At 39.5% G+C, this 144,179-nt stretch overlaps 1 pseudogene; it reads right to left on the bottom strand.

Moving 5' to 3' along the window:
• Positions 1–118,391: 118,391 nt before the first annotated feature.
• Positions 118,392–118,571, bottom strand: LOC113923298 (annotated as a pseudogene).
• Between the last annotated feature and the right edge of the window lie 25,608 nt (positions 118,572–144,179).

The following is a 144,179-nucleotide window of genomic DNA, read 5'->3' as shown; positions in this document are numbered from 1 at the left end:
CGGTGCTAACATTTGGCTCCAGTGATATGGAAACCTCAAAATGACGAGTAAGGCATTTTCTGGTAACCAGAGCTGGCTCTTTTTCCTGATGAATTGTCATGCCCTTCTGAGAACATAACCCATCAGTCCTCTGAAATAGAGAATCAGATAACCAAGTCATGCTCAGCTGATCTGCCAGCCGATAAATGATGAACTTTCCTGGCGCTACTTGCCCACAAGTCTTCTGCGAGGAAACCAGGGAGTGTGAGCTAACCAACGGGACTCACAGCGGAGTCACAGTGCTCCTTGGCCCACACATCGCGAGTGGTCACTTCCGTGTCTTCATTAGCATCCTAGGTGTGCATTTCACCTGTCGCTATCACAGAAGCGATTCGAGAGCTTCACAGGGCGGGAGACACAGCAAATATTCACTAAGTGTCAGAGAATGAGGCTCACAGTGCTGATAGCTGTTCTCGGAGGTTGAAGCAACACGCCTCAGTCAACGAGTGGCCTTCCCTACCATCCCGGAGTAGCCTTCTGCACACATATGGCCTGCTTAAATAAGAAAAAAGTTATGCTTGTTCTAACTCACAGAGGTTCATTATGAAGGTTTTGTATCTCTTTGTTCTTCTCGTGACCCAGGAGCATTGCAAACAAGCACCAAAGAGTCAAGGGCAAGTGAAAGGTTGGTGATTAGTACAGATCAGAAAGTGGCTGGGGCGCCTGGGTGGCGCGGATGGTTGGGCGTCTGCCTGCGGCCCGAGTCGTGATCCCAGGGTCCTGGGATCGAGTCCCGCATCGGGCTCCTTGCTCGTCAGGGAGTCTGCTTCTCCCTCTCCCTCTGCCTCTCCCCCTGCTTGTTCTCTCTCTGTCTCTCTCGCAAATGAATAAGTAAAATCTTGAAAAAAAAAAAGTGGCTGGATACTGCCGGGGAGTAAGCCCAAGACAAACAGCTAGAATTCTGTGTAGATGAGATTTTTTTTTTCCCCCTGGAATGTTGAGAATATGGAGCAATACAGAAGCGTATTTTTTTTTTTTTTTCCCTGTAGGGGCTGGGTTTGGGGTGTGATACTGTGAGGAGAATGGGGAGGATATTTAGAAGACTTTTTTTTTTAAGATTTTATTTATTTATTTGAGAGAGAAAGCATACATGAGAGAGCACAAGTAGGGGGGAGGGGCAGAGGGAGAGGGAGAAGCAGGCTCCCCGCTGAGCAGGGAGCCCAGACCGGATTCTTGGCTCCATCCCAAGACTCTGGGATCACAACCCAGGCACCCCTACAGGACTTTTTTTTTTAACTCACTTCCAAGGTAGAACATCAGTCAACAGAGAGTTGCAGAGCTGAACTGCAGGGGAGGTGCTATGTTCATTTTCTCAGTTGGGGTGATGATGGTGTTGATAATAGTGGTAGTAAGGATAATGATTCTAGTAGCCATAAGAGTTAACATTTATTGAGAGTTTACAATGTGCTGAGGACCTGGATGATTGCTTAGCATGCATGATGTAATTGAATACCTACAACTACCAAACCTGTGACACAACTACTGTTAGTAAAACAAGGAAGCCGTGACAAAAGAGTCATGTTAACTGCTCAAGGCCACGCGGCTTATTAAACGTGGAGATACCAACCAGATTCCGCAGTTGCCTGCGTGGGTTCAAATGATAGGAAAAGGGATGATGGAAATAACCTTCAGGTGGAAATCAATACAAGGTGAAAATGGCAGGGGGAAAAAAAAAGAACATGATTCACATTTCTCTCCAATTGTCTTTGTTTTAAATTTTTTTCAATCTTTTTGATCAGGGATCTGTAAACCATGGCCTGCGGGCCAAATGTGGCCTGCTGCTTGTTTTCATAGGGCCTGTGAGCCAAGAATGGTTTATACCTATTAAATCAGTTGGGGGAAAAAAGGCAAAAGAAGAATATTTCATGACACGGGGAATGGTATGAAATTCAAATTTCCTTGTTCATAAATAAAGTTTTATTGAAACGCTGCAAAGCTCCCTGGTTTAAATTAGTCGATGGCAGCTTTGAGTTCATTAGGGCCGAATGCATAGCCTGAAACAGTTACTACCTGGGTCATCCCAGGCAAAGCTTGCCAGTCCCAGCTTTGGTTATTTGTGGAGAAGGAGTTGGGAACAAGGGCTCTGACGGTTGCCTGCTGGGTTTCTATCCCGTCTTCCTCACTTGCCATGAGTTGAGAAGGATTGCTTAACTGTTCTCTACCTGAGTTCTCCTCTCTACAATGGGGCTGACAGTGCCAACCTCAAAGGACTGTAGTCAGGATATTAAACAAGGTACTCCATGAAGGAGTTTCGAAGAATACCTGGCATGGTAAGTGCTCCAACAATGTGAACTATAATTGTCATCGTCATGCTACTGAAGTTTTCCCTGTGATTGAAAGTAATCACGCTCCTAACACCTCATAGCCCCATCACTGATTCGATCAGTTAAGGAAAGGGTGTCTCTTTCCATTACGTCTCCCTGACCTACAGTGCCTCTTCCCTTATTAGAGTTGGACTGGTTTCCAGGGCTCCCCTTGCCTCGGGTCAGAAGCAGGTGGGGCCCAGATAACAAATCCACACCTCCCATCTCCTCAATTACAGCTGGCTCTATCCTCACTGCTGTTGGTCTTGAACTGCAAGGCCAGGGTAGCTGTTTGGGTGGGTGTGGGAAAATACCTGTGGATTTAGATATGGAAGCATGACGCATGACTTGCTGAGTGTGTTCATGACCCCAGAAGGGTAGGAGGCTTAGAAGGCTATGATGGGTCTACAGATACTCCTGAAGGAAAGGAGCTGTCTTGTGGGTGAGAGGGTGGGCTGCTGTTTCCACCAGGTGACTTCTGGGGGCTCCATTACCAGCTAGAGCATGTCAACTCTCTTGACAGTCACTGCACTTGAGGTATTCGTGGCTTCACCAACAGAGGGTGGATGGGAGGGGGTCGGTGAGTAGGAGGAAGAAACACTAGGGAGAAAGAAAGGGACATAGCACCAAAATCCCGCTTTGCCTTCTTTACGGTGTTGTGGGGGCTGGCTGTTGCATCCCGGGATGCAAGGTGTTAGCCTGAGAAGAAGAGAAGGTGGACCCGAGTGCTAGTCACAGTGATGGTTTCCTCCTTAGAATCTTTCCAGAGCCTCGTGGATCTGACTCTAAAGCAGGGTGAGGACCTGATATGACTATTTCAGAACAGGTCATTACCAGCTAATTAGTCACTCTACCTGGGCTCCTCATTATCACAAGGCAGTAGTGCAACATTCTAGTTTCTTATTCGAAACCCACCGTCCACCCTCATCCAATGCTTTATTATGTCTTTTGTTTATCTTTGTTTCTTAGGGAAATATACAAGAAAGGAATTGGAGCCTTAGGTTGAAAGGTGCTGGCTTCCAACTCAATTACTAACCCTCAAGATGACAGAACTTTTGAGATTGCCAGCCAACCTTCTTCATAATCATTAAGGAGAGAAGGGAATGCATCCGGAGGCATTATGGTTTAATGCATGGATTCCAGATTTGAATCTGCTTTACGCAATTCATGTCTTTATGATCTTCAATAACGAAATTCACTTTTCTGTGGTTCACTTTCCCCTTCCGTAAAATGGCATAGTGGTAGTATGGCTGACCCTGGAACAACATGGGTCTGAACTACACAGATCCCCTTACACAGTTTTGTTTTTCATTAATACAGTATAGCACTGTTGTGTATTTTCTCTTCCTTATGATTTTTCTCAATATTTTTTCTCTCGCTTACTTTATTGGATGACTACAGTATCTAATACATACAACATACAAAATATGTGTTACTCAACTGTTTATGTTGTCCATAAGGCTCCTGATCAATAGTAGGCTGTTAAGTTTTGGGGGGGAGTCAAAAGTTATGCATGGATTTTTGACTGTGCTTGGGGTCAGCACCCCTAAACCTGCATTATTGAAGGGACACCTGTATCTCCTTCACGAGGTTGTTGAGAGGATTGAGTTAATTTAGATAGAATGCTTAGCAGAGTGTTTATTATTATTGTTTATTATTGTTGCATTATTACTTCCCAAAGAATAGCCATTCTGCTTAGCATTAAATATGTTGTTACAATAAGTACCCATGGCAACCATCTGAGATAGGTGTTAGTCCAATAGATGAAATCATGGCTCTGTGAGGTGGAATGACTTGTTTAAAGTCATAGGGTGGGAAATGAGAGAGCTGATACTCAAACCCAGTTTGATTAACTGCAGAGCCCAGGCACTTTCTTTCTTTTCCTTTTTTAAAAGATTATATTTATTTACGTATTTGAGAGAGAGAGAGAGAGAGCAAGCACAAGCAGGAGGAGAGGCAGAGGGAGAGGGAGAAGCAGACTCCCCACTGAGCAGGGAGCCCGATGTAGGACTTGATCCCAGGACCCCAGGATCATGACCTGACCTGAAGGCAGACACCTAACCCACTGAGCCACCCAGGTGCCCCGAGCCCATGCACTTTCTATGAGTACTCTTTCGCACATCTGAGATTCATGGATCCTCCACCCAGACTAGGTCTCACCAGGCAAGCCATATTAAATTACTTGAATAATTAATAAGATAGCACCCTTTCACTGGAATATTTTCATGTAGAGTGTTTGCCTTACATTCTTTCATCAAGAAGTTAAAACGTGAAGTCAAAAAGCAAATGCTGTTTAAGATTAAGTTACATGACTTTTAGGACTAAGTTTTTAATTTTTTTCCCCCTACTTCCAGGCACTCGGTAGAAAAGCTAGAGACATTTTATTTTTTATCTCTCTCCTGTGAGTGCCAAGCGAGTGAACCTTATATGAGCTTATAAACTCAGAGTGAGTGTGTGTGACCATGTGGAACAGGTGACTGAATGTTGGCGGAGGTGGGAGTAGGAAAAGGGAAAAATATAATTAATTGTTACCAGAGGGAAAAGTTGAACTGGGTGGAGGTTCAGAATGACTCACCTGGATCTTTGACTCAAGTGACTTAATGAGTTTCTGCAACGCCTTCTGATAAACGTTTGGGCAAGGAGACGGTGTTTTGTTCAGGGTGTAACCACTCCAAGCCTTGACTGCTCTTTGGAAGTAGTGCCCGCCATTTTGCAAAAGATGACTCAGAGATGGAGAAGCAAAGGGGGAATAACTCACCTTCACTGGATTGCTGATTTAGGATTCCAAACAGCACAAGCATTAGCTGATGAACCTATCAGGAAGAAAAAAATAGAGTTTGCAAAATACCCAGGAGCTAAACTGTGTTCTAAAAGTGGGGCAAAACAGCCTAGAAGGTAGGAAAAAAAAAAAAAAAAAGATCAAAGTTGAGGAAACAAGCCTTCCTTAGAAAATCATCCAACCCAAACAACAAAAAACAGGTGATGTCAATAATGGGCTTGCCTTCCTATGAAAGTAATGGATTCAACAAACATTTGTGAGTCCATAATGAGATGTTTTTAAATCACCATGAATCTTGCTGCACTTTGTAATCCCGTATCTGGTGTGCTCAACTTAGGAGCTATCTCTTGCTATTAATTTTTAAGGTTTTTTTTCTTTTAATATCTAATTCCATTTGGTAAATATCCAAAGGAGGAAAATGGGATGACCCTGCTCACCAGGGGTGTCTTTCTAAAGTCAAACAATTGTATTAAGCCTTATCTCAAGGAACTCTAATGGGGAGTGCCTGGGTGGCTCAGTCAGTGAGGCGTCTGCCTTGGGCTCGGGTCATGATCCCAGGGATTGAGCCCCACATGGGGCTCCCTGCTCAGTGGGGAGCCCGCTTCTCCCTCTCCCTTGGCCACTCCCCCCTGCTGTGCTCTCTTGCTCTTTCTCTTAAATAAATAAATAAATAAAATCTTCAAAAAAAAAAAAAGCTCTAATCGTTTGCATTTGCAAAATACAGTCTGGGCTTGTGAGCATGCCCTACTAATCTTTTAGAAACTCCCGAGGCTGATTTTTTATTTTGTATCATATCACTTCTTGCTGTGAACTCTGTACTCTAATTACTCTAGGAGATTTGGCCTTCCCAGGACACCATGAGTGTCCTTAGGCTTTTGGCCTTTTGGCACAAAGTGTAATTCTCAGTTTTTCCCATGTAAGAAACTTCAGTTTTCCTTCAGGAGCCAGATATTGAGCCTTCCAAAAAAAGTTCATGTTTGGGCTGCATTTCTTCCTGTGCCCATTTAATAATTTCCCCAAACATATCTGTGTGTGTGCGTGTGTTTATGCAGCAGTATGCAGATACCAAAAATAATTTCTCTAATACTTAGGGAGTGGCCCTTCTTTTTCTTTTATAAGTAATCACAATAGTTGATCTTGCACATAAATCCCTCTGGGCTTTATTGATGCTTTTGTAGGAAACATTTTTAAAAGCAAAACCACTAGGAATGCCTGGGTGGCTCAGTCAGTTAAGCGCCTGCCTTCGGCTCAGGTCATGATCCAGGGTCCTGGGGTCGAGAACCACATCGGGGCTCCCTGCTCAGCGGGGAGTCTGCTTCTTCCTCTGCCTCTCCCCCTGCTCGTGCTCTCTTTCTGTCTCTCTCAAATAAACAAATAAATATAATCTTTAAAAAATATAAAAGCAAAATGACTAAGTTGAGGCTTTTTTTTTTAAGATTTTGATTTATTCATCTGAGACACAGAGATACAGAGAGAGAGAGCATGAGCAGGGAGAGAGGCAGAGGGAGAGGGAGAAGCAGGCTCCCCGCTGAGCCAGGAGCCCGATGTGGGGCTTGATCCCAGGACCGTGAGATCCTGACCTGAGCCAAAGGCAGACGCTTAACCATCTGAGCCACCCAGGCACCCCTAAGTTGAAGAGTTTTAATACTTTCAGACCCTCAGTCCTGACGCCATGTTGTTTTCTGTAAAGGTAGATCTAGTTATACATCTACCAGGAATACAAGCGTATTCATCTCAATAGCTCTGATGCACTCTGGGTCTCATTCTTAAATAATAATAATGATAAAGTTAGAAAAAGAAAAACTGCATATTTTGTAAGCAAAAGTGATGTTTGTGTTTAATATTTATCTCTCTGGCTCATAATTAGGCAAAAACTATTTTTCTGTAACTAATGGGTATTTGAGTTTCTTCTTTCCAAAATGGGCTTTTCTGGCCACTTGCCTGCTTCCCAACTGGACAGGATCTACTAGTCTGTTGTAACACTCAAATAAGAAAAGGAAATCTATTGATCTCTTACAGTATCCTAGATGCTTTGCATTAATTTTCTTTCCTAATGACCCCATGACATATTACACCCCACTTAAAGATTGGCAAGGTGAAGCACGGAGAGGTTAAATACGTATGCAGGGCAGGGCGACTGAGTCAGGAAGGGATATGGAAGAAATACGAGTTCCAGAAGCCTGACCAAAGAATCTTCACTCTTACAAAATACTCTACACGGTGGCAACTGGCACTTCTTAGAGTCAGGCGTGTTGAAATATCATTTATATTTAGTATAACTCAGACTTTTAGGGGTATAGGTGTAAGGTGGCCCTGCAATTCCCACCATAGTCAAGGTACAGAATGCTTCTATCATCCAGCACTGGTGACTACTTCCGGGTGACCACCGATCTGTTTCCTGTTCATATGCTTTGGCCTTTTCCAGAAAATCACGTAAATGGAGTCATACACTCTACGGCTTTCTCACTGCCTTCCTTCGCTTGGCGTCATGCCTTTGAAATTCTTCTTCTTTGTTAATGTGCCAGCTCATTGCTTTCTATTGTCACATAGTATTCTGTTGTGTGGATGGACAACATTGTTTGCTGTTCTTGTTCCTCTTTATGGTCTTCAGTTTTGACTCAGTGCTTGGCCCACAGCTGCGGTCCATAGATTTCCATTGTGTAGATGCAGTAGTAAAGGATCATGGTGACAATATGTATTGTCATCAACAGTAAGGTAAATGAAAATTATGCAGATTTTAGGTATCTTGATATGCCACTTGACCCAATAAAACAAAGGGACCTATTTTAAAAAATTACTGAGGGCTGGACTATTGGGAATCTATCTTCAGACATTGGTGGCATTTATAAATTGGTTTAATCTTGATGATCACAAACCCAGAATGATGTAATAAGAGCTACATATTTTTCTATTTTTTTTTAAAGATTTTGTTTATTTATTTGACAGAGAGATAGCACAAGTAGGCACAGTGGCAGGCAGAGGGAGAGGGAGAAGCAGGCTCTCCACTGAGCAGGGAGTTCAATGTGGGACTCGATCCCTGGACCCCGGGATCATGACCTGTGCCGAAGGCAGCCGCTTAACCAACTGAGCCACCCAGGCGCCCCTATTTTTCTAGACCTAGAGCCAATCATTCAACTGTGAGGCATGTATACAAAAGAGAAATTTGAGTAAAGATAGTCACAGCAGCACTATCTATAAGACCCTCATATTTTAAACTATCAAAACGTCTCCAAATTAGGAAATATGTAAGCTAATGACAATAATATAGCATAAATGAATACTATGTAGATTAAAAATGAAACTAATATGACCATTGTTATAGCCCCACATATGAAAATAAGGGAAATCAATAGGATTTAGGATTAATAAGCTTTAGTAAATTTTTAAGTATCTAAATACTTCATCTTGTGATTTATTTTATCTTATTTTAGTATTTTTTTTTAAGATTTTATTTATTTACTTGACAGAGAGAGAGAGAGAGCATAAGCAGGGGAAGTGGCAGGCAGAGGGTGAAGCAGGCTCCCCCCTGAGCAGGGAGCCTGACGTGAGGCTCCACCCCAGGACCCTGGGATCATGACCTGAGCTGAAGGCAGATGCTTAACCAACTGAGCCACCCAGGCGCCCCTTCATCTTGTAGTTTAAAACATACATTTATATTCATATATATATATATATATATATACACGCGCGCACACACACACACACATTCATATACACACATGCACACACATATTTTTACCAGCTGCCTTCTCACTGAAATATTATTACTAAAGTAAGATTAAAAAAAATCTCCTTGTGGCAGTGATAATTCTGATGTTAATGTAGATAGCTCTGTTGGAACAAAGGAACCTTTGGAGCACAAACCGCACCATCTGATTTTGTGGTGAAGTCAGTGACTATAAAAAATCAAAAGAAAAATGGAGTTAACTTCACGGATTTTTCAGGTCAGCCTCCTTATCTGCTTACTACCCTTTTCTCATGTATGTGTCTACCTCGGTTCCTGGGCATTTTGCCTAGAATAGTTTAAACAAATTAAATAGGGATTTTCACAAAAAATGAACAAATAGGAAAATGGGATCAATGTAGTATACCTTCTTTGAAAGGTTTGAGGTTTGTTTAAATATTCATTTTCTATTTGATTCTAGTCCTTCCTCCTTGGAAGACTGTGCTAGTTCATTGAGTGCCTTTCAGATTTCTCCTACATGGGCAGCACTGGAATGACCTGACTTAAGAAAATCATGCTAATGTAAAACTGAAATACCTGATGGTCTAGCTCTGTCGTTTTTACCCTCCTTCTTTCAAAACGTGTTGCAAACATCTTAAAGAGATTTATATCTATGAGGGTACAATCAGTTTTGACTATCATCAGTTATCAGATCTGTCATTTGTTTGGGTTATTATTACTTTTGTAATATACCCTGTAGAGAGCTAGTAGGAATCTTACAAATCCTTCTCCTAATAGGTGAAAAACCTAAAGTATTGAAAATGGTTTGTCCAACCTAAAAGGGGGAGCCCTGGATTAGGGAGGAAGGATATCTTTGATCTTTAAGTCCTGCTTGGCTCTTAGTTGGGCACATTACACTCTGCCTCCCTGTCAGTGAACACTCCAGTTCCTTGTTAGATGGAAACATAATGAAGAGTCTGTCAAGGTTGTGTGAGAATTAATGCAGAAAAGTGCACAGTGATGCAGGAATGACAAGAGCTTGGGTTGTGAAGCCTGGATGGGATGATGGCGCATCCCGCACGGTCCTTAATGAGCAGCGACTGAGTGCTGGTGAATGTAGGAAGTCAGGAGGAACTGAAGATTTTAAGAACAGCAGTGCTTACCCAAGGAGTTCAAAGTCGGTGCTGGGAGACGCTATGTGCAGGAGCTTCAACCTCACAATTTATCTACAACGTTCCAAAAAGTAGAAACACAGCACACGTTCATTTAATAGACACATGGAGAAGGGATGCAGAGTAAGGACTGACAAGAGCAGATTCACTTAAGAAGATGTCCTGAAATAAACATGATTCATAATATCCAATAGAGCAGAAGAAGGAGAATATTTCAGGATGAAGAAAAGTAAGCAGAGAGGAAGGGAGAGTAACTTGTTTTTGTTGTTGTTTGTTTCATTGTCTTCTTCTTTATTGAGAGCGGGTTATACACAAGATACCATGGATGGGCTCTGGGGACAAGAACAACTGAAACAACTTGGTGAAAGATTGGTCCTGCTCTGAAGGAGGTTTTAAGCTACTGGGCTGTGCAGGCAAACAGAAGGTGATTACAAGGTAGTGGGAGAATACTCAGTTGGGTAAGTGTAGGGTACTCCCCAGTCCATTTTCAGAAGAGAGTTAATAGGGAGATCTTCCGGGGGACATTGGCATCTCCGGTGGGACTTGAAGGAAGGGAGGTATGATCTGGGTGAGGGAGGTCCTGTGTGCCTATGAAGGAGTTGGACACATGGTTCATCCTCATCCGCCTGCTGGATGGAAATGGAGGCACAATGAAATTGTCACTGGGTTGAAAGGGATTGCTAGGATTTGCTTTGTATCTTAAAGGGATTTTTCTGGTCATAGAATGGACGATGAGTTGGAAGACTGTGGTGGTAATCTAAAGCAGTGGACAGCGAACCCCAGCTCTTGGACATGCAGATTCATGATGAGATGGGAAGGAGACAGAATGAGCAGGAATTAGTAAGTCTTCAGTAAGAGTGAGGCCAAGGACGACTTCTCAGTTTTTGGGTTTGGCTGCCGTGTGGATGGTTGTACGTGTCCGAGATAGACAACCTAGAAAGAGTTGCCATTTTCAGGTTGGGAAGGGTGCGAGGGAAGAGATGACAAGTCAGGTTTGGTTTTCTTCAATGTGACATTCTTGTGGGACATCCAAATGGAACTGTCTCAGAGGAAGTTGGCGATTAAGAAATGGTAAGTATCTGGACTTTAGAAAAAGGCCGGACGGGGCGCCTGGGTGGCTCAGTCGGTTAGGCGACTGCCTTCAGCTCAGGTCATGATCCCGGGGTCCTGGGATCGAGCCCCACATCAGGCTGCCTGCTCAGCAGGGGGCCCGCTTCTTCTCCTTCCCCCTCTGCTGCTCGCCCTGCCTGTGCTCTCCTGCTCTCTCTCTCTCTGTCAAAACAAATAAATAAAAATCTTAAAAAAAAAAAAAAAAGTCCAGAGAAGAAAGCCAGAAGCCAGAAGAGTTATGGAGCCCAATCATGGATCCAAGGACGTTATGTATACTGATGTAGGGTGCTAGGAACTTTAGAGAGGAGAGATTGGTCTTTTCAGAGTGTTGCTTTTATATGTATCCCTAAGAATCAGAGCTTTAATGGTGCTTCAGGAAAAATTTACAAAGAAGTCATGGTGGCCCCTGGGCTCAAAGCTACTGACTAGAGCAAGGAACTTATCTCATTTTGGTGCTGTCATTCACCTTACATCAATCACTAGCTTCTAGAAAACTTCAAACTTTCATCTGTAAAATGAGAAGAGCAACCTGATCTACAGCACTATGTAAAGTTGATCACAGTATACCTTAAAACTAACAGCAGCATCGATCATTTTAGGAGCTCTTCACTACATTTGATATGGGATTTCTAAAGGTAGTGTTTCTTTTGCCTAACAATGAACATTCATATTTGTAAGGTAATTAACTTTGCATACTTTTAAAAACATTATATCATTTGGCTCTCACAGTGATCTAATGAAATAGGTAAGGAAGTCATTTTTTTTAAGTTTTTATTTTAATCCCCTGGTGCTCATCGCAAGTACACTCCTTAATCCCCATCACCTATTTCACCCAACCCCCACCATACCTCTCCTCTCGGTTTGTTCCCTATAATTAAGAACCTTTCTTGGTTTGTCTTTCTCTCTCTCTCTCTCTCTCTCTCTTTCCTCTTTGCTTATTTGTTTTTTTTTTTCTTAAATTCCACATATGAGTGAAATCATATGATATTTATCTTTCTCTGACTTATTTCACTTAGAATTATACTCTGGCTCCATCCATGTCATTGCAAATGGCAAGATTTCATTCTTTTTAATGGCTGAGTAATATTCCATTAGATATATATATCTCACATCTTCTTTAGCCATTCATCTATTGATAGACACTTGAGTTGCTTTCATATCTTAACTATTGTAAATAATGCTGCTATAAACATAAGGGTACATGTATCCCTTGGAATTAGTGTTTTGTATTTTGGGGGTAAACACCCAGTAGTGCAATTGCTGGATTGTTGGGTTCTATTTTTAACTTTTTGAGGAAGCTCCATTTTTTCACAATGGCTGTGCCACTCGGCATTCCCACCAACAGTGCAGGAGGGGGTTCCCCTTTCTCCACATTCTCACCAACACCTGTTGTTTCTTGTGTTGTTGATTTTAGCCATTCTGACAGGTGTGAGTGATATCCCATTGTAGTTCTGATTTGCATTTTCTTGATGGTAAGCGATGATGAACATCTTTTCCTGTGTCTGTTGGACATCTGGATATCTTCTTTGGAGAAATGTGTGTTCATATCTTCTGCCTATTTTTTAATTGGATGATTTGTTTTTTAGGTGTTGAGTTGTATCAGTTCTTTATATATTGTAGATATTAATCCTTTATCAGATATGTCATTTGCAAGTATCTTCTCCTATTCTGAAGGTTGCCTTTTACTTTTGTTGGTTGTTTCCTTTGCTGTGCAGAAGCTTTTTATCTGAGAGTCATTATTATTCTTCCAATTCGACAGATGAGAAACATGAAGCTGGGCAGATGAAATGACTTGTCCAATATAAGTCACTGTCTCCTTAGTGTCAGATTTAGAAATCTATTTTAGGTTCCTGGACCCCAGGTATACATTATTTATCTTACAGCTATTACCTGACAGTCCCTTGTTCTATCTTTGTATTCGGATTAAATGATTTAACTACATCAGTTCAACCCTTCAGACGGGTATAATTGACATCGGCCACACACCAGGCATTTCATAAGGCTCTAGACAGACATAAAGACAAATACACAACATGTCTGGGGATGGAAAATCTATGTGAGGTCAATTAAAGAATAGGAATAGAGATATGAAATGCTAGCAGTAATCTAAGAGAGTGTACGATGTGGGGAATGGGTGATAAGAACAATAGGGTTTCAGAGAGGAAGTTATTTGCCAAAACTTCATGCGGGAAGGTGAAGCATGACTTGACTTTAGCCAAGAAGAGCATGGAGAAAAATGAAAGCGTGTCAGGCCAGGACACATGGTGGACAAAGGTGAAGAGAAGGGAAGGTGAAGATACATGTGGCTGATGGTAGACCCAGTTGGCTGGAAGGGATGCATTACGCAACAATGCCGTGTTGAAAATCCTGTAAAGGGCAAGTAAGCCAGATGTTTGAGAGCTTTGAAATATTAATCTGAAGGACCCAGTGAAGTTGTGGGGTTTTCCCTGAATTATTTCATCAGATTAGTTTTAAAATTAGATAATTGGCTCAGTAAAAGATTTCTGAAATTTCACTCTACAGATCAATTAATGTGGTCAAATGGATCACTTTTGTTCACTTTCCTAATCACTGTTTGGGAAAACCCTCGGGCTCTGGCAGGGAGCAACTGCATTTAAGTAACAAAAATTTAATGCAGGATTTCTTTGCTGTTTTTTAATTAAATTGCTAGGGTCTTCAGAAACCAATTGACTGAGGATCTTTGGACACTGTTATCTGCTAATGGAGGCACACTTTTCAAAGTTTTCTTGGGACTTTCCTGAAAATTTCCTTGAGGTTTGTTCAGTTACCCTCACTGGGATCAAGGAATAACACAATGAAAACAGCAACTTTTTCCAACAAGAGAAAGCAAATGTCAGAAGCTGGCCATGAAGTCAGAAAGTTTAACAAGTCTTTGGCATATAGTTAAAAAAGATGAGCACGTGGGGCAGTTTCAGTCATTTGCTTAAAACAAACAAGCAGGCAAGCAAGCAAACAAACACCCGTATCTAAGGGAGCTACACCTGAGGCTACTTTTAAATTTTATCAAAACTGCTATCAGGATCAATACTGTATGTTTTCTGATAGTTCCAATCTTTATTAATGTCTGACAAATTATATAGCCAGTAGACACCTTTGGGTTATCTTCTGGAGATATCAGTGATATTACAACATTGAGGATGGCTCACCATGAACAGTGACAAGATGCTAAAAGCTTCTGTACTGACATATGATTATGTAATGTTCAGCATGTGCCAAAAACTTTTAATGCTGATGAATGAGTTCTGAGTGGTGAATAGGAAATGCGTTCTGTGCACTTTTGCATAGGCTCTGACACATGCATCAGGAAGGACATTTCATGGGCCGCGGGGAGCTCTGTGGTGGGAGCACTTCTTTGAAAGGACAACGCTTTCCAGCTAGCCAAAGGTTTCACTGCCACTTGATGAAACTGAGGCGGGTGCTGTTTTGCAAGGAAACTGAGTTAAAGTGGCATCTATATGTATAAATGGCCAATCCTTCCGATTCCATGGAAGAGGTAATTTCCACTTCTAGAGCATATGTAGATTCTTAAGAGGAGGGACTTTGGGGGTACCTGGGTGGCTCAGTCGGTGAAGCATTGGACTCTTGGTTTCAGCTCAGGTCGTGATCTCAGGGTGGTGGGATTGAGCCCTGCAATGGGCTCTGTGCTCAGTGCAGAGTCTGCTTGAGATTCTCTCTCTCCCTCTGCCCCTGCCCCTCCCACTCATGCGCTCTCTCTCTCTCTCTCAAATAAATAAGTAAATCTTTTTAAAAAAAGATGGATGGACTTTGTGAAATTAAAACATGGCAGTAACCATTTTGAGGGATTGTCCTTTTAAAACACTACCCTCTGGGTCATATAATAGAGGATAATAAAAAGATTTTGACTTGAGTTATATAAACTATCTTGCAACTATTCCTGGCAAACAATAATTCTCAATGAAGACATGTATTTTTTGATACGTTAATAATATAATGGATCTTTATAGGCTGTGGGGATAACTTCTAAGCATATTTTCATTGTATATGACTCTGAACAATTGTATATAATTCCTGAAATTTGGTGATTGGTTGTGCTTACTCTTGGGAGCTCTGTTACTATGCTCCCAACAGTAGGATTATGTCAGATACGGCTAGACAGTGGATGCTATCCACTTCTCCCTCGAAAAATTCACCGTAGGGCCAGATTTGGCTTGTGGCATGCTAATTTGCATCCTTCAAGTTATTTCTATTCTTATGTGACTTACACAGACAAAATATTTTAGTGGTTGGGTGGGTCAGTTTCTAGCTTGAGGCTTTTCCCACTGTATCATGCTCTCAAATTTATTCTATGTATTTCTTCCCTATCAGATGAATCTACTACATTAAATTTTTTTTTCCTCTTAGGAAAATGAAATACGTCCATGTTCTAAATTGCTTTCTCTTAATAAAACTAGGTTTTGTGGGAACCCCTATCATCTTTCATATGTTTTGTATAAAAAGTTGAAAGATCTTGGTGTTTGATTTTAAATTAAAATAATGCAGTCCTAAGAGAAATAAAAACAATTATGGGAAAACGTCTTTGCCTACTGTCTTCACAGTTTTTATTCTAATAATCACCTGACATGAGTGCTTTGATTAAAGGGAGCCCAGGTAGATTAAACATGGAAATGCCATTTTGATAATTCAACAGTGAACTTTAGTATTACTTTGGGGAGTGGAAACTCCTGGTTACCCACCCAACACCTATTTCCCTGTATTCCTTCATAAAACTCCTAATTATTTACGTGTTTACCCCTCCCTCCAATGACAAAGGAACAGACGACTTCATTCTCTACTGTAGGAGTAGATCGTGCCTGATCTGGGGTGACAAGGGCAGGCATTCCTCTGGCTTCCCTTACTGAGCCAGGGGTAGGTCTGTAATTGGAGTCCACCCAACAAACAGAGGGAAGGACCTATACTCAGTGCCTGAGGTAGAGCCTTGTCTCTTCGTCTTGCTAGACATGAACAAGAGAACGCACAGCTCCAATTTCACTGACACCACCTGATGACTCTAGGGCCACCCTTAAGATGAAGCTGGTGTTGAGGGCGGCAGGGAAGAAAGAGAAAGAAACATAGACGTTGTTGACATGCTTGTGCTGGTGATCAGACTTTGCCTGGAAACTTCCTTTCACTCTCTGGTCTTTCAATTATGTGAAACAATAAATGTCTTTGCTATCAAAACCATTCTGTGATGGGGCTTTCTATTATCTGCGCTGAAAATATCATAACAGATATTCGAATGGTGCTAGAAGATGAATCAGGCTTACATAGGGAGGCTTTGGTGTAGTCGGTGCTGATTACCTCGCCTGATATTCTCTCATGTCTTCACACAAAAGAAGATCTGGACAGTGCTACCACCTGCATCATGGTGCTAGAGATGCCGAGCCAGGAGAGATGAAAGAGGGCCAGCAAAACTGGGGAGAGGTTTAAACAATAACCAGTTACATCTTGCCAATAAAGGGAATTATCAGAAGCTGATAATCCCCTAGTCTATAAAATGTGAATAATTTTTAATAGAAATAGTTTGAGAATTAAGAGCTGCCCAAGAATTTTTTAATGACTTGAAGTCATGGTGGTGCACACATACTTCATTCCATGATCACAACTGTTTACTCTGTTAACATCAGGTCATCTGCAATCATTCTTGCCTACAAGGTGTTTTTCTTCCAACATTCTTTCTCCTTCTTAATGCGGGCTTCTAATTTGCTGTAGTCTAAGAAATCAGATGAACATGGTCATCAGAACTGCATGTAGAAGATGAATCAGTAGGGCCTGTGTGACCAATCGACAGCATGAACATGACCTCTGGTAAATAAGATCGGAGGAGGCTCCTTGTTGCCACAGGGACTGGGGGATCTGGGTTATTAGCTGTATTCTCTATGATGGTTTTCCTGAAGACTGGAAGAATTCATTAGGTCATCTACTCTGGCCCTCTCCTGCTCTACCTGAGGACACTGATTCAGAGCTAATAACAATGGCTAATATTTATTGAGAACTTTTGATGCTCCAGATAGTATTTTTTTATTAATTAATTAATTAATTTTAAAAGATTTTATTTGTTTATTTGAGAGAAAGAGAGAGAGAGAGAGTAAGAGCATGCACAGGCAGGGGGAGCGGCAGGCAGAGGGAGAAGCAGACTCCTCCCTGAGCAGGGAGCCCGATGTGGGGCTCGATCCTAGGACCCTGGGATCATGACCTGAGCCAAAGGCAGGCCCTCAACTGACTGAGCCACCCAGGTGCCCCCAGACAGTATTTTATACCTACTATCTCATTTGCCCTTCATCACCACCCTATGATCTGGAAGCAATTATCTTCCAACTCTTATAAGAATAGAGAGGCACGAGAGGTTAGGTAACTTGCCTAAAGTTATGCAACTATTAAGTGGTTGAGAAAGGATTTGAGTCAACACAACCTGGCCAAGAGGGGCCCTTGAAACCACTACAGGGCAGTTTGAAGTGACTTGCCAAAGGTCAATCAAGAAATCAGTGAAGGGTAAAGATTAAAATTCAGGTCTTCTGATTATCAGCCCAGGACACTGTAAAAAAATGTGCCCTGATATCAATTCTTGTAATTACACACACACATACACACATACACACGTCATTCTGGCTTACAAATTTTCCAAAGTTGTTTTTCAGCTCCACTTTGTTCTTTTTCCTCATCCCCTCTTCACACCACCCCAAAATAATTTTTAATACAAGTGTAGGGATGGGGATTTGGGCTGTTTAGAATTCTGCTCTTTTGCAGAATTATCCTAAGGATAATGATCAGTGAATGTTCGAGAAGAAAAACATCTGGAGAAATCATCCTGGGTATTAGCTGCATAACAAGAGACCACAATTGGTGTGTAAAAGTTTTTTTTTTTATCAAGCTAGTGAATTAAAATATTTTTAAAGAGGATATCTCTAACCAGAAATTAATGAGTGGCTAATTAAGCCATTCCAGTCTTTCCCAGAGCTTCATGACTGGAGGTCTCTCGAGGTGTTCCCTTATTTCTGCTCTTTGTGGTCATGCCTGTTTCTTTATCTTTCATTTAATAGTATTGTCATTTTGCAAACATTTCCAGTATTTTTTTTTTTTTTTTTTTTGGTCAGGGTTAGGATGTGTACAGGATTCCTGTATTTGGTATTTCTGATGTCGAATGATAATGTTTCTATTAGAAAATGCTAGCTCGATTAAGGAAATAGGGCAGGCTTTGGAAGAAAAGGTCATGACACCTTTTCCGAAATCACCTAGTGAACTAATGATTACCGTTATTCTCTTGGGCTCATGGGCTCATACTATGTGTTCCGGCGGGGAGAGGGAAAAGTTTTCTTCTGTCCTCCTTGAGTGTTGCCCTCCTGAAGCGGGACCTCCTGTGGCCCCAGGGACATACTCTCATACATCATTTCAAAACTGGGTGAGAATGCGATCCATTCAGTGTGGCTAGTAGTAACAGAAATCAGGCAGAACCACGAAAGCACTAGAGAACGGGTCCTTGGCTCTTGCAGTTATGGCCTAGCCATTCTTTTTCCCCTCTTCTTCTCCCCTTGCTCAGGCCAAGTGTGGATCAAACGTGCCTTAGGGGCTGGTGTCTTAAACAGGAACATTGTGCTCTAGAACACATTTGTGTTTCTCTCTGCATAAGTGCTGTGCGTGCCCCACAGATGTGCATGTGCATCCAGACGCATGTGTAGACATGCACAGCATACAAACACACTGACCTACAGACCCCGAGGCACTGCATACAGACACGACTGATAGATACACAGAAATGCACAAACATATGCATATAGGCAGATACACCTATCTGTGTCACACACAGACACGCGGATGGACACACGTATATTAGGACACATGCCTACACAGACACATGCAAATTCAGGCACACAGATATACAAATAAAGGCAAAGACACATGCATGTCTCTGCCCTCCCTCTGAAACCTAAGTTGGTCATATCTACTTGCATGAAAGTTCGATCTCGCTCAGCGTGGGACATGTAAGTCCTAGCCAGAAGTCAGGATATATGAATTAGGTTAGGTCCCAGCCTCGAGCATTTGCACAACAACTAACATTATGTTCTCTGTATCAAGGTATGAGAAACACCCTCTTGGGGTGCTCCTGGAACCCCGTGCCTCTGTGACCACTGGAAGGAAGACTCCAATTCTGTTTCTGAAGCAGAACGAGAAAGCCATGAGCAAGAGCAATGGGGCAGAAGGAGCCACGCTCCTTCACATGATTTGATACCCGCTCTCCTTCTCTGATGGGGAGGGAAAGGCAGAGAAGAATGTACAGTAGAAAGATGCTTTGATGGCTCCCCAAACACACGGAGCTCCGTTACCAGATCATAACTGTATTTGGATGCGCCTTATCTAATTATAACTACACGGCTGTAACTTTCTTCCTTTCGTTAGCACACCTATCCAAGTTCGCATTGTTGTATCTGCTCTAACAGATCTTTCTAAAACAACTTTCACCATCGTATGTAAGTGTTCCTTTTGAAAGCCGATTATGAAGTCCAGGAAATACTGGCTTGTGTACTCACTATTTCCCAATAAGGGTTCTGTTAAAGATATCATTTCATAGCATTGCGGTTTGTTTTGATGGGTGAGTGGGAACATTTATTTGCTTTCTGAAGTGAGAATAGACACCTAAGTGCAAGGTAGATCTGATACCGAGAAAGACAAGGAAGAAATCCAATAAATAGTTATGAATAGTAGCTACCACGTATTGATCATCTACCATGTATCGGCCACTACGCCTGGGGCTCTGCCTGCATTACCTTTATCCCCACAACAACCCTACGAGGTCGAGTAGCGTTACTTCCATTACAAGGATGAGGAAGCCCGGCTCCGTGCTTCTTGGATACAAAACACATTTATCCATATGTGGCTTGAGACAGAGAAAATTCAATACGTGAATTCGGAGTCTCAGAATTTAACGATGGATGTGGGGAAATCACCTCTCAACCCCATATGCCATCTTTTCTCATGACTTTTTCATATTTAGAATTTTGACCTGCATCAGATTTGATAAGTGTGCTGACTGCCAAAAACTCTACTAAGCAATGCTCCTGAATTGTTTTCAGTGGACCAGGAGGAGTTAAGAGTGTACATCTGGAATTGAGCTGCCTGGATTTCAGTTCTGACTGTACCTTTTACCAACTGTGTGGCCCTGGGCAAAACAATCCGTTTTCTGCATCTCAGGGTTCTGGTCTCTAACATGGGTGTTATCACAGCACCCACGTCCCTGAACTGTGATGAGGAGTACAGGAGTTGGCCTGGGTAAACTCAGAACTGCTTGGCACCTGAGAAACAACATGTCAGTGTCAATGATTACCATCGTTTTTATTTCTAATCACAGTTTTGGTTCCTCTTTTCTTTACACGTTACTGGAATGTCCCTCCTCCACAGGTAAATGTGAAGAAGGAAAGAAGACGTGTTCCTTAATACTTGTCTCCATGGATTGAACGCTGAGTCGAGAACGGACCCCAAGCAACACCTTCGTTATAAAAGGAACGACTTAAGAAAAAGAGTCTGTGGTCCTAAAGCCCCCTGTCTCAGACACAGCTGATGAGCCAGATTATCTGATTGGAGCCTTAAGAGTCGTGGAGGCAGCAGGAGAGTTCTGGGCCACCGCCTTGCTTTTGTTAAATGGGATGAAGTTCGACGGGGTAGTACCTATGGCAATAGGTTAGTCAAACAGACTTGACCAAGAGACTGATCATAATAATGTAACAAGAAAAACAAGCAAGACATTTGAATGACAGGGTTGTGTGGGTGGGAGGCTTGCTGTTGAAGTAACTGATGCTCTAACTTTATTGCACTATTATTTCAGTCAAGGGAAATATCTGTGACAAGCCAAGACAGGGCTCTGAAGCCCTGCACGCTCACTGTTCTGTTCTTTCTCTTTCCATTTTTCCCCTTTCTTTTCTTTTCTTTTTTTCTTTTCTTCTCTTTTCTTTCTTCCCTTCCTTCTCCCTCTCAATCTCTCTCTTCCCATACTTCCCTTCCTTTCTCCCTCCTTCCTTTATTTTTATTTTTATAATGGCGACTCAGCTCTTCCACATTTGCGACAGTCATTGAAATGACCTTGGTAACCCACATGCACTGTGGGCAGCAGTGAAAGTGGAGGTTTCTATCTGCCACAGGGCTCGAGAGACATTCCCGTCAGCACTCAGTTGTGAAAAATGTATGGCGGAGAAATTGTCTGAACGCATTAAGTCAGTGTTAGAAACAAGTATGGAATTGTGGAGAAAGTTTGGGCTAGAATGGCTAGACATAACAAAGGAACTTAAAAAAAATACGATGAGCTGAATGTAGTCCTCACTTCTTCATTAACTTTGTTTTCGCGAATCTGCTCTGACTTGCTAGAGCTACCATGACTGTGATATCAGAAGGGCATACAAAAGAAAAACAGAGCATAATTATTCAGTGTGCACAGAGATTTCTTCAACACCCCTGCCCCGTCCTTCTGATAGAAGTCAGCGAATCCAGCCTCAAACACTTCTACAGGGAAGGAATAAATCAAATCAAACAAACCGAAAACCTAACAAAAGGAAAAGCACTTTTTAACATTTGTTTCTGTGGCCGCTTCCTCTGTGAGAATGTCTTCAATCAGGGACAACGACATATTCGGGTAAATCCTGAACATCAGAAATAATTATTGTCCTACCTCGAGACTCCCTTAGATCTGCAACTGCTCAAACTCTGTCATTTCTTCCTTTCCTGGCCACGTTAGGAGCCAGTGATCTCACTTTTTTTGGAAATCCCGTAAGACGTATTTATTGCTATAGTAATACTTAAGTTGTATACCTTTCATGTGTCACTTTTTTGGCAAAGGTGTCCTCATGTTTAAATCTCCTCTGCTCACGGAGATTATAAACTCCTGGAGGGCTGGACCGTATCTTAGGCTGATTTGTATCCTTGTGGCAGTCTCTTACATGTAATAAAGAATAGGTTCTCAATAGAGATTGGGTGCCCGAGTGATAATATGCTCAGGTCCTCTTTTGCATGCGGGTTTGTATGCAGCACCAGCAACCTGGATGTCTCTTTTCGGGGGGCTGTGTGGTTGCCATTGACGGGATTTTTCTGCTGCCCACAAGAGGAGCACGAGATGCTGGGTCCTCTGATTCAACTCTCTCCTCTCTTAATATTTGATGTCCCCACCCATAGGACTATTTACAACTGGAGCAATTCCAAGTTTGTTCTACTTGGGAGTCCAGGAGACATTACGTGTTTGCCTATAAACTCTCCCTGGATTTACAACATTGCTTTGCTCCCACTGGTGGCCTGGTGAGGGTGGGGGTAGAGAGATGAGAACAGATGAAGAAGCTCCTTGGGTCGCTGTCCCGTCTCACTTCCCACCTTTCCTACAGCCAAATCCAGGGAAATGAGAAAGAAGCGGACATAGCTTGGAGTTAAACCTTATTTTCACAATGGATGGGGTTCTCTGGAGGTTGTGAAGTGTGTTCTCTGTCTATAGGCAAAGGAAAAAAAAAAAGGAGAGGCAGGTACATCTCCTTTTTATCTCCATTTGGAAATAGACTTAAGGTGCTGCCGTTGACCTTAGCTTACGAATATCATCTGAACAATTTTCCAGACTCTTGCTTTTAATTTTAAAGCCAATCTTTGAGTGGGAATGTTCAATCACAACATACAGGTAACAAATAAGCAAACAGACAAGGCCGAATTTATCACTGAGTGTTCAGGTCATCTGCTAACCGTTCCAGGTATCTGATTCCAAAGCAAACATATCATCTAGCTATTAGGATCCCCTGGAGGCATTTAAGCTAAGTGAAAGGGCAAGCGATGATCTGTGGCACAGATTTGCCACTGTGGTCCGAGTCACTACCATTTCTGGAGGTGGAAATTTCATTTTGTTACTTTTGCATTAAATTATTCATTATGGTTTTTCCCTTGTGAAGTTTTAGGGAAATGACAATTATTTAATTGGATATACAGATAACACTAATGATGACAGTAATTACCATTCACTCCCTGCTTGCCGCCCGGGTCTTTCTGGGATACTGACCAGCCTCACTGATCTAAAAACCCCTTTGGGCCCCTGTGAGACAGGCAAGTCGGCCAACTGTACCTCAGTCTCTGTCTTTGTAATAAGGTTCGCTATTCGTTTGCTAACGATTACTCTGTTTCTGATACACAAAAACAGAGTATTACTATGATCTGCAACAGGAGCAATTTATTCAGAAGAATTCTCTGGGAAAATATCTAGAATATGAATTGCAATGGTGAGAGAAAAGAGCGTTTATTTACACCCTACCACTTCAACTTTATGTGTTTTGGGGGAACATGGGGCGGGGGTAGGAAGAGATATTTGACCTATAAGAGGTATTACTTTAGAGGAGATTGTATTACACCGAGTATGAATTGGCCCAACTGAACCCATACTTTTTTTTTCTTTTTTACTTGTTTGTTATGTAAACTCCTACGTTAGGCAGTCTGGATAGCTTTGTATTCTCTACAAAAAAAAAAAAAAAAATCAGAGTTATTAACCATTGTAGTCTGGTATAGCTGGCTACAGTTTTGTTAACCAAAAGGTGAAACAAAAATAATAATTTTCAAATGACGTATTTATTGGCATTTCTTGGCTTTGCAATGAATATTATTTTCAGTACAGAAGTAATAATACTGAAAAGAAAGCACTATATATTTTTTTGTGATTGTGCTATTCCATCTCACTCAAAGCAATATACTGTTACCAGCTCTCATCTTTGGAAGCTGTGTTCTTGGAGGTCTACACGAATCTCTACCCAGATGCACCCACGGCTTAGGCTCACATCTGTAGGATTATTAAATTCACTACGTTGGAATAGAATCTCATGAGATGCCAAGTAGCTACTGGATAATTAGATATTATTATGTGACTGGATAGTTTTCTGTTTCATTTAACATTGTTTAACAATTTTTGACCACTATGTTTGAGATTCTTTACTTATAATTTTTACCCTATATACTTCCCTAAAGCTTGTGAGACAGCGTTTAAAAAATATTTGTGTATGCGTGTTTATGCATGTTCGAAGTGAATACCAACTACTGGTGGACCGTGCTCTCTCTAAATCTATACAGCAGACCTCAGGAAGTCTCTAAGGAAAGAGATCACCGTGCTTCTTGGAGCTATATAATAGAGATTGCGCTCTCTCTTTTCTTCCTGGACATTTTGTTATTTCCAACATTGAATCTATTCAAATTAAACTGGATTTCCCAAACTTGCTTGATCATAAGCAATACTTAAAGTGCTTAAAAATTTTCTTTTTTTTTTAAGATTTTATTTAATTTTTGACAGAAAGAGAGAAACAGCGAGAGAGGCAGCACAAGGAAGGGGGAGTGGGAGAGGGAGAAGCAGGCTCCCCTGTGAGCAGGGAGGCCAATAAGGGGCTTGATCCCAGGACCCTGAGATCATGACCTGAGCCGAAGGCAGACGCCTAACGACTGAACTACCCAGGCGCCCGCCCCACTTAAAAAATTTCTTATGTTCAGGACTCTTTTTTGGAGATTTTGATTCCTTGGGTCTAAGACAGTGCTCAGGAATGTGTATTTTTAGCAAGCATCTTAGGAGATTCTTAGGCTTAAGCAGGTTTGAAAATGGTGCTGCTGAATAAAGACCAGAGTCATTACATTCTCAGAAATGAAGTAGCCATGTAGAATTTAGTCGATTGAGTTAGCTTGAAATAAAAATTTTTTTCGCTTAAAATAATTTTTATTTGTTTTTATTTTTTACGCTTAAAATAATTTTTAAATAAAAATAAACATTCTACATGTGTGATAAAATTGGAGAAATAAATTCCTTCCCTCTGGTCTTTACGAAACCGTAAGTTCTTAGAAGATTGTCAATGGACGGCGTCGGGAGCTTTGAGACCATGCGAATCTGATTCTCATGACAGTCACCCATCGATGAAAGAATCCCAGACCCGTTGTGAAAAGCACCCACCCAGTTCACTCAGTCACCCACCTCCCGCTCCAAGTCTCTGGCAGAAACAGACTCAGTGACCACCATCCATTTTATGTGACAATGTTCATACTTGGTTTACCATCGAGAGTATGGACCCTCCTTCGGAGTGCTCGGGGATGCGTGCGGGAGTTTTGCTCACTCCGGAAAGTCCAGAATTATAATGGCCAAGGCCAGAAATGACTCTGCCTTCCCGGCTGACCTCGTTCAGACTGAGCTGCTCTTTTCACTCTCCTTAGGCGCTCTATTGAGAAATAATGGCCAAGCTTGTTTTTCTTGCCCAAGTTCACAGCCAAGCCCACGTGCGTGGAGACTACACCGACTTCCTTAAAGCACGCACACACACAAAAAAGTTTACTGGATGTTTTCTCCTCAATTTTCACAAGTTTATGAGTCTTTAATAAGCATTTTCTCAGAGCCTGGCAGTTTCTGAACGTTTTAAGATCATTTTTACTAGCGACTTCCAAAACACACCTGTGTGGTAAGTCGGTGCTTCAGCCATGTTTTTACAGGATGTGTGTGACAAAAATAAAAAAGAAGAGAGACAGAAGTTCACTTTTAAGCCCCGTCCCTGGTTCTCAACCACAGGGGAAAAGGGAGGACTTGCGGGCTTATTCATGTTCAGCATTATATATTATAAGTGATGTGGTTCCAACATACAGGTGCTTTCATTTCATTTCGTTTCCATCAAGAAAGCCTCCTCAGAAATAGGTCTTATGGTCAGTTTGGGAAAGCAAAGTCTCCAGCTTGTAAGGTTGGACGCGTGGCTTAAAAACAAAACTAGAACACCCACACGCTTTTTAAACACTGCTCGGTCGCTCTAGTTGCCGAGAATCACTTTGGCAATGGGACTTTTCAGTTCAGACGTGTGACACGTTTAGTATAATGATATAATGACACGTGTACACCTTTTCTTTTCCAGGGAGGGCGTTTAATTTACAGAAATGTAAGCTCGTGATTAAGATCTAGGAATTTTCCTTAATAACTTTCTGATTCTCCAGCCCGCTCTTGGAAGCAGTCCTTTACACTTGGTCTGATGGAACTCTCGCAAAAAAGTAATTATCGCAATTCCAAATGAGTTCTGAACATTCCTTTATTTAACCCTTCTCTAGCTCAATAACTTTCTCTAATCGCTTAATCACATCATTTATTAGGTATTTGAAAACGTGAGCTTAAAGACCTAATAACCCCCTTTATTCCTTTCTTCCTCCTACTACACTTCAGATCTATAACCGGGAGGAAATGAAGCTGTTAGCACTGAATTAATAAAGAATATGCTCACATAAAGTAACTTCTCTAGTAAAACTTATAAGCTTATAAAAAGCATAGTTTTTCTTTTCCCTCCAGTTGGTACTGAAATGAATTGATAGCAGTTCCTTGCTCATTAAAAAATGTTCCAATAATAAACAATATTTTGACAAATGGAGGGGAGACTCAAGCTACATAAAGATTTGTGAAATTATTTTATTTTCATACAGATGTGTTTCTATTTTATTTTTATGTGCATAATTTTCTTTACAAAGTTGTAATGTGATTTTCATGATACTAAAAGCTGAATTTATCTCTCTGCCTTAGCTGGACTGAAATTCAAGTTGCTTCTTATAATTTACCTTTTATGTACAAGGTTATAAAACACACAGTCCAGCAAATGGGAACCCAAATCAATGAAAAATCTCCCATATGTGGAATTAATGAAAATGGAAAATATTTCTTTATAGTTAATACCTTGTTAATTGAGGGAATTGATTTCCTTTATGAAGACAAAAATAAAAATTTGTGTTTAGGAAAATTTATTTTCTCTTTTTCTATTCACTGTGAGTCCACAGACTGAGAACAGGTAAAACATATATTTTTGAGACATATGAAATTATGTGCAAGCATCTAAAGGTAAAATGTATGACAAAATAGGTTAAACAATTTTTAAGTTTTTCAGTGCAACTACACATATTATTACGTGTATTTGCATATTTTTATTTACTTTGTTCTGATAATGTTTTTACTTCATACATTATAAAAATGTTTTATATTTGTCTCAAATTATGCATTTCCAAATGATGCAACAAAAAGGCAACCTATATGTTAACAATTATTCTATTGAACAACTTTTGGAGGAGTAGCGTGAGATACGATAATTTCACCCAAAGAAACACTGAATAGATGAAAATTTCTTAAGTGGGGTTTGGTGAGACTTGTAAATTAAACAGGGGCCGAGCCGGTCCAGGTTAACTTCTAGATCAAGTATATGGCACTGAGATTAATTGTTCTTTTTTGTCTGTCTCTCTCTTTTAATTAATGTTGATCATCACTATTGTTACTGAAAAATGTACATTCCTAATATAATGTCTTTTCACAGAACTTTCTCTGCACATCAGTGAATGGGCCTGAGTGCTGGTGGCCTGTTCTGTTGCTGAGACCTCTTCACAAGGCCGGGCGGCTGTGCTCTGACAGTTTTTGAATCTTGGCTTAGGTTTTGCTACTTTGCAATTTCTTCTGTGGCAGAACTTCCAAACCTGTCATTTAACAGTAAACACTCAAGGGCAATATCTGTTTGGTTTCTTTCTGCTTAATCGAATGGGTAAAAGAAGAAGAGAAAAAACATGGATGCAAACTACCTCGGTACAAAATAGGTGAATTTCACTGGAACTGGGATTGGCTTATGTGGTATCTTCTAGGCTCTTCATTGTAAGGCAAGGGGGGGGAGTGATTTCTCCAAATATTATGGGATCTAATAGTTGAGTGCACCATCCAAGAATGACAATGGTAAAGATATGATTAGCCATCATTGTAGGCAAGTTTACTCTACTTCCTAGGAGCCAACGCATTTATGTTTTTCAGTATCTTTGAAACTCAGTTCTAGTCTGTGCGAGTCAATTGCTCAGGCAGATCTTTAGAATGAGTGCTCATTTCCTAGGGCAGAAGGATCAGACTCGGAGAGTTAATTTACCTGTAGTCATAAGCCTCACGGAACGAATCCAAAATGCTAACCATGTATCCAAGGAACACAGAATGGAAAGTGTCACAGAGACCAAGCTGGTAGCAGTGATTCAAAACATACATATCAATGCGTTACCCCGGAAAGAAACACGCAGACCCCTTCCAAAAATTCACTCTCAAGGCATGCACATGCAAACAAAGAGAAACCCAAGACTCACAGTTCATTTGAATTCACAAGGGAAAATTTTCGGGATGAATGTTGCTTTGACGTTGTCTAACTGATGCAGAGGGAAGCCAAACCTGTTTTTAATTGCAAAGCCAAATGGTTTATGCATGGGCTCTGCCATGCTTGTGAGAACATGTTGCTTTTATAGCCCCCTCCCCCTCCGTGAGCACGAGACTAGGCTTGCCAACACTGTGTTTGAGGATAGTCACATTTCATATGAGAAGCCTTGCAGGTATTTTTAAGGGGGGGGGGTATCAATCTGTCAGAGATGTCACTCTAAGTGGATCTATCTGCCTATCTGTTACCACTTGCTAATTATGGATTTGGGGGATAATTGTCATAAATCTTGCCACAAAACGTGCAATAAAATGTGTGTTCTGGGGGCAGAGGGTGATGTGTGCAGAAGGACAAAGCGAGAATCTAAGGGTTGGCGATCAACAGATCACAAAGCCTGTGCTGTAGAATTGTTTCACTGTTTAATATTCCAATGAATACACATATTGTTGTGTGTGTCAGGTTGCTTGAGGCAACATTGCTGGCATTCCATTATAGGAATGGTGAGCGTACACAGAACAGAGTCTGTGGAGAAGTTTTTCTCCCTGTGTCCAAAAAGGGCCTTCAGGAAGACGCCGTCCTTGCTAGAGCCATCCCAGAGAGGACTAAGACAAACCGAATAAAGGACTAGTGAATTAAGAAGTTTTCTTTTGTTTGTGAGGCCAGACCAATCGCGGTCAAGTCAGATCCTGGAAAAAAAATCTCGAGATGGGTCTCAACGGATTTGTTGTTCCAAAGCTTACTTACAGGTTAGGATGAGAAAAGTCCGGAAAAGGAGGCCCACAATTTGTAAAGATCTACGCTCTTCTGCAAAGAATTGGCAGGAACAGAAAGTAGAACCTAAAAATAGTTTTTGCTTTTGTGTCCAGTTCTTGAAGTCATTGCCACCAGCAGCTGCTGACTCATTAACTGCCACAGTCACCTTATCTTTTAATCTTGGCTTACTTTTCCCTCGTCAGCTGTCATGTGGTGTGCGCACGCGCGCACACACACACGCACGCACACACACACTCAGCCTGTGGCTTTAAATATTAATTTTACCGTTTGCAACGTGAGTCCAAATGTTGAGTTTAAGAAGTCCACTCTGTCTTTAGTGAAATAGACTGGTACCTTTTTCTGATATTCTGTGAAATACTGTGAGTTTTCTTAGGGGCAGGGCAAGTAACTTATTAATCTCCTGTTCTCAAAGTAGGTGCTCGCTAAATATTAAGAAATAAAAGATTCTTCAAAAAAAAAAAAAAAACTTTCTTCTGAGAAGGTGAGTCAGAGAATCACCTGGCCATCAGAGGTCCGAGGGTGCCTCTGGACATTGATGCTTATTATTCTTACTGTAATCAAGCAAGCAACTCTTGGCCTGCTAGAAGAAGGGAGGCCTAAAATAAAGGAATACAGTCCCTGTCTCTAAGTATCCTATGTTCAGATTCAGACTCCAGGGTCTAAGTAATGTATGCCACATTCTTGATTGACACATACGCACATTTAATAGAATTCACTGGCCAAGCCTTAGTAGTGACTGGTTCATACAACTTCAGTGGAATAGGAGCCAAGAACATTCTAGCCCAACATTCAAACCGAAACGTTCTTGGGTTACTCAACCCTTTGCCCCCTGCCTTCTCTGTGTACACAGATTGGTATAACCAGGAATAAGAACAGAGTCATGTGCATACATTGCTTATATATTTTTCCCAACCTGGCACGCCTACTCTTTACTTATCATCATAGACCAGAACTGTTTATTTCAGGCTCCAGCTCATTCACACAATTTTCTTAATAAGAGAAGCAGGGTGCGTAGCCCCATCGTGCATACACCCTTTGACCACCTCAGGGAACAGGTGCTATATAGCCTTCTCAATCTTTGTCTGCTCTTCCCTAAACATTCAGAAGATGTCACGCTGATTTGAAACCTAACAATAGAAACTTCTTGAAGATTGGAATAGTAATACTAGCATCAGTTATGTAGTATGGATCTACAAAATATACGGCAAATATTGTAGGAATGACATGTACATATCACAACCATCCTTTTCGGGGAAACTATTATTACACCTATTTAATAAAATGAGGAAATTGAAGCTCAGAAAACTTGACTGGTTTGGCCAGAGACATACGCTACAAGCCAATCTGGGAGTCCAGTTCTGGTCTGTAAAACACGATGTGGTTATTTATGTCTTCCATTTCCCTCTGAGATGGGGGCATGATAGACTGAGAGATGCCACAAGATGGAGGAAGGGATTGGTCATCGGTTGCTAGGGAGTGTTTCTTAGGAAAAATCAGACTATTTGCCCCTGTATTTAGTTCAGTGGGATAATGAAAAGACCAGAAAACAGTTCTCTCCTCTATCGTCAGGGACTAGGGGAGAAACGGTTTTGTTATGTATGTGTGAGGAGGAGTATGAGGGGGGATGAGGAGGTGCACATTGGGGGGAGGAGATGTAATTTAGTGTAACAATGTTTGTGAGTGACTGGCGTTCAAGGTCTGGACTTGACAAGAGAAATGACACAGGTTCCTTGTCTTCACCATCCAAGAATTACTTAATCCAATAGGGAAGAAAAAAACATGAAAGCCAAGCCAGTGCAGAATAAGAAGTGATCTAGTGAAGCTTGCTGAGGACTCTGGGAATACAAAAGAAGGTAATTTAGTCCAGCTGAGGCAAGGGAGGTGTAGCAGAATGAGGGAATGGGTATGATGGATCCAGTCACTCCAGAGCAGTAGGAATTTAACTTGTCTTCCTTCCCCAAACACACCAAGAGTTTCCTAGGCTAAGTAGTGACTCAGGACATGTGGGACAAATTCAAACAAGAAAGGGTTGCTTCAGAAACACTGTGGCTCTCGGGCACAGGGAACATGTCAACGAGGTTTGGCTACATCACTTGCAGACTCTGCAAAATAAAAATGGAGGCCTCTTACTTAAAAAGCAGGGAAAAAAGGGGTCATTAAAGGCATTAAAATATAAAGCTCTTTTTCTCTTCTTCCAGAGACTCTCTCTCTTGACCAGTCATACTGGTATTTGCTATTTAATGTCATTGTAGGTAAAGAAAATTTAAAAATTTAAACTATTAGCACAGATTGTACCATTCATCTTTATAGTGTGGGATGCCAGTTTTCAAAGCAAATTTAAGAGCATTTAATTTGTATGCACAGAAATCACACAATGCCTATTTCAGCACTTATATATGCATATGTAGTTTATTCTCACCAGAACAGTGGAAATGCTGCACAAAACGCACTCAACTGTTTTTATTTCCCTTCTTGATACATGTACCTTCTAGCAATGCAACATGCTTACCTCGTGCTCTCCTTGAAATTCTGTGCGTTCCATACATCCAGGGTCATGGGGCATCGCAAATGCTGGACATGAATGGGGGTGACAGGGAATGGAGGAACAATCTGAGTATTTCCTTTGCTCACACATATTCCCCATTGCCTCATTGGATTTCACTTACAAAACATCTGTCCAAAGATAAAATTCTTAAAGGGTTGCAAGACAGTGACAGCAGAGCATTAAATCAAGCCCAGGGTCCTTCTGAGCACGGGGTCTGGGCCGATTGCACAGGTTGCTGGCCCATGAAACTGGCTTTGCTGTCAACACAATTTCATCTTAGACAACAAAGCAAGGTCAAAAGATCAAACAGAAATTCTCTGCTCTTTGACTCAGGCTGAGAGACCAGCTATCCTTAATCTTGCAGAAGTCCAAACCAGGAATACAACCTGATTACTCAAAAGGAAGGATAAATCATTGTCCCACATTTACTAGCATGGACTTGAACAAGAGACCAGCTGGAAGTGCACACAGAGATTTGACCCTCCTGTCCATCGTCTTGGTTCTCTGCCCCTATGGCATGTTTTTCCTCATTGATAGTAATAGGGTAAAAAAAGTTGTTTCTCTCTTTTCTGGGCACTTGAAGACAAGGTAAGGACCCTGGGCCATGATGGAGATGGAGCTCTGGAAATGTGTTCACTCTACTTTCTTTTCCTCAAAAAACACAACCTGCTGGTATAAGCTGATTTTCCTTCTGTGTTGGATTTCCAGCTACGGGCTCTATCCCAGGCCAACCTTTGCTTCAGTTTCCTCCTGGTCAGTCATTTTCCTTAACTTCATGCCCAGTATCCTGGACGCATTTCCCCTGAGCATTAACACTCTGGTGTTCAAATTCAAGTTGAGTTATCTTTGAAAAACCCGTTTTTATAGATGCCACTCATTCTCTTGTAATAAATTTTTCCTGGAATGTCGATCTTTGCAGGTTACCCTTCAGTAGCTTCATGGTCTACATTTTGAGAAGCAGTGGGGTATGATCTTATTAGTAATAATTTAATTAAATAATATTTCTTAAATGCTTACTATGTACAAGGTGCAGTTCTAAGCCTTTTACAGATGTCAACTCATTTGATAGAACGACTTAATGAGGTTGGCATAATTGTTAACACTATTTTAAGGGCCAAGGTTCTTTGGTCAGGGTTTGAATCCTGGTTTGGCCATGTATTAGCTGGGATGCCGTGGACAATTGAAGTCCTCTGTGCGTCAGTTTCCTCATTGATAAAATAGTGGCTGCCTCAGATGTTGTACTAAATGAGATAATACATGTGAAAGGCTTAGAACAATGCTTGGCACAGAGTAGCATTCAATAATGTTGGCTCTGCTTAATTTTTACTCCTTTTTCTTCAGAAAGGACTTTCTTTTCAGTGGCTGTGTGCCTTTGGGATAGCTATTTGATTTCTCTGGACCCCTTTTCCTTCATCACTGAAACAGTGATGATAGGGGAAGGCGGTAAAGATGAATTGAAGCAGAGCATGGAAAAGGCTCAGCACAGAGCTGGACACGGAGTCAACTCTCGTCGAGGATTATGAGTGTTATTATGGAAGGCCTCCCCCATTCCTGCATCTTCAGTGATTCTTGAGGAAATAATGATGTTTCTTCTTATTCTTGTTGAGATATTTGACATAGAGCATTGTGCAAGTGTAAGGTGCACAGTGTGTTGATTGAATACATTTACATATTACAATACGATCACTGCCATAGCGTTAGCTAACACCTCTATCACATCGCGTATCTCTTTGTGGTGAGAGTAATTAGGATCTACTTGCTTAGCAACTCTGAAGTTTACAATACAGTATTATATTGCCGTGCCCTGGATCTTCAGAACTTACTTATCTACTAGTTGCAAATTTGCACCCTTAATGTTTATTTTTCTTTAATCTTCATATATCAATAATATTCTGCATGCAGTATCATGATTAACATTTTTTTCTCCTTTCTATCTAGACCCAAGCTCTGTTCAGTTTTTCCTTTCACTGTTTCCCTCCCTCCCCTCCACCTTCTGCCCTCTGTCAGGGAATTCCACCTGTATTTTTATAGCACACTTTTCTGGCACCTTCCACCATTCTGTTTTCTGTTTAGGTCTAAACAAGGACATGGGTTTGTGATCAGTAAGTGCCTCTGAGCTTCACTAGTATGGCCAGCATTCCAGGAAAGCACTAGCGAGGATGCAAAGGATGGAAATTGGGCGCGGGAGATGGAATTCAAAACATCAAAGTGCATTCATAGATGATGGTAGGTATTCGGCTTCCCGCCTTTAACTGAGGTTTTCTGTTCGCTTTTGGATGCATGGAATACAATGGTGACCACTCACATTGGTTCACCACCTCTTTCCTTCATCCGATCTGCTATTTCTTTCTCTTCTTCAAGTCCCCTCCTCCTTTTATAAAGTGAAAAAGAAAAAAAAGGAAACCTTATTAGATAATTTCCTGAATTATATTTTGAGGCTGACATTTCTTTATGTATTTAACCAAGGTTTAAGCCAAGAGTGAAGTTTATTTCTGTCTCTTAAATACTGTTCTAATCAATAATTCATAAAGTAACAAATTTAAAAAATGCAACCATTTACACTCTATTTTAGGCTACTTACTCGGTTTTCCTAGTAAAATGGTACAATAACACTTCGTTGTGGAATGTGATTGAAATGAATTAATTCAGATCTCTAAAGTACATTAGGTTCATGCGGACTACGTAAAAAAGCTACTTTGAGTAAAACCGTTACTATATTTTACAACTCAAAACGTGATTCTGCCTCCAAAGGAGCCTAATTCATAGCTTTGTTCCAGATCACTGGCTTTAATGAGGGATCTCCTCTGGCTCCATCCTTGCCTCACCTCCTCGCCACGCCCAAGGCCTCATCTGCTCACACTTTACCATGACGGGCTTGTCGAGTCACCTAATTGAATGACAGGGAGCCACTTTTCCCACACCTGCAAATTTATATTATAAAGAACATAAATGATCAAATCTATTACAAATGAACAGTTAACATTGACAAGTGGCCTCGTGAGAGGGATACTTACAACCTTCACTGACAACTTATATTCAAAATACATCAGTAGCTATAAAAAAATTATGAGGTAGCAGGGTTCTCTCTTAGCAAGCAAAGGTCTTGGTTTAGGTACAGTTCAACCAATATCCAATTACGAGAGCTTGTGTTCCAGTCCCCTCACCTGTGAAATGGGGAGAATGATACTGCCTCCAATAACTTTACCCAGATAGTATGACAATCCAAGAACATAAATGTGTGTGTGTGTGTATGTGTTGGGGGACTCCTTCAACCCACAAATCCATAAACCCATGACAAGTATTACTGGGATGCCCTGCTGTAATCTGAATGAACAAGATTTGAATGTTCCTGAGATCATTACTGCTGGATTCTGGCTTAATTGTTCCTGCAAAGAGAGAGTCCTATAAGTGAATTCCAAGGTTATCTCAAACAAAATCTAACTCAGCCATCTTTACATAATACAAATTCCATTTGGTTGTTAGTTCTTTCCAGAAGGGACATTTAATCTAATTGGCCATTTTAGAGTTAAGGTTCCTCCCCAGAGAGCAGAGCAGACCTCTCATTATCTCTAGAACACAAGTTTGCATAAAAATAGCAGCAGTCCAGCTGCTGGGGTGGATTTTCATGTGCACCCCTGAAGGATAGCCATCTCTGTCTGAGTGTTGGCATAGAGTCTCTCATCCAAACAGAAAGACCACCAGGGGACATGCGGTGGAAACTCAATACTCGGGAAATCTGTTGATATCCAAGATTTTGGAAACTTTGATCCCAGAGAGTCTTGTACCAGGACAGGAAAGATCTTAGCTATGTTCCTGCTTCACTTTTTAAAAACGTATTCTTATGATGGGTATTGGAAACAAACTGGATAGTTACGTCAGCCATGAGAATGTGTAAAAGTCATGTTTTTTTTGCTTAAGCAAAGTAATTTTTTTAAAGGAGGGTGGTAGGACTCATTGAATTCAGTAAAATCAGTTTTGACAAGATAATTTTAATTTATATGCACTGAACATGAATTTGGGGACAGGTGACCTTCATGCTAATCAACAGAAAAGCTGGAAATAAGTACAGCTGGTTTGAGAAGATGGACCATCTTCCCAGCCAGGAAGAGCTGAGAAATTTAAAGGGTAATGAGTGTAATTTATGATAGTGAATGCATCACTTCCTCCTGGGCTCCTTTTATCTTGCCCATATATGCAGATTGGGGTGTTAAAGCAATTATATGAATCATATTGTCCCCCGAAACATTTCACCTGAAATAGCTAGATGAGGGAGGTAAGGTGATTTTCATGATACTGTTATTATTCTGGTTGGCATTATGTTTCTAGACAGTGACTTGAGTTCTTAGAATTTCACTGCTGAGTTTGGTAACATAAATGACCACTGAGGAGGGATGTTTAATTAAGGAATTCAGGGGCATCTGGGTGGCTCAGTTGGATAAGCATCTGACCCTTGATTTTGGCTCAGGTCATGATTTCAAACCCCAGGTCTGTTCCACACACAGTGAGGAGTCTGCTGGAGATTCTCTCCTTCTGTCCCTCTCCCAACTCATCTGCATTCTTTCTCTCTCTCTCTCTCTCAAATAAATAAATCTTAAAAAAATAATTAAGGCATGCAGTTGTTTATTTCCAAGGTTACCAGCCAAAGAAAAGACTCTTCATCTCCTTTAACACAAAGATGTTCCATTGAGTCTTAAAGGTGCTCCTGACATTTAATAAAAATTCCTGTCCCTCTTTTAGAAGTGACCTCGTTGGCCTAAAGCTTATATAACCAGCAGGTATCATCTGGTGTATTGGTATATGGTATAGTATTATTACTAATAATAATAATTTAACTGTTGTATACTGCTTTATACTCTTCTGTTCTTTCATGTATATTATTTGGATTGATTCTCTTGTGTTGATTAGTTAGGTAATAACCTCATTTTACAGTTGATAGATCAGACTTGGAAAATCTGAGTGACTTTCTGAATGTCGAAGAGCTAATATGTGGCAGATCTTATGATTTCAAATTAAGTGCTTTTCCTACCACTCTGCTGTTCTGGCCTCTTGTACCTTATCTTTGGGCCATTGTCTCGACTGCCAATTTTTTTTCCAGTTTTATTGAGAAATAAATGACAGGCAGCACTGTATAAGTTTAAGGCATACAGCTGGAAGGCTTGACTTACATAGATTGTGAACAATTACCACGATAACTTTAGTTAGCACCCATCATCTCCTAGAGAGATAATAAAAAGAAAAACAAAAGAAGAAAAAAAATGTTCTCCTTGGGAGGAGAACACTTAAGATCTACTCTGTTCACGCCTTCCCTGTATTTCACACAATATTAGCTGTAGTCGCCATGCTGGGTGTTCCATCCTCAGGACTCATTTATCTTATAACTGGAAGTCTGTATCTTTTGACCACCTTTCTCTAACCCCCATTTTTCGTAACCACAAGTCTGTTCTTTCTTTCTGTGAGTTTGGTGGTGATGTTCTTTTTTGGATAAAAAAGAACATCATATATAATCATCATATATCATATATAATTGAGATCATACAGTATTTATCTTTCTCTGTCTGGTTTATTTCACTCAGCATAATGCCTTCCAGGTCTATCCATGTTGTCGCAAATGGTGGGATTTCCCTTTCTCATGGCTGAATTATATATGTACTGCAACTTCTTTATCTGTTCATCCATTGATAGATGCAGGTTTTTTCTGTGCCTTGGTTATTGTAAATAATGCTGCTATAAACATGGGGGTGCAGATATTTGTTTAGAGTTAGGCTTTTCATTTTCTTGGGGTAAATACCCAGAAGGGGAATTGCTGGATCATAGGGTCACTCTATGTTTAATTTTTTGAGGAACCTCCATACTGTTTTCCACAGTGACTGTCCCAGCTCATGTTCCCACCAACAGTGCCCAACTTTCTCTTTTCTCCACAACAACACCAACGTTTGTTATCTTTTGTCTTTTTGGTGATGGTTGATGGCCAGTTCTCATCTGAATCCCAAACCTGATTTCTAACATTATTCTCTGTTATCTCATTCTTTTTAGTTGCCCACTCCATCAAACCATCTCTCCCATTTTTTACTTTCCAGGCCCTACCTCCAAACCTACTGAAATTGTCCTTTTATTTATTTATTTATTTATCTATATAAAGATATTTATTTATTTATTTGAGAGAGAGAGAGAGCACACAGGGAAGGGGCAGAGGGAGAGAGAGAGAATCTCCAGCAGACTCCACACTGAGCACTGAGTACAGAGCCCAACATGGGGCTTGATCCCGGGACCCTGAGATCATGACCTGAACCACAATCAAGAGTCAGATGCTTATTAACCGACTGAGCCACCCAGGCACCCCTGAAATTGTCCTTTAAAAAAAAGAAATCTTACATGGCCTTGATGATCAGCTCATCTCTAAATGTTGCTCCCAAACTTCTTTATTACTTTGAGTTTAGATTCAATCTATCTCATTCACCTGCACCTTCCAGATATTGAGCAAGGGGAGAAAACACAGGTGAGAACAGGTGGGCCGGTATTGTGAGGGCAAGGAGATTTCATGAGACAGAATAAGAAGAGGGAAGTTTGGGTTGAAATGATCGTGTTGTCAGCTGAGGAAGTCAGGACAAGGAATGGTAAGGATGGAGCCAGCAGTCCACAACGACACAGAAAAAACAGATGATAGAAGCAGATGTCAGGGTATTGATTAGCAGAGATTCCACTCGGGAAGACAATCTAGGCAGTGGTGGTAGGGATGGAAGTGATAACCCTTCTGGGGTACCCCTATAGACTTGGCACTTTAATTCATACGTAACACAATCTCTTTAATATGAAGAGAGGTCACTCACAAAGTATTTATGTGCTTGCTGATTCATTTGTTTTATGCCAAGTAATCCCAAGCAGAGACACTCTTTTGATTCCAAATACATCTGCAGCAGTTCCTGTGTAAACATATCCTTTATTACATATGTGTCTTTTTTTAAAAAAAATAATCTTACCTTTCATTTTAACTGTAAAAATTTCAAGTGATCCTAGGCCCCACCACAAGGCTTCTTGCCAGTTCTGTTCTCCTGGGCTGATGTTAAACCATTGACAACTGCTTTCTGGATGCCTCTGCCCAGTCAGCTGTGCACCCACTGAATTGTTGTGTGGTTTAGATTAGATCTCCCCAGTTTGTTGATGAGAATGTCAGGTAGGACAGAATCAAAGGCTTACAGAAGTCTAGAGAGATTACATCTATTGCATCCTTTTTATCTACAAGGCCTGTCACTCTATCATAGAAGGAAATTAAATTGGTCTGGCATGATTTGTTTCTGTAAAAGCCACGTTGGTTGCTACCCAGGCTGTTATGCTCTTCTAGGTGATTGCAAATTGATCATTTTGATGATTTATCTTAGTAACTTCCCAGACACTGTGTTTTGGGCTGACCAATATTTCTTTTTTCCTTCTTTGAAAGATGGACACTACAGTTACTTTTTTTCCTTCTTTAAGGATTTTCCTTGACATGTTTAATTTTTTGTAGCATAGCTCATGGAGGTCTGATGACATAATCCAAAACATATTAAACGTATTCATTTGCATATTATTTCAACCCATCATTTGTGTAATTTTCAGCAATTGACTATTAATTCAGCTCTGTATTTAGTCACTTACTCAGGATTTACTAAGAATCCAGGATTTGAAAAAGCGATAGGTATATAGACAATGAATTCATAAGCCTCTTGAGAAATTTATAGTCAAGTGCAGAAGACATACAGATAAAGAGATGATTATAATATAGTCCTGAAGGCACTGGAATGGGGTTAAGATGGAACGCCTATAATCAGCATTTACTGCAATAAATCAGGAAAGCTTCCTGGAGGAGGTGATGTCTAAACTGAGTTCTCACGGCTAAGCAGGAGTTAGTAGATGTTAGATAGAGTACAGCAGAGAGGAAGGGAGTCTGGGCAGAAGTACTAGAATTTACAGGTTACACTCTGAGAATGCAGTGAGTGTGGGGATGCACGGCATGTAAGCAGTGGGGTTAGAGCATTGACTTTCTGAGTCTAGGCATTGGGGAAGCAGGATTGTAATATATGGCTGGGGAGTATGGCAGTGGCAGACCATGAAGATCCTGAATGGGGCAACAAAATAACCTTGGGATTCTTCTTGAGTGCAACTGAGGGCATCTGAACCTCAAAAAAAAATAGCTATTTTTTTTTTCTCGAGTACCCATCATTTTAATAATGTGGATGGTCTTAAATATCAGAAAGGAGATAGGAAAAAAATTTAGGATGAAATCTTACTCCTACAGTACCTTGCAAACTACTCAGAGAATAAGGACTTAACAGACACAAAACAATTAAATTACAATAGAAGTAGTTTAGGTAAGGACCAAATAAGTCTCTCAGAGGAGAGTTACTGGGAGTTCAGAGAGCAATGTTCAGACTGGATTTATCTACTTTATTTAAATTAAGGATGAAGCAAGAAGCACCCATGGCCTCATTTATTTGGGAAGATTACATAACAGCATGCACTCAAATTATAAATGACACTTATATTCCTACAATTGTCCACCACCAGCCACAATTTAGTTTCCCAATGTTCCCCACTGCCATAGTAACAATTGAAAACAAAACAAAGGCAAATGGAAAAAGAGTTACTTCTTCTGATAATGATAAATTAAATATTTCAAACCAACTTCCCTGCTGAGAAAAAATAGACTAGTTGGAAAAAGAAAAGTTTTAAAAGTCTACTTAAATGCACTAGAGAGAAGACAAATAAGGGATAAGTAATGGACCCAGGATTTGGGAGAAGATGCAGGCTTAGGGCAATAACCTCAATATTTGGGGCTGTTTTTAACCCTCCTTTTTTTCCTTCTTTCTCTCCCAAATGTGGAAAGAGTAAGTTCCATTTTTGACAGTCTTGCAGAGCTAAGTAAGAGGTAGTGAAGAACAAGACTCACTCAAGCTATGAACATTTGTGAACAACTCTAACTCTAGTTAAGATCCTGAGGGCTGCATCCTGGAAATATGGATGAATCAGGAATAGGTCCTGCAAACAGAAAAGCCCAGCTTTATACCATCTCAATCCCTAATATTAGGTTAAGAGTTTCCTGGGGTATTACTACTTCCAGGTCCCTTTCAGACTCAACCAAATAGATCCCTTCTCAAGACAGATAACATTGATTTTGGTCTTAAGTTATTTCTAGAATAATTTGAACATGAAAAGTCAAAACAACATGAAGGAAAACCAGCAGAAGTATCAGATCACAAAAATACACCCATAGGAACTCCAGATATTGGAATATTCAAACATAGACCTTAAAGTAGCTCTACTTTTATGTTTAAAGAGATGAAAGATAATTGAGAACTTTGTTAGAGAACTGGAAAGTGTGACAAGAATTAAAATAAAAACTCTAGAGAGTTATCATACATGATTTTAATTAGAAAATTATATTTTGATTAAATAGTGGATAAGATACAGCTGAGAAAAGATAAGAAAGATCATGACGCAGATTCAAGAAGCCCTATAAATTCCAATAACTAAGAAGAAAATCACACTTAGAAATCACACACTGCAGCCAAGGGGGTGGGGGTGAGAAACAAATTGCTTTTAAAGGAATAACTGTTAGACTGGCTACTGAGTTCTCAATAGGAAAATAAATCTCAATAGAATAACATATTTAAAATGCTGGGGAAAAATGAAAAATAACTGGCAATGCAAACATCTATACCCAGTGAAAATATCCTTCAGGAATAAAACGTATTTTCAGGCAAAAACAGAGATAATTCATCATCAGTAGAACAGTATGGATACACTAAAGATTATTTTCCAAGAAGAAAGAAATGATTCTAGAGTAAAGGTCAGGAATTTGGTGAGAAATGAAAGGATTTTTAAAAAGATGAGCAAATGTAAGGATATATCCAATATTGGTTGATTAAAATAATAATACTCTCCTGTGAGTATTAAACTATATATAGTATTAAGATACATGATAGTAATGCCACATTAGTTGTAGAAGTGATAGAGTTAAAATGTTTCAAGATAACTGTCTAGAAAGAATTGTAAAAATACCAATTATATTAGAGTTAGCTAAGTCAACCATGCTTAGTAGAATCACTAATATAGCCACTAGAAAATGTGTAAAAGCGTGTAACTTGGTGAACCTGAAGGCATAGCAATAGAAACTACCAAAATAAAACGCAAAGAACAAAGCCTGGAGAAAAAGTAAATGGAAGATCAATAGTCAATGAGAAAAGTTCAAAGAGGCTAATATATATGTAACGTAAGTTTTCTGTAAAGGAGAAGGGGTGCGGGGAGCAGAAAAATATTAGAAAAAATACTAGCTAAAATTTTTTCTAATTTGACAAAAATGGTAAACAGAAATAGAAGAAGTGCAAGAAACCCCAATTACAAAAACAGGAGGAAAAAACCAAAAGAGATAAAATGAAATCCTAAAGAGTACAAAATTTATTCAAAAGAAGTCAGAGAGAGAGAAAGAGAGAACAAAGAATAGATAAGACAAACAGAAAACAAATAAACAATATGAAACTAAATCCCAATATAACAATAAACACATCAAATGTAAACGGTATAAATACCTTAATTAAAAGACAGAGATGTTCAAACAAATGAAAAAGCAGGCCCCACCTATATTTTGCCTACAAGAAGCCTATTTTTAATATAAAGACACAAATAGGTTAAAAGTAGACTAAGAGAAAAAGGCATTCGATGCTAAGATGAGTCAGAAAAAAAGTTGGAATGACTATGTGAATATCAGAAAAAGTAAATTTCAGAGGAAAGAATAAAAATGTAAAAGGTCAATTCATAATGGTAAAGGAGGCAATTAATCAAGGGGATACAAAATTTTAAATATTGGTGCACCTACTGACAGGGTTGCAAATTATATAAAATAAAAACTGATAGATCTACGGAGAGAAATATATAAATTCAGAAATATAGTCAGAGGTTTCAATGATTGACAGGAACGTTCATCTTTAAACATCCTATAGGCAAAATCATACTTATGATAGAACACTGAATGTTCTCTTAAAGATGAGGAACAAAACAAGGACTTTCACTTTTACCACTTTGATTCAACATTGATTGTACTGAAGGTTCTAGGCCAATGTAATAGGCAAGGAAAGGAAAGGCATTCAGATTTGAATGAAAGAAGTAAAATTGTGTTTATTTGCAGACAACTTGTTCCTCTCTGTAGAAAATCCTGTCTACAAAAAAGCTACTAGAAATAATTGGTGCATTTAGCAAGGTTGCATAATGTATGGTCAGTACAGAAAAATCAATTATATTTCTCAGGGCTGGTGATGATCAACTAGAAATTGAAATAAAAATACTGTTTACAATAACAAAAATATGAGAAAATGAAATACTTAAGGATACTGAAAACCACAAAATTTTGCTGAAATAAATTAAAGATCAATACACAAATAACTCAAAATGGATCATAGACCTAAATGTAAAAATCTAAAACCATAAAAATTCTAAAAGGAAATATAGAACAAAATTTTCATCATATGGTGTATTAGTATGCTTGGGCTACTATAAAAATATACTGCAGTCTAGGGGGCTTACAAAACAGAAATTTATTTCCCACTTTCTGGAGGCTGGCAGGTCTAAGATCAAGGTGTTGGCTGATTCAGTTTCTGGCAAGAACCCTCTTTCTGGCCTGTAGATGGCCGCCTTCTCATTGAATGCCCACATAGCAGAGAGAGTGCAGGTTCTCTGGTGTCTTTTCTCATAAGAAAACTAATCATCTTGGATCAGGGACCCCAATGTTTTGTCCTCATTTATCCTTCATTACCTCCTTATAAGCCCTATCTCCAAATACAGTTATGTTGGGTTTTAGGGCTTCAGCATATGAATGGAAAGGGGCATAACTCAGTCCATAGCACCTGAGGTTAAGCAAAGATTTCTTAGATACAATGCCAAAAGCATGATTCATAAAAGAAAAAAATTGATAAATTATAATCCATCAAAATTAAAACTTTCTGCTCTTTGAAAGAAATTATTAAGAGAATGGAAAACAAGCCACAGAGTGGAAGAAAGGACTTTCAAATCATGCATCTATTAAGGGTTTATATCTAGAATAAAGAAATTTCACAATTCAATAATAAAAGAAGCCACCCAATAAAAAAAAAAAAAATGGGCAAATGACTTGAATAGACACGTCCCAAAGAAGATGTGCAAATGGGAAAAGATACATGAAAAGATGTTCCACAACATTAATTATTAGGGAATTGCAAATTAAAAGTTCAATTAGATACAATTACACACTTATTAGAATGGCTAAGATTAAAAAGAGTGGTGTGGATATAGAACTACTGGAACTCTCATGCATTGCTTGTAGAATAATACAAAATGATTCTGATATGCAAAACCAGTTCGATACTTTTTCAAAGGTGAACATATGCCTACCACACACTCCATCCATTCCACTAAGAGGTAACTATGCATGAAAAATGAAATCATATGTCCATACAAAGATTTGTACATAAATGTTCATAGCAGCTCTATTTGTAATACTTCCAAATTGGAAACAATGCAAAGGCCCACCAACAGGTAAATAGATAAAGAAATTGTGGTATATCCATACAATGCAATATTCCTCAACAATATAATGGATGATTATTATATGAAACTACAGGAATGAATATTAAAATAATAATGGTGAGTGAATGAGGCCAGATAAAAAAAATACATACTGTATGAGCCCATTAATAACAAAATTCTAAGAAAATGAAATGAACCCCTAACTATATGGTCAATTAATTTTTGACAAAGCAAGAGAAAATATCCGATGGGAAAAAGAGAGTTTCTTCAACAAATGGTATTGGGAAAACTGGACAGCAGCATACAAAAGAATGAAACTGGACCGCTTTCTTACACCATATAATAAAAATAAATTCCAAATGGATTAACGACTTAAATGTGAGACCTGAAACCATAAAAATCCTAGAGGAGAACACAGGTAGTAACTGACTTAACATCAGCCATAGCAACTTCTTTCTAGCTATGTATCCTGAGGCAAGGGAAAGAAAAGCGAAAATAAACTATTGGGACTTCTTCAAAATAAAAATCTTCTGCACAGTGAAGGAAATAATCAACAAAGGCAGCCTATGGAAGGGGAGAAAATATTTGCAAATGACATATGTGATAAAGTTTTAGTTTCCAAAATATAAAAAGAACATATAAAATTGAACACCCATAAAATAATCCAATTAAGAAATGGGCAGAAGACATGAATAGACATTTTTCCAAAAAGATATCCCGATGGCCAACAGACACATGAAAAGAAGCTCACCATCACTCACCATCAGGGAAAATGCAAATCAAAACTACAATGATATGTCCCCATACCTGTCAGAATGGCTAAAGTCAACAACATAAGAAAGAAGACATGTTGGTGAGGATGTGGAGAAAGGGGAACCCTCTTGCACTGTTGGTGGGAATGCAAACTAGCACAGCCACTGTGGAAAACAGTATGGAGGTTCCTCAGAAAGTTAAAAATAGAACTACTCTATAATCCAGCATTTGCACTACTGGGTTTTTACTCGAAGAATACAAAAATACTAATTCAAAGAGATAGATGCATCCTCATGTGTATAGCAGCATTATCTACAATAGCCAAATTACAGAAACAGCCCAAGAGTCCATCGACTGATGAATGGATAAAGAAGATATTGTATACGTATACAATGGAATATCACTAAGTCATCAAAAAGAATGGAATCTTGCCATTTGCAATGACATGGATAGAACTAGAGAGTATCATGTTAAGCAAAATAAGTTAGAGAAAAAACAATACCATATAATTTCACTCATATGTGGAATTTAATAAACAAAACAAATGAGCAAAGGGAAAAAGACAGAGAGATAAACCAAGAAACAGACTCAACTATGAGAACACACTGCTGGTTACCAGAGGGGTGGTGCATAGGGGATGGGTGATGGGGGTTAAGGAGTACACTTGTGTTGATGAACAAGGAGTGTTGTACGGAAGGACTGAATTACTATATTGTACACCTGAAACTAATATTAACACAGTATGTTAACTAACTGGAATTTAAATAAAAACTTAAAAAAAAATTCTAGAAAACGCCAACTCATCTATAGTCCAAAAAAGCAAACCAATGCTCAAACAGGGATTGGAGGTCATAGGGAGGGGATAGAGAGTTACAAAAAGAAACAAGGTAACTTGTGAGAGTGATGGATATGCTCACTCTATTGATATTGCGATAGTCTTTTAGCTGTATACAAATGTCAATACTTACCAAGTTGTACATTTTAAATATGTACAGTTCAGTGTATGTGAATTAAAGTTGTTAAAATCGGGGCTCCTGGTGGCTCAGTTGGTTGAACATCCGGCTCTTGGTTTCAACTCAGGTCATGATCTCATGGGTCATGGAATCGAGCCCCACCTCGGGCTTAGCACTCAGTGGGGAGTCTGCTTGAAGATTCTCTCTGTCTGCCCCTCCCCCCTTGTGTGCTCTCTCTCTCTCTCTCTCTCTCTCTCTTAAATAAATAAATAAATCTTTAAAAAAATAAAGCTGTTAAAATCAATTTGCATTTCTATATATAAGAAACAGAAAGTAGAATTTAAAAAATATAAAATTTATAATAGCATTAATAACATGAAATATATAAAAATGAATCTGAAAAAATATGTGCAAGTTCCTTTCACTGAAAACTTCAAAAAACTCCTGAGAAAAATTAAAAGCCTAAATAAATGGAGGGACATATCAGTGAAAGACTGAATATTATAAAAAATGTCATCTCTCTCCAATTCCAACCAACTACAAACTCTGTGTGTGTGATTCTGAAAGAATTATGCAAAGAAAAGAAAGATCAATAGTAGAATGAGTTAAAGAAGTTAGATGAGAGAACTTGCTGTAATAAATATCAAGACACATTTATAAAGACGTAGTAATTAAGATGGTCTAACGTTGTCACAAAGACATGGGAATGGTATTAAATACAAAGCTCAGAAACAGATATTCGATTGGACGCTTGTTTTTGACAATGTTAAACTGTAGAGCAGTGGGGGAAAGGTGGTCTTTTCAACAAGTGGTACTGGGTCAACTGATAGTGTATAGGGCAAAAAATCACTTTTGACTCCTATCTCTTACCATACACAAAAAGTTATTCCAGGAAGATTGTACTGAGCAGCTACATCTGGAAGGTCATATAAGGAAATATGTTCTTTTTTTTTTAAGGTTTTGTTTATTTATTTGACAGAGAGATACAGAGAGAGCATAAGTAGATAGAGCGAGAGGGAGAAGAAGGCTCTCTGCCGAGCAGGGAGCCCGATGTGGGGCTCGATTCCAGGACCCTGCGATCATGACCTGAGCTGAAGGCAGATGCTTAACGACTGAGCCACCCAGGCGCCCCTAGGGAAATGTTTTCATTGATATATAAAGATTTTCTAAATAGTATATAAAAACTACTAGCCATAAAGGAAAAAATTAAAAACTTAGATTGCATTAAATTTAAGAACATCTCTTCATCAAAAGACACAGAAAGTAAAAACGCAAGCCACAGAGCAGGAAGAGATTTTGCAGCAGGTATTACCAACCAAGATTCACTGTATAATGAACTCCAGCAAATCAAGTATGTAAAAAACATAGAACCCATACAAAAGGAGCAAAAGACTTCAACTGGCACTTCTTAAAAAAAGATCCAACTGGCCAGTAAATTTATAAAATATGTTCAACCTCATTAGTAATCACAGAAATGTTCATTAAACCACGATTATATGACATGATTTATTCACCAGAATGGCTAATATTTTAAAAACGGACATTACCAAGTGTTCACAAAGACAGAAGCTCCATACACTGGAACTCTAATACATTGTATCTGAGAGTGAAAATTGGTACAACCACCTTAGAAACATTTTGGCAATATCTATTAAGATTAAGCATTTACATTCACTACAACCCACAGCTCCACTTCTTAGTATAAACTCAGTGAAAAGTGTGAATGTCATAAGCAAGAATGCTCATTTTAGGATTTTTTTACTTGTTAAAACCCCAAAGCAATTTCAGAACCATTGATCCATGTCCAGTGGAGTTTACATAGCAATGGAAATAAATGAGTTAAAACTCTACTCAAAACAGTTGATATCACAAAATATAATATTGATCAAAAGGAGCTAGACTCTAAAAAATGCTTATTGCATGATCCTATTTATATAAAATTTAGCAAAATTTGAGAAAAAGATTTAAGGATGTATGCATAGTTAGGAAGAGCAAAACATTGCTGGGGTGCCCGGTAACTCAGTTGGTTTAGTCTCCGACTCTTGATTTTGGCTTAGGTAATGATCTCAGGGTTGTAAGGTCAAGTTCCACATTGGGCTCTGCTCAGCACGGAGTCTGCTTGAAATTCTCCCTCTCCCTCTGCTCATCCCCCCACTCACACACTTGCTCTAAATAAATAAATAAATAAATACATAAATAAATAAATAAATAAATAAATAAATAAAATCTTTAAAAAAAAGAAGAGCAAGGGATTGCTATAAACATTGTTGGAATACTGTTTCTGTTAGGGGACTGCAAGTGCTTTGAGCAAGAGCTGGTACAAAGGAGCTTCCAAAGTTTGAGCAAGGTCTTACTACTTGAACCTTGAGGAATTTACATGGGTTTTCAATTCATGGTAATTCACTGAGGTATATTTATATTTTGTGTACTTTTCTATATTTCTGTTAATGTTTTGCATTTTTTTTTAAGTGGAGGAAGAAAAGAAGCTATGGAAACCAGGAGTTATCTTAAGTGGAAGTGACCTTGGTGGTCCATTTCTAAGCCCTAAAGTTTCTTTCCATACTAGCTGTTTGCTTTCCACTTCTGTCCTAAATATCACATGTAATTTCACCAATTATAGCTTCATTGTGACATACAAAGTACTTTTTGTAAAAATGCAAATAACTCGTGTAGTGAGGGGCTATCATTACAAGTCTCTTATTTCCAGATCCCAGAATTCTGTCTAACGAGTCTGCAATGATTCATTTGCATCGTGCAGGTTAAACTGTCTTTCCTGAACTAGACAGGAATTTTACTGCCATTTATAACATAGTTTCTACAGAGATTAAATTCAGATTTAAATCACAAAACAAAGTATTGGAATATAATCTATTTGTCATTGGAGAAAACCTGCAGAGTGACTGGCATGAACTAAGGGAGAATTGACAGGATTTATATTTGGATTAACTGGGCCCAAGTTTTTGGTTCTACTGATTATTAGCTACTTTACTGTGAGAAAATTATTATGGCTTTGCGAGGCTCAGTTCTCTCATTTGTAAGATGTGAGTAAAAATACCTATCCCCAAAAGATGTTATGGGGCTCGAATGACATAAAACTCTACATAACCATGAGAAATAAAGATCTCGATTCACAACAGTATGAATAAAACTGGATATAAGAGATAAAATAGATTAATAAGAATGTCATGTAGGACTAAATCATTGTTCCGTTTAGCGGGTATTCCATCTCTCACATTGTTGGTGTTTTGAGCAACTGCCTCAAAATTAAATGCCTCCTTATTATTCTAAGAGGCTCAGAAAATATCCATGGAGTATTTCTTACTTAACTCATGTAAACCTTTGTGAATTGATCATCCATATTTTCATCGGAGCTCCTAATCTTTCTCCACAAGAGAAAAGATAGTGCCCGGCATATAATCAACCACAAATATTTATTGAATTTAAAACTTATCTCGAACCTCTTTAGATGTATAATTTGAACGTATCTTGGGATGGAATGACCTGTATAGGCCCTATCTGCTAACTAAAGTGTGTACTTTTATTGGTCCTATGGCTATACTGTGTGGATTTAGGATAGTCTCCTGAGATTTAGAATATAAGAAAGGGGGCCCACATCATTTGTAGCCATTACTGGACATTGAGGAAGGTTTTGAGAATTTTTCTGTGAAGTCTTCAAGCATAAGACAACGTGTATCTAGTGGCCTATTTACACAGAGTGTTTTGTATTTTTAAAAACAGAGATGATACCATTGACCTATCATAGACTTTATAAAGTCCTAAGCCTTTATGAAATTATAAAAAAATCCATTTTTATTCTATTTGTCCAGATTCGTCACCATCCCTGTGACAATGAGAGACTCCTACCCATGATGAGGGGGTGCGCTGACAGTCATTTCACATGAGTCAAAGCTATCTGGCCCCATGGGGCAAATGGTTCCACTACCTTGCTCTCCTTAACCCAAGGCCAGCCAAGACAATTGGCAGAGCCATAGACAGTTAGAAACCAGAGGAGATTGGAAGCCACACACATACTTTTTTTGTCAAAATAAAACATATCCTTTCTAGAAGAGAAGTAGTTTCATGACTATGTATAATAAAATAAAAATATTTGGCTTTTCCATTCCTCCGAAACTTCAGTTTCAAAGTTTCTGGTGTAAACATCTAAACCCATACATAGATACCCTTTGAGAGGCTTAAGACGCTCTTCTCCTCACTGTGACTGAGCAGAAGAATGGTGCCCATCCACTGTAGCTCAGAATCTCTGAGGGAGAGGTAATGTCGAGGATTGAATTAGCTCTGTAGGCTGTTGAGCTTTGGTCTGGAGAACCATTTGGATAAATAGAAGAATCAATAGGACATTGCCCAAGCGGCCGTTCCTCTTGGGAATTTTCCAGCTGTCTTTGTGGACCGCTTTTCTAAACATCCTTCAATAAACTATTTAATTTACCATTTAAATTTAAATCAGAGGGGGTACTTAACCCTTGGGTCCTGGCTTTGAGTACTGAATTAATCAAGAGAAAAGACATGTTACATGATCTGGATCTGTTAACTTCACAAAAGCAGATCTTTTCTCTCATACAATTATATTTTTAGAGGAGAAAAAAAAAATCTCCATGTATTTATTTTACTCTCACCACTGGAGGTGGTTTACCTTTTAGCTAGGGAATGTCAGGGAGCTGGGAGAGCGGGTAAAGACAGGGGCTTCTTGGGTGGCTATAGTTTTTTTGTAACTTCCCTGGAGACGCGCTGACGAAGCCATAACCCGGTTGTGGTTCTATTGTCTTTCGTCCAAAAGGTCAGGATTGCTTGTAGCTAGAAGCTTAGTTGGTTTCGTGGTGACCCAAAATTATCCTGGACTTCAAAGAACTTCCTCTTCTCTCTGCATGAAGAACTCTTTAAAGAAGTCCTTTTTTTTTCCTTTTACAAGGTGAATGCTTCAAAGCCCGTGGGAGGAGTATTTCCTTCTCGGTGTTTACCTTTCAGAGGTGAGGAGTTCAGAGACATTTCCCTGTTTGTACAGTAGAATCTAATCGTTGCCTTTGAGGGGAAGGCTCCCCTCTCCCCTGACTACTGTCAGGAGTTTCCCGTGCTCATTTTTCACTTACTGATGCACTAAAGAAGCAGTGCCAGGAACCAAAAAAAAGCTGCATTAAATTCCTCTGGAGTATATTTCTGTCAACATTGTATATCACTAAAAAAAGGACTGGGTTCTGTTTTCAAAGCTTTCCTTTCTATCACAGGTTACAAAATGTTCACTGAGTGGTCAGAAATGACAGGCAGAGTGGACGAGTGGGGAAGCCCAGATACTTTCTCACCAGGCAAAAGCGGGGGTGTGGGGGGGAGAAAGACTGTAAAATAATGGAACAGAGTTTTAGCATATCCGTTTGATGGATCCATCCAGCTGAGTCGAAGCACCTCCGTGAAAACACGGGGCGGGGGGGGGGTGCTTTCCCCAAGACATCCAACAACGTTCAACACGGTACAAAAACAGCTTTGGAAACATACTGAAATTGTACCCAGGTCCTGCAATGTATCATTTCATATCATTTGTAACCTTATTTTACCTCCCCTAGGAAACTCCTTGAGGGTGAAGGCAAGGGATTGTTTCTTATTCATCTAGAAACTTTCCTCGAGGAATAGAACAATCCACTTATACTTTGTTAGAATTTTTTTTAAAGGTGTTTTTCCCGTTAATATGGAAAATCTCCAACTTTTGGGTGAAATTTTATTTTTGAAAACAGCTGAAGATAATTCGAACAGAATCTGGTAACGTAAATCACCCGTCTTTGCAGTATGGTTTACCAAAAGCAACACATACATTAAAAAATTAAGGTCAAGAATTATATACATCCTATGATCGTGGTAAATAAAAGAATATCACCCCTACGGAAGACCAAATGAGAGAAAACACACCAGAACGTTACTATTAGAGCGTTTGGATTCTGAACAATTTTTTTTTCGCACATTTACAGTAGAACAAAAATAAATTCTTGTTTAGAAAAAATAAAGAAGCAGATTTTCTTTTGCAATGAGTACACCATCTCCACTTGAGGGAAATTACATGCAAAAAGATCAAAAGCTATTTTCAGCAATGGAGACATCATTGCAACAATGTGCCTTAAAATTAAGGTAAAGATAGCAGCTGTTTATTGAAAAGCTACTGTGTGTGGAGCACATGATTCTATGCTGCATGCAAATGATCGTGAATCCAGACAGTACCCTGCAAGGTGAAAATTTTAATTTCAATTGGCATTTTACAGAAATTGAAGTGTAGAGAGATGAAGTAACTGGCCCCACGTCCCACGATGTGTATGGGGTTGAGTGTAGGACTCTTGACTCTGAAGCCCGTGATCTCTCAACATCAGAAAGCCTCTTGCTGTGACCAGTGAGTCTTCACGCTGGCCAAAGGCAAATACCCCGGCATTCAGGGCATCTTACAGACCGACCGGCCTGATCATCTTACCTTACTGCCCTTTCCCCAGGCTCACTAGGGACACTCCCGCCCTCAGTCACCCTCCCTGCAGGGTCCTCCAACGCTCTTGCGTCCGTCCTCGTACAGCCAGTTCGGTCTCTAAGCCATAAACATTCCCGGACCCCTCCAGGTTGCTGGAATCATGCCTACCTTTGGATTTTTAGCGACCCCGCTATTCATCGGGTATCTGCTCTTTGTCAGCTCTTACATTTTTTCATATTATTAATCGATATTTTATGTACACATGGCTTTCTCCACAGCTAGAATTTTCTCTTCCTGAGGTCAGGCACACGTATTTTATTTTGGCCTTTATTGTGGCATAGCATAATAGTTAAGGGAAGAGAACCTGGAGCCAGTAACTCTGTGGCTCCTACCATGTTTTGATCTTGAGCACGTTATTTAATGTCTGTATGTCATAGCTCCCTCCTCTGTAAGCTGTGGTGAAGAGTTAACATTAATAAATGTAAAGCAAGTATTGGTACATTCATGAGACATGGAAAGCACCCAATAAATATTATTATCATTGGTAGCGGTATCCTTATTAACAAAAAAATTAGCACCCCAAAAAGGAGAATAAACAAATCTTTAAAAATAATCGCGGAAATCTTTTCATATCTTTTTAGATCTTTTCAACATGCAGAGCTATCTTTTTTTATTCAAAAAAATAACAGACCTTTATTGGTTACATTCATATTACTTAATGTTTTAAATGGATAAAAGCACTTGGTACATATTTCAAAATGCCTGTGAATGAATGTGGCCACCCTCAAATAGTCACAAATAAAGGGAAAACTGAAGAAAAAAAAAAAACCAGAAAATGCACATTTTCAAAATAACACTAAGGTTGCTGTGGGAGCCCTGAGGGATTTACACATTTAGGCAGATCTGTGCAAATAATAATAATAATAATAATAATAGGTGGGGGTTCTCAGTGCTATCCTCTTTTCAACTTAGCAGTTCCTTCACTGTGGAGTGATTCACAAGGAAGCACCTGAGTCCCCCAAGAAAGGGACTCAGGTGACGTTCTTGCTTGTCTGCTGGCGATGGTCAGTGACTCACATGGATCTCTCTTGGGATGCTTACTGTTTGTGACTAATGTTGCAAAGCTAATCGACGATTCTAACACATTTTCCAAAGAATCAAGATGCTCAATGATGCAAGCCCATCTCTTATGAACTTTATTGGAGAAAATAAACGGACCTGACCACTTTTCTCCTCAACATACTGTAAGTGGTGCCCTCATAGAAGGAATTCATTTGCAGGCTCAAAACTAAAAAAAAAAAAAAAAAAATCATGGCCAAAAGCAATTCTGTCTTATTGACACTAACGCAGAGCTGCCTAGCGTCACAAGAAGACAAGAAAATAGCTTTGGAATTTCTAGGCTAGAAGGTTCCATCTGCAGCTGGGTCTTTGTGGGTTCGTTCTGCTCGAGGCTTATGCGTGAGGTTTTACCTCTTCTGCGAACGGCAGAAGAAAGGTGACAAGTTTAGGTTACAAACATGAGTAATGAGAGCGATCAATCAGCCATCCTGGCTATTGCTGCAAACAGTCGAGTACTTAAAACACCAGTCTGATTGCAGCGGTTCTTACCATGATAGCCTTAGAAAGAGCCAGAAGCCCCTGTGCATTAAATCCTGGGTGTATCTGGAACAATGTCAACAGGCAGGGAGCTGTCTTTCTCATGTTAGGTCATTATATTATCTAGACCTGCTTTCACTACTCCTGTTGATGAATAGAATGCCAATAACATAATTTATGGCAAGCACACAACACCTCAGTAAGGTACACACAATACCTCAGTAAGGAAACATGCACATGGAAAATACTCCTGAGACGGAACACATGGGTTATTTTAATCTGTAAGAGGCAAGTGATTTAATAAATCATAGCAGTGATCACTGACTGGAAACTGCTAAGTGTCGGATACTTTATGGGACACCTAATCTTCACTCTAGTTAGAGTGATCTTCCTAAACTCAAAATCAGAGGGTGTCCTTTCTCTGTGGGACACCCGTTCAGTGGCTTCTCATTGTCTCCAGGGCATGAACCTCACGGGGCCTGGCACAGGAAATGCCGTCCTGGTCTGGGTGTTCTCACCTCCAACACCTGGAAGCTTAGTCTCCACCTCTTTGCCCCTCCCCACCGTGTACATGCAGGTCTCCAAAGCGCTTGGCTGGGCAGCCCCCAGGCCTTGTTCTTGCTGTCAGTTTTGTGCTGGGAAACCTGTCTTCAAGTCCATCCCTTTTTCTGAACACCAACTTCTTTTTAGGTATCACCTCGGCAAGGCCTTCCCTGAGCATTCCTTCCTCCCAAGAACCATTTAGATTTTTCCCCCAGATGGTTCCATAGCTTTTTTTTTTTCTTTAGTTGAGATATAGTTGACATATAACATTGTATTTGGTTAGGGGGTACAAAATAATGATCGGATATATGCGTCTATCACAAAATGATTGCCTGAATAAGTTTAGTTGACATCCATCACCAAACATAGTTACAGTGTTTCTTCTTATGATGCGAACTTATGAGATTTACTCTTTGCATCTTTCAAATACGCAATGTGCTTTGTTGACTACAGTTACCATGTTGTACATCCCATTCCTAGGACCTAACTGACCTGATAACTAGAAGTTTGTACCTTTTGACCACCTTCACCCATTTCGACCCCCCCCAGCCCCCTCACCACCTCCTTTAGGTAGGTCTTTATTCACCTCCCCGCCCCAGGCTCCATCAGAGCACTTAGCACATGGAAACAGAGCTGCTTGTTTGCCTGTGGATCTTCCCCAAGACACACGGTCTGTGTTGAAGAGTTCAATAAATATTGGTTAATTAAATCCTCACAAGAACCCATTCCGGATAGATAATTATCTTCCTCATTTCATGGATGTGGAAACCAAAGCTCCGTTAGACTAAATAAGTTGTTCCAAATCATGCAGTTAGTACTTGGCAGAACTTGATTTAAATTGAGATGTCTTGGCATCCAAAGCGCAAAGGTTTTTAGCACACCACCACTGACCTCTAAGATGAGAGGCTACTGAACACAGATTGGTCATGATAAAACGGTTTGATTATTCAGAAAATTGATATGAATTTCACATATGCAATCTGAATGAGTGCGAATGGCTACATGTTGGCTCTATAGCAGACTGACCAACAGAAGACTGTAAAACTCGTATTAAATCTGCTCCGTGAGATCTGACTAATGGAATTCTAGTGTCTCGACGAGGGGTCTCCATGGGAAAAGGTCCAGAGCTCCTCCTGTGACAACAGAGCATTTCCGTCCTGGGAGAAAAGGCCCCCTGCCACTCCTGCCTTGCCACTCCCCACGGAGCAATGGGTTGGATGGCCTCCAGATTCTTCCGAGTCATCTTGCCAGCTGAAGCATGGAGTGTGATGATGGGGTGATAGGATTAGCAGGAATTGAGGGCTGGGACTATGAAGCAAGACATTGGATGTGGGGATGGAGACTAGAGCCCTGTTCCCAGCAGGCAACCCATTGGCAGTTTTGGTCAAGCTTGGATTCTCTGGCCACCTCTTTATTCCGAGTGGTACGAGAATTGGAAGTCTTGTTCGTCCTTTATTTTGTGATGCCCTGCTGCTTCCAGTCTTTCTCGCTCCCTTGGGAATGAATTTATCTGACTATAGCCCTAACAGTGATGAAACAAAAAGAGATTTTGAAGATTCATTTCTACGGCCTTGCCTCCTCCTTCTTTCTGCTGTCAAATGCTCTGCCCCTGAGCTATACCCCCAGTGCCTCCTCCCTCTTTCTTTGTCCACTTAGATGTTGTACCTGGAGGAGGGATGGGTGGGTCTTTGGATGTAAAATATTCCTTTTGTGTCAGTGTCCTGAATCCAGGGTTTCACCCGGGGGTGGGATGGAGGGCTGCATGGAGTGTGGGAGCCAGGACCGGTAGCGGCATGGGAGCCTCATCAAGAGCAAGTAGCAACAGTGAGATTTGGGAACGCAGCCCTCTCTCTTCCCTCCCTTGTATTCAGCCTACAGAAACCATGCTGGGCTGTCGTTAGGGTGCTGAACAGGGTAAGTGTGAGTGGGGGATCTCCCAAAAAGCGAAAAGGGCTTTTAGTGATGGGGAGGAGGGAGAGCGAACAAAGGAGAAAAATCCCGGTCTATAACAAAGGGGGAGAAAAAGGTACTTCTAGGGAGAGCCACTTGCTTATGATGACATTTTCTGGGGAGTTCCGAGTAAGGGCACGAATCAGCAGTTTTGAAATTTTAGTAGCTGTATTACCTATGAGATTGTTAAAATGCAGATTCCCAGACTTTACCCTTCCATTTTTGATTCCACAGGTCAGTGGGGCCTAAGAATCTGAATTTTTTAAATGCCACAGGTAATTCAAACCTAGGTGGCTCACGGTCCAAACTTTGGAACACATTGGCTGTCCTCATTTTTTGAGATTCTGAAGTAAGTCCATGGTCTAAGACAGTCATATGACCTTATGCTTTTCTGTAATGCATGAAGTTATAGTCTATTAATTAAACAATGGCATTTAATTTAAAATATATACAGAGAACAAAAGACCTATTTTTGTAATCTAAAGCAGATATCATTTATCTTATTGTTGAAAGTTCTATGGTAATGTGCTTTTTCTCCAAATAATTGGCATTGTGACATTCTTCTATCTTCATTTTTTTAATGGTTTAATATGATTTTTCTCCCTGTTTCAGTTTCCTATTTAATCCGCTATTGCCTGTTAAATCAGCTTCCCTTCACGGCAAAGACTAAGGCTGCTTTTGTTAGATTAAACATTTTTTTTTTTTTTTTTTTAATCTGACCCGGCTTTCAGCTCCATCTACTTAGTTACATCATTGGTTGGGTAACAGAAATTGCCAGGAAGTCACCCAGTGGGAAAATCAGTTCACGAAAGAAGCCTAGTGCTGCATGTTTGGGTGTTTGACTATAGAGCATCTCTTTTTCTTCCCCCCCAAGGCGGAGAAGAAGTTCGAATTGCCCCACTCTTAATTAGCAACATCCCTTTCCCCTGATATTACAGGTGAACATGATTTATTCTCTTGTATATATTCCTAAGAGAGAGACTCACTGAAAAAAGATGCATTACTGTACAATGAAGAGGAGGCCAGTGGTGAGGTGCTGGAGAGGTAATTTCTCTCTATTGTTCTAGGAGGCTTTTTAAAATAAGTGTTTCTCATGATAGAATTCAACATCCGACTAGGAGTTGGGAATGTTCTTGTTTTGTGAATTTAGATGTTTCATAGGTACATCCCCACCCCCCTGACAGTATCTCTTAGCCTAGCCTTTGGTGTAACTCAGTTGGTCTTAATTTGCATATATGATATCTGACAGAGGGCACAGTATGCATAGGCTTCAGTAGGTCTATAAAGTTCCCCAATTTGTACCTTTCTGGGAGGCAATGTTTTTAAAATTTCGTGAGGTTTCTCTGTGGAGTGTATGATACCAAAAGATTAAGAACCATTGAAATAATGACCCAAGAGGTCGCCTTATAAAAAATTAATCCTGTGTTGCAAGCGTGGTATTTTTCAAGGGGACTCAGTTAATTTCCATAGGAAGCTAAACTTAAAAGGGAAGGTTCTTCCTCTTGAGGAGAACTCTTGTTTTAGAAGAACTGCAAGATGATCCGGGCCCCTCAAGAGCCTCAGGGCCCATCTACCTCCGAATTAGATTCTATGAAGTGGTCTGTGATCATCCACATGAACCAATTGCAGGGTGTTTAATTGTAATTAACTCTCACACTCAATTTTAAAGTCTAACATTTTAGGGCATTCTGGCTATTGATCAGTTTTTAAGGATGGGAAAAGAGAAAGTGGAAAGTAAAAAGATACAATACAAAAAACTTACCCCATCCCTCTCCTACCCTATAAACTTTTCTGATACAAGGATTCTTTATTTTAAAAACAATGCTATAGTCAAAAGGGCAGGTTCATGGCTCTTGTGTAAAGGCATCAGCTTTCAAATGGACGCTGAAGAGAAATAGGGGATCTTAATGATACTTTTAACTATTTTTTCATTATTATTGACTAGCTGAGTCTACTAAGTTTTACCTTAAGAAAGTGATCTTGCATATCCTATACAATTTAGATTGTGGTAAAATCAAGAGCTTCAGGTTTGTCACCTGTATAATCGGAATAATGAGACCATCTTTTGCACAGGATTTATGTGAGGATTCAATAAAATAATCCAAGCACGTGATTAGAACAGAGCTTGGTCTGTGTCTGTCTAAAACATGTTTACTATGATTACATTACGATATCTTTGAATATAAACATTGAGAGATGCAAAAATGAGTTGCTTGGATTAAGAGTTAATTGTCTTCTACTTTTTGTTTAATCTTCATCGGATTCGAGTTTTTAATGCCTTGCTGGGTTTGACAGAGTGAAGTTTTGGCTACATATATAGATGAAAGGGTCCTATCTTAATCTTTGCTTATTTGCATTGTTTTTCCTTTATCTTTTTCTTCTCTGATAGCTTTATGACAATTCCATATGTTTCTGGATCTCTTCTCCCGACCTAAGAAACTTACCTTGTATTCAATTTCCTCAGGGTTCTATTCCTTATAGTGAAATGAGTTTTTTAAATTGTTATCAAAGCTGTGTGCTACTATGTAAACGATGTTAGGTTTTATACCTTTCTGATAATTGCGCTTCATTAGGGCTCCTTGGAGATTATGTTCATTGGAAGGAGGGACTCTTACTGATAGCAGTTTGGGACACAGAGAGGAAGCTTCTTTTTTAAAGACCAATAGGACTTCCAACTTAGGCACTTTATAGAAACACTATTCTGCCCACCCATGGGCATGATGATCACACATTACAGAGACGGTTGGGGGTCTGCCTCTGGTTCCAGCCTGACTGGATTTTGTATCCCAGTTCCAAGTTACAGGCTGAGTGACCTCGAACAAGTTACTTAACCTCTCTGTGCCTACGCTTTCTCATGCCTAAAAGAGAAGAACAAAGAATACCTACATCAGAGGGCTGTTATAAGAATTAAAGCTAATACAATGCAAAGCACTTAGAATAAGTACCCGATACATGTGCTTAGATAAGGGTTTGCTTATTATTTCTAGAACAATTCTAATTTCAATTCTGTTTTCACATTGCTAATCAGAAATTAATCCTTTGTCAAACCAAGTATCTTGATTCTGAGTACCCACTTATCAAGACATCTTTCTATATGAAAGTTGGGTTTTGTGTTTTTCTTTATCTCTTATATTCAGATGGGAGGATCAAAGAGTTAAAACAAAATTAAAATTACCTGAAGTTTCACCCAAACAGTGTGCACTGCACTTACTACTCAAGAAAGTATGGACACATTATGATCGTGTTTTAAGATGGCAAAAATACCCGAGGCCATTCTTCTCCATTGCCCGTCAGGATGGGTAACAAACAGAGGTGTTGCCACTCGAGGAAATACACACTAGCAGCACAACATTTGGGCCTTGTTCTAAAACAAAACGAATAAAACAAGGAACAGGGACAAACCAAATTCTGGATCATTCTGTTAGGTCTCAACCTGGGTATGACCAATTTCTTTGACTTGAGAGTTTCCCTTCCAATTAATTTCTCCTGTGCTTCTCTTTCTTATACATGTAGAGAGATGAGCTGAGCAATGATAAATTACTTACCCCACATTTTAACTCTAATCACATTGAACTGCCCACTTATACAAGAACTGTACCACACCCCAAATGTAGGTCTAGTCCCAAACTCTGGAACACTTCCATCCCTAACGTCACCCTCTTCCCCTTGCTTAGGAGTGCAGGAGACAGGTTGTCAGGGTAGAGACTTAGGTCCATGACCTAATGAACCGGGCCACAGCAGCTCCTGCCTCTTCAGCAATTTGTAATTAATCTGTGAAACCCATGATGCTAAGGCAGGACTCTGGCACGTCGTATAGCATGTTCCTAACAGGGATTCAATATTTACATGTGAAAAAGAAGAGCATTTGTGGCGGCTCCACTTTGGGTTAAATTACAGGCCTCTCAATCTTAATGCCATGGAGCATGAAATCAGGAAGTACATTTCCCTCCACCGAATACTGCATTGCACAGGCGGGTGTATTTTGGGAGCGGTGCTTGTCCATGGGAGGAAAAGATAGAAAATAGAACACAGAGACGACAATGAATTCAACAACCTTCCAACTGTGACTTCTGTCTTAGTTCATAGCATGGGTTTTCAGTCTCTGCCCTCAGGCCTGAGGCTGATGAATCACACCCAGTTCTTTCCTGCTCCTCCTTTGAGGCTATCATTGAAGTCGCTGACACGTATCTCTCTAACAGCAGGACAGTATGGAGATTCCCAGGCCCTGGTTCCAAGTCAACTTAGACAGGTTTTATGGTGGTTGTTCTTTTGTTTGCTTGCTTGAGAGGGAAGACAAGGATGGCATTAGTGGTTTGATGGCTATCCTTTTGGTCATATTTTTGCAAGTATGGAAGCCTGAGCCCCATTACTGGCACCAAACTGAGAGAACAGTTTTTTTGTTTCTTTTTGTTTTTTTGTTTTTTTTTGAAGTTGTTAATGGATGTATGGTAGGGCATCTTTTTTAATGAGAACTGTTGGCACACGAAAGACAAAGCCAGTCTTGATTTGTTGTTGTTACTAAAAAGAATGGCAAGAGAAGCTCTAGACCTAAGCAATCCAGCATCGCACAGGTGGCTACTGAGCACCGGAAATGTGGTTAGTCGGAATGGACAGGTGTTGTACAGGTGTATTACACACAAGATTTCATAGGCTTAGTATTGGCTCAATTATGGATCCATTATTTTTATATTTATTGCATGTTGAAATGATAATATTTTGGCTATATTATGCTAAATAAAATGTATCATTAAAACTAATGTCATATATATATAGTTTACTTTTTAAATGTGACTATGTAGAAAATTTAAACGTACACATGTTGCTCACATTTGTGACTTCCATCATATTTCTCTTGGACAGTGCTGCTCTAGATCAAATCACCTGATTCAACAGCTCAATGTTCCAAGTTAACGACCTTAGCTGGAACAAGTACCAAAGAATACTTCTTAACATAACTGCAGCTCAGAACATTATTTGTATTCTTGGAGCTTGAAAGGTGTGAAATGACTTACTCCAAAGGACTTCCTTGGTGAAAGTGCGTCACATTTTCTAAATGTTACCTGTCGAATATGCACATAATCACAAAGACTAATTTTTTTTTTTAAACTGAAATTCTGGAGGCAACGGAGTTCTGTTTTGTGAAGATATGAGTTCTACTTGACACACACAGTGCCATTAGTTCATGGATAAGAGAACTGTTTAGGGGCAGTCATTAGACAATGTGAATTGACGTTGTGTGTGCATGTGTGTGTGTGTGAACACAGATGTTTGTGAGCATTTCTTGCAAATCTTCCACAAATCAAAAAATCAAGGGATTTCTCCATTAAGGTATTGGTGGTGAAAGGAATTTTTTAAAAGTGACACAAAATGGGATAACTAAAGACCCATTTAAAAGTTAAGAATCAATGATCAGGTAATGTAAATTAGCTAGCCATCTGCATAGGTTGCATTTTCTTAAGATAATTTTTAAATTAACGTTTGATTGTCAATATTCAGCGGACGTTGAGCAACTAACTAGAGCCATCCTTTCAACTTTGGTACAATTATTAAGTATTCCCTATATTTGGTATGCCAATCAAGCAGATGATGTTTGGTCCATACCATGAGCAGTCAGATATGGTGGCAATTTTAGGTGATTATAGACTTTTTGTTCAGGATTCTTTGCATCTTCTAACTCAAGGAATAAATGAGTTAAGACCTTATGTTCTGCATCATTTGAAATGCCCATGAAATGCCATGAGCTGTGTCAGACAACTCAATTATATCCCATAGAATTTCAGGAAGTTTATAATTAACATTCCAAAATAATTTTTACCTTGTACCTGTTTAAGAGATTTAATAGCAACTGTTTTTTTAAAACTCCTCTGCATTTTTTAAAAGCAAGTTTTATTTACCATTTTGTAGGAGATTAACTCCCTAAAATAACACTCTGATAGCAAAAAGACAATGAAAAAAGGAGAAAACATGTATACCATAAAAGTATAGCAAACTGAACAACAGACAGGTTTTGGGAGTTGTAAGTTCTCATTGTAGTTTGATGGTAGGTGAACAGTTTATTTCTCCTTTCTGTCAAAGGTGGTAAACTCTGTTATCTAGTTCCTGGGACTTTTGTGAAAGAGAACTAATAAAGCTCCCAAACATTAAAGCACTTGGCCCAAATAAAAGTTCTGTATAAACCAACGGAAAAGCAGTGACTGATGAAATGAGAAATTTCTACCTCTGCTTCACACTCTGGTGAGATGTAAGATATGGTTGGAGGGCGACAAGCAAAGGAGTTTATTACAGAGAGTCAAGGACGGTCTGCTTCTGAGTTGGTAAAATTCTGAGTGAACTCAGAGTAGAAAATCTACTTTAATTTCACTATAATTAGTTGACACAAAATGATCCTTTTTCCCCCCTAAAATTATATGCAAAGACCAATATATAGTTAATTTCCAAATATCAGTATGTAAATAATAATGATAAGATGTATCAGAACCCCCAAATCCCAATATATCAGTAATCCAAGATCCTAGGATATTATAATATGGCAAGAATAGAAACTAGAAATGTTGTTGATGTTGAACTCTGATGGCTAAAAGCTGAAAGACATCTGGGGAAGAGGCTAAATGCAACCATGCAATAATCACTAATCCATGCAAAGGAATCACATGAATTCCTACCATGGCCTGGCATTGTGCAAAAATCATGGGCATTCCTCATCTAGATGGGGAGTCATGGCAGAAGACTATTAAAAAGTACAAGAAAGCATGTAATTAAATACACACTTGTGTGGTAAAGTCAGATGATGTGGTAATCAACAAAACAGAGAGCATCACGGGCAAAGGAGATGGGCATAGCATTTAAAGGACCTGAAGTATAAAGGGCTAGTGTCCAAAATCTACAAAGAATTTATCAAACTCAACACCCAGAAAACAAATAATCCAATCAAGAAATGGCCAGAAGACATGAACAGACATTTCTCCAAAGAAGACATACAAATGGCCAACAGACACATGAAAAAATGCTCAACGTCACTCAGCAGCAGGGAAATACAAATCAAAACCACAATGAGATGCCACCTTAAAAGACTCTTAATCATAAGAAAGAAACTGAGGCTTGCTGGAGGGGAGGGGGTAGGGGAATGGGGTAACTGGGTCACGGGCATTAAAGAGGGTATGGGATGTAATGAGCACTGAGTGTTATGTTATATAAGACTGATGAATCACTGAACTCTACCTCTGAAACTAATAATACACTATATGTTAACGAATTGAATTTAAATAAAGTTTTAAAATCATAATAAAAAATAAAGGCCTTGAAGTAAGAGGGACAACAACGAAATCTAAGAGCTAAAGGAAGCTCAGTCTGGGCTCTGTGCTTAGTATGGGGGAAGTGGCATGGGGGCATACTAAGTGTCTTAGAATCAGAATGCCCCAATATGACATCAGGCTGTCTGCTGAGCTTCGGTGTAATTTCGGGCAGGTGTCTTCGCCAAGCCTCCTTTTACCATCAGGAACTAAAAATAATAAAACTCTGCCCTGCCCACCTCAAATGCTGTGATTGATTAGATGATCCATAAATACACTGAAAACAGCTGTTTGAGGTAGCAGAGCTAGTTTGGGAAGCAAAGAGGTCATTGTTGGGAGGGCAGAGGTCGTGTAGTGGTAAAAATGGCAAGATGGACATTGCAGAGGTCTGTGTGCACCAGATCTTGAAGAGCTCTGGAAGCTCTGCTATAGAATTTGGAAATTGTCCTGGAGGTATAGGGAAGCGTCAAAAGATTAAGCAGAGGAAGGATGTGATTGGATTTGCGGTTGGCAATTTACAGTGACCACCTGCCCATGGGTTGGTAGGTGGGTGGCAGGTAGGTGAGAACAAAGGCAGGGAAATCAGTAAACTGGCCATTGCAATAATTTAAGTGAGAAAATGAATCACAACTATGGCATTTGTGAGATACAGAGGAGAATGGCTTTGTGAGCTCTTCTAAGAGAAGACAACTCAGGCCTTGATGACTAGTTAAAAGGAGGGCATTAGTGAGATGGGCAGCTAGAATGACTCCCAGATTTCTGTATGGGGCAAGTTGGTGGATACAAGAGAAGCATATTTACAGGAAGACAGAAAGATGATGAGTTTTGTTTGGAACTTGTTGGATTTGAGGCACTCGTAGAACATCCAAGGAGAACCGTCTAGTGGAAGAGTGGATATAGATGTCAGAATGTCTAGTCAACTACAACTCAACACACCATAGGACCCATTGCATCTAGCATAATAAGAGAGGCCTGGAACCTTCACACATTGCTGGTGGGAACGTAAAATGGTGCAACCATTTTGGAAAACAGTTTGAAAAACGTTAGACGCGGAGTTGCCAAAGGACCCAGAAATTCCACTCCTGTGTGTAGTGAAATGAAATATATGTTCACGAAATAAAAATACACATTCATGTAAAATCTTGTACACAGATGTTCATAGCAGCAGTATTGATAATAGTTAAAAAGTGGCAACAACCCAGACGTCCATTGACATGGATAAACAAAATGTGGTGCATCTACACAAGGGAATTTTATTTGGCAATAAAAAGGAAGGAAGTACTAATGAATGCTACAACATGGAGGGACCTTGGAAACCTTATACTGAGTGAAAGAAGCCAATAAATAAAAGTTCATATATGATATTATTCCACTGATATGAAATGTCCAGAGCCAGCAAAGCCACAGGACAGACAGCAGATTAGTGGTTGCCAGGGGGCTGGCGGGGGAGGGATGGGGAGTGATGGCAACAAGGGTGCAAGTTTTTGGCTACGATAAAAATCCTCTAAAATGGACTGTGTCGCTGGTTGCGCAACTCTGCAAAGAGACTAAACTCCACTAAATTGTGTGCTTGAAAGTGATTTCGTGGTAAGGCTTATGTCTCAGTAGAGCAGTTAAAAACAAAAGGTTGTTGCTACACAGGTCAGTGAGCTCTTCCTGTCCGCTCCATGTAGCCCAGGCAAGAGAACACACGGTTCAGGTGAGAGGCAACATGACGCGCTAAGCCAGTGGACCAACATTCCAACTACAATATCTGGAAATGCTGAATAAGATACAACACACCTTTTTAAAGATGTCAGCTGAGCCCATAGGAAAGACAGGGATTGCCTAAGGGGCCTGAGAGTAGAACTACAAATGCTCTTTGAGCAGGTGAGCGACCTGGGAGGAGAAGGGGGTGGTTCCAACAATAGCCACTGGGCAGTGGTTGATAAGACCCCATCAAGAAGGAGCTGTAATGCAACCCCAGCTTGGAGCCAGATGTCTGAAGGGCTATGCACAGAGCAAAAGGGGACCAGAAAAAAAAATCTGCTCACAAGCGTAAGGAGACAAAAACAATCTTATTTGTTGTTGGTTTCAAGGCAAGGCCACATTTTCTTATAAGAAATGAGAATACCAGTCTTGTGGGGTGGGAAGTTAAATTTCTAGCTAAGAAATTAACATAAAATTGGTCCAAGGCCGGTGCTGTTTCCGGGACATCTGAGAGACTCAATGTCAAAATAGTTCTAGGAAGGCCTTCCCTAATCCAGGCCATTGGAAGATGAGCTTACAATCAAACGTTGAGACAGACACAAAAAACAAACCCATGGCGATCAGGAATCTATAACACTCAACAACCAAGATATATTGCCCCTTTACCCCCAGAACTTGACATAATAAAATCAAATTGGAAAGAAACTGAAAAATACAAGTTTTTGAAGAGATGAGTTATTGGAGATAGATTGATGACATAAAATAGGAGCATCGATGTTAACACAGACAGGCCTTAAACAAAAAGAGCAGTTGAATTTAAAAAAAGATAAGAAGAATGTGATCTCTCTAGCATAATGCCATTTACGTGTGGAAGAGAAGAATAGAAGTGGGAATTGGGATGAAAAAATAATGAAACAGAATAATAACAAGCTCTTGTATGGATGGGAGGTGACAGCAGGCCATGACCCAAGGGACTCCAGAGCAATAGGACGGACACAGGCTTTAGAACCAGATGCCCTCTGTTTGTATCTTGGTGCTGCCATCTCATTGGCTGGGTTATGGTGGTTGGGCAAGTTACTTAATCCCTCTGTGCCTCAGTTTCCTCACTTCTAAATGACAGTTGATCATGGTGCCTACCTCACAGGAGTGTGGAGAAACCACACAGCGCTTGCCATATGTCTCGCCTGCTGTAGTGTCTACCGTGCGGTGCTGCCCGGACTTACCCGCCTTGAAGGACTTGCCCTCAGCTGCTGGGAAGCCCTCAGCTGTCAGCCGCTCTCCCCCTCCCCACTTTGGAGATTGCCTTGCCTGAAGACAGCTGCCCCATCCAAAGTTACCCTCCTTTTCCAGGTGGCCCGCACCCTGTATGTGACATTGGAGAGGCCCCACTGGTTGTCCTGCTGGGGACATCTCTGAAAGAGCAGGTTTTCCCTGCTCCCCACAGGGAGGCAACCCCACTCAGCTTCTCTCTCTGCTCAGTCCAGCTCCCTCTCTTCCCTCCCCCAGATGTTGAACCCATGATCATCCCTAACCAAGTCCCTACATCTGATCTCTGCCTTGGGTCTGTCTGCTTTCCAGGGAGCTCAAAACATGGCAGCAGCTAATATTATGATCTGGGACATATGCTTAATTCAATTCTCTGAGCCTAAGAGTCTAAATTAAAAAAAAATACATAAAGTGAGAGGAGAGATAAAAGAAGACAAGGAAGCACAAGGAGAGACAAGTCCCCAGGAAAAGAAGATTTGAAAAGGAACACAATGGAACTTATGCAATGAAAAATATATATAATCCTGGAAGTTAATACCCAATAGGCAAAATAAAGTGTGACTTAGACACAGCTGAAGAAAGAAATGAACTGGAAGAGCATGAATTATGAATAAATCACCCAGAATGTAGCAGAAAGAGTTAGAAAATCTTAAGAAGTTAAGAGACACAAGAATAGAAAAAACGCTGACATCGGTCTAGAAGAATCGGAGTTCAAAGGAAAGAGCAGAGAACAGGAAAAGGAAATATTAAAAAAAAAAAGAAAGATAATGGCTGATAACTTTACCAAAAGTGATGCGAGGTACAAATCTTTAGAATGAAGAAACACATCAAGTTCTGGAAGGATAAATAAAGTGCCTCTAGCCATCTCAAAGTTAAGCTGCAGAACACCAAAACCAAACCAAAACAAAACAAAAACAAACAAAAATCTTAAAAGGAATTTGGGGGAACAGACGTATCTAAAAAAAGGAACAATTATACCGACAGCAGAAATCTCAAAAACAACAGCCCAGAAAACAGGAGAATGAGCTCTCGGAGCCGAGGGAAATTTGGGACTACTGAAAATTCTGACTGGATGTTCCACTATTCAAGACTGAGGGAAGATGAAGACTTTCCTAGACTGAGAGACTACACACCACCCACCCCGCAAGCCCTATTAAGAACGATTTGGGGAAGACATTTAACTGAGACGACTGTGGGAGCTGTCGTGCAATAAGTAATTTTGGTCAGAGAAACTGGCCGTCATCTGGGTAAATGTAAGCACTGACTATAACACCAATTCTGAAAATCCCCAAACTGTGAGATAATAATGGGAACAGAAGGAATAACAACCATCTGATTTCAGATGGCTAAAATTAAAAAAAAAAAAGGTGAATAGACCAGTGTTAAAAAAAAAAAAAGAAACCGGAAGCAGTATTTCCCAGCTGTTCTTTGTACAATAAACTCCTCTCTCCTGTCATTGTGTGATCATGAAATCGTAACTTTAACAAGGAAAAGGACCCTCTTCCTCTATATACTAGAATTTTTTTTTCCAGCAAGTATAATTTGGAAAGACTTCACTTAGAAAGCAAAATGTTGGTTATGCCTCTACCATTGACTGAACTAACTCTTAAAAACTTCATCTTCTTTTCTGAAGTCAGGCTCTATGATGAAAGAGAAATAGATACCGCCTGCGCCCTCCGGGCTCGGTTTCCTGACGTGAACTTCAAAGTCTCCAGAGGTGTACCGTAGATCTCTAATGACTGTATCATTTGTTCCTCCATGAGTCAGTCAAAGTGGGTAGTGATCACTGTCTGATGACTTTCTGGCACTTTCCACCTCAGATTGCATACGTGCTCCAGGATGCTGGCAGAGCTCCCGATTTGCTTCATCACAACTCCACATTTTCACCTCCGTACCCACTGAGCAGGGTGTTACCACCTGTTTCACTCCCTCCCCTTGACCCAGCACACTAACATTCTTTTTTTGTAATTGCCAGCACCTATGGAGCTGAGCTTTCCATGGAACAAGGAACGAATGGTACTTCTTCACTGGGTCTTATGTGCCTTTAAGAAGAGACAGTGTGGGGACGCCTGGGTTGCTCAGTCGGTTAAGCGTCTGCCTTTGGCTCGGGTCATGATCCCAGCATCCTGGGATGGAGTTCCACATCGGGCGCCTTGCTCAGCGGGGAGCCTGCTTCTCCTTCTGTCTGCTGCTTCCTTTCTTATGCTCTCTCTCTCTCTGGCAAATAAACAAATAAAATAATAATAATAAAAAAAGAGAGGGTAAATGATCAGACAACTAGGGTTTGGTTCCATTCTTTTACTACAGAAATGAGAAATCCATATCATTTTAAGATACTGTCTCAAGTCTTCAAAGAAATTGCAAGCTTTCTGGGTCCAGGACAGTCTGTGCTCATTCTTTCTCTTCCTGTGTGCTCCCAAACATACAAGGCACACGCGTGTTCCTGTACCCTGAGCCACACATCAGTGGGAATGTCCACGAAGCACCGACGCGTGTAAAATTTTTTATCACCTGTAAAGTTGTATGTCTATACATTTATATGAAAGTCTTCATTGTGCATATTCATCACAGGAAATACTCTTTTCTTCCTGTTTGCTGTGTTCTGTATTCCTCTGCACACTTACCGATGGGCACTCCTTGACTTAACCCCTTGAAAAGGTTTTCTTTCTGGCTTTCTTCCTAGGATTTTTTTTTTCTCTTCTAGTCTAAGAAGCCTTCACCATAGCTAATAATCTGGAGCGATGAAAGGCATTATTTGAAACCTTTTACCTACCCGCCCCGTTAGCAGGAAGATGAGCTAGCACTTGCAACAAATAGAATTATTTGATCACCTCAGGCAGAAAACACAGGACATTTCCTGTCTCTGCAGGCTCTCTGTCCCCATTGTCATTTTGTGTCCTAACTGAACTCACAGTTTTGTTTTGTCTTTTTTTTTTAAAGATTTTATTTATTTATTTGAGAGACAGTGAGAGAGAGAGAGAACATGAGAGGGGGGAGGGTCAGAGGGAGAAGCAGACTCCCTGCTGAGCAGGGAGCCCGATGCGGGACTCGATCCTGGGACCCCAGGATCATGACCTGAGCCGAAGGCAGTCGATTAACCAACTGAGCCACCCAGGCGCCCTGTTTTGTCTTTTTTTTTTTTTTAAGTAGGATCCATGCCCAATGTGGGGTTTAAACTCACGACTCTGAGATCAAGAGTTGCACGCTGTACCGACTGTGTCCCTGAATCACAATTTTTAAGGTTCCCCCAAGGACGCTCTTTGAAACTTATTTGTCTTATCCCATAGCAATTAAGCTATGGGAAGAAATTTCAGGGTGCTGGAGGTCTCAGGATATCTCTACAAATACCAGATGTGTGCTACCTCTTGCACTGATTCATAAAGGCAAACTTGCTCCCTGTCATACGTTGAATGAGGACAAAGCAAACTTTTACTCTGAACAAAGAAATGATTCACGTCCACAGCAGTTTATGCATTCGTTAATGGTTAGTGCAAGATTGAGTCAAAATTATATTTAAAACACACAAAATGGGCTTTTTTTCCTGTTTTAAAAATAATTGCTATTCACTGTAGAAAATTTGGAATGCACAGAAAAGCATAAGGATGAAAATAAAAATATGCAAACCCCCAACCTCTGCCCACAAGGGGAGTAGAACCTTGGGTGGTAGGAATTGGGAATTTAAGGTCAGAAATCATGTGGTCATCTCCACTCATGCAGCCTGGCCACACACCTGCGACCTTCACTCCTTGTTACTGACAGGACTCTGACATGTGTGCTGTGTGGCCCTAGAATAATCGTAATGCTAGTATTAAAGTTATAATGCTGGTTTAGAGTCACTTAGCTCTTACTCTGTGCCGGGCATGCTGCATGCAACAGCTTCATTAATCCCATGATAAGTCTTGGAGGTTCATATTGTCGTTATCCCCATTTTTAAGGTGAGGATACTGGGGCTTAGCGAGGGGATACACTTGCTCAAAATCAAGTTTACACAGCTAGGGAGCAGGGGAACGGGAGCCCAAACAGACCTTTGATGGAGAGTCTTTCCTCTTGGGAACCTTGATGACCATTTTCCTGCTTTCCTGAGCTATTAGAGCTGGAAGGGACCTCCGTAGTCACCCTTTCCAAATTGTTTATTTTATAGAAGGGACAACTGAGAATCGGAGATATGGAGCAATTGGCCAAAGGAAATAGAATCAGCGAATGCCCAGTGTTGGCGCCCTGGCATCCTGGCCACAGCGGGATTGAGCTGGGCTCTGGTCAGGGCAAGTAGAAAGGGTGTTTCTGACCACAGGGCAGTTTGTTTCAGGGGAGCTATTTCATACTAGTCCCTAAACATCATTCCCTACGTCATTCTCTCTGGTCATCCTTGATGACACGCACATTCTGCTATTTCATTTACTTTTTCATACAGTATAAATTTACCCAGGAAGAGGCAGATCAGCCTCTAGGCTGATAAGCTCCAATTCTGAGAAACTGAAGGCAGCGACTGAAAGCCCAAATTCCAATCCCACATAAGTCATGGGTTGGACTTTTGACTCTCCAGTTGCCAATAGTAATCCACTGTGCATGTGCAGGGATAGATCAACTGCAAGAGAAACTGGCCTGAAAACCATGTCCCTAACCATGGGGAAGAGGCTTTTTTTTTTTTTTTTTTAGTGCAAAATAGATGAAAGAGAGCAAGCACTTTAACCTTAGCTCTGGTGAGAGAGATCCAGGTGAAGCGTCTTCATTATCTGCACAACTATGGAATTTTTCCATTTGCTATCCATTTTTCAATCAACAGAGGCTCCTGGTATTGAAGGGCAGAGGAAGGCACAAAGGCAAAGGAACCAGGCAGCAAGGGAAAAATTTGAGGTCACAAGGTGAACCAGTCTCAGAAGCCAAGAAAAGAATTCCAAAGGAATCATCTGCAAGAAACAATGGATTCTGTCTTCTCCAATGTTCCGAATGGACAAGCCCATGTTGGGCAATCTCACTGCTTTCTTCTTGAACTCCTTGTTCTCTGTCTCTGTGTCTTACCCTTTTACCTCTTACACAACATTATTTCTTTAACCTCATGCTTGCACTGAAGAGTAGGGAAAGACCCACAAAAGCTATGGCTCAAAATTCTTGCCGCTAGAGTATCAGAAGGATGGCCAAATATTCCCATTGACTGGGCATCCCATTGAGTGTGCATTACCCAATGCAGCTCTTCTATCTCCCGGGTGCACCATGCAGGCACAGCCTTCTCCTTGCCCCGATGCATGCCTGAAAAAAGTGTCCCTGGGTTTTCCTGGCTCCTGGAATTTCTTGCCTCACTTTGTCACTTATGAGTGACCTGCTCTCTTACTGGCTTTAGGTGTGTTTTTAATTAGACGTCTGTGTTTGGAGGTATTTCAAGAGAGATTAAACAATTTTTTTTTTTCAAATGTAGAGGAAAAAAATGTCCCCAATTACTTCACTTCTTGTGTAAGGCTTTGGTTGCCAAGGTTAGGAACATTTTGTAGTCGGAAGAGACTCTATCAGCCAAACGTGTATCATGTTTCCAGTGATGTCAGTTCCGTGATTTTTAACAAAGAAAAACCATCTGGGGGTTGATGAATATGTTTGCCCATAATTAAAATCATATTGACTTTATGGGCCAATTTATTTGACTTATTAGAAACTTTGGTAGGTGAAGAGTAAACCTCCAATATTATAAACTTTAGCATCTCTTAAGGAAAGTGCCAGAAGAGTCACATTTAAGACCCTGGTTTATGGTGTTTTGTCTCTTCTAGTGCTCAGATCGCTGTTACAAATTTGGCACAAAGTCAGTGTTTAAACCTATAACATCCCTCGGGTGCTAAATGCTACCTCCCCATTTTGAATCTTTGATGGTGGGTTGGTTTTAAAAAACCTACCACCCATGTGTTTTCCCCCGTGATAGCTTATCAATTCCATTATCATTCAACTAAGTAGAGTGGCCTGGAATTGCCTAAGCTTCCTGAGGAATTAAAGATAAACATCGTCAATAAATATTTATTGAGCACCCTCTTTATGGTGAAGGGACTGTGCCAGGCACTGTACAAAATTGGATTACAACTCTACCGCTACTGCCCATAGGGGCTTGCAATCGAATTACAGATGACCAGATGAGATAAACACAGATGACAAGCTCTGTCCAGGCAACCCCATATTGTTCACCGAAGAGAGACAGAGAGGAAAGATAGTGGACTTTATTTGGTTAGAAAGAGGACTCTCCCCCACCCACCATCCTTTGTGTTCATTTTAATCTGAGTTTAGGGAACTCGCTTTGATTTGGGTAAATGTTGGTATCAGTGAGGTCCTTATCCAGGAATGCTTAAATCCGAGGCACACTGCATCATTTTTCTTGTTCTCTCCCTCTTTTTCTTCTTATACAGCCTAGGGTTCGAGTACCACTTTGTGCCACTTAAAGCAGGAACAGGACGTCTCCAAGGAGTAGCCTCTTCAGAAGCAATGACATGCAATGCTGTTGATGTGTTCTGAATCACCAAGGAAGTTGGGAGGGTAGCTGAGAAACAGAATGATGATGAGGGACTGACAAATACCCCTCATGGTTTATATCAATAGTTCTCAAAAAAGGGCTCCCACACCAACATCATCAGCATCAAATAGGAATTTGTTAGGAATGCAAATCCTCCAACCTCCCCTCTGGAATCAGAGTCTCTGCTGGGACCCAACCACCTGGGCTTTTACTAGCCTTGCAACCGACTGAGGCACCCTTCCTAGGAGAACCTAGGAAGGTTTTGAGACCACTCTGTTGCTACCCCTATTTGTTGCCAACTTGTATAAAAACCCCAAAGCAGAGACACCCTTAGATTGTTGTCTGAATGGGGTTGAAAAATGTCTCCATAATTTCATGATCAATAGGACTTAAGACTTTGAGAAGGAATGACTGGAGAAATTGGGGGAGGAGGGAGAGGCCAAATAGGCTTTCTGAAGGGACTCGTTCCTGACTGGGGCTCAGTTTGCTTCTGAAGAGTCTGAGGGTAAACACAGGGGCAGGAACCTCTGTTCATTGTGACAGTGTCTTTTGGAGTTCATCAGGGACTTCATGAAGTGTGAAAGCCACCACAAGTATATCAACCCCAGTGACCGAAGATATCTATCCATCGATGAAGACTTCATGAGTGGAAATATTCTCAGATGGAGGAGAAGACTGCCTGCTACTCCCTGATACAGGAATCCCAAAAATGGAGGTCTTCTCCTCAGAAAAAGAGGAGATGGCTGAGGCAGCATGGAAGTAAGACCAGTCAGGAGAAGTCGGAAGAATCGAACATTCCTCTAGTGCAAAGGAAATGCAATTATATGACTATGTGTGGTCCTTATTCACTGGGCAGGTGTAGGGCTCGGTCATCCAAAGAAAGAATGAGAGAGAAGAAAGAGGAAAGAAAAGCACAAGGACCAGTGAGATATTTGGGGGGCAGGTCAAGAGAGTGCTGACAACTTTGCATACATCATCTCATCTTACACTCATACTTAAAGAAGTTAAGTGCTTGGCTCAGGTTCTCTACAGTTTGTAAATACGGGAGCCAAGACTTGAGCTCAGGTCTGTTTGACTGCACACCCTGTAGAACACTAATATGGATAAAATCCCTACTGCAGGGGGAACACTGAGTCAAGAACTGTAAAGGCTTGCCTCACTAAATCTCACGATGGCCCTCTTTTTGGTAGTGATTATCACTCTCAGTGTGGCAAACAGGCTGAGAGAGAGGGAGAGAGGAAGCAGTTTCGTTAGCAGGAATGGGGTTCCTGGAACAGAGCCCTGGAGCTCCCATTGTCCACTCAGGTTTGGTAGGGAAGTCAGACTTCCATTCGATGGAAAAGCAATGATAGATCTCAATCATGGGGGAGCCACATGGACGGGAGTGAAGACATTTTCTGGGGACAGTCTTAGGCCTATGCTTTGATTCTTTGTTGGAGGAGAACTTATGTTATCTCAGTGAAGGTCCTGGAGTCCAGAGAAGGACCCTGCCTTTTAGCATCTCGTAGGGATGATGGAGGAGAGACTGCATGGGAAATGAGCTCTTCCATTCAAGGCGGCAAGGTGTTTATAGAGCCCAGTCCTGTTCTCACCAGAATCACCAAAGTAGCTACTTTGAATACAGAAAAGAGTGGCAGAAGAACCAACAATGGCACTAGGACTGAAGATGGAAAAGCTTTTCGATTTAGAATCTCAAGAACTCCTATTCCTGGAAGGGACTTGCTTCACACTAGAAGCACCCTCAGAGACCTCTATAAAGACTTACGAATTCCCGAAGCAATTGGGAGCTCTGATATTTTTGCTTATCAAATTGTTTTTCGAGGACAATTCATAGGAGTAGATAGGAACTTCTGGAAGTATAGGACTTGAAAGTAAATAGGGCATCCTTTTAAGAATTAACTAAAATAAAAAAAGAATATGTGTAGCTAATTTTGACTTAGATTAATAGGGGCATATTATTATACATTGGTATTCTAGGATGCTCAACAAGAACATTTAATTTTCAAATGAATTTAAAATCTTCCCCCCGATGTTTTCTATGCAGCAGTTAAAAAAAAAACTAATTCATTTAGCCATAATGTGCACATATATATTCTTTAACATAATTGTATATATATGCCACACAGTTCTCCATTTATGGAATTAATTATGTATAGTTTTACAGATTTAAGTATATACAAATATAATATTTATAAAGACTTATTAATATTAAACACATACATCAATGTATAGCATTAATATTGAAATGGCTGCAAAGGAAACTTTAGATGCGTTGTTTTTAGTTTATGCTTTGTTATAAATTGAGGAGTCCCATTTTAAAGATTTGTTTGCTTTGAAATCCTCAGTAAAGTTATCTATTACTATAGTGCATGGGTTTTCTTGATAAAGAATGATGCCTTTTAAAGAAATACTGGGTCATTATGGCCTAATGACAAGCATAATTAGGAATGTCTGTCTCCAAATTTCACAAGAATAGAGAAAAAGTTGTTCAGCTGAACCACATCATGCTACCGCATGAAGTAATTTAAGCCCAGGCTGAATTGGGACAGGGACAGGTGTAATTGGCCTGGTGTCTGCTCCTTCCAGCCTTGCAATTACCATAATAAGATCGACTACAGAGAGGTCAGAAGCTAACGGCCAGTTTGGCTGTAGCCTTCTAAGACTGTCATCAGTAGGAGAACAAGGCGTCCATTCGGTCAGAAGGAAAAGCTAAGTAGATGCTGTAATTGGCCCTAGTGACAGGAATGTCTGCCGCAAGACAATGGAAACAGGCAGCGGCATTGAAAGATGAAGAGCAAAGATGCAATAATGTGGGATGAATGACCTCAGTGAATTTATAATTATATCATAAACAGGCTGAGGGAGGGGGCCCTTACCAGTTCTCTTGATTTATCCAAAGTGTCCAGGCCATCATACAAATCTCCATGGAAGAGGAAGCTCTCCTAGTCAATCTGCACTGTGTCTAGGAAAAATGAAATTTCCTGACAGCTCCAGGAAGGTGTACTTTAGAGTGGGATTCAAAAGGAGGGGTCCCTTTAAGCACAGACTGTTCTATTTCTTCTGAAAACTAGTATTGTTAACACTTAAGTTCGGGGGTGATCCATTCTCTCAGTGCACATATTGTGCTCAAGAATGGGATCATGTGACCTTAACACTCACTCTATCTACCTTGGACATGAAGGAGTCTTTCTAGAGTCTGAAGCAAGAGCCCACCAGTACCTCTTGCTGCTTCCGCACTTTTCTGCACAGGTCTGTGTCCATCTGTTATCTTGGGCTCAGTCCCTTGTGTGAATTAAAAGCTGAATTCTTTGCTGATGCTTCTCTACCAGCCTTTCCCACTGAGTATGAGTTCCAATTCAATAAGAACTTTCTTTATGGTGCCCCTATTTGAAAACTTTCTAATGCTGAGCAGTAGTTACTATAATAAAATTCAGTTTAATGACAATCTTCTATAGTGTTTCCCTGTGGCATTTCTAGGAGTGATGTAGAGTAATGTAGTAATGTACTTTGGAGCCAAAGGACCTCAAGTACCAGAAGAAAAGGAAATTGAGTAGAGAAGGTAGAGGCTCTGGCTACTTTGACTGTTGGCCTATTGAAAATGGAAATAGTTTCATCTCTCCTTAGCATGCACACTCTGTCCCCCTATACATTTTATATATGTATTACTAGACACTGAATAAATGATTGTTGAATGGATAAAAGAATAACATAAAGAGATTGCTAAATGCAGAAGGACTCTTGTGCACTAATACTGGGTGACCGTTGTTGAATTGCTAAAATCTTTTCTGGAAAAGTTCTATTTCCCTCTCTATCTATCTATCTATCTATCTATCTATCTATCTATCTATCTATCATCATCATCATCTATCATCTATCATCTATCATCTATCTATAAATGTAGAAGAATAAAGAAGCACTTAATTCAGCCAGGTGCACGGATGTGTAGGAGTGTGTGTGGAAGTGAGAGAGAAAAAAAGATATGCCTGATATGAGTTGGAATTTCTGGAAGAATTGAAAACTTGAGAAAAAGCACAAAGTCAAATCAATAGGAAAATGTGAAGTTGAGAAGTGGTGGAAGATGATATTGGGGAGATAGAAAGTAGCTGTACCGTGAAGAGATTTGTGAAAACATATTTGAATGGCTTAAGATTGTAACCAAACACTTCACTTACAGGATTCCATTTGATGATTTAAAGATGGGATTATCTAGCCAGATCTATGTTTTTGGTAGGTAACTCTGATGTACCATTGCCAGACTCAGAAAAAAACAGAAGAAGAGAAAAACAAAAAAACCACAAAAGAACAGGAGGACTAGTTATTTCTGAATTTCAGATAATAAGGAATAATACTTTGACATAAAACATGCCTATTCTAAAACATTATTTTTTGTTTATCTGAAATTCAAATTTAATTGGGCTTCCATCATTTTAGTTGGTAACTCCATTCTGGTGATAGTGGGGATGATGCCTTTGTTGGCAAGGAAACCAGTTAGGTGGGCATCGAGTGGCTTGAATTAGGGTGGGGCCACGGGAATGCAAGAGGAAGCTGAAGCAACTTCCCAAAGGACCCCGTGAGGCAGAACCAGATTTGATCTCAGGTCTCTCAACTTGAAACCGATGCTTTTATCTCCAGCTGTCTACTCTTCCATTGACTGTCGAATTCATTCCCCGTTTCCTTATTAAAATTGCAAAGTCAAATTGGTCTGAAGATTATATCATTATGATTATGCAAAACAACCCCAGTGGATACCAACCAACCTTGAGGATCAGCTGTTCCTAAATAAAGTTGTCACTTCTGGATCAATTAATGGCCACCCCTTGCCCCAGGTCAACATAGGGTTACATCTCTCGGCAGGTGCTGCAAGCATAGCAGATTTTGTCAGGGGCCTGCTTAGCCCAGGAACAAATTGGAGGAAGCTGGAAGGATTTAAGGGTGATTATTCACTGTGGTTTGCTCTTTTCTCCATTGCTAATGGAGAAAAATCCTTATTGACTTACTATGTTCTTTTAAAAAGTTTTTACTTGCATGTAGTTGACGCACAATGTTCAATTACTTTCAAGTGTACAACAGAGTGATTCAACTTTTCTATATGTTACGTTCACTACAAATATGTTATCCCCCATTTTAATTTTCACATTTACCATAGGAAGTGTGTTTTATTATTATCTTTGATTTATAGAGGAGGAATCTGAAATACAGGTAGACTGGGTAATTTCCCCAAGTAAGAGAATTGGGGAGCTGCAGAGTGGGGTGTGTGTCGGATCAGTGTCTACCCCTAAAGTTTTTGGGTGTCTAAAGATGGAATTGAGAAATATTTAGGATCATTAAAAGTATTTCTAAACTTTAAAGTAATTATGGGAAAAGATCTCAAAAGTATAGAGACACAGATACAACTTGGGAAAGACTTTATTATTAGCTGTATGAGACTGAGAAGTTTACTTAAACACAAGGGTTGTAAAATGGGAAAAATCCTCCTATGCAGGCTTTTTATGAGGAGAGCACGTTTTTTTTTTTTTATAAACCAAAGGAGTCTTCATAAATTTTGTTATAAACATAGTTTTGGGGTGATATTTTTAACTCAACGATAATTTCCTGCATATAAGCCAGATAGCATAATCACAATTTGAAATATTTAGTTCTTTTAAATATTTAATTATTACAAGGTAATTAAGATGATTTGCAATTAAATGATTCAGTAAAAAGATTTTATTATATAGCATTTTATTATATAACATTTTTAGCCCTAGTTTCTTTTTCTAATATATTTTTATTATACTTTTTATAAAGTGGAACTTGTCTTAAGGTTCATCTCCTTTGGACCACATCCAAGGAGATTTAGTTCTTGAGTACAAGAATGATGTCAATTAAATGTACTTGTCACTACCTAAGGTGTCCCTCGCCATGCACCCAGGACAGGATGATATAAAGCCTTCAGTGTTATGTAGTTTTGGTCTCACTCTCCTTGTAATGAGGGATATTACCTAGATAAATGTAATAGCTTCCACAAAAATAATCAGATTAAAGATATATGTATGTGGAATGACCAGACTGGCCAAGCTATAAGTATGTTGATTAACTGACTCATTCAATTCAGGTGGACTACAGATGTACGCAGCTTCTGAGAGATGCAGCAACATAACAGAGACTAAAGTTCCTTACAGTGAAAATACAGAACACTTAAATCTCACTTCAAGCATCTTCACCTCTCTCCGCCTCTTTTGTATTTTAAAAGCCTAATGACTCAAACATTCCTCAATAAATGCATGTTCTGTTTTGTTGTTTTTTGTTTTTTTTTTTAAGTCACTAAAAATGCTTCTGTGAGTTAGTAGAACCCATGCAAATACTGCTTCTAAAAAGAAAACCCTTCCTTTTTAGTTTTCTGGGAAGTATGCATTTGCTTTAAAGCAAGATTTTATAGCAAATTAAGAGAGGGACTAAGTCCTTTTATCAGTTTGTCTGGAAGTTCATGAGAAGTCAAAGAAATAAAAGAAATGAGGCAAACACTACAGTGTTGTTTTATGATGTCTGAAAGTAAGCTGCGGACCTCAGGGCAGAAAGCTGGCGGATCTGTATTATTTTAAGCTTGGTTGCAAACACAGGTCATTTAATAAGACAGTTTGTTTCTAGTTTTCCTGGACTATACAGCCCGTCCTTTCCCTTCCCTGTACAAATTCAGAGGCCAGCCCCAGGTCAAATTTGGAGGACAAGTCCCTATAATATAAATATGCATCTCTGTTCAATGTTAAGAATGGAGTGTGGGATCTAAGATCCTGCCCTCTGGCTTTTTATTTCTTCATTTTTGGAGGGAATGTTGATTGAAGTCTTTAAAAGCATTTTAGGTTGGCACGCTGTCAATTTCTCAGCCCAGGTGGCAATTATCTAGAGAAAAGTGGTTGATTGCCTCAATATAAGACTTTCATCTGGGTTTACCAAGGCATTTTTATTAAAATGAATTAATTAACTTTCCTAAAGTTGTAGGTAAAATAGCATTTTTATGGTGCTTAATGGAAAGGTTATGCTATGTAACTGGGAGACTAGTGTCCTGGAGTTCAGAGCAGATGTTCCAATCACCAGCTTGAAGGTTTGAAGACCAGTTAAGGACAAAGACTGAAAGCAGTCACATAAATAATTTAATTACTATCACCTTCTCTCTCCCCACTTCTATGGCTCAAACCTATCTAAGGAAACTTGCCCTACCTTTGGACATAGATATGGAACCCCACAATAAATCTATATTGGTGAAATCTGGCCACAACTCTGTGTTTTTCCAAATTGCTGTGATCTGTGTTATGTTCAGTAAGTTTGTTCTGAGTATCCAGATGTTTCAATGAATTCTTCAGTAGCTATGGATGGAATATCTTTTGTGGAGATTTAAAAAGAAAGAGTTTCTTCTTAGATTTTAAAATCTTTATGGTGATTTTAATAACTCATTTACCTTTCCCAAGAAGGCCCGTATCAAAATGAGTCTGCGTTTCTGGATAGATATAACTGATAGAGGAGAAATTGGCATGTTAGGAGACAAGGTTAGGATTAAAAACTGGTTCTTAGGTAACTGACAATTGATAAATTATTTAAGCCATTGTAGAAAAGTAGATGTTGATTATGTTTTTCTTGCTTGGCACTCCAGGATATTACAGAGGGGCAGTTTATACCTGCAGCCTGCTGTGTGAGTTGCTATAAATTGCAGAATCTCTGCCACTGATTCACTTCTCTTTAATTTCTGAAAATGAAAAAATGAGATGAATTTTAAAAAAATCATAAGGGAAATATATATTATTTGGGAAAGTAATTTACACGTGAGAAATATGTGAAATGTTCAAGATATTGAATGACAAAATTCAGTATCTCTCCTGGAATGTTTAATACAATTATTAGCACATCCATTGTGAGGAAATACGTTTGATGCTTTGCTGGTGATACTATGATTCTTCATCGGGAGGCAGGGTACGTATGGGGGCATTCTATTTCCCTTACAGAGCCTTTGAAAATTCTCATCATTTGAAGGCCTCGTTGTCAGTTGCTTTTTGGAGACCACAAACATAACAGTTCTCTCAGCTTTTTTTCTTCCTGGGCTACAGACACGGATCTTAGCTCTTGATCTGATAATTTTTTGATTAACAGTTCAGTGGGTCATGTTTCCGGGTTTCAATTTTAACAGAATTTTTATTATTTGTGGTTCATAACTTCCTTCTAAAAATTTAGTTCAGTCTCTAATCCAGGCTAGCTATTAAGCAATTTGCTCATTTATTTATGAACTTACCCAAAATAAATGTCAAATGGTACGTTGAGTGAAGACAATTTTTGGTCTTATCAGCACATTGACCTTATCAGTATAATATGGGAGACCTAGTTGACCATGGGAGAGAAATCAGCATGGTCCAGAGGGAAAAGAACTGCCTTGGACTCGAGTCTAGGATGCCTGGAGGCCTGGTTCTGATACCGATGGTTTGAGTGACCTCAAAGCAACCATTAAATCTATGCTGGCTTCATGTGTTGGAGAATAGGGTTGCATTAGTGCCTCACTCAGAATAGGTGCTGAATAAATGAACATCGAATGCAGTTTCCTTCTGTCTCTAAAATTCCCTAATTCTATTATTATCATAATTATAGAGATATAGAATCTCAGGGATAGAATGAATTGTCAGGTTCACGAATTCAACATTGATCAGTGTTTCCTCTAATCGCAAAGTCAAGGGGAAAGAAACAGTGAAAGAAAAATCAGGTGTGTGAGTCAAGAAGGCAATTCATTCTCCTTCTTTTATGAACAAAATGTAATGAACGAAGTGTTTTCCTACGGTACACTCATGTATCTCCTTTAAATTACTTGTAAATGTGGCTGACAAGTACAGAAAGGAGTCAACTGTCTCTTGTTGACCTTCATTCCAGCATATCTGAAACTGAGTTTGATTATGTTGTTTAATTTGTATCCACTTTTCAATTTTTTGCATAAAATCTGGCCACTTCGATTAGTTGGTTGACTGCTATTTTCTGGTTTTATTGATGTGGAGTTGGCCCAAGGCCTCCCTGGTGTGTCACACACTTGGTTTCTGAATTAAAACAGGAAACACTGAAGCAGATTAAAATGGAAACGGCAACAAAGTGGTATTTTCCAAAAATGAAGACAATATTGGTTTAAAGTGGAGGGGATTTCCATTACCAGGAACTTTTTTTCATTTCTCTAACTCCATAAGAATTGTTTTCCCAATCTGGAATTATGGGATTCCACTGACAGGCACTGATGAAAGATGAGCTAGAGATAAAGACATGCCTGAGGAAGGAATGAAGCCAGAGGTTCACACCCAGGGGAGGGGCACTGTGCACCTGAAGATTGTCCAGGTGCCATGGTACTTGATGTTCAGTTTTTGTTTTGTTTTATTTTTAAAGAATAGCTCAACCATGCCACATAGCTGTGACTTTCTCACTGTGTTCAGTACAGGGATTTGACTTCCCACTATATTAGATCTGAAGCCTGAGCCCAACATCTGGGGGCCAATTTTGCCATTCCATCTTCACATCACCAGTGAGGAACTGCTCTCTGCAAATACTCAGTAAGCCAAACAGGGCCCTTGCCTAGCATAAATAACTGGCTTGAACATTCTTTATGGCATTTCTTTCTGTGGTGTTGTTCACTCAAGAAAGAGTGCAAGTGAATACTTTCGGAAAAAGATACTGTCATCCAGAAACCTCACCCAAATTCCTAGAATTTAGCAGGTGAAATAAATCTAACTGGTTTCATCTTTTTAAAATATATGATTAGATGTTTTGGTGAGAAAGAAAGAGATTTATTTGGAGAACCATGGCAGCTTGGCTCCTTGAAGCTTGGCTTTGATTTTGTGAAGTATTGTGTCTACTCCATAAATACAAGCTAATAAATATTTTTAAAAAATAAACATTAAATTAATTGGTGGAGTTGAGGAATAGTTTATTATATTCCAAAAAGAATAGTTCCATAGATTTTTTAATTCAAACACCTTGGAGTCAAGATAAATTATACCTTTATTTACCAATAATTTATTTCTTTACCCCAAAGGAGTAAGTGGGTTGAATGGCCTCGTCGTGGTATTTTACATGATAACTGAGAGAAATGATGTCTTCATGGAGAAATTGGCACAAGGTGGATCTTGTGTTTTTCACCTGCCAGTTGACTTCCCTCTTTAGGCAGACAAGGCTCATAAAAGCTACTTCGTTCATATGCAGAATATAAAAGCTGTTAGATGCACATAGCCAGAGGGTTATTTGGATTCCATTTGCCCTTTTGACGAATTAATGGAATGAAATCTTGTGTGTGAAGGCTCTTTTGATAAGTATGCAGTTGTTTTTTTTTTTTTTAAGATTTTATATATTTATTTGAGAGAGGGAGGGAGAGAGAGAACAGGCAGAGGGGAGAGGCAGAAGGAGAGGGAGAAGCAGGCTCCCCACTGAGCAGGGAGCCTGATGCGGGGCTGGATCCCAGGACCCTGAGATCATGACCTGAGCTGAAGGCAGATGTTTAACCAACTGAGTCACCCAAGCGCCCCAATAAATATGCAGTTCTAAATAAATGTATGGCATTACCTATTATTGTAACTTTCCCACCACAGAGTACAGCATGTTTCCAATGTCAGCCTGCTGAGCCGATCTTTTTCATGATAAATCTATTTAGAAAAGCGTTGGCTTCTTCCTTTCTCTTGTCTTTAGTCATACACTGAGTAGATTGTCTTTGTAGCACATTTAATGTAATCACTGGCCCAAGTCTAGACAAGGAAAGGTACTTTAGCAGAACTAAAGAGGTAATTACTGTGGATAGCTAGTTATTAAATTAATATTGAAATAAGACATGGCTTTTTAGATGGCATAATTCTAAGAGAATGCACCTGCCTTGCCCCTACAAATGAGAAATGCCTTAGGTTAGACCTATTCCTAACAATCAAATAACACTTTATCCAAATATAGTGAGATATGATTCTAGAAGACACTGCATACTGTCACTGGATAAAACCAAGAAGCTCAGCTTTGCTTTATATAAGTCCATGTAGTTCTGTTTCTTCAGCTTTAGAAAGAAGATCAACGAAGTATGTATTATTCAAGGGAAAAATATCTCTGATGAGAATCCTACTGCTGTTGTTTAGTTCATAATTTCATTAACACTTAAGGACATTTGCCACAAAGAAATAATATTATGTATGTCTCGGAATAAGCAGAGTTGAAAACATTTGATTAATGCCTGCAAGTATTAACACCAAAAAATACATAAATTCCCCAAAATGGATTAAAGACCTAAATGTGAGACCTGAAACCATAAAAATCCTAGAAGAGAGCACAGGCAGTAATGTCTGACATCAGCCATAGCAACATTTTTCTAGATATGTTTCCCAAGGCAAGGGAAATAAAAGCAAAAATAAACTATTGGGACTACATCAAAATAAAAAGTGTCTGCACAGCAAAGGAAACAGTCAACAAAACTAAAAGGCAGCCTACGAAATGGGAGAAGATATTTGTAAATGACATATCTGCTAAAGGTTTAGTATCCAAAATATATAAAGAACAGATACAACTCAACACCCAAAAACCAAATAATCTATTTAAAAAATGGGTAGAAGACATGAATAGACATTTCTCCAAAGAAGATATCCCAGTGGCCAACAGACACATGAAAGGATGCTCAACATCACTCATCATCAGGGAAATACAAATCGAAACTACAATGAGATTTCACCTCATCACTATAGCCACACCTGTCAGAATGGCTAAAATAAAAAACACAAGAAAAAGCTAGCGTTAGCAAGGATGTGGAGAAAAAAGAACACTCATGTACTGTTGGTGGGAATGTAAACTGGTGCAGCCACTGTGGAAAACAGTAAGGAGGTTCCTCAAAAAGTTGCAAATAGAGCTACCCTACGATCCAGCAACCACACTACTGGGTATTTACAAAAGAATACAAAAACACTAATTCCAAGGGATACACGCACCCCTATGTTTATAGAAGCATTATCTACACTAGCCAAAATATGGAAGCAGCCCAAGTATCCACTGATACACACACACACACACACACACACACACACGCACGCACACGCACACACAGGAATATTATTCAGTCATAAAAAAGAATGAAATCTTGCCATTTGCAATGACATGGATGGAGCTAGAGAGTATAATGCTAAGTGAAATGAATTAAAGAAAGACAAATACCATATGATTTCACTCATGTGTCAATTTAAGAAACAAAACAAATGAGCAAAGGGGGAAAAAAAGAGAGAGAGAAACCAAGAAACAGACTCTTTAACTCTAGTGAATAAACTGTTGGTTTCTTCAGAAGGGAGATGGGTGGGGGGGATGAGGGAGATAGGTGATGGGGTTTAAGGAGTGAACTTGTGATGAGCGTTGGGTGTTGTGTGGAAGTGTTGAGTCACTATATTGTACACCTGAAACTGATACAACACTGTATGTTCACTCTATGGGAACTCATTTACATATACGTATATACATGAATTCCTCATAGTGAAAAGCAGATGTATTTAATCTTTTTGTTTGTTTGTCTCTTGAAGGTCAAGAAGCAAATATTTATTTAGAAGGCATAGGAGCATAGGTCCTATGAATAAGAAAATAGCCCTGTCCTCAAGTAATTTGGTTTAGAGAGAGGGAGAAATAAGACATATGAAAAAAATACGGTGTTATCATTAGTTTCATTCTGGGGTGCTAATCTGTATACCACTCATGGGAAATTAGGTCACTAAATTAGGCCACTTGAGACTCTATGCATGATGACCAATAGGTCTTCTGGTCCTATACAATAAAGAAAGAATAAAGAACCTATTTGTCACTTTTTTTCCAGGTCGCAGGGTAAAGAGGCTCAAAATAGAAGGAGTAGAGGAGTCTGCTTTAGCCTCTTTGGGAAGTGCACAAAGAAAAGAGGGAGTTTACTCCGAAAGGAGAACCTTGGGCTGTGTGCTGGACCACTGGTTCACAGGAAGCAGAGAGTGACACTTTTGAGGATGATATAGGATGAAGCCATTCAGATGTCTTTCCACTCACTCCCGGGGGAATTTGATCTTAAGTTTTGGGAGAAGAACAGAGACATGCTTCGGAAGCTGAATACAGCTCCTCATTTGGTGTCCATAAAAAGGTCAAAACTAGATCTTCCAATTAGGGCATGTCTTACGTTAGCTCAGGCCGCCGTGACAAAATACCGTAGATGGGGTGACGCACACAATGAACACTTATTCTCACAGTTCTGGAGACTGGAAGTACAGTTCGGGGTGCCAGCACGTTCAGGCTCTGGTGGGGGCACTTATCCAGGTTATAGACTGCCAACAGTCTTTTATCTTCTATCCCTACATGCAGGAGAGAGCTGCAAGCTGGCTCCCTACCCTTTCTCATAAGGGCACGAATCCCATTCAGGAGGGCTCCGCCCTCATGACCTAATCCCCTCCCTAAGGCCCCACCTCCAAATACCATCACATTGGAATGAAATTTGAACTTATGAATTTTGAATGTAAACATTCAACTCATAACAAGCCATATTATAACCCATTAATCTATCATCCTATAACTGGACATCTAGGTTGTATAGATAATTTACAACATTAACTTGTGGTTTTAGACCTACCAGTTACAGGTATATCTTCCCCTCCTTTCCTATCCAAGACTTTGGGCTCATTGAGTCTCTGGGATTCTGTTTGTAGGTTCCAAAGGCAGAAGGTGCTAGACCCCATCCCAGCTTTTTTCTTTATAAACCCAGGCTCTTTAAGAGCATGGGACTGGCTAGTCTCTGAGGGCAGAGCAGGGAAGCATGAATTTTGGAAGTGGGCAAGTGGAAGAAACTGCCTTTTCAGTGCTGCCTCATTCTCCCTTGTCTGGCACCTCCCCATGATAAGCACACATAGCTGGAGGGACCTTGCTACCAGCTACCATTGCAATCAAACCTTACAATCTTCAAGTGCCACCATGGGGACCAGAAAAATGTCCAAACTCTTTTGCATGGCCGATAGGTTCTTCAGGATCAGAACTGCACTAATCTGTTTGTGTTCGTCTCTAACACACCCCATTAAATGTGGGCTTTGTCCCCCACTCCCCCCTCACAGGTTCTCTGCATCCACCGCAGCAGCGTCCTTGCTCTCCTCTGGTCTTTTCTTTTCTTTTCTTTTAAAGATTTTATTTATTTGAGAGAGAGAGAATGAGAGATAGAGAGCACGAGAGGGAAGAGGGTCAGAAGGAGAAGCAGACTCCCTACTGAGCAGGAAGCCTGATGTAGGACTCGATCCCGGGACTCCAGGATCATGACCTGAGCCGAAGGCAGTTGCTTAACCAACTGAGCCACCCAGGCGCCCTATTCCTACTGCTTCTTAAGGTTAGCTTAAAGTCACTTCTTCGAGGAGGACCCTCTGGGCCCCAAGTTTGCATTAGGGAACGTTTCTCTAGAGGCCCGTAAGCATTCTGCTTTGTTTCCCATCAGAGTTCCTATCACACTGTGTGTTCTTGTCTGTTGACTTGTATCACTCGCCAGACCAGAAACTTCATGACATCAGAGTCCACGTCTCCTTCCTCATTTTCCACTATTTGAATTTTTCTTTTGTACAAAAAAATGCTAAATAATATTTACATTCAGTTTGTTTTATTGTTATTTCTTCCACATGCATCTCTATGGTATGACCATAAGATAGGATGTCATGGGTCCAAGACCAATACCTCAGTTAGAAATACCTATTTGTGAGAATTAATTAATTAATAATTTATAAACTACAACTTTATTTAAATAATACAAGCAGGGTTAATGTAAATATTATGTCTATTTAGTGTGAAGACATAAATACAATTAGGTACCTTTATACAATTACACTGTAGATGATACTAGTCTCCCCACAGATTTACCTGTTGAGCCCTGATCCACAGCCCAGATTCTCCCTCCCTTCAGGGATGTTAGTGTCCTTTTCTGCCAGGGGAACTTAGGAGAAGGTGTCCTCAAAGTCCACTCAACTAGGTTGTGTTAACTTCAAAAGCTATGGGGTTTGAAGCATGTGGGTTGTTATTCTTCCCTTTCTAGAAACTTCTCTGTGCAAATTGGCCCAACCCCAACTGTCCTCTCCCCTTGACTCTGACCAGTCAACATTGCCTAGTGAAGTAAAATATTCTGTTATACCTTTTCTCCTGAACGGTGAGCATCCACTTTCCTCACGTTTGCATTCCTAGGAGAGGCAACTTAGATTATTCCTGAAGTAAGTTCTCCACCAAGCTTTCTACCTATAGAAAGAAAAACCTACTAGTTTCCCTCAAGTAAAAAAAAAAAAAAAAAAAAAAATCTTTCTATAAAGAATCAAGGCATGTTTTGAAGCTAGAGTTGAATTTAAAGACAATTTAGTTTAAGGCCCTACTTTTCCAGAGGCTGAATCTGAGTTTCAGAGGTAGGTTACGTGTATCACAGAGCAAATCAGTAGAAGAATTAGGGCCAGAATCTGGGCTGTTGCTGGGGCCTTGTCACATGATCAAATTTTTGTTTTTAAATTTTTGTTTTTTCCTGCATGGTCAGATGTGGCCAAATGGAACGTCTCCTCCTGTTTCTGGCAAGAGCCACTGTGAACTATCACCAGCTTTAGCAATGGGGACTTTTTTGTTCTATGGTTATATACATACAAAAATGCAAGATTGGGCATGTAGATAAACCTTTTATGTGCATGATTAATAATTAATAAAGTGTGCATAATTCACACTTGAGTTTCTGTATCTCATTAGAGGTAGTTGTCTCACTTTTAACTAGAGAAGACAAGCTTTATTTTTGTAGTGCTTTGCCCTATTATGTTCAACAATAATAATTCACAGTGACAGATGTAATCCACCAAACTCATTATTTTCAACCCCGATCCATTTATTTTGCATTACCAATACAGTTTTGATGCCTATCGTTCCCTGGACTGGAGTGCTTGATGAAATGTTTTATTGCAATATGTCAGAGTCTAAATAATTAACAGCAGGAATAAGGCCGAAGCCTTCCAAAGTTACTGTGTGTATTATAAAATCGTATGTAATGCTCTCTGTACTCACAAGAAGATGTCCTAGAGATGTGGTTTTGATAAGATGATTACATTTGGGGGAAGAAGAATGGAATATATCTCCTATATCTTCTATAGCAGGCCACATCTCTTCAAAGATTAAAAAATATATATATATATGTACTCAATCTATCAAAGAGAAAAGTAAACAGGATTCGAGCCTTTTTTCTTTTGCAGAGCTAAAAATCTCCTAATCTATTGTGGAAAATCCCAGTCATAATTTAACACATTGCGCTATAAAAACAGTTTGCTTTCTTTTCTTGATTTATATTCTGTCTCAATCCTGGGGTGGTACAGAAGGATATTGTCGTGTGATAGGCGGTGTAGAGCTATGTGACGTCCCTTGACTTTAAAGGAATCGCAGGGAAGTTTGAATTGCAGCTATTCAACCTTGAAGGGAGAGAAACTAAATGAAACACCTGTTTTTCTGATTACTGTACCACAAGGCCTTTTAATTAGTTTGTGGAAATAGAAGTTTTAGTTATTGAAGCATATGGTTATTTTCCTCCAAGAAAATGGACATGTGACCACACATCATTAATTTGTGATTATTAAAATAAGAATGTAATTTGAAAGATGGTACATTAATAGATATATTTTCCAGACTAGGAAAGAGCTAGAGAATAAGGCAGGAAGAAAATCCATATAAAAATGTCTGTCTTTAATATCAGCACCATGGATTGGCTGTTTTCCTCATGGTGTTTGGAATATTTATTCACATAAAAAAGTCAATTGGAAATGAATAAAAATATTGATGGTGATTTTTTTGGATATTTATTCTTTTAATATCACCTCATTCATCTTCCTCGAGTACTCAGAGACCAATAAATCAGTGTAGGAAACAAAGGCTAGAAAAATGGGAATGGCCAAGGTGAATATATGCTCAACCCATTCTCTCCATATTGTTTTTATCATATAGAAGTGGAGATTTCTCTCCGGTGGCTTCTAGTATCTAATGTAGGAGTCAGAAAATCTTACTGGGCTGTTGGGCAATCCTTCCACTCAGCTAGATGTCATCCTCAGGTCATTGTTAGGACCTCCAGCCCTTCATGGGATTGTAAAGGAAAGAGAACCAATTTGGCTTATTTGTAATTTGTCCATAGTGATGTCTGTAACAAAGCTATTAGGATGGTGTTTCTGTTGGGGCCACTTAGGATATCAGACTCTGACACTTCATGGGCAGTTCACACACGCATCCTAGATTTTAGATGCAAAGTGCATGAGGTATTAGCAACCTCGTGATCATGTCTTATATTTTCCCCCAGTGACTCCTGCTTTGGGCATACAAGGCATTTGACAAGTACGTGAAGTTTGAGTCTCTCTCTGGGAGAAACTTGTATTGAATTACTGCTCAGTAACAAGTGAAATAAAGCACGGGTAACAGGGTGCAAGTGTAATAATTTTAGTGGACAGAAACCTCCTGAACAAGAGAACAGCTTTACTGTTAATAATATCATGAGAGACTACAAATAAACTACAAGCATTAACAGAGGCAGAAATGACTCAACTGTTGTGAAATTGGAATTTCTTTCATTGTTTATGTCTAAATATGAAACATACCTGGCAACAGCATGAGACAGAACATGCCTTCTCATTTTTCCATATTATTTATACCATGTGTTTGGCCAGAAGTGCTGATTACAAAACAGGACTGCAATTGGATAGCATAGCAATATGGATTTCCACACCTATGGCATAAGGCTTGGTTTGTTTTGATTAAAGAAATAATTGTGATCCAATTTCATAATGTTGATCACAATTTCATCACCTGTGCCTGGAAGGAGAGGAAAATATATGAGGGGTATAGCGAAGTGCAAACTCATTAAAAACTGTCTGTACGAAATTATGATCATTACATTTAGAGCAAAGGTGTGGTATTGTGTTTAATTAAACAAAGTTTGCAAAGTGTTTTATGAAGTTTGCTTGGATTGTGCAAACTTAGACAAGGTACTTTATTAAAACTTATGTTTCATGAAGCATTTTGAGAACATATAACTTGGGAAGCAGAGAGGTAAATTATCACGAAAAAAAATTCTTTGCATAATATTTTGCTTAACAAAAAATCCTATTCCAAGAAGGTGAGATACAGGAGGCCTAGTCAATGCTTGAATGTCAAAATCAACATATTTTTTCATAAGATGTTTACAAAGGAAATAAAAAATATTCTAACCTATTGTTCATTGGCTACACATTAGATTCTTAGAAGATAATGAATATTGCAGCAGCAAGTTCTTGACTTTTTTGTTACTACACATAGGCCCATTCTCATGTGATTTTAAAAAAACCCAACTAATTGACACACATGAATCCCAGGAAAGCACTATCAAACTTGAGCAAACTGTTGCTCTCCTTTGTCTCTTTACTCATTGTTTCGGTGGGGCTCCAGGCAGGAGGCTGCCAAAGATAAAGCAGGTATGACCACCAGATACCCTCTCACTGGTGGTGAAATTATTTGGCCTGAAAAATATTCCCAAGTACTCGGCGAAAAACAATGAATCGACAAGCATTATTTTAAGCAGCATCTGCACCCAAATTTGAACTGGGGTTTGTCTTTTAAGTTTTGCTAGGAACGAGTTTTTAGAGAGATAATTCCGTTAAACAGGTATATGGCAAATTTCATTCTTTTTTGTTCACATAGACTAGAGGGAGGGAGGTATTCATTTTGAGTAGATATAGAGAAAGTCCAAGAAATAAACATTTAAATTTCAACTTAAAAACTCCCAAGTGAACGTTTTAATAGAAATATTTTAACATAAACTACATTTGAAAAATTTAAGTTACTGATGTCATTTTTCAATATTTTCCTGTACCACAAGGAAGCATCCCATGCCAAGAGGCTTGGAGAGGGAGAGGGGAAAGAGGGTTATTAGTAGCCATATAGAGGGAGAGGCCACATGAAATAAAAATATAGCGTGTTATGCATCTCGTACAGGTGAGTGCAAGAGAACTGTGAGGTTTGTATTAGAGGTGCGGTGATCAGGAGGGCATGGAGGTAAGCACGTGGAGTCTACTATGTGGTTGATGGGGGTGTGGGGTGATCAACTTATGCCAGTGGGTAAATGTCATGGTACAACGTGGGATCTGATGATGAATTTGAAATAGATGAACACACTTTGGTAAGTTTCAGAAGTTCGGAGTCAGAAAGTCCGAGCTCGAAGGCCCAGCGGGAGGTTCTTCAGAGATTTCTGGGAGAAAGTTGAGTCTGAGTGGGTTTTTAAAGAGGTATCAATTGCAACATGCTGGAGAGAGAATCTTTGTGCACAAAAATGCGATTCTAGGAAAGAAGGCAAACATTAGATTAGCTGAGCATAATTATACCACATTGCAGCTTATGGAACATTTTCATGTGCAGGATCTCATATAATTCTTAGTGCAACTGGGTGAAATAACGTGAAATAAGGTGGGACAGTTGCTGGTATTACACAGTTGAAGAGACGTGCAAACTGTAGTTCAGCTGGAGCTGAATCTCAAACACACATACTTGACACTTTCTGGCTTACTGCAAGAGCAAAGATGTAGCGTGAGAAATGCTATAGCGGATGAACTTAATGGAAAGAGCATCAGCCAGCACAATGGCTAAAGAAGCCCAAATTCATACAAAAATGGGAAGAAATGAGTTTTTTAAAAAGTCTAGGGGCACCTGGGTGGCTCAGTGGTTCTGTCTGCCTTCAGCGCAGGTCATGATCCCAGGGTCCTGGGATCCAGCCCCACATTGTCAGGCTCCCTGCTCAGCAGGGAGCCTGCTTCTCGCTCTCCTTCTGCTTCTTCCCCCTACTTGTGCTCTCTCTCTCTCACTCTCTCTCTATCTCAAATAAATGAAAATCTTTAAAAAAAATTAAAAATAGAAAAACCTAAGCATTATGCGAAATAACTCATAGATTTATGGCCACAACTAGTGAAAAGATAAACTTCTTTTAACAATTATTTTCAACCTAAAACTAGGAAGAAATGCACCAGAAAGATTAAAAAAAAAAAGAAGAAGAAGAAAGAAAGATGAATATGGCAAAAACAAAACAAAAAGTAAAGGACAATGACACATATCAAGGCAAAGCTGAGTTCTGTGTGATTTGTGTTTTCTAGATGTTACAGTCCCTGTGGATGGCAGCTCACCTGTTGTAATTGATCAGTGATCGCTCTTCATTGTGAAGCTGAGCACAACCTCTGTACATTTTACTATGGCCATATGTGACCTTGCTCCCTGAAAATGTGTCACCCAACATAAGGCCATCTTTCCAATATGTCAACAAAAATAGATCATTTAAACAGAGTGGCCTTTTTTTGAGGCCAATTTGTCTACCAACATGAGTTTGCCTATCTCAGAACGACATACAGAGGCAAGAGTTTAAAATGAATGAAAATATGTTCAATCCATAATCAAATGAAAATGTTTCGGGACTGGTGCCAGAAAGTATTCCTGAATTAGACTTTCTTCAGCACCTGAATTTAGCCATCAGGCATTCTATTTTAAGAATAACGCAAGTTTTTGAAATGAAGGATTTGCCTTTTAGTGAGGAAACCATAATTTTATTGTAAATATGGAACACATTGTCCTTGACTTTGAATGTACTAACTTCTATAAGATGAAAGAGGTGACATCATTAGCTACCTGTTGTACAACCAGCAGTGAGGAGAGAAATTATCGACCAAAAAAGAGTATTGTCCTAGAATATTGGTAATTGTTACAATGAAAATTATTGGTTAAAAAGAAAGGTCCACTCTTGTATTAAGGGCTGAGGAATTATAAAATATAAGCAGTGTACCAAGGAAGTCTCTTAAACTATCGATTATTGTGGGAAGAGATCTGAAATTTTGGTAAAGCATGCAGTGTTCTTGCATTTTATTTCCATAAAGATTATAAAGTTCATTTGGAGCAGCATTTGCTATTAATTGAATAATCTGATGGTATTACAAATATTTAATATTAATACTATTTGAAAAGTTAGGGTATTTTAAATGCAGTTCAACACTACCAGAGACAGTTGTAACTAAAATTTCTGCAGGAATATTATTGTATGGCATAGAGTCCTCATTTATTTAACAGATATTACTATTTGACTATTATATGTCAGATATTATTCTAGCTGTTGAGGCTACAATTATGAATAAGAGGAACATAATATCTGCCTTCCTGAAGCTTATAGTCTAGTGAGAATGATGAAGAAATAAATGAGCAGTTAATACAACATGGTGATGGGGGTCTGGCATAGCATGCTTGGAAGACAAGTTCATAAAAATGTGTGCTTCTGATTAAATTAGTTTTAAACAAACTGCTATGAATTGTTCTAAGTCTCTACGTGGATTCAAGTTTTATTAATTCTAATAGTTTCTACCCTTTGCCAAGCACCTTATTAAGTCCTTTCCATTGATTCACCCATTTAACTCACACCAATGGCTGTTTGAAGAAGTAGACGGCATTAGTCATATTTTGGGAGACTGAAGCTGAGTGGGGTAAAATAGCTCCCCCTGGTCACATTTTGGCAGCTATCTGACAGAACCAGTGATCCCCACCCTATATTATATAAGCTTTCTGAGTCAGTTCTAGTGTGTGATGGAGTAAGTTCTGTTGACTGATCAAAATTCTTGATTACGAAAACATTTCATTGTAAAGACTTTGTATAAAAATAATTTGCTTTATTTTTAAAATAAACTTTAAGACAAGTGTATTAGGTGTCTATTGCTACATAACATATTGTCCCCAAACTTAATGGCTTAAGGCCACAAACTTTCATTATCTCACGTAGTTTCTGAAGCCAGGAATCTGCAAGCAGCTTAGCTGGGTGACTCTCCATCAGGGTTTCTGCAGTTTTGCAGCTATGATGTCAGCCAGGGCTGAAGTCTCATCTGAAGGCTTGGTTGGGCTGGAGCATCCATGTTGAAGCTCCCTCATGTGGCTGGTGGCCAGACGCTTCAGCTCTTCGTGACATGGGCTTCTCAGGTCATGATAGTCAGCTTTCCCCAAAGCATATGATTAGAGAATGTATGATAAGACAGAAGCTACAGTGACTTTTATAACCAAATCCAGAAATGAGTGGGTCAGGGTCCAACCAGGAAAGAGGAAATGCACAGCAACTTGAATAGGGAAAGTTTAATATAAAGAATCCATTCATCATAATACAGAACTAGGATAATGAGGGATTAGCTAAGTAAAAATAAACTCTAAAGAATGTAGGAATAGATGAAATAAGAACAACCATTACCTCTAGGACCAAGAAAACACTCAAGGAAGAGACCCTTCCTCAGGACTAAGATACACCCCTTGCTGTAGAAGGTGTGACCACCACTCACTGAGTGTCAGAGAAGTCTGCATGGTCTTGCTCTTGTGGAAGTTGCTAGAAATCTGTTTTCTGGAACATGGTGGAAATCTACCCCCAATGTTTCTGGGTAAATTTCTTTCCAGGCATGTCCCACTAGAGACACTCAGAAGTCACCTGCTCTTGAGGAGCTTGGTGCTAGAGAAGCTGGCCTTATTGTAGGAGATGGGAGCTAGAGAACCACAGCTTCAGGAGCCTGCCAAGTGAGCCCGGTGGAACCAGGGAGAGAAAACCTTTTCCTCCTGTAGAGTCTCTACAGTGCCCTCTATTGGCAAAGCTTAACATAGTGCCAGGTGGCAAAGGAAGTATATTTAAAGAGCAGAATACATTTTCATCAAGCAGGCAAATAAAGGTGACTTTGGAGTTGAGAAGTGATAAATCAACAGCACAGTAATATACCATCACTGCTGCCATAATTTGTTAGTCACACAGATTATTTCTGGTACACTCTGAAAGGGGCTTATTCAGGGTGTGAATACCAGGAGGCAGCGATCACTGGAGACCATAGGTTGCCACAGTCTACCCTTAACCAGTACTCAATAATTCCCATCCCTCCCACATGCAAAATACACGTGTATTGGTTTCTTATCACTGCTATAGTAAGTTACCACAGACTCAGTGGTCTAAGACAACACAAATTTATCTTACAGTTCCGTCAGTCAGAAGTCTACGATCAAGGTGTCAGCAGGAAAAAATGTGTCCCTTTTTTGAAGACTGTAGTCTCTCAGGGTGCCTGGGTGGCTCAGTTGGCTAAGCAACTGACTCTTGATTATCCAAGTTGTTGGAAAATTCCTTGCTTATCCAAGTTGTTGGAAAATTCAGTTTCTCGAACTTACAGGACTGTTCCCTATTCCTTGTTCACTGTCAGGTAACCCATCCCCAGATTCTATGGCTGCCCAAATTCTTTGGCTCATGTTCCTCTTCTTCCATCTTCAAAGTCAGCAACAACCCATTCAGTTCCTCCCACATTTTGATTTCCTTCTGCAACTGTTTGTATTCAAGAAGACAGAGATCATTGGAGGACATCTTGGATGCTAAGTCTTGGAAAAAATATTTTTCTGGTTATTGTTCTTTAAGGAATTGTGAATGTTCCTCTAAGGAAACAGCAATCATAAAATTACAGTTGAAATGAGTTTGCCTCCTAGTTTGAAAAATAAATGGCTTAGTTGCATGATTTGTAATGGGATTTTCATAACTACCCAATAAACCTAATGATACACTTAGCACCGGAAAGACATGTTTCGATGTTAGGAGTTATAAACATATTATGAAATAAAACTTTTATGAAAAGTATTAATGAATTTTAGAAATTAGTTTAGTTAATTTGACTAATTTAGGCAAACATACTGAATAACTTCTAATTTATTGGCCTGTGAGTTTTAAAGGTTTGCTTCCTCTCATACTTCTTAGTTCTAATTTATTGCAAAAACACTTTCCTACCAGAAACTATGTGTATTCCCCAATCATTTACAAATTACTCCCAATTCAAGCAGCAAAAAGTCTGTAGTTTTACACTATTTTTCACTCTCATATTCCTTTTCATATGATTCCATCCAGAAGATAGTGACCATCACATTTAGTGAGCCTTAAAAAGCACAGCACATCAGCTTCATTGAATATGGGATTCATATTCATTCTATATGATCATGAATAATGGGATGATGGATGTGTATGGGAAATTAATATAAAGGAAAGGCCAAAGACAATCATGAGAGATAATAAAAAAAGAAAAACTGGTATCATTTTTAATTATTGAAACTACTGTTGCAACTATATTTTCAGTATCTTCTAAAATATCAGTCAACCTAGAGCACCAGTTACTACTATTTTATTTTTCAGTGTCCTTTGAGAATGTCATAAAAGTTATGACTGCTTTTCCCCCAAAAATGCACACATATGTAACTCATACAATCTGTGGATCTCCTGAAGCCCTAAGTAGAATGTATTATACTTCCATATGCCATAGACTTCAGGTTTAAAATTATTAATTGAGTGTGAGGAGGGTCACTTAGGGTAACACTTATTTCCTGGTGATATTATTGTTGAGAGAGATTCTTTTTCTTTTCTTTTCTTTTCTTTTTTAAAATAGGTTCCATGCCCAGCATGGAGCCCAACACAGGCCTCGAACTCAGGACCCTTAGATCAAGACTTCAGCTAAGATCAAGAGTCAGATGCTTAACCAACTGAGCTACCCAGGCACCCTGAGAGAGATTATTTTTTAAGGCTGAAATGTGCTAGAACCCAACACCGTCCTTTATAATAAAAGTTAGCCTCTGCATTAATATTAAACTGAGCAGATTATGGGATACAAAATATTTTGTTTTGTTGGCCAGACAGCCCAGATTTCTTATTTTAGGGGCATACTCTCTGTGTGGCATTGAGAACACTCCTCCTACACCATACATGTATATTTACTAATTATCCAGTTTATTCTACTCATGTAGCAATGAGGCTGGGCAGATTAAGCTAACCTTCTTTTAGAGGTTTTATGTAATCATGGAGTCAGAAATTTTCAGAATCTCAGTTCACATTCCTCTAGGTATAGCTTGTCTGATGGGCAGCACAGAAAACCAAAAAAAGCATGGAATAAAATGAAAAAAGTTTACTGATCCAGTTATGATGGCATTAGCTTTCTGAGAGAAAATTCACCCACGAAAGAAAGTGTGTCATCAAGCAAGACAAGCCAGGGCAGAGTTTTGTACATTCCAGTGAAAGTTTTCAGGCAGTTCTGTCCACGGATGTACCCTTAAAGGATGTGACCCAGGTGAGACTTACCTGCTGAAGGCAACTAATCCACAATGAGCAAATTATCCTCCCCTGAGGGGCATGCTATAATGTCAGCCACATGCTTCGGAAAGAAAACAATCATGTATTCCTAGAAGAGGAGGAAACCAGGGGCTAGTGGAGGCTTGCCTGGAAATGGAATTGAAATATAAGCTGAGAATTTTTAGTTGATTTAGAATGGGCGGGTGTTCCAATTAGGTTACTAAACGCTTCTGACAAGCCACAGATTCTAATAAGGGAACAAGAGTGGCCTCGCACAGAAAGGAATGTAACAAATCTTGGCACCTTAATGTGCCCTAAGGAGGTGAGTGGTGAAGAAGAACTTCTAAAATTGGGGCTGATGGGGCTCCAATATGGTGTGGAATAGCTTACAAATAATGAGTCAAGCGTAATGGCCATTAAAATAGAAAAGATTTCTTCTTCATTTTCCCAACCACCTTTTCCCTTCTACACACATGTGCATATGAACACTGTCCCCTCTCTGATACACAAACTTCCATACATTTATGGAGACTTCACAGAGCTGATAGTTTGGGGAGGATGCCTGAAGATGGGACAAAAAAATTGGACCTCCAGTTACGGAATCCAAAAGAGAATCCAGTGCTTCCACATAATATGTTTATTTATGGATAACAAGAATTGAAAGGAACCACCTTATAATGCCATTGAACATGGGTGCAAGTGAAAGCAAAGAAGGCATGTGTGTACCTCAGAAATTTAAAATGCTGTTTTGCAGTGGCAGTGATGGATTACATGAAGGAAATTGTCTAATGAATAAAATTGCCATTCTTTATTAGACACAGTCCTTGGCATTTTTGGCTTATTTATTTTTTAGTAAAGCCAAAGATATAATTTAAAATCAGTATGCCTCAGTCAAATAGCTGACAGAGAAGGGATCATGACATAGGCGTTAACATTCCAGCTCTGTTGTGACACTGTCGAGTATAATAACCACAAATAGCTCAACAGGTAGAGCTCATAATGGCTGACCCTTACATCGACTTTTTCCTTTCTGTTTACTTGGTATGAATATATACATTTCTAAGTGACGATTTGTGTCTTAAAGAGCAAATTATGGCAGTCAGGAAAACAGGACAATGACGTTAACTCGTGAATAAGGATTACTGAAACAGTTGCTTTGGATAAATTAAATCTCCATTTTAACTTTATCATCAACGTGCTGGCTATTTTATGATAAAAAAAAAAACACAGACCAATTCAGATAGATATAAGGGTAGATTTAGATAAAGATATGGATATGCATGTACATGCATACAGATATGTGCACAGCACTGTTAAACATGCATCAATTGCTCATATTAGATTTAAGTATAAAAATCAGAGGCTCTTTACAACTTAAACGTAAGGAAAAACATCCTTGTACTATGCTTCTGCATTTCACCATGTGATTTTATCTCTATGATGACTTGGTACTTTTAAAATATTCACACGACAAATTTTGATTCTTTGCCATTCTTCTTTTATTGAACCTTGGAATGACCCAGTTTATTAGCTAAAATCTCCTCTAAAGTACTGTGGGTTTCCTATGTATCAGATTATAGTCAAATACATTAGAGAGAAGCCATAGTCACAAACCTCTTCAAGACAGGCCCTTCTCTACTTCGGCCTGTGAGTGGGATAAGACTGTTAACATTCTTAGATGCCCATTTGTCCAGATGAGAGAATCTTCGAGGGGCTGACTTCGGTCAGTTTGAGGTGTTTATCAAAGAACTTCCAGCTGCATCCTTGAATTCGTCTTGACCGAGTTCTACTGGCAGCCTTGTATTTGTTTGTTTCCTTAAAGCCACTTTTTACTTTGAGGATATTTTGCTAACTGGAGAGACCTCCCCATTTCCATCAAATTTTGATTAAAAAAACTAAACAGTTTCTTTTTTTAGCTCATTTTTCTCTTGCGATACCTTATATGTAGTTAAAAGAAGACAACTGGCAGCATCAACATTTCTTCCTGGAATCTCCTCAGCCAAATCTACACGTTTTGGGGTGCTTGTTTCATCTTATGAGTTACTACGGGTGGCACTTTCACTAGTTTTTCTACCCCTACTTAACCGGCTTCTGGTTTTTCCAGCGTCCAAAGCAGTTTCCTTACTACCTTTCAAGGCTCCGCTGAATAGTCTTGTTGCTGGTTTTTTTCCAGGCTCTTTCTGCTCCCCACTCCTAATGACAAATACACGTTTTGGGTTTTGTTACAGGAGCACGTTGCCTGTATGTACCAATTTCTGCATCAGTTGTTTCTTGTTGCATACAAACACTGCAAAATGACAGGCTTAAAATAATAACTATTCAGCTTGATCATGATTTTGTGAGGTGAGCTTTTGAAAAAGGCCCAGCCTGGATGGCCTGACTATCCCACAGTGCTCGAGGCATCAGTTAGGATGGCTTGGTCATCTGCAGTCTGGCTGCGATGTTTAGCTGTCCTTCCCTTCATCACCTGAGTAAGAGCCTTACTCATAGGATGCTGGCTGTTGGTAGGTTTGCCTTGGTTCTTCATGTGGCCTCTTTCCCTCTGTGGTCTTTCATCATGGAGTAGTTGAATGTGAGATTCTTTACCTGGTGGCTGGTTTCCAAGAGAACAAAAATGAAAGCTGCTTGGAAAGACGAGGCTAAAAAAGTCATACAGAATCCTTTCTTCTGCATTCTGATGATGGGAGCAACGCCAGGGTTGGCCCAGATTCAAAAGAAGGGATACAGTCTAGGTTCTTGGTGGGAAGAAGAGGCACGTAGGTATAGTAGAGTCAGGGGTTGCTGGTGGCTTACATGGGCAATCTGCTGCATGTAACCCCTAAAGTTAAACCTGAACAATTGTTATCACTACTTATTATACATACATGTCACGTGTGTATATTTGTGTTGTCTATGCTCAAGTTTAATAGCACATGTGTCTATTGCCTCCAAACATAAGGCATGGTAAAAGGTGAGTAGAATGTACGTTATAGTCCTAGATATCACTCCCCACATGTGGCTAGTGGGAGAAATAGAATTTTAAAATTTTATTTAATTTTTATAAATTTAAATTTACATTTAAAACTTGCTGAATTGAGGTATTGGGACTTTTTAAACTATGTGTGGAATAACCTGGATGATTCAACTGTTGCAACTATAAATTTTATGACATCTGAGCCCAGATCAAAGGTTTCTAGTGAAAATTCAATTGCCTTGTGCTCTAAGTGGCTACTAGAAATTTGAAATTTGAAATGACCTCTGTGGCCTGCATTGTATTTCTGTATTTCTAGGTGATCAAAAGTTGAGCATTTATAGAAGGGAATGGTAGGATATTTAAGTTCAGTTATGACTGTCCAGTTAAAATAGAGGATAGCTGTTTAAGAAGGATAATGCGTGGGGATGTTAAAGATATTGTGACGCTGAAACAAAAGCTCACATTTAGAAAAGGACTTGTTGGAGATAAAACTTGTTTTGGAAACTATTTTATTGTAATGGAGTGTCCTGAAGCCATAAAAAAAACCTTGTACTTGACTATCAAATTTTTATATTTCTTTCTTTTCTCTTTTACTAGCTGTTACAGGAAATATTTCCATTTAGAAGACATTGCTTCAGTTAATTATTTTATACAAATGTGGGGGCAGTATGTTGATAGGATTTTCCAATATTTAGGTGTCTAAGAAAAACTTCAAAGATTATCCCAAAAATAAAATATTAAAAGAAGACTTTTGGTATAAAGCCAGTCCTTTAAACCAAAGAAAACTTTACTTTAGCACCCGCATCTGTTTTTTTTTTTTAATTTCTAAGTGATTTTGACCTTTATGGTTAATTAAATTTTCCTTATCTTTGGCCTCTATATTATTTTAAAAATATACTACAATAACTCTAAATACCAAACCCGTAGAATGAAAATAAATAATTCTGAGCAAGCGCCCCCACATTACATGAGTGATCCATCACTTTTTGGTAACTGATACAAAAAAGCATTATTAAACATTTGTTATAATGTAGTTTTTTTTTTTTAAATGAATCTATTGTTTGAAATCATATCATATCTTTTGGCTCTAGAGATAAATAAAATAATCACTTGGCCTCTCTGGAGTAATTTCATACGGGTGGGGAAAGGTGTTTTAAAACTAATAGTGGACAGAAGGTAGTAAAAATATATACTTACCTTCTTCTATCTCCTCCTTTCCCTCCTCCTCCCTCTCCTTCCCCCTCTCTACTTCCCCCACCTCTTTCCTTCCTCTTCCTCCCCCTCTTCTTCTTCTTCGTCTCCTTCTCCTTCTCCTCCTCCTCCTGCTCCTCCTCCTCCTCCTTCTTCTTCTTCTTCTTCTTCTTCTTCTTCTTCTTCTTCTTCTTCTTCTTCTTCTTCTTCTTCTTCTTCTTCTTCTCCTTCTTCTTCTTCTTCTTCTCTCTTCTTCTTCTTCTCTCTTCTTTGTGTTTTGAAACATTTTCCCACATGTCTTTTGGTTAATGGAAAGCTGGAAATTTTTGGTGGGTTTGTGAAGGTAGTTGGCGACTTCTGTTTTCAAAGACATTTGTCACTCAATAGCTCCAGATGAGTTATTTAGTGTCACCTTGCATGTTTTATGTTAAACATAGGATTAAGAACTGTTACAATTGTCCATATAGTTGAGTCAGGGATTTCTTTGGTTTTTGAAAAAGCAGTTGACAGAAAATGATTGGTGTGGAAATGAGAATGGTTCATTAATTGCCTTGGGTCTCCACTTCGCTGCCCTACACCTCGAGTTGTGGTGAAAGTAGAGAGCTCTTGATAAAGGGTCAACATTGAAAGAGATGTGGAAACCTTTGGACCTGTGATACTTTGCTCAAGTCTTGACCTGCCCGCTGCACAAAACAGTTCTCTAAAAGATCTGAGAAGAGAAATTCTTCTAAATCCTTAGAAATTCTTCTAAATTCTTCTAAGTCTATGGACTACAGTAATTATTAAAGTCCAAGTTTATGTGACTTTGAAAAACAACCTACATAATTTCTTATATGTTTACTTGGTTAGGAAACAGTAGTAGCATTTATATATAAAAGAATATTTATGTATGGCAAATCAAAAGGATATGTCTGAAAGTGAAGTTCAATAGCAAAGTGAAATGAAGTATGACATAGTATTCCATGAGTATGCATATCTTATAAAGTGACCTGCCTTAAGAAATGGTCTACAGAAAATATCTTTACAACCAATGTATAAAAGAGTTTGAAAGTTGTATAATTCAGGGACACCTGGTGGTTCAATCAGTTAAGCAGCTCAGGTCATGATCTCAGGGTCATGGACCCCGGGTCCAGCTCCATGCCCTGAGGAGAGTCTGCATGAGATTTTTTCCCTCTGCCTCTCCCTCTACCCCTACCCCTGCTTGCATGCATACTCTTTCTCTAAAATAAATAAATAAAGCTTTAAAGTTGTATATTGCATAGTACACTATTATTTAAACAAAGGTAGTCCAGAATACAGTTTGAGGCAATGCCACTTACCTAAATTTTCTTTTTAAATGAAGTATTGTTGACATACAATGTTATATTAGTTTCAAGTGTACAACATAGTGGTTTGACAGTTCTCTATACGGTGCAATACTCACCACATTAAGTGTAGTTACCATCTGTCACTGTACCAAGTTATTACAGTGTTATTGACTATATATCTTACGCTGTACTTTTCATCCCTCTGACTTATTTTATAATTAAAAGTTTTTACTGCTTCCCCTTTGCCTATTTCACCTACATCTCCACCCTCTCCCTTCTAGCAATCACCAGTTTGCTCTCTGTATTTATGAATCTGTTTCTGCTTTACCTTGTTCATTTGTTTTGTTTTTTAGATTTCACATATAAGTGAAAATACATGGTATTTGTCCTTCCCTGTCTGACCTATCTCAATTAGTATAATTTCCTCTTGGTTCATCCATGTTGTTGCAAATGACAAGATCTCACTATTTTTTATGGCTGAGTAATACTCTGGGGTGTGTGTGTGTGTGTGTGTGTGTGTGTGTGTGTGTGTACATCTTTATCCATTCAACTATGAATGGACACTTGGGTTTCTTCTGTATCCTGGCTATTGTAATAATAATGCTGCAATAAACATAGGGGTGCATACATCTTTTTAAATTAGTGTTTTTATTTTCTCTGGATAAATACCCAGAAGTGGAATTGCTGGATCATATGGTAGTTCCATTTTCTAATTTTCTGAGGAAACGCCATACTGTTTTCCATAGTGGCTGTACCAGTTTGCATTCCCACCAACAGTGCATGAGGATCCCCTTTTCTCTGCATCCTCACCAACACTTAGTATTTCCTGGTTTGATACCAACGATTCTGCCTTGTGTGAGGTGATATCTCATTGTGGTTTTGATTTGCATTTCCCTGATAATTAGTGATGTTGAGCATCTTTTTACGTGTCTGTTGGCCATTTGTATTTACTACCTTAATTTCATTTGAACCAGAATGTCTCAATTCCTGCTCTTAACTGGAGAAATGAGAACAGATTCCATGGGCTATGATGCTGTTAATAGTTTATATTTAAATATTTGCAGTGTATTATATATATATATAAAATCTCATTTAACTTTATATAACCATTCCAACTGGCTCACTGTCAAAATGTTTTAATCAATTACTGATATTATTTCTTAGAACTATAAAACCTTTCATAGAATACTGTGAATGGTGAGTGTGTATCTTCCTGGTATATTTAGATATTTATCATAGTTAATCAATTAAGTAAAAGGCCATTTAAAACAAACATAAGCTAAGCTGCTACCAAAGTCCCTGGCTTTACTTCACCAAAACTCATCAAAATTCCATCCATGGCTAGTGTCCTCTGTCAGAACCTATAATACAACTCCTTCTGAGAGCTACCAAAATCATCCCCTTCACCATGAATCACTTCCAGTCAAGGAGAAAAAAATGCTCTATCTTTGGGTTCTAGGAATCTGTCTAAAAGCTGAAGGATCAGAATATGTTGTAAAAAAAACATTGCTATGGTAGAAAACACTGATAATTTTATAAGGGTCTTGACTAGGTCAAGTCTCACTTTATCATTATCTTCCCACTAGTGAACACACAACTCCATGCTCAATGATCTCCCAAATCTAAAAGACAAAGTATGGCATATTGAAAGAATAGCTGAGCGGGGACAGGAGACAGGTTATGATTTTCAATTTTATTATTGTGGCATTCTTTTCTTCAGTTTTAATGAATCTATTTTATGTTTCTGCTCTTTTCTTCCGAATCCTATTACCCAAAGTTTCCTACACAGAATACCGGAGAATAAAAAAAATTGAAATTACTGTATTTCAAGTTTCAAATCTGGCCATAAAATGGAAGTAATTAGAAGAGTAGTTTTTCTTCTTTCAGATTGGTGGAAACGTTCCCAGGTAGGGAAGAAGGGGAGACTACCCAGAGGGAAAAGGACTGAGAAAAACACTCAGCTTTTGATATGGGCTTTTGTCCCGATACCCCTCTGCTCAGCCAGGTCTGTGATGGGCAAAGGAGCAAATACTAGAATTCCGCGTGTATTAGTTAGGGTCCTCCAGAGAAACAGAACCAATAGGGTGGATTGATAGATAAATAGATAAGAGTAGATTTATTATGGGAATTGATTCACATGACTATAGAGGCCGAGATATGCTAGTGATGTAATTCAGTCCAAGTCTGAAGGCTCAAGAACCAGGAGCTCTGGTGTCCCAGGACAGGAGAAGATGTATACCCCATCTCAAGGAGAGAGAGAGTGAAATTGACTCTCCTCTGCCTATCCGAGCCCTCAGCGGACTGGGTGATGCCCACCCTCATTGGAGAGGACAGATCTTCCTTCCTTAGTCCATTGACTCAAATGCTCATCTTCTCTGGAAACCTCACAGAAATGCTCAGAAATAATGTTTTACCAGCAATCTGTGCATCCTTTAGCCAAGTCAACTTGACACATAGAATTAACTATCACACAATGATAGGTTTGGGGACCTGAAGGCAGAAAAGATCTTTGTAAACTTTCTGGCTGGGGACCAGGAGACCAACAGATCCCAGAATGAAATAGAACTGTGAGTTCAGTCTGTTTTAGGTAGGATGAAATAGTTTCATAGAATTCTCATTGGCCCCCAGCATTGGATCAGAGATTAGTAGAATTATTACCCTCAAGCCTGAGAATGGCACCGGAGGTAGAAAAAGATCACACATAGCCACAATACATTTCACATAAACCCTAGGTGGCAAAGAGTTTAAATTTTTTTCAAGATTTTATTTATTTATTTTAGATAGATAGATAACGGGGAAGGAACAGAAGGAGAGGGGCAAGCAGACTCCACACTGAGCGCAGAGCCCAACACGGGGCTCGAAAGCATGATCCTGAGATCCTAAGATCACGACCTGAGCAGAAATCAAGAGGCAGACACTCAACCAACTGAGCCACCTAGCTGCCCTGGCAGAGAGTTTAAATGAAGTGGCCTAGGGCCCCACGGAGTCTCAGATTCAGCATGAAGAGGAGAGAATTCTCTACTCCAAGGCAATGTGGAAGCCTGCTTGAATACATAAATATTCCAAAACTTCTTGTTGGAGTACTTGTGGTTTTTTTGTAGTCCAGTTGAACTCTTTCTGTCACGGAGAGTGGTGTCTTTTAATCACTATCTCCTGGGATCATGCACCTATTTTTCATACTTTAATACAAGAGAAATGTCAAACGGCCACTCCCTCTCTCCTTCCTTCCTAACAGAAGCTCAATTTTATTCAAGTCTCAGGTCACCATATATATCAGGGAAGGCAGGATACCTCCCCAGCCCCAGGAGGTAGGTCAGTTTCAGTAGGCTTACGTAGTGATTCTCAAACTGTGGTTCCCAAGGCCAGGAACATCAGCATTTCACGATGACAATTCTTGAGCTTCATCTCAGACTTACTGAGCAACCCAAGGCATGAAGCCCAACCATTTGGTTGTCATAAGCTTCCAGGCTACTGTCATGCAAGTTCGAGTCTGAGAACCACTGGTCTAAGGTAATCATGATAACTTCATTCTCCCCGACCGTGATTGGTGTAGGATGCACATAGGACACGAATCGGTGAGCTGAAACGTTTTGTTCATTGTGTAGTCTAGCTGAGCCAGGTTTTCTGTTAACTGCAGCCAAAAGCATGGTAATTGTTACACATGGCCAAGGAAGGATCTCTTAGGCTGTTCAGTCTTCAGTGTAATTTTAGGGCAGTCTTTGCCTCTCTCAAGAGCATTCATATTTTAGATCCTCTATTTTAGATCCACATGAAATTCATGTGTTTTGTTGTAGGAATTTGAAACATCAGAATAGGAATTGGGGGGGTGGTGATTACACCACAGTGATTGTATGTGTACTTGTGTGTGGGGATGTGGGAGTCACCTACAGTGACTTGGAGGTGGCCATTTGGGCAATGCCAGACGCTTACCTCAGACTAAGCATTTTCAAGGATGAATCTTAACATCTAGCACTCAAGTCGAAGCTTGTATTCCCAATGCACAAAACTGCTTATGTTTCATATTGAAAATGAGAAATAAATCTAGTGTTTTGAAAAATTATTTCCCCTGTTATTTTGGCAGAAAGAGAACAGAACAGAAAGCACAGTGAAGTTTAACACCTTTCTGGGAAGAAAGCATTTTGAGAACGATCTTTGTATCTCATGGGAGTCAAACTGGGTGCCCCGTTACACTGATCCAGGGAAGACTGAGAGGGACCACCCACCGATGGGAAGAGAAACATGACCCCCCACGGGAGTAAGGATGGATGAGCAAGACAAGACTGGTGGCAACTGTGTGTTTCCCTCAGGCAGGGGAGGGAGAACACTTAGAAGTGCTTGATTCCCCTGAGGTCTGTGACAACACAACGTAATTTATAAAATAATCAGGCATACGTTTTGGCTGGTATTGGGGGGTATATAAGTCTGTCAATTGTCAAAAAAGGAACTTTTTTTTTCATTAGTTAACTAAAGAATAATCTGATTCTCTAGGCAGTGCATGGGCATACGTACATCCAGAAGACATGCACTGTTTCCTACTCTGGATGTGGAGCACAGTTGGGTCCTCATTCCAAGCAGTCCAAACAAAAAAAGTCCTGAGAAAAGGGACGGGTTGACCCGCAGTTGCTCACACCACATGACAGTCAATGGTCAATTGGGGGCTTCTTTAGTGAGCACATCATCTCTTTCCCCAACATCAGTCCAATCCTTGGGTACTTTTAAGACTTGATCCAAATTGTCCAGGAGAGATTTAGAGCTCTGTAACCACCCTTAAAGGATGGGATAACCTTGAAAGAACTTGCAGATGACCTCAAAGGATCGTCTTCTCCCCCTTAACACTTGTATCATCTGCTTTGCAGCAGTATTGAAAATCTGTTCTACCCTTTGCTCCAAGACCATGATTATGGCCCCTGCGAAGTTCAGGGCAGCATGCCAGGGGGTTGCAAAGCTTCAGAGATAGACAGGCTGGAGCCCCTGGAGCTTTCAATTTTCTCCAAATTTTGTCTAAAAACATCTTTAAAATGAACACAGATATTTTATGGAGTAACATATAAATTGTACATGAACTTTTAAAATAAAATATGATACTTCTAAGATATAGCTTGACTTCAGGTGGCTGAAGTGCTTGCATCTCTGTGATTAAGGGCCCATTCTTCTCTGCTATTGACAGTAGGAAGCACTGAAAATACTGGTTTGGAAAACTGCATTCCATGAGCCAAGCCTAGCCACAGGTGGGCCTGTTTGGGTTGTTCCTATAAAGAAGTTATGTACCCAGGACTCTTAGAACTTAAAGCCATTTGACCATATTAAAATTTCTGGCTCTTATATTTTCTTGACTCTTTCATTTGTGCTCTGTCATTTTTTTTTTTATAAGATATTCTTTGTGAGGGGCACCTGGGTGGCTCAGTCGGTTAAGCATCTGACTTTGGCTTAGGTCATGATCACAGGGTCCTGGGATGGAGCCCTGTGTTGGGCTCTGCGCTCAGCAGGGAGTCTGCTTCTCCCTCTGCCCCTCTCCCTGCTCATCTCTCTCTCTTTCTCTCAAATAAATAAATAAATTCATACAAAACATTCTTTGGATTTGTCTATATTATGTTCTGTCATTGCCGTTCTTCCCAGACCCGTAACCAGTCTGATCTTTGTCCTTGTCATCACCACCATCACCACCATCTTCAAAACTACCCAGAACCTAGGTTGTGACCTCAAAGCAAACTTTTTCCCTGATCACTTGGTCCTACAATGTGCTCGGCACTTGCTCTGTGCTTGACGTTCTGTATCTCATTTAATACTGATAAACAGCCCATGAAGCAGGACCTGGGGGCCATTTCAGGAAACAGAGCGAGTGATTGGTCAACGAATATGCCGAACCCAAGTTTTTCCAAAGTGGATGCTATGCCTGGTTGGTGGGGAGTTGAGGGGAAGTGTAGAAAAGAAAACTGGTTAGTTTATTTACTGTGGTGAAGAAATAGAAACGTGTCAAGTTGATTGACGTTCATAAAGTCAACAAACTAACTGAATGTATCCCTTTTAACAAGACGTCTGACATGTGAAGAAACTTGACAAGGTGAAGTTGACAGATTTTCTCCATGATGGTAAATCTAAAAGATGCTTGTATACAAAGTGCAAATGTCAAGGGAAAGTTACAACTGGGCTCTTTTGTTCCGTATAAATTCCATCCCATATGACTTCATGTGATTTCAGAATAAGCGACCTTGAGCTAAGTCAACCAGATACAATATTAGAGAAATCCAAGTCATATGAACATCTGAACATTTGAACAAAATAACAAGTCTTAGCTTCCACTGCCCAGGAATAATAGTAACACAAGGGTCATTTGGACATTTTCTAAGCAATGTAAGAAGAAAAACAATAGTTTATAACAGATATTTTTTAATATTCTAAACATTTTGTATTAATTTAGATCTAGATCTGAATATCTAGATCCTATGGTGATATGGACTAATGGAGTTGGCCCCAATGTAGTCAAGTCAAAACTTAATAAAGTATTTCTTAAGCTTCTCATGGGTGCTATGCACTCTAAGAGGTACAAGTGATACAAGTCATCACCCTTCCTTCCCCAGATTATGTAAATTAGTTAGGGGTATGTGTGTGTGTGTGTGTGTGTGTGTGTGTGTGTGTGTGTGTGTGTACAAAAGGGTTTAACTGTAAGTTAGGAAAGTGCAAGTAGCATTCACAGAGCTTCAGTTGGTTGGTGGAAGGAGCAGTAGTCTGTATCTATGGGATACTCACAGGTAGACCATTCCTACTCAGAGGTTTAGCTACATAATCATGTGTTAAATTGTATCATGGGTTCACTAGATTCATTTCAAAGAATCCAATATCATCATAAGTTCCATGTTATTTCATATAATAATAATGATGATGATAAGAGTGAAGTAGCTGTGTTTTTGTTTTGAGGCTTGCAACACACCAGGGATATTTCTAAGTACTGTGCATATACTAACTCATTTACTGCCCCCCAAAATACTCTTTGACTTACAAGACAGAGAGAGTTTTAGTAACTTGTCGCAGAGATAATAACTGAAGTCCATCCTCTAGTTCATCTCTATTCAGATTGGATTAATTTTTAAGGTTGCATGCAAATTCCTCAAACCTGTAAATAAAACCTTTAAATCTGAAAATCAACTTTATATCCAGGCATTTTTCGTGGTTAGATAAAGAAAACTATTTATAAATTCCTTTTGGTAGGCTCAGCCTGGGAAATATTCTATTATACGGTTAAAAATTTTGAAATTGATTGAAAATACTTATGATTCATAAGTAACCGTGCAAAATATCCCAGATTAATTGTAGTGTCTTTTAGGAATAATACTGAAAACAATAATAAAATTATAGAAATCCCCCTTCCCCCATGTTTTTTCTTCTAACATCGCTAATGTTCCTGTAATTTCGGCACTATGGAAATACAAATAAATCCACCATTTATTTCCACTGGGGTTTCTCTCTGTTCACTTTCCCCATCCCAGAGCAAGAGACTAATTTTGACTCTGGCTCCTTTATCTGACCTCGGTGATAAAGTAAACAGTGGAAAAGTTTTTAAATATAATGAAATCCTGTTCCAACGCAAGAGAGCCTGTGTGCTTTAAGAAGAAAAGCAGGCTCTTTAACTCTAAAGTTTGGATTGCAAAGGAACAATTTTACAGCAGTATCATATTGAATAACAGGCAATAAGCCTAATTGAATTACAGTCATTATGGGTTGAAAGAAGAACAGTGAGTAACTTGTTTTACCAAATGCTATGCAATTTACTCTGTGTCTATTTAGACTTGATGTATAGACCCAGGTCAATTACTATGATTCTTTAGTGGCTCACAGTGTCCTCCTTGAGGAAAGGGTATGCTCTGGAAATGGGGCTTGTTCTGGTGAAGGAGCTACTGAACCGGTCTCTGGTAATATATGTTACTACTAAATAATTATCTTCACCTATAGCCATCCAAATGACTTGTGAAACAAAGGTGTAGGTTTACTGTGAACATTCCTCTTTATCAGGGGTTTTGCAGAGTAGTAGAAACGTACTTCACTGCATGCTCCTTTATTTTGATAGATATGCATTAAGTGAACTGGGAAGAATGAACGAGACCCCTGGGTGTGCAAGCACCTTTTTTCCAGAAATTAAAAATAATAATAATAATAATCATTTATGAAATCTAGCTAAGTAGAAGGCTCCAAAAGAGGATGAAGTCAGAGAATTTTGCAGATTGCCAATGCAAAAGAGAAACACTGAAAAAGAACAGCTCCATGCATCCTTAAACAACAGACGGTTTATACATTCTGTTAAAGAAGAATAATTGGCGATGGATAAAAACCAAACAGCTGATCAACATACAAAATCTAACTAGCTTTTTAAAATTTTGCTCAGTAGATCAGACATCTGTTTGATTGGTTTTTATTTATTTCCTTATCTCCTTATTTGCATTTTTCTCGATTGTGTTGGCATCAAGTAGACAGTTTTCCTAAATAAGCTTGGCTAGCCTTCAAGGGACGCGGCTGCCCCCTTACAGCTCATCTGTAAGTCAGTGGGGAGGACCCCACCAGGAGCACTCGGTCCCAGAGAAGCAATGGGATCCATGGTACGTAGCTCTCCAGTGTGGCCTGCAGGAGTTTAGGATGTGGATGTGCTGAGCTAGAAACGGAAATTCAGTAACGCTGAATTTCACCACAGTCACTCATTTTGATCCAGCTTTAGCTGTGAGTTCTTCTGACCCCAGGTTCTAGATTCTTTGGAGTCCTTGCTAAACGTTTCTGCTTCCACAGCGTGGACTCGCCTGACCCTTGCCTGAAAGGAGCTGAAGATTAGATGGGGAGCAGCATCTGGACACGTTAGAAGCTGGAGAAGCTGAAGATGGGGTGGGGACTAAATGCACAAGCAGTGGTTCAGTGCGGGCCAAGCCATCCCTGAGCCCGAGGAGAAGGGAAAATGTGCATCGCCTTTACGCCTTTGTCAAAATCCCGCTCCTAATTGGAACCAAGTAGAAACAGTAACACAAACTCTAGAGTAAAACATCATGGCTACTTAGAAAGCCCTGCGCTGCCCTATCTCTCTGCCATTTGTCACCTTTTATAATTCCACCATTAGGAACATCGTGGCCTCTGACTACCTGTCCAGGGCCACTTGGAAATGACTGTTCCCTTCACACAATAGTGCAGGAGAATAAAGCTAACCACTGCGTGTCTTCAGTCTAAAATGTGCTATTTTGTTCATCAGGGACTATTTGCATTCATTTTTATTTTTTAATATACTGCATTTAAATGTTGCTAATCTTGATTACTAACCATTTTGGGCATCCTCTTAAATCGTGTGTTTCAAGGGAGCTCTGGGCTCCCCTGGTCCTAATCCCGGCCCTGCCACCATTTATGTGAGGGTGGCTCCCAGGTCAGAGACAATCTACATTTGGAAATGTTCTGAGATCTTCAGTATCCGTCACATTAAAAAAAAAAAAAAAAATAAGGAGAGGAAGAAGAAAAGGAAAGGAAGGGTCTACTTTTCCAAGGGTCGTATGACTTTAAAACTCACTGGAATCAAGTGGAGATTTTGGTTAAACAATTCAGAGATGTAACCAAATTCCCCCAAGATGGTTGGCAGGGGAGTTTTTAAATCAGTGCTTCTGAGGTGCCTTTTTTTAAAATTTTTTTATTGTTAAGGTGTCTTATTTAAAAATTTATTATTAAAATTTTATTTTATTGTTAATCACCATACATTACATTAGTTTTTGATGTAGTGTTCCATGATTCATTGTTTGTGCATCACACCCAGTGCTCCACGCAGAACGTGCCCCCTTTAATACCCATCACCAGGCTAACCCATCCCCCCACCCCCTCCCCTCTAGAACCCTCAGTTTGTTTTTCAGGGTCCATCGTCTCTTCTAAGATGTCTTTAATGTAATTCATGTCTAAGACAAAATTATGCTCTGAGGAAAGGTAGCACACATACAAAGTAGAATTAGACATGACCAAAAGCCTTGGCTATGTCTTTTGAGTGTGACCTGGAAATGTCAGTCCCCACAGCATGAGCTGTTTAAAACTCATGGTGAGAAATCAGAATAAGCAGATATTTGCCACATCCAAATGCGCTGTGCAGATGAAGCCAAAGGGACAAAAAAGGAATAACATGGTTTAAAAAAAAAAAAAATGTTAGGTTTCTTACAATCAGCAAAAGGTGTTTACTAAGTTCCAATTGCACAATTCGAGATTTTAAGTGTTTTAGCAAATAAGTGTTATCCAGTCTTTCTTGGTGAACACAGAGACAGGCACCTGTCTGACCAAACAACATCTTAGCTATTAGTTTAAAAGCAAACAACTAACCAAAAGCTTAATGCATGTGGAGTGAAAGAAACAAAGATCATATGTACAACCTTGGTGTGGTGACCCCAAGTCTTGGATTTTTTGGAAAGAGTCCAATTTTCAAATTTTATGTCCTATTGTCTCTAGGCTTGCCTCAGTCAGACCAATTGGGCACATCAATAGGCCCCAAATAATGTCATATTGGCGAGGTTAGCATTACCTACTTGCCTATTTTGAGGCATCCTAGGAAGGACAATTTGCTTCCCAAAATATCTTCCCACGTTCTCCATCTGAAAAAGGTCAAAGTGGCAACACTTCCGTCTCAGGACTATTGGAAGGATTTTAATTTATGCCTCACGGTGATGGACAGTCACTGTTCACCAAGTCTCCTTTTCTAGAGGAGACATGCTTCCAGACAAAGATCAGGAACCAACTTAGTCTTGGAGAGAAATGAAGTGTCAATGAAAGTGAGCATGGAAAAAAAATACACTGCAAACAACTCTTGTGTCATCAAAATCCCCGAAGCTGGAACTGAGCTGAAAAGCTGAGCAGTCCTCCAAGGGGGCCTGTCCTCTCAAGGTCACTTCCTATGTGGCCAAGTTGGAAAATGGACAAGAAAGAAGCCCCAGAGGTAGCTGGGATGCAGCAAGGGATAGAATTGACTGCACTTTCAGGCCTCATGGTGGCAGCCCTCTTGGGTCTTCCAGCAGCATGTCAGAGGGGCTGTGGATCATGGCTGCTCTCTGCCTTCTGGTCTTCCTCCTTCTGAATGGGAATGTCCATCGGGGTTCTCCTGTCATCATATCACTGTGGCTTTTTGGGTGTATGTGGGGGGAAATGTGGGGGACAAAAACAGTTCCATTCGTACATCTCCAGATCAAAAAGAGTCCTATCTAATTTTGATGAAGACACCACCGAGCATTTTCTAGGCTTTGAGTCACATGCTGGCCAGGATTTGGGGTTATCTACTGTGGGGAGATGAGTGTGTTTTCTGTGTGGGAATAAGGGAGCCAAGGGTACCCAAAGAAGCCAAGATCATTTTTGCTCAGCCAAAAAGCCACAGGCTGCCCACATTTCACAACTTCCCCGGTAACTGGGTCGAGGCACCTGACTTGTGCTGGTCAGTGCACCGGGAGAGGAAGAAAGGACTCTGGGGTGAGAAAGAGCCAGTGCGATTCCGCCATGTCTCTCTTTCCCTGTCACTGACCGCGGATGCTCCATGGTCCAGATCATGTGGCTACAAGGTGCAGGGGTGCATGCCTTCACACAAGCGAGAAGTAACTGAAATTCTTTAACAAGGACACATTCTTTCATTTGAAGAGTAGAGATAAAGTTTGGAAGACAAATGCTCCTATGAGAGGAAATGCAAATTGTCCTATCAGAAACAAAGGCAGATTATTTCTTGATATCGGGTTTTGTTCCTGGAAGGGCAGTAGATATTTTTAAATGAGGGGGAAAAGCAGAGGAAACACCAGAGAAGGGGGGAAAAAAGGAAGCTAAATGTATTGATGGGGAATGAGGACACATTTCGCCCATTTAATTTAGCTTTGGACTGGCCCAAAATGTGAGAGTGAGGGGGAAAAATGTCACATTTGGACTTTTTATAATTGGAAAGGAGAACAGCTCTAGTATGTAACACAAATGTCCTAAATCTAAATGGGGTTATTTTAAAACGGAGGATCTCAAATAGCTTTGTAAATTGGGCACTGTAGTGAAGATCACAATGCTTGCTTGACTCATTCTATCACGCTGTGTTAAATACACAGAGGAAGCCTCTAACATTTTACAGAAAAAAAAAGAAAGAAATAAACCTTACTCCAAAATTAAAATAATTCAGGGGTAGGTAGGAAGACGAAAAGTTACTTCACTTAGAGAATAGTGCTTAAGTTTCATAGGTCTGTAAAAACAAACTTGACAAACGTATAACTTTTGAATCACTTAGGATATATGCAGTTATTTTAGTATTATGTGTAATGAAAGTTTAGTTGTATAAAATTGAATATAGTGAAGTGTTAAGATATTTCACCAGGATTAAGTTAATCCTTCTCCAACACAAGGAAAAACAGTTGCCAATAAACTCTCTATTTTTAACAGCCACTTGAGAGAGACAAGATGAGACTTATAAAAATCCCTTTCAAGAAGTTTCCAGTACAGTAACAGTTTACACCCAACACATACATAAATACATTTCAAAAACTTGGCCTCTGCCAAGTTACAAAGTCTGACTTGTTAGAGTTACATCATGTTTTTAAAGCATGTTTGAAATGAAGCTTGTCATACATCAGACTTCAGTGAATCTAGAAAGGACTGTCCTTTTTTTAGAAACTTAATGGGCTGCTTTCTCTTTGAGTTTTTCAAAGAATTATTTTAGTATCAAAATTCTACACATGGAATGAGAAGCAGTGGATTTTGTTGCGTTTTTTTGGAATACACTGTTTTTGCTCATTTCCCATGTACAATGGGCCTTCCCCTAGCCTTTATAATGTTGGTATCAGAACACACAGATAAAACCATTATAGAGGAAATACTGTGACTGAGCCCTTCCATATGGACTTTCTATATTTTAGTGGCGAGCCAGGTCATGAACTGGCATGGCCAGAGCAGGAGAGTCTTATCCTGGATTTCAAGATTTGCTTGTGGGAAGGAAAATGTAAATGAATGGTGAGGGTAAAGGAACAAAGAATAGGCAACTCTTTAAGAGCTGGCCTGCTAGCAAGGATTCCTTTGAAAATGAAAGATTTATCTAAAAACAGAATAAAGTTGTATTCTCTGCATGTTTGTTTTGCTGACTTATTATGTAATTTGGAAAGGTAGGTTCTGGGATCAGAATGCCTGGGATCACATCCCAGCACATCAATTTAGGATAGTATGATCTTGGGGTGTGTGTCCAAACCTCCCTGATCCCATTTCTTAATGTTTTTTATAATCTCCTAAACATTTCCTTTACAGAACTTATCACTATTTGTCATTATATTCTAGCTGTGAATATTCAATGTTGCTTATCCTTCGTATTACAGTGAAAGCTAATGAATGTGAGTCCCGACTGTTTAGCTTGCCATCATTCTATCAGACTCTTGCCCTGTGTCAGCACTTTGCTGACACTCAGTAGAAGCTAGTTAAATAAATGAATGAGTGAATGGCTGAATGAGTTTTTCTGATAGACCCATCCTTACAGTAGGGTTGCACCTGGCAGCAGGGTGATCTTACTAGTTATGGCCTTGGGCTGACAATGTGAGCTTTTTAAAATACAGTCTTTCCTGAAATTAAATCCTAACTTTTCTTTGCTGAAAAGCTTGTCCTGTTTGAATGGCTATTGCTAAGGTTTGCTTTTGTGATTCCTTTTCCTTTGGTTCAGGAGCCAGGCGGTACCTTTCTGTCTCCACATTCTCCCTATAGGCGAATTAATGGATGCACTCCATTTCCCATCTAATCTTGCTGGCTTGGAATTCATTTTATCTTTTAAAATACTTTGAGTATTTTAATCGGATTAACTTTTTTTTTTTTTGAGACAGAGCACCCGTGTGCGCGTGTAAGGGAGGGGCAGAGGGAGAAGGAGAGAGAATCCTGAAGCAGACTCCCCACTGAGCGTGGAGCCCAACATGGAGCTTGATCCCAGGACCCTGAGATCATGACCTGAGCAGAAATCAAGAATCACACGCTCAACTGACTGAACCACCCAGGTGCCCCTGATTCATTAACTTTTAATTTTAAAGTTTCTCAGATGCCAGTTCCCATCGCTTAAGAGGTAGAAATAGGTGTTTCAATGTGTCTCTTGCACAAACAATACTAGTGTGTCTATATTAGACCACAGATCTATTTGTAGCGATAAATACAATACTTAAGTCTAATTTCAAAACAATATACATTGTTGTCCTAGGGCTTTGTGAATGATGAGGAGGAATTAAAAAGGTAGGTTTGTTTCACAAAAAGAGATACAATTTTATTTACTGGGTCATATTTCTGATAAGATCCATGGCAAATTTCTAGATGTTATGATCCTATACTAGATACTACAATAACTAACAGAAGTCTAAACTGAGACTGGTTGAAGTCTCTTAAACTAGCAACAAAAGGATGGCCTGACCAATATGTTTAACTGTTTTGTCCTCTGCCATCTGCTATCCAATATCTTCCAATTCTTTTTTCTTTTTCTTTTTTTTTTTTTTAGTGGTGGTTGGGAGTGACACAGAGAAGAGACAGAGGCTGGGACTTTCCTGGGGTGGATGGAGTGTGGCAAGGCTGGTCTTGATGGCCACACACACACACAGGTCAGCTATCCCATGTGGAAGGTAGGCCTTAGGTGCTCAGGCCAGGGGTGCTAGAGCCTGGCTACTTGGCTTCCTGCCTGGCTTCTGCTGCAGGATAAGAAGCAAGCTACTGGATCGCCTCTGCACATAGATCCATGGGATGACTTCAAAAGACAGACCCAGCCTGCCATCTGCACCACTACTGTTGCCCCTGAAGGGGGTGCACCATTCCTGGAAGTCCTGCAATACCAGGTCCACACATGGTGTGGATGGAGCAGGCTCCTCTTCCATCTCCCTGCTCCAAAAATCCATTGAATTTGTTGTCTTGACTAGAGGATGTATCAGATAATTAAACTCATAAGAACTTCATCTTAGCCAAAAGGCCGGGGAGTGATTATCTTCCGATTCTTAATCTCATACTCAAATGTGTCAATCTTAGGTTATGAAGTCTATGAAGTACACAAGTGTAAGCATGTTTCATTCTCTCAAGACCTACAGATAGCTATTTCTGTATAGTCAACTTCTTCACCTTTCCTGGTAAACATATTAGGCAAATGAGATGATTGGAACTCCCTGAATTCTGCGTTACCTTTGCAAGATATTTGCAACAGATGTGGCTTAAGACTCTTTTGCAGTGCTTGCATTAGCCAAAGCGATTGCCACCCAATGTTGTTAGGAATTGAGTTTTTAAAACAAATCGTTCTGAAATTGCAGAATGACTCTCTAGTGTTGAAGATCTGTGAACTTTGTATGGAAATTCTCTGTAGGAGATGAAGATTTTCCGATTTCAGTAAAAAAAGAAGATACTGAGGGAGCCTTCACTTTGATAGTCTCAAAGTGCTTCTTGAAAAATGATACTAATTAGTGCAATTTTGACTTTATGACCCTCAAGCCTGGAGTTCTGCTTTTGTTTATAGTCAAGTAAGCTCCAATTGGATTAACCTTGTTGCTGATAACTATGTACTCTAGCTAAAACATAAAAAAATTACTATGGGAGGGCACTGGAAGAAATCCCAAAGCAGGCAGATCCAGGAGGCAAGTTGATTCCGGGAGAAGGGAGCCATGTGGTGTGAGTTTCCTTTTCCTACAGCTTTGAGACTGTTGGCAGTCCCCAGTCTGCATCATGTTCAGCGGTTAAAACTCAGTGGAAAACCCACAGATGTCTTGGCTTGAGGAATTAGTTGAGAGTTTGCAGCAACAGGGCTGCTGGGAAATGAGAAGGTAAAGGGAAGAGCCAGATTTTCGGGTATAGCCTTATAGGTTGTTATCATGACTAATGGATGACTCTTGTACAACCGGTCACAATACATATCTATTGAGAAAATGTGCCACACCAAAATAGAGCTAAAGATTATAAATCAGTATAATTCAACATCCACACTGATGATTGTCTAATAGCTAGAATATATAGTACCTTGTGTACTGAGAGAAATGCAATCCTCTCATCTCAAAATACAACGGATGCATATACATTTAAGATTTTAGGAACAGACGTCGGATTCTGTAACTATACTTGATCTTTTTCCATCTGGTAGAGCAATCGCACCCATTTTTAAGGGTATGGTCTTCCAATTTATTGACTAGTAAACCAGTGTTGCATTAGACTTTGAGAAGGAGATATTTCTTTAAATAATCCATCACTTTTTTCTTTGCATTTCTAACTGATAATCTAGGCTGAGAAACTCTGTTTGAATTTCTATCATGATTTCCCTCATGGGTCTTGAATTTTTCATCCACTGACTGACTTGTCCAAAGAATTCATCCGATGGCGCTCATCTCTCTAATTGAACTGCTCCTCTGCTTCCTAACTTGATTTAATTACAGTTCTTTCAAAGTTTCTCTGTTTCTCACATCAATTTGGCGTTTATGCCTTTAGTTAATATACAAGTCACCCTCCTCCATTCGGTGGCATCTGCATGGAGTGGAGTCCAGGTTGAGTACATAGTAGATACTTAACAATTGTTGAATGAATGAACAAACAGATGCATAATTAAATTTCCTAGGAAAAAGCAGGTCATGTTAAAGAGGCTAGAAAGGAAGTCCTTTCACTGGTCAGAATTTTCTCTGCTAGATGCAAGCATCAGGCTTAGCTTTAAGACAGTCTACCAGGAGAGCCCTGGGGGATTCCTTGCCTCCTTTTCTTTGGAATACCCTATTTTTGGTTTTCAGGAAACAACCAAACTGTAGTCCTCTTCCCACCTTGCTGAGGGGGAGACAACACGTTGAAGGTACACAGACTGGAGTTTAAATTTTGGTTCTGCCATTGTCGTCCGTGGAACCTTCTGCCAGTGCCTGACCCCCGCTGAGTCTGTCTCCTAGGTCTGGGATGAGAATGGGTTGATCTGGGGCGACAAAATGAGACAAAAATGAAACATTTCTAGTCAAATAATACCTGTGGTGCAGTAATAATCATAACCGTCTTGTTGAGTTTTCCTGTGGGTTAGGCACTTTATACACATTATTTCAGATAATGCCCACAGCTGGTAGGTACTCTATTTAGGTTCATTTTACAGAGGAAAACAAAGACTTACAGCGGGGTTATTTCCCAGCCAGATTTCGGTAATGGGTCTGCGTCCATCACCACTTTCCCATGCCTCCTCCTTACAAGGTAGTCAGGAGTTGGGAGTACTTATCACCAACATCACCATCGTAGTGTGTACATATCTTATGAAACATTACTGCATCATATATTCTTGTTTTAAAAGGTGACTATAATCAACTTCATAGCATTTGGGAGACTGGGGATCAGGAAGTGTTTGAAGTTGCCATGTACCCCAAGTTTGTCAAGATCTCTCTGTGATGACGTGGTCTTCATGAAATCAGCAAAAACTGACTGTTTGTTCACAACACACAAATCAGAAGATTGTTTTGTTTTCCCCCAAAGTACTGGTTTTTAAGCTGCCTGCTACCTCCATAAGCTCAGAATTTATGCCTGTGCATGTCATAAAGATGTTTAGAATCTGCTTAAATCAATAAAGATAAACGTTCCTGGGAGTAACCATATTCAGAATGTGGTTTGTTTTTAAGATCTCAGCAAAAACAGCTCCCTCCCCCACCAAAACCAAAAACAAACAAACAAACAAACAAACAAACAAAAAACCCTACCCAAACCCAGTGTTAACTCTAGGACCCTGTCAACGTGGAAACCTTAGGGGTTGGGTCCATCGTGGTAATATTTGAGATCCTGGCTCCAGGATGTCTTGTTTTCTCTGATAGACTGGATTCCCCAATAAAGGGCTGCCCTTCCACTTCACCTCTGCTTGGCAAATGCATATAAAAAGGAATATCCTGAAAAGTGACATTTTTTAGAGATGTTACTCTTCATTGGCTTCAATGATAGAAGACAAGCTCATGCCCTTTAACTCCACCTCTAGGCTCTGAGGCTGGATCCATCAATTTTCTCTTTCCATAAAGATGTCTTAGCTGTCTTGTGAACTAATTTATGTTTCTGTTCTTATTTGGCAATTTACTTTCCTGGTTTGACATCCCAAACAAACAAAAACAGCATTTCTGGAAATTCTTCACTGTCCTCATTTTATACTATCTCTTAAATTTTGCGTCACAGATTCTATATATTTTTGTGCTTCTTTATCAAATGATCCAATGCCTTCTTAATTTTTGAACGTGCTGTGGTGGGAGCATTTCCTATCATCATTAAAAGCTTGGTGAGATTGTGTTTTAGTGGTTTTCATGTGTTAGATGTGGAAATTGAAAATATTGAGATTAGGAAGAGAGACTTCTAGGCTTTAGATTTCTAAAAATAAATACTATGAACTAAAAATCACTAAGGGGTCAAGATTGTGGTATTGTTTGCAAGTACAGAAAGAACTTCTAGACCGGTTTCTAAGCGGTGGGTTTCTATTTTAATTATATTTGTGAGTACGTTCTCTTGACCCCTATTTATTAAAATTACGGTATGATTTATCTACTTCTATGTAGGCTCAGTTAGGCCAGGGAGGTCAAATATATTATAAAAAACATTTCTGAATTTTAATCTTGCACTTTGCATCTGACATGGTTGAAAATATGAAAAAAATAAGCAGTGTTTTTATAATTCTAGTTTTTTACCTCTGCAACATGATTTCATTATAGTATGGATAAGCCTTAAACGGTTGTTAGGAAGAGAGTGAATATTGTTGAACCATAGCAAACAGTAAAATGAATATACCCAGAGCTTCCCCTCTAAAGTATTTTATTTTATTTGACTACAGAAGAATTATTTCAGATGTTAGATTTAAAATGTTTACCACCATATCTTAAGGCTAAGAACTATGACATATGTGGCCATTTTTGTTTGTTAAAGGGTGTTTCTTTTTTTTAAATTTTTAAAAAAGTTTTTATTTATTTGAGAGAAAGAGAGAGCATGCAGGACCAGAGGGGAGAGGCAGAAGGAGGAGAGAGGGGCAGAAAAAGAGGGAGAAACAGGCTTCCCGCTGAGCAGAGAGCCTGAAACGGGGATCAATCCCAGGACCTTGAGATCAGGACCTGAGCTGAAGGCAGACGCTTAACCAGCTGAACCACCCAGGCGCCCCACAGGGTATTTCTTTATTTCCTCCCTCAGTCTGACTGAAATTGTGAGGAAAGCCAGACTTCCAAGGCCGAAAGACATACAAAGCAGTATAGTGGGTCAGGTTTTCTAAAACAGTGGCTACCCAGTTTGGAATAAGTAGGATTTGTAAACCTGTACCCTTCTCCCCCATTTCTTGGGATCCACCATTTGCCCTACTTGTCTTACTGAGTAACTTGGGGACTGTACATCTTTGGCTATAGTTGACTGGTCCAGTGATGGACCTCTGACATTAGCTAGGCCAATTCGAATCTTTCCTTTGGATTTTCCCAGCTGGTACCAATGAAAATAATCCATTTTCAGCTAGTAGCAATAGCTTGATGGTGTACAGTTCACAGGTGGTTAGTGGTTGTGGTGGATAGGTATTATGGTGGCCCTACAGCCCTGGTTCTGGTGTTCATGGGCTCATATAATTCCCGCCCTTTGAGTGTTAGCAGGGTCTGTGACTTGCTGCTAACCCATAGAATATGGTGACAATGATAGATGCCACTCGAGATTATATTAATAATTGAAGAGTCCGTCTTGGGCTGCCTAGGATGCTAGAAGTTGACTACTCACAGTGGTGCTGGTTTGGATAGGTATGTTAGAATCTTTCCCTAGTTTAAACTGACGTTTTGGTGTCAAGTATAGGCTACATTTAAAACTAACTGTATAAAAAAGCATTGGCTGTATCCTTTTGACTTAATTTAATGTTGTTTCATTTCATTAATTTTGGTCATTCAAGCATATAGGACTTATGACAAGCCCCTGGCCCCTTTTCTTTCTTTTTTTCAGATCAATTTTCTAAAATTTTAGTTTGAATACAGTTCACCTCAACTATGAAAGTTATTAATTATGTCCTTGCCATTCACTCAGTAGCACTAATTCTTTGGTTAAAAAATTCCTAACGGTCTTTGCCAGTCTCTTCATACCCTGTGGATAACAGAAATATGGTGAAACACAAAGTCATCATATCAGCATTAACTATGAGAATGTCGTTTGATTCTTGATTACTCAATAATATTATAGGCTTGTAGTTAATTTTATGGTTGTTATTCCTTTTATTGCTGGACATAACAGCATTGCTCAGCTGGCTTTTTCTTCCCTCTCTTCGGCCCCAAACGCTAGAAGTTGGCTACTCACAGTGATATTGGTTCAGTTGTCCTAATATTGAAGTTGTTCTAGAAAGACAAATCTTGATGAAACACAAGGAAATGAATCGACAGAATATCACCCTGAATTGTATTGCGTAGAGCACATCAGTGCAGTGGGCATACAGCTGGGAAGGGGGGTTGTGGAAGTCTTCCCAAGTGCATTCTGCATTTGGTTACACTTTCTGTGTTGAAGTTTGGTCTTAAAGACAATGAGAGAGACATAAATTGTTGAAGATCATCATCATGTATTGATTTATGCATTCATTTGAAGATGGCTTACTTAAATATTCAACACAGATATATGAAGTACATGCTTAAAAAATACTATTTGATGATAAACAAATGAGAGTCTGGAAGAATTAAAATTCGTGACAGACATAGATGTTTCTATGTGGATCTTTTTCCTTTCTTCAGTCGAGAAATAGCTTCCGTCTGTGTGGTGTCAGCCAAGTCCTTATGCAACAGATCAGTGAGATCAGTAGATGCTTTGATTCATAATAACATATTTATTGTTCCTATCAGATCATTACAGGCCATTTTTATTCCCATTTTATAGGTGGAGCACTAAATACGATATCACAGAAAGGGTTAATCAGGACAGATCTCCAGTTGTGTTTCCTGGGCACCACATATGTCCTATCTTAGTGGATGCTTTCACAACAGAAGTTTCCATGAGTAAAGAAGTTTGGTGAATGCCTTTCGTGGAATTTAATAATAAACACTAACGGATGCTAAAAGGCTCTGAGAAGCTGTAATATGTAAAACCGGACAAGAAAAGAGAGAGAGAATGGAGAAAAGTCAAAGAGAGAAACCTGCTTACCCATTAAATGATCAAACTTAATTGTGCCAAGGTAGACTTTTCCCCAGGACTCTTCCTGTTATTCTTTGGCCCCTGCTGGCAAAGTTGCCCTCCCCACCCCATCTCCAAAGCTTTTCTCTGGACAGCAAGATGAGAAGCCAGGCCTGGGTCATTCATTAACCAAACAAATGTCTACGGGACTCATACTCTGTGCCAGTCACTGGGATAGGTACCAGACATTTGACGGGGAGCTGGATCGATGGCTTCCACCCGCCCTCCGTGAGAAGAGATTGGTGGAGAAATAAACAAGCAGTTGCAATGAAATACGATACAGATGACAATCAGAGAAAAGTAAAGGATGTTAACAGAGGACATAGGTGGGGAGTAATATAAAATGACCAGAGAGGGGAGCATGGAAGGCTTCTTGGAGGAGGAATTAAGGCGAAGGATTTAAGCTAAAACCTGAGTGGTAGGTTTCTGTTACAAAAGAGCAATTTCATTGCAGGACAGAAGGCCTGGAGGGAGATTCTTTCCCTTTGGCTGGAGCTGTCCCTGCCATAATTGTTGGCTAGGCTAGGCCTGGGAGACTGGCAGGGCCCAAATTTTGAAGGGACTTGAAGAATTTTTTTTTTTCTTTTAATGAATCAAGTGATTGTTATTTTTAATGGTCCCCTTTTATCCTAACATTTTATAAAACTTTTACTTAGTTTCTTTTCACGTAAGCGAACGGATACGTTCCAGTGTTACCAAATATCAAAGCCAGAGATGCCCCAATTTTTATCTGACTTTTGCCGGACTTGAGAGTATTAGATGCCTGATCATTTAGCAGCAGTCTCTAAAGAAGAAAATATTTCAACACATGCTTGAGGTTTCTTTTTTTTCAATTAAACTTTAAATGAATGCAGAAATCTGGGTGCTTACTGCTTTTAAATGGTTTAAATTTTAACAATACATTTTGCATTGTGCAATAAAGAACCAGCTATAAATGCAATGAATATTTGTTTATGATGTCTTGGTGGTAATTGGGTTTAGCAAGGCATCCAGAGAGCAGTTTTCTTCAAATGACTTATTGGAAATGTAAAAGGAAGACAAGTTTCCTTTCTACAAGCAAGCTTCCTTTCTTCAATCCCAGCCATGGTATTATGAATAAATTGCAGCTCAGATTTAATACCGAGCATAAAAGACCCTTGTCCCAGATGCATGGACATAACTTATAATTACTATACTATGTAAAGTATGCTATTACTATTTGACTTACATTTGCTATAATTACTGGGTATTATTCTTCAAGTAGCTAGGAATAAATGATCATTAACAGATGATGTCCTGTGTAATTCTGATATATGATAACCAGCACAAATTCATTCTTCCCTCTGGAGGTAAAATGCTTAGCTTATAATAACAATTTAAGAATGGGGGTGTGGTTAGAACCTGCTTCCTGAAGGTTCCTTGAAAATATTTTGCTGCTTCTATAAAATTCCGCTAGTTTATTTATTTTCCTTTAACATTTTCTTTTTAAACAAGTGTGTGTTTCTCTAGTTAAGAATCATGATCCATCAGAACTACTCTGCCCCAGCTGTGGTTCAACTGTTTTTTTATTGCTGTAGGACGACAGTCACAGGATGACACACAATAGTCTTTAAAGTTAGAGATTTCATCCATGACAACTAGGATGCTTTTTTTTCCCGGTGACTGAGTTTTCACCTTCAAATCCCAGAGGTCACACAAAGGTAATGTTTTCCTTAAAACATACCTATTAAAGTGACCTAAGCCTTAACATAAACAAAATCTTTTAAAATGCAGACATCCGAAAAATCCAGGATTTCAATCCTGGCTCCCATGTTTGAATATGAAAAGGAAAACAAGGCATAATGAATTTCCTTTCTGAAGCAAGATTTCTAACCCTAGTTTTAGTGAAGTAACCATGCCCACCCCTCATACATCCTTAGCTTAGATTTTCTTCATTTAATGGGGGAAAAAAATCACTTGTCAACTCCAAGTACTAACTCTTATCAATTATCATCTCTTTCCATATATGTCATGTATTTCAACTGTGTTGACTATTAGGTCATTAAAAAGGAAAAAAAGAAATCCCAATCTTTCATGGCCTAATCTTTCCCCAACGATATTATTTATCACAGTGGCAGTGCAAACATGCCTTCCACCTCTCTGACAACGTGACTCAGCTATAAAAGTTTGTGAATGTGTGTTGTCTTAAGATAGGGTTAAAATAGAGAAGGAAGGAAGACAGAAACTGATGTTTATTAAACACCTACTATGTGTTGTGTGCGTTTATAGAAATGCCTTCACTATTAGTCACTTTGTTTTTCAGAGGAGGGTTTAGAAAGCCTGCACCCTGAGTCTTATTTCATATGTGGCTGGTGGTTTCCTGAACTTTGCAAGGTTCTTGCGGTCCACCTTGTAAATTCACAGAAGGGCTGTTTGTCTCTCCAACTGGAAGTGCCCAGACATGATGGACACAGAACCATAAAATCCCACTGGCCTGATTCATTGCAGGCTACCTTAGAGATAGAACCTGTGTTTCCAGTTTCTGGAGATGAGACCGACTGACGAGAAATGGAATTAACTAGATCTTACCATTGAAAATAATTCTGCTGCATTTCTATAGCACAGGCTTGAATTCCACCAACAGGCACCGTAACTCTGAAGACACTTGGGAGAGATCTCAAACGTAAGGAAATATCACAGTCAGTTATCCTGATGCCACTTGAAAGAAGGACCACGAATGATGTGGGGGGGATTGCCTTAATTCTTGTTCTTTTTTTCCTTCATCTTTTTTTTTTTTTAATTGAAGTTAACATAGTAACTTAGAGTGTTATGTTAGTTTCAGGTGGGCAATATAATGAGGCAACAATTCTATGCATTGCTCAGTGCTCATACTTGTTCTTCTTTCGTCTCAAAAAAAATGTTTTTTTGGTCATAAAAAAGTGCACATTTTTAGAAAACAGAGATGTATAAATAAGAAAATAAAAATTAAATGTAATGCTGTCCCCAGGAAATAACTACACTCATTTAGTGATAGCTATAAATATGTATTTAAAATTGGAGTACTAGCAAATGTATTTTGAAAGCTGGGATCATAATGCCAGCAGGACCAACTGAAAAACCTCCTTTGCCTGCATCACTTAGATTTGTATTGCCATTGTAATTAGGGAAGCCTACAATTTGACCTGGCAAGCTACCTAGTCCCAGAGGGAAAGGTTTTGTTTGTTTGTTTGTTATGCGTTACTGCGGAGATCTCCTGGTGCTCTTAAATGTACTTGAAAACATGATTTTTCATGGCTGCTTAGTGTTTAGTCCTATGGACATAATATGGTTGATTTAAACTTACCCCCTGTTATTGGACATTTAGTTTGGAACTAGTTTTTTGTTATTGTAAGTTATGCTTCAATGAACACTCTTGGAAACTCTAAAGCGCAGCTTCCTGGTGTGGTTTTCTGCCATATCGTGGGGTCTAGCGGGCTGGCCAGCACTCAGCATTTCTCCATAAACAAGTGTTGAATGAATTAATATATATTTTTTCTGCATCTCTTCTTATTTCTTTGGTACAGATTTCTGGGAATGAAATTACAGGGTCAAAGTTAATAAACTTTGATGAGGCTTCATAGAGGGACCTGCATTTCGCACCTACACGAGCGCTGATGGAAGGCAGCTATGCTCACCACTATACCACCAACGCCGGCTACACGAGCGCTGATGGACAATGACATATTGTTACTGAAGCTGCTGAGTAAATGGCAATATACACATTGTATAATAGAAACATGACCTCAAGATCCTCTGTACGACACTGGGAACTCTTCTGACCTTCCAGTTCTACCTGTCAGACCAAAACCAATTCAGTCTCTTCTCCCCTTTATAAACTGTAGTCCAGTGATTTTTAAAAATTTCTCCTCTCACGTTCCTCAAAACTCTTAGTAATGGTGACTCTGTATTTCCCTTCCAATATATTATTTAGTTGTGCTATTTTTTCCTCTGTGTGTGTCTGTGTTTGGGAGGTATTTTTGGCCAGCATTTCAGGTGTCAATGTCTTATTTTTTTTCAACTAGATTGTAGAGTCCCTGAAGACAGGAATTACAGTGATTGAGAACACACGTGATAAAACTCTGATACCTGATGGTTCTATGTCTTACCCCTCAGTTTCCTCATCTGTCAGTGGGATGCATGATACCTCCTTCTCGTCAGTATTGTAAGGATTAAATGAGAAAATGTATGTAAAGTGCTTAACACACTGCCCAGCATATATTAAGTGCTCAATAAATTTTGGTTCTGTTATCATCTTCTTCTTGTCTGGAAGTACGTAGACATCATTTTGGATAGAATTGCTCTACTCAGCGAGCTGGAAATATGACCTGTGGGATCAACATTTACTGTCCTGTCAGGATCAAATAAACTAACGGGAAGAGAATGATATAATGTGTTCCGGTATTTACGTTCTTACCTCTAGGATGTGCACTCCCACCATTGACACACTACTCTATGATTCTTTTAGTGCCTCAGTAGTAATCTATAGTCAGAAAAATAAAAACAAACAAACAAACAGGATAGTGTTTTCAGTTCAGTTCTCAATCATCTCTGATGTACACCTCAAATCAAAGCACCTCCCTGGACCCAAAGTTCGACATGGACTCGACACCACTCTTTCCTTGGAGGAAAACATCTTTTTGGCAATTCACCTGGCATGTTTACTCACTTTGTAGTCTGGTGATATTTACTGCTTAAACCTGTTTGCCCAGATCCCTTTCAATGGACCATTTGGGAAAGATTTATTACACATGAAAATCTTCCTTTCTGCTCTTTGCATTTGCTGTCAAAATAGACTACCACTCAAGAAACAGGTCCCCTTTCAGAGTTCACTTAGCCTGGATCCCTGTCAGACTTTTATTCCGCACTCTAGTTTCAGAAGCCCAAAATGTGACCTGGAAAGCCACGTAGACTTATAGGGAAAGGAGCTACAATTCTCTTGGCCCCATTGATTTGTTAGTGATATTTGGGAAGTGAAAGGTTTTTTGTTTTTGTTTTTGTTTTTGTTTTTGTTTTGACAAAATAAAACACATGGTGGTTTCGAAGTCTTCAAAAGTTGTATTTTAACCACAAAAAAGTAATTTCAGAGAAGGCTACAAAAAGCTTTGACGTCAAAAATGATAGAAAACAAGGGTAGAAAAACTAGGAAAGCATCTAAAGATAAGTTTTAAAAAATTTAGGATTCCTATGATTATAAAGATTTAGAGGTCAAACCTTGGATTTTACATTTTTATATTTTGTTTTACAGCAAGAACAAAAAAAGACCTGGAAAAAGCTTCCAGAGCCCTGATTTTTCCTATTAGTATCAAGGAATTATTTTCCAGTGAAAAATTAGTCAATGAACGGAAGGGGCATGCGTGTGTTCAACTTTCATGTGATGCAGCAACCGCTAAAACCTCTAAGACACACAGGTTTAGAGATTTAGGGGGTCGCTGACCACCTGCTGGGGGGAAACCCAAATGGATCTCCGAGATGCAATGTTAGGAGTTTATCACCCCTCTAGCAATACCCATATTTTCTCCATTCTACTTCTTTTTCTTTTTTTCTTCTTTTAGGAAAAATAGTCTCATAAAAGCAAACACAAGTTTGCTGGGAACAGAGTGGCCACTGTGTTGGGAACAACTTTTACCTGTGGGAAGGGAAAACAGAGTGGCAGGACAAATTTAAGCTTGCTGTTTTTTTGGGGTTTTTTGGTTTTATGGTTTTTGTTCTTGTTTTTGTTTGTTTTTGTTTTTAATAGGCTGGTTGTTGACAAAAGGCTGTTTACTTGAAGGAGAAATCTTTATAGGAAAATAAAAGATCCAAGTGACATGATGGCAGGTAAACCAGTCTTGAAATTGTTGCTACACTGTCAGGTAGGAAAGGAAACTGCTCTGGGAGGTAGACCTAAGACCAGTAGAGAGATGTCTCAGGATGACATGCATGCCGAATTTATTAGAGAGCTTTCCATGTCCATGGACCTGGTTATCAAGGGCCTTTCCTAAATAGCAATGGTAGCAGGCATGCATCACTACCCTTCACTCTGTGGTTAGTGTCTTCCAGAAGCATGCAGATAACGTTACATAGAACATACTGTATGGCCTTACTGAGCATGCACAGACCCAGCCTCTGTCTTTTAGTTTATGGCCAAGTGTATACGATTCTAGGTATTAGGATGTTAAAAGAAGCATTGATAATTACCGCGGGATAGTGTTCGCCACCGTTTAGTGATGATATAGTGATAAGAACACCCCAGTTCCTCTTTTGCTACTTTGAAGAGTGTTAGTGTACTGACTCCACTTTTCACCTACTTTTCAGATGATAGAGTTCAGGCTAAAAGAGGCAAAATACTGATACCAAAAAACCACTCAGAGTTAATCTGAGCTCTCTGAAAACCTGTTTTGGAGTTTGATGGGTCGAGGCTTGAACCTCTTCTCTGACGCTCAGCTGTACAACTTTAAGCTTAATGCTCCAAACCCAGTCCCTTTTCTGTAACAGGAAGATAGTAATGCTGTCTTTAAGAGTTGTTTTAAGGAGAAAATGGAATTGCCTGAGACATACATGAAGGTAAAGTGCTTACCTGAGTGCCAAGTAAGTAACAGACGCTCAGAAAGATGGTGGTACTTACGACTGTCTCCATAATGGTAGCCTCTCCTCAACAGAGCTGGACCCTTGGGTTGTGGGTTTCAGAAAGCATGCTTCCTTAATTACATCATTCAGTTTGTAGGAAATGGGATGTCTTCTTTACAATATTAAGAAATATTAAGAATATTAAGAAAATCCTATCATCACCATCAGACTCTGCTGCCATTTTTCTACATTTTGAACATGAGGAATTTGCTCATGTAGGAGCTGAACCCTACCTTTGTGTGGTTGGCTGGGCATGGCATCCTCGGGGAATGGATGCGTGATGCTTGGTAATGCTGCAGCCACTGACAGGGTTCCTGAACACGCCTGCACCATATTCATCAGAAGGACTTCTGGAAATTCAATGTGTAGGATCGGAAGACTGGAGAATCACAAATTATAATTTTTGGGGGGAATAGTCAAATTGCAAATCACGTATAGAGAGGCTAGGCTCTGTTAAAACACACTTGAAATGGCATTCTTTCGAAATATCAGGGATATTGTCTTATACAGAGAAACTCACACAGGGAAGCTGACAGAGCGTTTGGTGAGAAAGCAGAAAGGGGACCCTCGGTGGAAAACTCCCATTTGGCTTTGGCTAAGTTAGAGACACTGATTCATAGTCTGACTCTTGCCTTTTTAGAGTACACTTCCTAATGTATATTTTTTTTGAAAAATATAATAAAAACACAAGTATCTTGTATTCTTGGTCTTTGTTATTGTTATTATTTTGTAAATATGTAGGATTTGTTCGTACTTTGTGAGACACTGAATTAATTTTCCATTCTTTCCCCACCACCTTCCTCATAGGCTTGTTAATCCTTTTGACTTTGATTATTATAAACATTCATAAAATTAACATTTTAAGTGGCCATTTTTTATAAATATCTGTTTAGTTTACAACTGCAAATAAAGCTTAGGAAAAATCTTTCTAATAGCCGCTATTATTTTTTACAGGGTAGAAATAATGTCGCTTGCACTTGTAGTGACATCAAATCAATGGTACTTATTTTCTCCGGACCACAGGCCAGAGCAAAATGAAACTGCCCTTTCTGGATTGGAGACTTACCACATGCCTATTGAGCCACATGTTCAAACTCCTTGAGCCTCTTCTTGCTCCACAGAATTGACCGTGCCCAGGCGCCTGGGTGGCTCAGTTGGTTAAACGACTGACTTCGGCTCAGGTCATGATCCTGGGGTCCCGGGATCGAGTCCCTCATCGGGCTCCCTGCTCAGCAGGGAGTCTGCTTCTCCCTCTGACCCAAACCCCTCTCATGCTCTCTCTCTCTCTCATTCTCCCTCTCAAATAAATAAATAAAATCTTAAAAAAAAAAAAGAATTGACCGTGCTCTCCTTTGTAATTATACTAAATCCTGTAAGGATATTTATATTGCATTTGTACAATTTTTTATACTTATTTGTACATATCTATTTCTATCATCTATCTATCTATCTATCATCTATCTATCTATCTATCTATCTATCTATCTATCTATCTATCTATCATCTATCATCCATCTATCATCTTTCTATCATCTATCAATCTATCTAATCTTTCTTCCTATTTGTTTATCCATTCTTACAGAGGATTGTATATCCCTTACATGCAGGGACTGTGTCCTAAATGTTTTCATATCCTAAAAAATAAGCACAATACCCAGTTCTTGATCTAGGCGAAAGTCAGCATGTGCCTAGTTGAATGAATTCTCTGGCCCTGACTAAGCTATGTGCTTGAATGAGTAGTATTCTTTACATTCTCAGTGTCTAGCATAGCATCTGATACATAGTAGACCCAGCATGTGCATTTGGGTTAAATAAGTAAGGGAATACATTTAAAAAATAAAAGCAAAGCATTGAACTGAGTTGTCATAATTACTTTTGAAAACTACTGGACTCTTAAATTTGTTACATTTTGGCTTTTAATCTTTCAGTGGGACAGGAAGTAATTTGGATGTTCCTAGTTTTTCCTTGTGTGATGATTATCTACAGGGGTTATTCTGAGTGTGTCTGATATGATGCTGGGGGGGTTGGTAGGCCAATAGGAAGGCCAATATGCATGAGTTGATTTCTGAGGTGGATTTTGTGGTTGTTACTTAGAAAAAAGGGAGGAGGAGTTTGCCCTGGCATTTGGGGCTAACCTAGAAATACTACTTTTAAAAATGTGATATACTACCTGGTCTTGTCTGCATTCTCTTGTCAAAAGGAAACTGAGTATCAATGTAAGGGTTTATTTCTGGACTCTCAATTCTACCCCATTGATCTATGTGTTTCTCTTTGATGCCAGTACCGCACTATCTTGAAAATCTTAGCTGTGTGCTCAATTTTGGAATAAGGAAGGGTGAGTTCTCCATTGTGTTCTTCCTTTTGAGTTATTTATGTATTTATTTTCGGCACCTGGGTTCCTTGAATTTCCATATGAATTTTAGCATCAGCATGTCAATTTCTACAAAAAGCTCAAATTTTGACATGGATTCCACTGAATTGGTAGATCAGTGTGGAGGAGCATTGCCATCTCAATAATAGTACATTTTCAAACCCACGAAAACAGGGTGTCTTTCCACTTACTTAGGTCTTTTTAAATTCCTTTCAGCAACATTTTGTAGTTTACGATTTATAAATCTTGCATTGTTTTGTTAAATCAACTTCCAAGTATTTAATTCTTTTTGTTGCTATTATAAATTGAATAGTTTTCCTAATTTTGTTTTCAGATTGGTCATTTAAGGTGTTTAGAAATACAGCTGATTTTTGTATATTGATCTTGCATTGCACGCTTGTGAACTGATTTATTAGCTTTGGGTGGATTCTTTAGAATTTTCTACATACATAAATATATACAGAAATGTACAAATAGTTTTACTCCTTCCTTTCCAATCCGTGTTCCTTTCATTTCACTTTTGTGGTCTAATTGCCAGAATTTTTTCAAGTATGCTGAATGTTGAAAAGTATTCACACTTTGTTCTCTGGAAACATTAAACAACTTTTAATTGTTTATTTGCAAGGTAAGAAATGTTATCTTAATGGAAACATCTTCCAGTCCTGAAGAATAATTTTTTTCATGTGCTTATTAGACATTTGTACTTCTTAAAAAAAAAAAAAAATTTTATTTACTTGAGAGACAGCAAGAGAGAGCGCACAGAGGGAGAGAGAGAAGCAGACTCCACGCTGAGCAGGGAGCCCGACTCAGGGTTCAACTCCAGGACCTGGAGATGATGACCTGAGCTGAAGGCAGACGCTTAACCGACTGAGGCCCCCCAGGCGCCCCTGGACATTTGTATTCCTTTAGTGAGTTCCTTCTTATATCATTTATCCACATGTGCCATTTGTATGTTTTTATTCATTTGTTGGAATTTATATATTAAGAACAGTAGCCTTTTGGCGATGAAATAAATGACACATCTCTTTGCTCAGTTTGTTGTAATTTCATTTATATCATTTTTCAGATACATAGATGCATTTAGTATACGTCTATGTATCATACCCAGCAGTCGTTTGATCTGTAGCCTCAACTTGAGGTGTCAGACCTGGGAAGGCCTCCTCCACTTCTGATTATATCACAATTCACCCATTTATGGTGTCCTTCTGTAAATATGCTATTTTTGAGGACATGCGTTTGAATACTCATCAAACATTTCAGATATTTGAGCCTGTAAGCCTTCATGAGACGCATAGCTGACCGGCACTGCTTAGGGAAAGTGAGTTGTCAGGTGACTCGCGAGGCTGTGTGTCCTGCAGCCTCACTCCCCAGGGAAGAGCTGAGAACATTCCCCCAGATGGAGTCTTAGCCGTTTGCCTCGCGGTCAATTTCCTGGGAGAGAATGCAACCTTTGCTGACTCTGATCACAAATACAATCCAATTAAAAGCTATTATGTTAATGTGAATAGAGAGAGAGATAAAACAAGACAGTGAAATGTTTCATTTAGGCCCAAATGAGTTGATTTCTCAGGGCATAAAGAATCCCCTTTAGGTTGGTTTGCTGCAGTGACACGAGAACATGCAAACCAAGCTACTGATTAAAATCTGGGGAAGAGAGATAAAAGGTTTATCAGTGTGACAAGGGCTGGTTGATGGACTATTAGATGACACATTTGTATGTTTGCTTTAAAACCTTTTGGCTTCTGTCACACGTTGTCATTGAAAAAACTGCCCTTTTCCGGTAGGTTCATATAGCACTTATCTGGAAAACAAAATTGATATACAGGGCCGTGACAATGACAGCATCATTTCTGTGTGCACACAGCACTTTGTATATTTGATGAAGGTGGCCTAAAGGAGGAAGTTATAACAATAAAAGAAGTTGAGACCTTTCCCGGGATTGCTGAACTCAGTGATGTAGTATTACTTGTGAGAATAAAAATCTACATTGAAGAATAGAAAAAAATTGACTTTCGAAGGTTACATTCCTTTGTTCCTCTCAATTTTAAATCACATAGCTATCAGTATGGAAGAAACAGTCAAGGTTTTTCAACACCAACGTCGAGGGGAAGAAATTAACATGGGTTACATTAATTCTTAAATAATTCGGTTTTGGGTCCGTATCTCATCCTAATTCCACATAAGACTACAATTTCTAGTAGGTTAATGAAATAGATTCATCATGTGAAATCTATTTTATTATGTACCTTCTAAAACATATTTTCCATTTGTTCTTTATCTTCTTATCTGCTCTTCTGAGTAAAATATGTATCCTGAGATACCATAAGTATGGTAGCTGAGGTGGGGACCACAGTTGTCTGCCAAAATCAATTTTACCTTATTTTGAGGTGAAACAGGCACCAGGCATATGTCTGGAAGGCTAGAATATGCCTCCCAGGCTCCCTTGCTTCCGGTGAGCCACGTGCCCAAGTTCTAGGCAGTCAAGTGTTAGAGGCAATGATATGTGCCTCTGCCCCATCAGACGCACGCACATTTCCCACATGTCACCTCCATGGTAAGAGCTGATGATTCTGTTGAGGATCTAAAGAAGGCCTGAAGATTATTTCTAACCAGAGACAAAGAAGAAGGTAGGGAACATGATGAAGAGGGCCAAGAATAAATTTAACAAGCACAACGACAAGGAGAAGAAATACAATGACAATTTCATAAAAGTTTTATCACATGAACATAACTCATTGAAAAATACTCTGTATCAAAAGTGTAATTATGGTGTAATTTGTTCCTGAATCACAGATTGAGTGAGACTGAAAAATGCTTCCTGTCAATTGACAAATAAAAGCTTTTTTTCATTGCTAAAAACACCACTCATTTTGTGTCCTAATGTCACTTAATACATTCAGAAGAAAAAAAACCACTCAAGTCTTACACATTGTCTGAGGATCTCACTACTCCTGAGTTTCTTCCTATGCTTCTACCTTAATTATTTTTGAAAGGTAAAACCAAATTTGCAAGGGCTGTTCCAACTACAAGCATCAAACAGTACCAGAGAATGGAGTCCTTTTATTTGTCATTACCAGAGTCTACCCAAAACTTTTAGATCCTCTGTTGGAATGACAATGTTGTCATTCACATTTTGGGTCTGAAATATAATTTTCTTTTCTTTTCTTTCTTTCTTTCTTTTCTTATTTTAGGGGGCGGGGGAGGGGCAGAGGGAGAGGGAGAGAGAGAGAATCTCAGGCAGGCTCCACACTCAGCATGGAGCCCGACATGGGGTTTGATCTCACCACCCTGAGATCACGACCTGAGCCAAAATCAAGAGTCAGATTCTCAACCAACTGAGCCACCCAGGCGCCCCTAAAATTTTCATTTTTTTTAAAAAAACCTGTGAGTACTAGTTTCCTTAGGAATCTTAGAGATTTGCAGTGTATTCAGCTCCATGTGTCTCTGAAGTGACCATAAGAGAGGATGGCATATGGATGTTTGCTGTTTTCTCAGCACCTGGCATATGTCTGTCATATAGAAGGTATTCAAAAGACTTTTCTTGACCAACTGCCTCGATATATAAAAAAGCAAAAAACCATCATCTGATCTTGCCCTTCTCTGTAGACATAGGAGCCTAAGCCAAATATTGAAGAGAAACACCAGGAAGAGGCAGCCCTGAATTTGAAGGGAATTGAATGGCACTTGGATTTGCATTGATAGTATACATCAGAAATGAACAGCTTTGCAAGAGTTGGCTGGGGAAGGCATCCGTAGTAAGTTCAGGTCTGTTGCTCCCTGTCGACATGGCAACCCAATTTCTGCTTTTAACTTAAGTTTGATGATACCTACTCACTTCCACTAGGATTTTAAGCACACAGCTTGTAGGTTTTTGTTTTTAAGATTTTATTTATTTGAGAGAGAGAGACTGCAGGAGCAAGGGGAGGAATAGATGGAGAAGCAAACTCTGTGCTGAGCAGGGAGCCTGAGGTGGGACTCAGTCTCAGGACCCTGGGATCATGATCTGAGCCAAAGGCAGATGCTTAACCAACTGAGTCACCCAGGGGCCCTGAAATTTGTTTTACTAGCACATTGATGATGTAATGTAATTCTTCCATGCTGACAGGGGTCATTGGTATAAAATGCAAAGTAAGGCAGAGGTGGGCCTAGAATGCATCCAACCTTACTAAATAGTGATCTGGGAACATTGTCTTCAGCATCCACAGTGTATTTGCTATCAGTGTTATACATGGGACATTCAAGTATGGGGGCTGGCCAAAGACACATTTCGTGAAGAATAGTGACAGCCAGGGTAAAGCTCACTGGGTGGTTCTGGTTTACATTTAAGTTCATTGATTCACTCATTCACTCACTCAACCATTCATTCAAAAATATTTATTGAGCCAGAAATATATAGCAAATATATCCTTGCTAGGCACTGCACAGTGATATGCAATAAATTACAAGTTCAATGTCATTGCGTTCATGTTGCTATAAGTCAGGCAAAGGAAATATCCCTGCTACTAGATGGAATTTCTAAGGGTCATAAAAGCTGTATGAAAAAGAGCTAAAGAGATTTGGGAAAGTTGAGGGTGGTGCTTGGTATTTATGGTATATATGGAAATAAATGTTTGATAATAATATATACACTTAAGATGTTCTCAACACATTACTGAAGGGCAAAGAGGGCACTATCAACATGGGTACCTTCCTCTTTGCATCCCCACTGCACTGCACAAATCTGGAGAAGCATCTCTCTAGCTTGTTAAACACTCACCTCCTAAGTGTAGTCCAAAACAGCAGACCATTCCATTCTGTGCATGAAAAGAAAAACAGAGCCAGGGACATATTTAACCTTGCACATTTTTGTAATATTCCTTTATTGTAATATATAGTTAATATCTGTCATTCATAATGTCAATATATATTGCATGAACCATATTCTAGGGTGCTTGTGAATGCATATATATATATATATATATATATATATATATATATATATATGTACTATACGTGGTGATGTTCTGTATCAGAGCACCATGGTGCTCCACATTAGGGAGATTACTAACTGGTAGATAGTGAGGCACTGTTACATTGCAGAACCACATGCAAAGCCTGATTTGGGTTGTCTAGAAGAATGTGAGAGAGGTAAAAATCTGAGTGCTGTTGACTCTACTAATCACATAATAACAGAGCATAGGAAGTTTTAACGGTGCAATGTGATACTTGCAAATTGCTTCACAAAAGGCCAACTGTCTCTTTTGGGATTTAGGCCACTGTTTTAACAAGTTTGAGTGGATCTGCATTTCTGGTGCCCTGCCACAGAGTGCTAATCCCACTTCATCACTGATCACTGTAGAAATTTCTATCAAAAGGGGAGGGTACCATGTGCCTGCAGGTTATCTTTATGTGGCTCACTGCACTGCCAAAGGGATGGGGCATTAGTAGATTTCCTAGAAGTCAGGTGTGGAAGGAAAGAAATGAGGGCTCCAACTGCCAGCTAAGGAGTGTCACAATATACTGGATGACAATACAAAGGAAAATTAAATAGAGGGGCACGTGAAGAAAGAAGTCTATACTGTCTCAAATTTCTACCAGGTGTTTAAGGCAGGAAACGAACAGCTAAGAGCCATGGCAGGTGATATGTGCCATATAATTGGAGAAGATGAGCTGGTATTTGTCCCAGTCACCTAACTTTAACTTCTGGTTTCATTCCTAGACCTTGCTGAGGGCATTTCCCAGCATCACTTATTGAAGAGGTCTCTGCCCCATTGTATATTCTTGCCTCCTTTGTTGTAGATTAATTGACCATATAAGCATGGGTTTATTTCTGGGTTCTCTACTCTAGCCCATTGACCTGTTTTTGTGCCAGTGCCATACGATCCAGGATTCCCACTCCTCGGGATTTACCCACAGAAAACAGAAACACTAATTCGAAATGATGATATGCACCCTTATGTTTATAACAAAATTATTTAAATAGCCAAGATAGGGAGGCAGCCCAAGTGTCCGTCAATAGATGAATGGGTACAGAAGATGTGGTCTATATACACAACGGAATATTACTCAGCCATCAGAAAGAATGATATCTTGCCATTTGCAACAACACGGATGGAGCTAGAGGGTATAATATTAAGTGAAATAAGTCAGTCAGAGAAAGACAAATACCGTATGATTTCACTCATATGTGGAATCTAAGAAACAAAACAAATGAACAAAGAAACAACAACAACATCAAAAAGCAGACTCTAAATACAGAGAACAAACTGGTAGTTGCCAGAGGGAAGGTAGATGGGGGATGGGTGAAATAGATAAAGGGATTAAGAGGTACAAACTTTCAGTTATAAAATTAATATGTCATGGAGATGAACAGTACAGCAAAGGGAATATAGTTGATAATATTTAACCTCACATGGTGGCAGTGACAACAGTCATTGTGGTGAGCACTGAGTAAAGTAGGAATTATGGAATCAATATGTGTATACCAGAAACAAATATAACATTGTATATTCATTATACTTAAAAAAAATTAGACCTGGAAGAGGCATTGGCGGTCACCTGGTGCAAAGGGGAGATAAGTCCTTTGAATGCAACCAGTCCCGTCTTTCTTTCTTTGTGAGAAATTTGGAAGCTCTCCACCATCAACCTGAAGCTTCTCTCTGTGTGTTCTGCAGCCTCACAGACGCCATGCTTGTTTCTGTTCTGCAGCCACACCACACAGATGGGGAGAGTCTCTGTGAGACATTTTCCCCTCCATACCCTCTTCCTCCAAAGACCCTCGTAGGAATTGAAGCACAGATGGATTTCAGGTGTTCCCAAACCTCTTGGGAAGCCTACTGCTTGCTTCCCTTGAGTCGAGGACTCACCGGGGGAGACAGATCAAAGAACTTTCTCAGGCACCTCACCAGGCAGCTCCTTGCTGACTCTGTATCTTCTCAGAGCATGGAATAATTATCATGGCGAGGGCAGAAAAACTGGCTCTTCTGCTACCATCAAATACAGTTCCCACATCTATTATTTACAGCATAAACTCCAGCTTTTATAATAGAATAAAATTTAGGATTTTTTTATTCAAAATACTTACTCTCAAACTATTGGTCCTGCCATAAGTTTTTGAATGCCCAGTGTGACACCTGAGAGCTGAGAATTGACTCTCTTCTGTCCTTCCCTGAGACAGAAAGTCCAGGATACCTTGACTAGAACGGGAAGACCAGAAATACATTGGTTCATACTTCAAAATCTTAGCTCCCAGAATGTATCGTAACTCCCACAATACATTATACAAATGGGTAGAGTAGATACTCCCTTCTTCTCAATAAAGAATATAATGTCTCCAGGGGGAAAGGCAGGGAAGGATGCAGATTGGAAGGACTCAGGCCCCAGGCTGATCAACTTTTTGCCTACCCACCTTGTCCTGTATTCCTTCCAGATTTGTTTTCCACTGCTGTATTTCTCCTGCTATAGAACAAAGCACCACAAATGTAGCCGCTTGAAACAACAGAAATGTATTATTTCGCTGTTTCCACCGGCTAGGAGTCTGGGTTCAGCTTAGCTGGGTCCTTTCCTCAGTGTCCCACAAGGGCAAAATCAAGGTAGCAGCCTGGGCTGTGGAGTATTTGGAGCTTGGAGTCCTCTTCCATGCCCAGTGACTGCTGGCAAAATTCAATTCCTCGTGGCTGTAAGACTGAGACTGTCAGCAATTAGAGTTCACCCAGCATCCTAGCTGTGTGGTCCGCTCCACAATATGGCAGCTTGCTTCTTCAGATCTCCGCTGCTTCATGTCTTTCTGACTCGTTCTATCTCCACCCTTCAGATCTTCTCTTAAACGGCTCCCCTGGTTAGGTCAGGCCCACCCAGGATAATCTCCCCTTTGATTAACACAAACTCAACTGTTTAGGGGCTTTAATTATACCTAAAAAGGCCCTTTCCCTTTGCCGTATAACACACTGATTGTACAAGTTACGGTGGTTAATTTTATGTGTCAATTTGACTGGGCCAAGGGATGCCCAGATAGCTGGTAAAACATTATTTCTGGATGTGACCTTAGGAGTGTTTCTGGAAGAGATTAGCATTGGAACTGGTAGACTAAGTAAAGAAGATCTGCCTTCACCAATGTGGATGGGTACCATACAATCCATAGAGAGCTTAAATAGAACAAAAAGGTAAGGAAAGGTGAAATTCGCTCTTTCTAGAGCTGGGATGTCCATCTTCTCCTGCCCTGGACATCAGAATTCCTGGTTCTCAGGCCTTTGGATTCTGAGACTTAGATCATTGGCACCCTTGGTTCTCAGGCTTTCAGATTTAGACTGAATGATCCTGACTTTCCTTGTTTTCCAGCTTGTAGAGGGCAGGTTGTGGGGCTTCTCAGCCTCCTCCATAACCATGTGAGCCAACTCCAATCATCTATATCTATATCTACATTATTTATCTATCTGTAACCTCTCCTTTTGGTTATGTTTCTTTGGATGCTCTAATGCAGGAGTTATCTCTCATCGTATTCACAGGTCCTGCCCATGTTCCAGGGGAGGAGATTTATAGGGTGTGTATATATCAGGGGCAGAAATCTTGAAGGCTGTCTTAAAATTTTGCTTACCACACCATCCTAAGTCCTATCCTTCCCGGTGGCGTATTAGCTCTGTACCCCATTTTCCTCTCTTCCATATGGTCCCCTCCCTTGGCTCCGCAAAAGCAGCTGTATAAAGAACTCCCCCTTGGAGGACACGTAAGTTGTAAGCTGATTCTTCTCTTGGTCATGTATATTCCTTGTCCTAGAGAACCGTGACAAAATGAGAAAAAGTACTTCACTGAATTTGGGGACACCTGTTCTTGAGAATAGAGAAAAGATCGTATTTAGCTAAATGCCCGATTTAGACTTAAAAAGGGAAAAAGGAACTTTTAGCTTCAGTCCAGGTGCGCTAAAGGATAAAACAATTTTGCGTATGATTTTGTTTTATTTCACATGGATGATTGCACTGAGTTTAGTTGTCATTACATTTTACCTTTATTTGTTCCTTTTCCTAGCGACTAAGCAAATGAGAGCATGTCAGAATGTCGACCTGGTAACCACATTTGGAGGTCAAGCTCTTGACATTATTCGAAGTTCATGACCGATCCTCAGCAAGTTTCCCAGTAGAAACCTCCTGAACTCATGAAACTAATTCTTGAGAAATGTAAATGTTTTGTAAAATAGTTTTGGATTGTGTCATGGTTGTCAATGGCTCATGAAATTCATCCAGTATGGCTATTTTATAACATTCTCTGCTTCACCTGTTTCTGACTAAAAAGGTTTGGGATGGTGTCACAGAGAGACCTGATACCTCTTAAAGCTGGGAAAACAATACATTCTCTTCGAATTGAGTGTATGGATAGATGAGATTAACTTTAACTTTCTTCTGAGACCAGACACTTTTTCTAGAATTATGCACTTGCAGATTCAAAACTGTTTGTATCCTGAAAGAAATTATGGTTGTGCCCTGATGCTAAGCCATCTGGTGTGAGGAAAAAAAGATAATCAGGCACTTGTCTGTTGAAAATTCTATTTACCTAGTATCAAATGCCTAAATATTGCACAGTATCTTTATTTACATCTGTATCTATCGAAAGATCTAAAATGTCTTGTAGAAAAGCATTGCTTGGGTTGCCGTTTGGATGGCAACTAGCAGTTTCTTTGGGGCCAAGAAGATTTCAAGGAAAATAATGGCTCCTAATGCTCACATGTAGTCTCCCAAACATATTTTTTCCTTTATCAGCTAAGTACATGATCAGTGCCAGAAAAAGTGCTCTTTGCTGCCAAGGTAAGTTCAACAAATGTAACTACTCTGCTCATTCTTTCCTTTGAGATTACACTGGTGGTAAAATATATGAAGGTAACATCTATTAATTCTCCAGCCTTAAAATAGTCAATTACCTACTTCCAAGATTAATACGTTTCTTTTTTTCAATGGAAAAGACCTCGGATTTTGTGACTGGGTCTGGCTGACACGGAAAGAAAATAAATTATCAACGAAAATCCCAGCCCTCTGAACAAGATGTGTTTGTCTTTGTTAACTAGAATGGTGGCCTTGACAATACCTAAAACCTGGGCCAATGTCTAGACATCTCTTTCTCTGGCCAGGCACAGTTCTCAAAATTGTCACCATTAGAATAATGAACTTGGATTTTTAAAGATTTCTGAAGTTCCCTCTAATACCCATGAAGAGTGGTGGAATACTGTTTTTCAAAATATTATATTAATCTATGCCTTTAGACTCACAAAAAGGTTTATCATTATAAAAGCAAAATATGCTCAAGATAAAATTTTCAAATAGTAAGATGCAAAATGAAACTTATGTTCCTTACTTCTCAGACTCCATTGTCCCACTACCTGGAGGCAGCCGTGGTTAACCTTTTGTGGTTCTTTGAAGAAATAAAGATTTCTCCTTCTTTCTCTTTCTTTTTCTCTCTCTCCTTCTCTCTCACACACACAAACCCCACACACATAAATAGGATCATTTTTAATAA

The sequence above is a fragment of the Zalophus californianus genome, chromosome 9, assembly GCF_009762305.2.
Source record: "Zalophus californianus isolate mZalCal1 chromosome 9, mZalCal1.pri.v2, whole genome shotgun sequence".
In the NCBI taxonomy this organism is placed as follows: domain Eukaryota; kingdom Metazoa; phylum Chordata; class Mammalia; order Carnivora; family Otariidae; genus Zalophus; species Zalophus californianus.
This window is presented reverse-complemented; position numbering and strand designations above follow the sequence as displayed.